This window comes from Condylostylus longicornis, unplaced genomic scaffold (genome assembly GCF_029603195.1).
Source record: "Condylostylus longicornis isolate FDR11 unplaced genomic scaffold, ASM2960319v2 ptg000031l, whole genome shotgun sequence".
Taxonomy (NCBI): Eukaryota; Metazoa; Arthropoda; class Insecta; order Diptera; family Dolichopodidae; genus Condylostylus; species Condylostylus longicornis.
In genome coordinates, this window is record NW_026578000.1 from 1,408,219 (window position 1) to 1,552,397 (window position 144,179).

At 24.6% G+C, this 144,179-nt stretch overlaps 2 protein-coding genes across 2 annotated transcripts in view; one reads left to right on the top strand and one right to left on the bottom strand.

Annotated features, from left to right (window-relative positions):
* The first annotated feature begins 4,972 nt into the window (after positions 1 to 4,972).
* LOC129608256 (E3 ubiquitin-protein ligase TRIM9-like) lies at positions 4,973 to 78,501 on the top strand. The gene is made up of 3 exons (XM_055519647.1): positions 4,973 to 6,471; positions 13,089 to 14,419; positions 78,275 to 78,501. Exons 2-3 carry the CDS (start codon positions 13,349 to 13,351, stop codon positions 78,350 to 78,352), a joined length of 1,149 nt encoding a protein of 382 aa, XP_055375622.1. The 5' UTR covers positions 4,973 to 6,471; positions 13,089 to 13,348; the 3' UTR covers positions 78,353 to 78,501.
* A 46,896-nt stretch (positions 78,502 to 125,397) lies between these two features.
* Positions 125,398 to 144,179, bottom strand: part of LOC129608374 (uncharacterized) — a gene marked incomplete at its 3' end in the record, with an annotated part of 19,849 nt that continues 1,067 nt past the window's right edge. The window contains exons 2-11 of the mRNA XM_055519857.1: positions 130,484 to 130,603; positions 130,125 to 130,390; positions 129,103 to 130,076; positions 128,384 to 129,048; positions 128,077 to 128,293; positions 127,517 to 127,878; positions 127,248 to 127,432; positions 126,979 to 127,193; positions 126,619 to 126,906; positions 125,398 to 126,123 (exon numbers count right to left, since the gene is read on the bottom strand). Of these exons, the coding sequence (XP_055375832.1) occupies positions 125,398 to 126,123; positions 126,619 to 126,906; positions 126,979 to 127,193; positions 127,248 to 127,432; positions 127,517 to 127,878; positions 128,077 to 128,293; positions 128,384 to 129,048; positions 129,103 to 130,076; positions 130,125 to 130,390; positions 130,484 to 130,603 (4,018 nt within the window). The remainder of the gene's footprint in view (positions 126,124 to 126,618; positions 126,907 to 126,978; positions 127,194 to 127,247; positions 127,433 to 127,516; positions 127,879 to 128,076; positions 128,294 to 128,383; positions 129,049 to 129,102; positions 130,077 to 130,124; positions 130,391 to 130,483; positions 130,604 to 144,179) is intronic.

The following is a 144,179-nucleotide window of genomic DNA, read 5'->3' on the forward strand; positions in this document are numbered from 1 at the left end:
ATGTTGTAATCTCTGTTTTTCTTGCACAGATGTAGTGGTAAAACAAAAGTAAATCAAAAAATAAAGTAAAATGAAAAGTTTAGTACTTTTGTTTGTTTGCATTATTTGCCTTTATTACGTATTTTTGATTATTATTTGTTTTTTTTTTTTTTGTAAAAATTCAAAGGGACACGTTAGGTGATTTTGTCCTTAAAAAAAAGAAAAATTTCTTTAAGATTCTCTCTAAAATTGTTTTAGTCACTTTAGACATTGAAATTTTACAAAGAATTTTTTTAACTTAATTTTTAACAGATTTTTCTTTTTATTAGCATCAGTGTAATGTGATTGTATAGTGAAGGCCAGGAAAATATAAACAATGTTGAAAATTTACAACACTAAATTAGTAAACTAAATCTAAGATTATTTTTTTTTTTACTTATAAGTTGTTTTTCCAATTGTGATTTTAAAAAATATGTAAAACTCGAAAGTGTACTAAAAATATTTGAATCCAAAATTAATTTGTGAAATTAAATTTTCCAAATTAATTAAGAGTAGGAAATCACCAAGAGAATATATTTTATTCCATGCATGAATGGAATTTTGTCTAACACATTCTAAAGCTTTAATCATAAGATATATGCGAATTCAATTTGCTCCTTTCTAAAGTGAATAAATAAGAAAAATCAGGAATTCATACTAATTATTTTAAATACAAAGTTTATAAAATTCTTTCAAGAATATTACAGGATCTTCTGTTCATAAATTATTTAACTGACCAATGTAATTTTCTTCTTACTTTTCATTAGAACTTAATTTTTCTTCCATATAATTCACATTTTTATTACATCAGTTACATCTTATTTGTCTACTAATATTTACTTAAAACAAATTTATTTATACAAATAAATAAAATGGACACATTTGAAAACAATCAACTCTTTCAAATTCCTTTATTAAATGTCCTTTTTTTGTGTTATTCATGTAAATATTGTAAAGGCAAACTATATTGTGATATTAGCCAAGGAAACTAAAACAAATACGCATATATATTTATATACATATTTATTGTATATGTAAATAATAATATGTAATATTGTATATGTAAATAGAGATAGAATTGAAAAAGGAAGAAAAGTTAAATACAAATATTTTATTATAGAAAGGCAAAAAATGAAAAGGATAAAGGCAAGTTTTTTTTTTTAAAAAAAAAATTTTCAACATTTTCTCATTTAGAACAAAAGAAGAGGCAAAACACTAATAAAACTAATTCCATGAACATATTTTGCAGTTTTGTTAAAATACTACTGAGACCATGAACCTATTTAAGTTAAGCTAAGCTACTGCTATCTAAAACGTTTCTCATGAAAAATATGAACAACTTGTTCAGAAGTTATCTTCAAATTTTAGATCAAATTTATAGTAGTATTTACCTATTTTAGTAACTATATTTTAAATTAAAGTTGAAATTTCTTGTATTTAACAAGAAATCTTTTACATTGTCTCATTTTATTCTCGGTAGTTTAAAGTTCGGTATCCAGCCTTTGTATATTTCTAGCAGTAGAACTAAAATTTGTTGAACTTAACATGAAATTTCTTACATTTTATCACTTTATTCTCGGTAGTATAGTCTTCGGCATCCTGCCTTTGTATATTTCTGGTGATAGAACTCAAATTTGTTGTTTTTAACCTGAAAGCTTTTACATTTTCTCACTTTATTCTCGGTAGTATAGTGTTCAGTATCCAGCCTTTGTACAGTTCTTGTGATAGAACTGAAATTTATTCTATTTAATATCAAAAATTTTACATGTTCTCACATTATTCTCGGTAGTATAGTGTTCAGTATCCAGCCTTTGTACAGTTCGTGAGGTAGAACTCAAATTAATTGTATTTCGCATGAAAACTTTTTCATGTTACAACTTTATTCTCGGTAGTATAGTGGTTAGCATCCACCTTTTGTACTTTTCGGAATAAGAGCTCCAATTTATTGCATTTAAAATGAACACTTTTACATTTTCTTACTTTATTCTCGGTAATATAGTGTTCAGTATCCAATCTTTGTCCACTTTTCTGGTGGGAGAACTTAAATTTATTGTATTTAACGTAAAAACTATAGTTTGTTCTCATTTTATTCTCGGTAGTATAATGTTCGGTATCCAGCCTTTGTACACTTCTAGAAGTAGAACTGAAATTATTGTTGAACTTAGCATGAAATTTCTTACATTTTCTCACTTTATTCTCGGTAGTATAGTGTTCAGTATCCAGCTTTTGTATATTTCTAGTGTTAAAACTCAAATTTGTTGTTTTTGACCTGAAAGCTTTTACATTTTCCCACTTTATTCTCGGTAGTATAGTGTTCAATATCCCTACTCTTATTTAATGACAAAAGTAATCTGGTAACCACATTTTAAATGAATATATTATAAAAAATCGTATGTGAATTCTACAAAATTAAATTTCATAATATAACAAAAAAAAAATATTAGAAATCCGATGTGAGGAAGATAGAAATAAACGAGTTAAAAGATATTTTTTCGAAAAACAAAAGAAGAAAAAAAAAAATTCTTTGTTAAGGACATAAAAATATTTTTTTTTTATTTTAGAAATCCTTTTGTTTTTTTATTTTTCAAATATTTTTATTTATTTATCTATTATATTTATTTATTTTCTAAATTGTTTTTTATTGTAATATTCAATTATTAAATTTAATTTTTTCTTTTTGTTTTCAAGAAATATGCGATTATTTTTATTCATTTCTGATCTATAAGAACTGATAAAAAACAATTTCTTTGAAAGTATGAGAAATACAATGACAATATTTGGTAGAAAATATTATAGTAGAAGAAGAAGAAGAAGATAGAACGGAAGAGATAATAGTCCTTTAGTCCTTTTTCATTAAACATTCTTTCGGTGTTTCTCTTCTTTTTGGTTTTTTTCTTTTCTTTTTTGTTATTTTTTTAGAAGTTATGAGTTCTCTCAGTGCTCTTTTGGCGATATTCATTTTGTTTTTTTCGTTTTTTGTTTTTGTTTTTTGGAATGATAAGGCTTTCAATAAGGATTCTTGTTTAAATTGTCAAAGTTTTTAATCTCAATGGAGTTTATTATTTTGTTTTCAGTTAAAAAAATATTTGTTTTTCTTTCTCAAGTTTTTATTTTTTTTCTCTGTTTTTTACTAGAGAAAATTGAGAAACCAATTAGAATATTTTTTGAAAAAATAATTCTTAAAAAAATAAACTAAATTATTTTAAATTGATTTTAGATATGAAAAATTTTTTTAACATGAATTCAATAAATTGAAAATATTTTAAATTAATTTTTAGAAAAAAGTAAAAAAAAAACTTAAAATATGACAGTGTAGTATAGATAAGGATTAATTATTCGTGAGAATAGGTGAGATCACGTTTTTCAAGATTTCATAAATTTAGAAATATTTTTTATGAATAATATCGAAGTTTTATACTTTAATACCAAATGTATTAAAAGATTTAAAAGTAATAAAATAATTAACAAAAATTTACTTCCCGGAGGATATGGAACTTGGACCCCGTCATTCGAACCACTCTGAATTCTAGGAAAAACCGTTATTACCCTTAATAAGTCCGGCGAACTGCCAGTGTCAGGTATTAGCATGAAATGTGAACCATCCTTACTTCCTAGTTACAAGAGCAGTCTCTGCAGAGATTGTCATTCCGATTAAACGGTTCAATTTTGGTAAAAGTGGTTCATTACTTGGCCGCAGCATTGATAATGTCTTCTAAAGTTTTTGTAGCAGTTTCAGAAAATATTCGAATTAATAGTGATGATGTAAGTTCGCTTTTCTAAAATAAAAGTAAACATTAAATTATATAATTTACCAAAATTTGAAATAAAATGAATTGTTACTATAGTTACGCCAATCGATTGCTACTTTATTGTAACAAAGCTGATGAAAATTTGACGAATAAATAAAAAAAAAAAAAGAAATTTTTGAAATTAAGATTAAAAAACTTTTATTACAACCACCTACTTATTACAGCCACCTTATTAATTTAAAATAATTCAATATTTTTGAGAACACTTGGCCAATAATTATAATATTGTGGTTTGGTCAACAATAAAATAAAACTTTTTCGATAAGCTCAATCAATTATTAGTAAATGCCTTTCTAATTAATTTATCTCTTTTCTAAAGATTTTAATGAATTCTTTGAAATTCTATAAATTGAATTTTTTGGTGTTCATAGTCGAATTAAAATGTATTACAAGTGTACATCTTAATATTTATTTAAAAATATAAACGAAGAAATTATTAAAATACATGCATACATTATTTACCTCAATAAATTCCAATATATTTTATTTTAGTTTATTCATTTGATACGCACTGTATAGCCGTATATACATATATATGACACTTTGCATACATAATTGTTTATATACGCACATATTCTAAATATTCAAATCGGATTGTAAAATATAATTTTTGTTTGTTTAAAAGTTCATTACCACAAAAATTCTGCAAAATGTTTTCATAAAATTGCATTTAAAAAAAAAAAAAACTATACAGAATTTCTGTAAATTGAGAATTTTTTTCGTTCTCTCATTCTCCATATCTTTAATTCTCTTCTTTGTATTTTTCACGGAATTTTCTAATCAAAATTTCAAAAATTTTAAATAAATTCTTATACTTACATTACATTATTGTTGTTTTTTTCTAATAAGAAAAGAAATAAACGGAACACTGATATGAACTGCAAAAAAATTATCTGTAAAACACGTGCTCAAAGTCTCCAAATCTGTATAAAAAGCATTTTTTTTTACATATGCGCAAATGCACTCTCTGTGGACTGCATAAAAAATTTTGTTTTTGTTTTTTATTTTTGGAGAAAACAGAAATGAAAGAAAAAACAAAATTTTGAAATATTTTCTTGCTTTACAGTTATTTTATTCTTTTTTCCGTTGTTTCTTTTTATAATTCCATTTTGAATAAGAATTTTTACTTTAGTTGGGAAATAAACGTCGTTCGGTGAACATTATTTTCGCTAATGTTCGGATATAACGGGAGTTTATAAAAATATTATCTTATCTTTGAGCATAAATAAAACAAAAAAGGAGAAGAAAAATTATTATTTTTTCTTTTGCTCGATTTTTTCTAAATGTGTTGGAAAAGTTTTTAATTCCATAAGTTTATGACAAAAGTTTAACAATTCATTTTGTAATTAGGACTGATTTTGTGGATAAATAAAAAAAAATAACGGTTATTAAAAATTGAATATTACAGTTATTGTTTTATTTTTTTTGTTTAAATAAACATAAAAGTTTATTGTACAAAATTGAAAAATAAGGAAATTTATGTATAAACTTGAAGTGTTTTGTAGTTTTTTGAAAACATAGGACTGAGTTTAAAAATTTTGTTCGGAAAATTTTAAACTTGGTTTGTTAATTTCTATTCAGAAAATTGTACTTTTCATATTAATTAATTAATGAAATTAAAACATCAATTATCTAAAAAAAAAAATCAAAATAATATTGTGGGAGCAAATTCATTAATGACTTACAAATTGATTGTTAAAATAATTTAAAAATAATTAATTAATATTTGATGAAAGAACGTTATCTAAAAAATTAAAAAAAGATAAATCAATTTCGCTCACAATCAAATCTCAATAAATTCTGACAAATTGTGAAAAAAACTCAAAATAAATAAAATTAAAATATAAGTAAAAATAAAGAAAACTTTAATATTCATAAATTAAAGATATAAGGACAAAAAAAAAATTAAAAACTGAAAATAAATAGCAAAAAAAAAACGAACACAGACGGGAAAGGATTTACATAATTTTATGAATTTTATGCAAGGATTTACATGATTTAAAATTGGTTTAACGTACCTATGTACCTACCTACCCACCTATCTACTCATACTTCTTTTGTTTTTTTTTATTGTTGTCAGAGTACCTCTTTTAATTTTTTTTTTATTATTAATACACCTGATGTGTTACAGAATAACTGAATGTAAATTGAATTGAAAAAAAAAATATAGAAAGAAAAGAAAATAAAATATTAACAAACAAAGCAAAAAATTATATTATCAGAAAAGGGTTAATAAATCCAAAGTTACATTACTTTGCATGACATTCTCACTCAAAAAAAAATTTATATATATACGTTTAAGTGTATGTAAAAAGCTTTATAATATAATAAAACAATAACAATAAACTGTATAATAAAAATAATAAAAAAATATAAGTATATATAAAAATCGAATAACGAAACTCGCAAAAGGAGTGAAATAACGGGATTTGAAAATTACAGGTTTACCATAATCGGATTTCGTGGGGATTTTATTTTATGATATTATAAGTAAAGTGCACATATTATATATAACATACATTTTATATTGTTATATTTAAGTGTATAACAATAATAAACTATATACATAATAGTAAAATCAAAATATATTATTTTTTCATATATAAGAAATAATTGAAAGATGCATGTTAATAATATTATAAAGGTATTAAAATAAAACACAACAAAAAAATACTTATAAAATATTATATTACTTATATAAATAAAGTTATATTATAAGAAAAGAATTGAAATATTTGTATAAGGAGTAAGAAAATAAAGGATAAAAGAATAAAATAAAATAAAATTGTATACTTAAAAATAAAGGATAAATTACATTGTGTCAAAATTCTCAACAATATATTATAAAAGTTATAAAGAAAACAACATATTATAAGTATATAACAAGTAATATAATAATAAATATTAATCAGTAAAAGCGAAACATGTTATAATAAACAAAAAAAATTAAATAAATAAATAAAATTAGTAAAGTGTAAGAGTTTTCATGTTAATTTGCAATGTAAAAAAAAAAATCTATACAAAAATTTATTATAAGTATAACAAAATAAAATAAAAATAATAAAAATCACAGAACTATAGATATATATTGTTATATATATATATACTTTACTGAAAATGTTATATACCTTTCTTAATGAAAAATACCAATAAAACGGTTTATAATACAGAGAAAATAATAACAATAATCATAAAAAAAATTATAAATAAGTATAATAGTTGAGTTGAATATTTAAGAAATACCGTTACTCATTTTTTAATACAGTCATTCCTATATTTTTATACCTACATATATACATATAAAATATTTTAAATAATTACAAAACTTCATTTAATATTCTAAAAGTGAAAAAGTAGTAAAAAAATTTTTTTTCTCTTAACAGTTACATTATAGTATAAAGTGTTATACTCTCATGCCAATTCGTATGTATAGTGTAATTAAATGAAATTGAAATGTGAATAATAATAAAGTAAGTAAGTAAAATGTAAATTTTGAAGAGCTTTAAAATAATATAAAAAAAAAAATAATAATAAAATAATTAAAAAATTTTCTTCTTAATTTTTCTTATTGCTTAATAATATTTTTTTTTTAATTTTGTATTTTATTACTATTTTTAATAACGATATTCAAAATGAAAAATTGGGTTTAAAAAAAAAAAATTTTTTTTTTCTTAAAAATATTTTTATTATATAAATATAATTTATATGTAAACACTCATTTATACTATGCATTTTTCATAAATTTTAATAAAATATAACAATTTTTTGAATAAAAGTTATACTTGAGTGAAAACAAAATCACATATTTCAAATCTATTATAATTTTATATTCAAATAAAATTCTTTTAGTGCGTTCTTGATTTTGTTCTTAATTAAGTTATATTGTAAATTTATTTACGGTAAACAACACACATTTGTAACGTTACATAAATATACATATTACGTATATATCAACTATAAATATAACATTTTAGTTTACTTTTATAATAGTAATTAAAATTATAAGTAAATTTATATAGGTAGAAAATTGTATATCATAAGATGGTATGTTGTGTTGTGTGTATGAATATTTAAAAATCTAAAAATAATATTAAATCCTCATACCATTTAACAAAATTATACTTACTAACATAAGTGTTATACAAAAGAGAAATAATATATGTACATAAGTATGTACATATGTATATATATTTAGAAAAAGAAGTGTAAACGTGATGATTTGATTTAATAAAATCTGATTAACTATAATAAAAATAATAAGAGAAAACAAAAAAAAACAAACCAAAAAAGTTATTTAATAATTAAAAATATAAAATGTATATAAAACTAGTTAAGTGATGTGTTGGTAAAATATTTTATATGTTATTTACAGCACAAGCAAAAGCAGAAACATTTAAGGATTTTATATTATTTGTAATTAATTTATGTGAATTTTATAAAAAAACTTTTCTATACATAATTAAATAATATAACATTAATATGTATAAAATAAAAAAAAGGGAAACCATTACCTTAATATATTATACACACAACCAAACATACTTTCGATTAAATAAATAACAAAATATAAAGTCATAAATAAAAGTCAAAAAATAAATTTATTTTAATTTGTATAAGTAATAGGATTATTTTGTTAATATGTTATAATGTGTGTAAAACATGAAAATTATTAAAACTAAAATAATAAACTTTTTATACTTATGTTATACTTATTTAATTTTTTTATGTTTTTACATGGTTATAATTTTAGCGTTTTTTATTATAGCAAAAAAAAAGAAAGTTTATATAATAATTATTATTAAAATTATTTTTGTTTTGTATGTGAGAAAATTAATAATAAAATATGGAAAATGAAATAATTTGCTCTTTTGTAACAAATAAAGCAATTTTTATTTTAATCCTTTTCATCATATTTTCTTTTTTTGAAGAACAATAGTTATTAAATTATGTTCATGAGCACAATAAGTGTTTATGATGATTATATAATTTCATATAAATTTATTATGAAATTAAAAATGAAATGTTATTAATTATTTTATTTGATTTTATATGACTACTTATTGTAAAGAAATTGTATAAAAATATTAAAGTTAAATTTCTAATTTCTCGATCGAAATTGTAGATTCGAATCGTCAAATTTTCTTTACTTATATTTCTAAAGCTGTCATTTACAAATATTTTTTTGGATCGTACAATGTATTTCATTTAATATTTTTTATGATATTAATTTTGCAAAATTCATAAGAAATCTCAATGGAAAAATCCGATTAAAATTGTTGGCTTTTATTGGTAACTGCTATAGATTGTAGCCAAAACGGGCAATAATATATTTTTCTTAAAATTTCCTTGAATAAACTGTTTATGTATGGATTTGATTTCGAACTATTATACGAGTAACTAAGTATTTAGAAAGATTTTATATTTTTTCGACTTCTTCATATTTTAATATCAAATTCTTAGAATGATTTATTCCGATTTTTCATACAGCTAATTAAAGATCAGATTTTTTAAATCAATGGTATTCAATCTTGAATAAATTTTTAAAAAACATATTTTGCTTAATTCCTTAATTTTTTCAATTTTTCTATTTAATATATAGAACTTTTTTTTTTTGTATTTTAAAATAAACAAATATTGTTAAATGATAAATACAGTATAAATATTGAATGAAAAAATTTCTGGAACTTCCTTAATATATTATGTAGTATTATAATTGTATAGTGACGAGAAAATTTTAAATATGAAATTAAATTATAAAGAAATTCTAATTATACAAATCTAAGAAATTTCAATTTAATACAAATGTAAATCACAAAATTAATTTACAGTTTCATTACATTTTCATTACATGTAAAAAATTTAGTAAGAGTTTGAGATTTAAAATAATATTTAATTATCATTCTAAGAAATTGATATATGACTACATACTACATATTAAATTTAAAATTTTTGGAAAAATTCTTGGTTCACAATAAGAATATAAATAATATTGAACTAAGTATATGAGATCTTATATTTCCGAATAAATCATTATACTTAGACTAGAAAATCTATGTATTTTGAGGAAAAGTAATAATATTCTTATAGTGTAGTTGACAGTTTATGCTAGTATTTATATAATTATTATCTAATTAAATAAGAAATCATATACATATATACTTATATGATATAAATTATAAATTGTACGATTAATATTGTAAATATTTTTATGTTCATTGATATTGTGGATAACGATAAGAATTTTAATGTGCCAAGAGCTACTCACAATTTTTACATAAATGCAATAAACAAAGTAATAGTAAAATTTTTCGTAATTATATAAAACTATTTTCTTACTGAAGAAAATCCATTAAAATATTAATAATTCAATTATTTTATTAAATAATTTTAAGTATTAGTTTTCCAAATTAAAATATTATAAAGTCAAGTACCAAATGTATAGTAAAATGCAATTTAATTCAAAATTCACCTGCTTGAAACTACATAGTCATAACTTAATTTTTTCAAAATTTACATACATATATAAATACATAATAAAGAATATTACATTTAAATTAGAATTGCCACACCTTGTATAGTTAATTTTTAAGTTAAATTGTTTTACATTTAATATCTCTTTATAAAAAACTTTTATTATAAATTCACAATAACATGTGTGTAACTTATTTCGAAAAATTCGATAACATTTCGAAATCTTATCATAATTGCTTATTTGTTTTTCTTATTGCAATTTCAGTACATATCTAAATAAAATATTTGATAACATATTATCAGATACCTTTATTCTTTGATTATGTCCGGTTGGATCAAGTCAAAGACCTTATATAAGTAAATTAATTATTTTGTAAATTTAAAAACTTAATAAATTTTTTTAAAACAATTTCGTAATATTTCATTTAAAACAGTATTACAGTAAGTATTGCAATGAAATCAATATTCCTTCGTCCGTGGCAATTATGAGAAATTTTACAATTGTTCATATTGGAAAATTTTTGGGTTTTTCTGAAAATGCAGCATACATATGGAAATTTTTCATTTTCCGGAGGCATAGGTGCCACAAACTCTACTTCTTTTCTTTTTTCACTGAAACTCATTTCATTTTCTAACCTTATTTGAATTAAGAGTTTCATTTTGGCGGAGTTCCAATATTTTTTGTTTTGTAAATTGCTAAAATTATAAATATTTATTAATTTTTACCAAAACTAAAAAAAAAGAGAAAAAACTTACGCTAGTAATTCTTCTATATAATCATTCTCCATCTTGTTTGAAATTGAATTAAGCTATTGAACTGGCGTTTTCAGAAGATCCATTTCATTTCAAGAAATTTTGTTAAAAAAAATATTCACGATAAATTAATATAAAAATGGTTCACAAAATTAAATAAAAATATATTATTAAACGAAATTTAAGTGACTTTATATATGGAATTTCCGAATTATTGATAAATGTAGCTATAAAACTTTAGGAGTCAAATTAAAGTGTCACAATATAAATTGAAATAAAATTATATGCTCAGCTTAAAACAAACGATGATTCATTTAAAAAAAAAACTTAAAATACTTACATACCTTGAATAAATTCCAATTGTTGACTATTTCGAATTTCTCTTCACAAATATTTTTCAGATTTTTAAGAGTTAGGCGGTTTTTCTAAAACTACAATTTGTTGCCAATATCGATAGGAAGATTTTCTCCTGCCAGCAATTGCTTCCTTTGCAAAAAAAAAAAATCTAGGTCTATTTTTCATACATAAATGAGTGAATACGCCTTGATAATTACCTATATTATCTATTAACTAAAGAACACAGAATTTTCTGCAATAACAGAGCAAGTTTCTAAAAAGAAACACCTTCTTTTTATAAAATAATTTCGATTGAATTAAATAATCTTTTAATCAACAAGTCCCGTATATATAATAATTTTTCTCATATATCAAGAAAATATTAAAAAAAAAAATCTCAATAAATTCAAAAGTAAAATTTTAAATTTTAATAAAATCGATTGATAAGCATTAAAGCTAGCGAGGTCTTACGTTTTTTTTTGTAAATACTTAAAAGGAGTTCATTGTATTTGCATATTCTATAAACATACTCACCCAATATTATGTAGATATCTTGTTACTTTTGAATTTATTTACATAAAATTGTGAATAGTTTAAACTTGTTAATTTGAAATTATTCACATTTAAAGATTTCTTAAGATTTTTTTTTTTAATTTAAATATTTAAATAACAAAAAAAATAACAAGCTGAATGCAAGCAAAAACTTGGAATTCTTTTCTTCAATGTCGACATTTCAATTTCATTATTACAAAAATTAAAGTTTATTATCTAGATCGACAATAAATAAACGCGATTAGATTAAAGATTTTGCAAAAAAAAAAAATATACTGTAAAGTAAATTAAAAATTTTTTTTCTGTTTATTCCACACCGTACAGGTGTGCATGTGATCTAGAAAACATAAAACTTGTTGTTTAACAAAAAACATAAGAAATTTTTTGTTTTTTTTTCTTGTGTCCAAGTCCATTATTAATTTGCAATTAACTCTTTATATACATAAGTAAGCATGATGATTACATAAAGATATTTTTATGAACAGATCTACTTAACTAAAAAATTCATTTCGATAGTAATCAAATTTGAATTTCGATGCTGGAGGTTAAGTAAATTTGTGATAATTCCTGTGTATTTTAATTTTTTTAAATCAATTTACTTTGTGAACGCAACAATGTTATTGTAAGAAATATTGTTAATCTTGTTGCCTTGTTATTTTTTAGACAAGATTATCTTGTTTTTTTTTGATATTTTAGAGTTTGTTCTTGGCTAGCCTGAAATTAGTTCGGTATTCATACTGATTGATTCGCAAAAATTGCAAAAATTCCAAGGTGAAATTTGTTAATAATTATTTGATGGAAGACAGACGACTTTTCTAAATCAATTGATGAACAGATCATCAAGAACGCAATTCCTCTTCATTTTAAGGTATGCACTGAATTTTTCATACTCTGAGTTTTGTTATTTATTAAGATTAAGGTAGTTCATAAATAAAAATCATTTAAATTTGAAGTAATACCCAAAGAAAATTATTTCATTTGTCAGATCCAAGATCTATAACAACCTGAGAATTAAGTGTAAAGTGTACAAAAATTTAAAAATATTTAAAAATATTTAAAAACGCTAAAATTATCTATGCAAAATTTACAAGTGCAATTTAAATGAAAAAAATAAATATTAAAATTAATTTTTGAAAATTTTCAATCTAGTTCTTCAAAATGTATGGAACAAACTAAACAACAAAAATGTTAAATTTTGAAGTTTTATAAAACCAAATAAGAAACAAATTAAAAAAAACTCAAAATTTATAAAAAAAAATTAACAAGAAAAAGTTCAAAAATTGCAATTAATGAAAGTTTTAAAAGGAGATTAAATTAAATTTCCTCCCTTTCTCCTCTATTTCTATCCCTTCATAATTTTGGTGTAAAACCAATCCCTTTTATAAATTACAAAAATTTAAACATTTAGTATGGAGGAAGAACTTCGATGTCCGAATTGTAAGCAGTTATATGCAAATCCAGTTCTTTTGCCCTGTTTTCATGCTCTTTGTTTATCGTGTGCATTAGAATTACAAATAGCAGCTGCATCAGCTGCCCAACAAGCAACAAATTTAGCACAACAACATCAGCAACAACAACAACAGCAACAACAACAAAATCTTTCATCTACACATCAACAACAAATAAATCAATTAACAACCGGTGTAGCTGGTTTAACAACAAACGGTTCAATACATTCACATTTAAGTAGTGTACATCATACAGGGCATCATAATCATTCACATCATTCAGTAACATTAAGTGGATCACATCATCCATCATCATCGGCTGCATCAACAGCTAGCTCATCAGCAAGTACAAGTGGTAACGAAAGTGTATCATCTGATCAGGATCAAGCCGATAAAGTTAGTATATTATCTGAAGCTGATTCTGGTGTTATTTGTTGTACATCAAGACCCGGTTCATACGCTGGTACACCAAATCTACAAGCATTATTATTTCCAGCATCATCTGGTATAACTGGTATTAGTACAGGTTTATTACCACCATCAACAACATCAAATACTGGTAATACAACTGTACCAATAATACCACCACCAGGAGCTGTATTAGCATTAATTTGTCCATTATCAATTTGTCGGAAAATTGTATTCTTTGACGAAGGTGGTGTACGTAATTTACCACCATATAGGGCAATGGAATCAATTGTTGATCGTTTTTGTGCTCGTGAAGCTCTTAAATGTCAAATGTGTGAAACAGAACCAAAAGTTGCATCATTAGTATGTGAACAATGTGAAATACGTTATTGTGATGGATGCCGTGAATTATGTCATCCACCAAGAGGTCCATTGGCAAAACATAATTTAGTTAAACCGAAAGGTAATGCCCAAATACGTGAATCCGTGTGTAATGATCATGGTGAAACATTAAATTTATTCTGTTTGGGATGTAAAATACCTGCATGCAGTCAATGTGTTAGTGACAATCGACATCAGTCTCATGATTTACAACCAATTCAACAGATGTGTAAAGCTCAAAAGGTAAGTGCGAATCAATTTTTTAATATTATTTGATCGTTATTCTCCTCTTTTTTTTTTTTTGTACATAAATGCCAAATGATAATACGCTAAAAAAATGTTCAAATGTTAAAAAAAATATTTTGTTTTTTTATTGTACCTGAAATTGCGATAAGATAAAAATTGAATCGCTTATTGATTGTCGTTTATATCCGCTCACAGAAAAAAAAATTAAATTTGTATATAATTGCTTTAATAACCAAATATGATGTGTTTCGTTTCCCCTAAAATATTCACAAGACCTTGAATTATTTTCAATTAAAGGCGGTGTTTTTCTTTTTGTAAAGTTATATTTTAAGTTTTAATTAGAAATCTGATCATTTTAGCTAATTAAATTTTTAATCACCCAAAAATAAAAGCAAAAAATGCCAACCTCTTTGTTTAATAAAATTAGTATTGCCTTATTAAGGAATTATTATATATTCCTAATTAAATTGGGAGGTAGATTTAAAAATTTGATTGATTTTACGGGATTGAGTCGAGTAGTTTAAAAATAAAGTGTGTTTTATTTTAATGAAGTTGTTTTAAAAAGCTTTGACATGAACTGCAGAAATTTGTTAATTAAAAGCTAGTCGAAGTATTTTAATATTAAAAACTGAAACTTAAATTTATTCGATTATCCGAAGGAGCAATTTAATAGACAAGAAATTTTCACAACTTTTGATTATTGCTAAGTGAATCACTTCATCCCTCGAATTCATTTTAATTAAGTATAATTGTATAAAATTGTTTTTTTCTTTTTATAGAAACTAAGTAGATATACTCGTATAATGGAAAAGAGAGGGTAATTTTTTTTAAAGACATAGAAAAAAGGTCTAAATTTATCCTTGAATGCTGCTTATAATCTAGTCTTTCTCAATGAAAAATCTCTATTAATTAAATTTTTGTCACCCTAATATTCATTTGAAGGTTTGTCGTTGTGGAAAAAACCTTGTTTTCAAGGTTCTCTAATAAAAATAATTATTTTAATAATATTTAATAATTTTTTTTTTTGCTATTTATGGTTTATTTTACCAAATGACAAATTTTTATTTTATTTTTATATAACCTAACTTTATTAAGAGTATGTATATAAAAATTATATAATTTATTTGAAAATACTCTTAACATATATTTACACGTTGACTGAGTATATATACTTGGATAATAAATTAGATCCGTGTATCTAAGTATTTTCACAATTTAATTATAATAGAAATGAAAAGAACATGTTAACTAAATTAAAGAAAACAGACATAAAAGACATATCTGTATGTATGTACAGGAGTAGGTGTTAATTAAGAGTTGAATTAAGTTAGTAAATAAAATTATAATGCGTCATTGCATGGTTAAAAGAATTAAAGAAATCCTTAAGATAAGGTGTCTGAAATTTATACTGACTGTACATTTCTTGTTAGTTTTTCTTCAGAGATTGAAGTAGTGGAAGAGGTTTTTGAAGAAAATTACAAAGCTAATGCAATGTGAGCCAAAGAGTTATAGGGTATATAGGACATATATATGGACCGATTTATAAACATATCAGAGGGGTTTTTTTAAGCCTTTACGGAACTTTTTCTGACATTGGTGGAAGCTTCAAGAATAAATTTTCAAAGAAATTCTTAAATAAAACTTGTGGAGTTTTCCATGTAGATTTTGAACGTATTTAAAAACTCTCTTATTCTTAGGCTTGGATCGTTTTTGAAAAGTGTCTCTGACCAAAATTTTGTAGAGAATTTAAAGGCAAAATTAACGACTTTCTGTGCAACAACACTTTGGAATATTCCTTTTTGATGAAAACCCGGTAAAGAGGTGCTTTTCTCAACCCGAAAAGAACAAGTTTCAGAATTATTGTTTGCTCTTCTTTTGGCGATGCAAGTTCGAAATCCCAAATTTCTTGCTCTATATCTATATCTTCTAGAATTATCATTACTTTTAAAATGAAATATTTATTATAAGTGGGGGAAAAAAGGAGAAAACAAAAGACAATAAACTCATGTTTCGGAAATATTTTCAAAAAGAAGTGGGCAAATCAGGCAAATTAAGAGATACAAAATAATTTTGAGATTTTTTGCTAATTTTCTTTCCTCCTTCTCGATGATTAGACATTTCTGTGGGCGCTTACATGTAAACTATTTTAATAGTGAAAGTATGGATAAAAAACATAATCTCAATCATTTATTTTATATTCCAATATTATATATTATATACACACGTCTACATATGTATGTATATGCATGGGTATTCTTCTGTATTGTATGCTTTTTTTCTACATAATTATGAAATAGTAAATTTTTTTTATTTTTATATTATATAATTTACGTATATTATTTATTATACAACACCAAAAATTACTTAATAAATCAAAAATCAATATTTCAATTTTGGCAAATTAATCAAACTACTTAATTTATGCTACTAAATATACATACATATACACATATGTATATATATATACGCATATATATATAGTTTCTGAGCATAAATAAATAAAATAGGAGGAAAAAGAAAAGTAGGTCACAAAATATGTCAAGAAATAAACCATATTATTTTAGATCCTTATAATTTGTTATCCTTTTTTAGAACAAAAAGAACAAAATATATATGTATATTTTTTATATAATATACAAAATTAAATAGATATATCTAATTTGGTTATACAATTATATAGTTACCATTATTTCCTGAACCCAATACTCAACTCACAATATTTTCTTTACTTATTTATTTTAATTTGACTAATTATTATACAATTATACATATACATATGTATATGTATTATATAATATATAATAATATATTTAATAATAATATTATTACAATATTGCAGTCCTTTTTAAAAACGAAAAAAAAAAAAATTGAGAGTAAGCAGGACACAACTTACTACAACTAATCACAAATTTTTTCCCTCAAAAAATTTGAATAAATTTTTATATTCCAGAAAGTAAATTGTTTCTAAATTTCCAATCATAATAAAAACCGTATCAATTAACTAAAATTCTTCTTGTATTAATTAAAAGTGTAATGAATCAAATTTGATTTCGAATCGTCTTATTCCCTGGGTTATGTGACTTTGTATTTCTTGTAACAATGGAGTTCTAATTCGGCATGTCGATATATACGATCCGACCACCAATCAACTATTAAAATTTGACAAATTTTTAAAAATTTCACAGTTTTTATAATGAAAACAAAAAGTACTTTTGTGTCAAAAAAAAAAATTCACCTTTATTTGAAAGAGATATTTATTAAGAATTTCAAAATTTATTGAGAATTTTACTCATGAAATCGGAAAATTTACCGTTAACATATTAATTCATAGTTTCTCTACAATTATCACAAAATTGGAAAATTTAAGTGTGTTAACATTCTTTCAACATTAACTGTAATTGAAAATTTTATATAATAATTAAGAATATTTTATTTAGGTGTATAGAACTTGAATGTTAACATGTATGTACATAGTATATAGAAGAATGTATTTTATTTAATTAGAGAATTTATGCAGGCGTAACTAATATCTGCAAAAGAAGAAAATTATTTAATTCCAATATATTTTTATACATATATATAAAAACATTATGTACGAGTATAAATGTACATGTATGTGTACTTAATTTAAAAACATTTGTTATGACAAATTTGAGAAGAATTCTAAGTGCATGTAAAACATTTTTTAATTCATTTATTCAAAGTTTTATAATACGTTTTAAGTATTTTAATAGAAAATAATTGAATTTTAAGAATTAGTAAATTAAAATTTGCTTTCATGTGAAATGACACCGTATTTTAACGTATCTTACGTCCCAATATTGTAATTTAGAGGTGAGCTATTAATCTGAAGGTATACATTATGATGAAATGATAATTATTATCTGCTCTAGGTGAAATAGTGAAATTCGTTATGAGAATTAATAAAATGTAATAAATTGTGCATTAAAGGCACACTATGAAATTAATAATATCGAGTGTGGAGAAATCCTGTTCTTAAAATTTACTTATGAAACTCTTTACAAAATAGGAAATAATTAAAAAATGTTGGGTTATTTCAATACTATTCTTTTCAAAAATTCTGAAATTTTAAAGAAGAAACATTTTACTTTAGCACATTTTATAACAGAATCAGAAAGAATATAAATTTCGAATTATTTCATATGTCGAATAAAACTAAAATTTTGTGAAGTAATCACTTCGAACAAAATTAATAAACTGAGAGAGAAAAATTAAATTTTTTTAAAGAATACTAAACATTGTAGACTTTATACTATTTGAAGCCTGAGCCTTCTTTTAGAAATCACAGAAAAAAACTTAAATTTGACACTCGTGCACAAAAAAAACCAACACATTTTTATTTTATACAAGAAAACTTTAACTAAAAACCTCCACATTTTTATATTAAAATTCTTGACTTTTTAACACATTTATGCATCATCGATATTGTTGTTCATTAAAAAATAATGTTCCCTCTTTTCTAAGGTTTCAATTTTTTTTTTCATTTTATAATATCACACCTGTTTGGTTTTGCAATTCTTTTTTTTTTCTTTTATCTTACCTTACATTATCCTTTCAATATATTAATAATAAAATAGCTCACATATCAGTAATAAATATTTTACGAGAAAAGATCTTGTAAAAAAAAAAAAATGAAAAATTACCAAAAAATGCGTAATTCCATTTGCATGAGCCCACTTACATGTGTATCCAAACGGTAAATTTCAATTTGAATGAAAAATGTTCAGGATATAAGCATTAGAAAATTCTTTTGTCATCATTTTTTTTTTTTTTGTTCTCTTCTTGTTTATATAATATACTTTTGGCTGCCGATGTGGGAACAGTAAAACTGGAAAGTAAAATTTATGGCTAACGTGTAGGGGGAGTTCTCCTAAAATGTAAGAAGAAGAAAACTCTAAGAAAAATCACCTGTAAAAATATAATGACAGGTTATATTCTTTGCATAATCTTAAGAAGAGGAGAGCAAAACAAAAAGAGAACAACGAGAACGATATAAAGAAGAGAAGACAGAATAAAATATCGGAGTAGAATTAATGTAATAAGACAGGGATGGGGAACCTTTTCTCTATATAAGGCCAAATTTTAGTCAATGCAAAGTCAATCAGGCCGCAAAGTTTAAAAAAGAGTCCAAAGGTTATAAATTTTTGCTTTGTGTAGGTTGATGAAAACAAAATTATGTCAGAATATAAAAAATAACATAAAACAGTTTATTTCATAAATAAAAATAGATAAGTAAGTATGTACATTATTAATAAAATAATATGGTTCATTATTTCAATGATTTTTCTGTGATTGTTTGTTGCTCGATAACAATTTTATATTTGGTTCCAGCCTCGTTGTCTTCAATCTTAGTTGGTCTTCCAAATGAGCGTTAGTTAATTGGGATCTCAAGCAGTATTTAATTTGCGTCATATGTGAAAATGTTGATTCACAGCAATAAGTTGTGCCGAAACAGGAGAGGATACGTTTTTTATAATAATTTTAAGTTTGAGCTTCTTTTAAATTTTTGATTTTGATAGGATTCAAATATCAATATGTGTTTGTTTTCAAACAATAAATAAATTTTGAACTCAAACAAATGTGTGAAAGCATTTTTTTTAAATTATTGAAAAAGTTTACTAGCGTGGCATACAATTATTCTGAAAGAAGCCCGGACATAGGATTCAAATATTAATATGGGTTTGTTTTCAAACAAATATGTATGTAAATTTTGAATTCAAACGTTGTTAGAAATTTCATGGCTTTGAATTTTCCAATTTTTAGTTTTCAAATTTGAAAGTTTATGTGCACGGTTTATTTTTCTAAATGTTTGATTTGTTTTCGAAAATTTGGCAGCAAAATTTTAATTTTTAAGAAATATAAGAAATAAATTTTTTTAAGGACAAAGGCCACTAAAAAACAGTTAAAAGGCCGCATGCGGCCTTAAGGCCGCAGGTTCCCCATGCCTGTAATAAGATTTAAATGGGAAGGGGAGAATTTTATAAATACAAAAGTAGTCAGTCATAAAGTAAATTTTAAGAGTTGATTAAAATTTTCAGCTTGGGTATAATAAAAACCAAAATTCAAAATTAATAAAAGAAAAGAAAAAAAGTTTTCTTTTAAGTTAAAAATGCAAGCAAATTAATAAAATTTTAATTTTATGAAAAATTTTTAATTCCCAAAGCGTTATACTTTTTTGTGGTTTACTTACTCTACCTCTGAATATTTTATATGCGTATATAATCAAAATTAGGCTGAACATAAAATATAAAGGACTATAATCTAAATTTGAATTTATTGAAATATTTAGAAAACACAAATAATTCGTGTTGTGTATTTCTAAAATCAAATATGTCTACTAGTCTATTAGACTGGAAATGTCAATTTAAAATGTTTGTACAGTAGAAATCTGCTCTAGTGAACGCCCGAATTTATGAACTTCCCAGTCGAGTGAACACAAAAATTTTAGCATTGACTGCCTTACACTGTGAACAAATATTTTTATAAGTGCCCAGTATAGTGAACAAATTTTACAAAACTGTTTTTTTTTTTTCATATTATTCTTTTTATTTTTCTCATTGTAACGGGATTTTTCAAGTTGAATTACAAAAGAGAGCATTATTTTGTTTATTTAACATATAAGTCATACATTGTGTTAGGTAATGGCATTCAATTAAAGTATAATTTCGATAAAATAAAAGTGTTCAAATTTTTTTTAAAATGCCGAAAACAAATATTAAAAGAAAACATTTGAATTTAAATGAAAATATTAAAATTATAAAATCTTTAGAATCAGGAGTAAGTGTTACAACATTATCTAAGAAATTTGGTATAGCTAAATCAACCGTGTACGCGATTAATAGCAGAAAAATGAAGTTAAAGAGCCAAATTCGGTTACTAATTTAACTGAAAATGTGATAGAAACAGTTGAAGCAAAAATTTCTGATTATGGAGCCCTTGAAGCGCTAAATAAGACTATACAATGGGCTGCAGACAACGATATCTTGTTAACCGACCAAGTCACACTTAGAAATATAAGAGAAAATATTGTTTTAAAAATTTCAAATAAAAAAAAAATTCAAAAAAAAGTAACTGAATACTTTTCGAAACAATAAAGCTTTAAAAACTACTTTTTAGTTTAATTTATTTGACATTTAATACAGTGAACAGGTTCAATAGAACGAACAGCCTGTGTTTTTATTATGTTCACTCGAGCAGATTTCTACTGTATTTTCGAAATTTAGTTTTATTACATTACAATTCTATATAAAAATGACTGCGTATTAAGAGCTTTTACGTTTGCATAATTTATTTGAAGTTCGAAATCAAAATTAGGCGCTGCATAAAACTGTTCTTTTCTGAATTTAATGCTGGAAATTAAACTTGCAAATTCGAAAATCCGTAAAATTGAGATTAAATTTAATGTGTCAATGTTGAAGCCGAAATTTATTTAAAACTTTTACATATACATTATTTGAATCTGTTATACACTAAAAAGTAAATTTTCCGTACGATATAAACAAATCAAAAAGTAAATTGAATTTTCGAAAAACTGAGCCATTTTCCATGTTATTATTATCCATTACTGAGCCATTAGCTGCGTAGCAAAATTTACTACAAAAAAGTGTTATATTCCAGCAAAATACACTCTAAATATTTGAATTTTAAAGTAAATAACGTAATACTTGTACAAGCGATCATGATTTTTATAACCTGATAAGATTGTTAGCCAAATAAATTATTGGTTTAAGAAATTCTTCCTCAAAATTGTATAACGACACCTTGAAATAATTTCCGCTCATGAATTTCTTTCGCAAAATATACATTATCTCTATTTAAATATATGTACAGTACATGTATATGATTTATATGTGTGTTTCTGAATAAGTGCCTAGCTATAAAATACCCATATTTCATGTCTTATTATTTTCCTTTCAGTAACTCAAATATTTTATTCTGTATTTTTCGTTCTTCTTGTTTTTACATTAACTTTGTTTTGCATTCACCAATTTTTTTTTTAGCTTGAATATGTAGTATACACTTACCGCATAATACAATCACTGATAATATGGTGTGAATATTTTTAACATAAATATTGGTTAAACTAAACCAATCCTTATATAATCCTCAATTTGCAAATTTCTCACTTATTAATATTATTATTATTTATCTTATATTTTCGTTTAAAATGTTATACATAGGCATAGAATTTATATAAACTTATATATATAGCTATTTTGTTATACTTTTTCATAAATAAAATTTTATATTGTTTAAATATTATATTTTTTCTAATATGTACATACATATATTATTTCCTATGTCAAATAAGTATATGTTTAATATTTGTACATATTTACAAATATGCTTTTATTCGGATCAATGAGTAATATTGTGATGTTATGGTGTATAGCTTTGTGTATATACAAAATTACTTGTATTCAGTCACGTTTATTTTGAAAAATTCCTAGCCAAATGTAAAGAAGGTACACTTTATATCGTAAAATGGTTTCTCCTTTCTTGTTTAAGAAATTTAGCAAATAAAATAATGGTATAGATTAGACAATATATAATTTATACATTTAGTTAAGTTTCTGTTTTACGCTTCCATAGAATTTGCTACTGTTACATAGCTTAAAAAGCAAAAGATTTGAATTAATCAAATTTTCGGCTTTATTAATAAAATATCGTAGATTAGCCACACGCTTCTATCAATTATATAAGATCCTCACGTAGTGTTTACATAAATGAATCGTTTGTTCATTTCACAATCTAAAAGCCATCACCGTTCGTAACGCTTTAAAAAAAAATAGTCTGATGATCGTGCTCAACATTTTCGTTTTCAGTAACCGCTCAAAAACAACTTAATTGTCCTCAGTTCATTGAATTCTGGCAAATAATTGTGTTAGAACTTACCACATTGCACGATTTTTGATGCGATCGAGAAAAGTGGTTCAACTATGTCTATCCTACATATCCAAAAGTATAATATTTTATAAGTAGCAAAGAGGGCCACTCTATAGTGTCACAGAAATTAATTAGTTGAGATTTTACGAATTCTCATTCCTAAAATTTGCAATCTATATATATGAATTTTTTTGGTAGCTCTCATGCGACACTTAAAATCATTCATTTGACGGCTTTCACAGAGTTGACGCGGTGAGTTCTTTTCGTTTTCAATTACTCCACAATATTGAATGATTGTTCTCTTACAATTTTTCGCCTCTCCTATGTTGATATGACAACCTGAAAAACATGAGAAATTTTTAATAAATAATAAAGAAATATGAAAATTTTAAAATTCGCATGTTTAGGCGCCACAATATAAAAAAAAACGAAAATATTGTTATTTACATAAAATTTTCTATTTCTATAAAATTTAAATTAATATTTAAAAAATATTCAGTGGAAAATTCACAACATCCTGTCAACAATATTAATAAAGGGAAAAAGTGTACACATGCAATGCAATTTTATCTACAAATTTGTTTATACGAGTATAATAAGTACATAAATAGTGTATACTTATACGTACGTACAAACATCTATATTTATATTCAAAGAACACATCATTTGTTTAGATATTAAGTTTGGCATCTTATTTAGAACTTCAACAAACGATTTTTCTTTTACACTATTATTCTTTTTTTTCCTACCTGTTTTTTATTTGATGATGAAATTTTTCTTGTGATACGTGTGCGTGCGTATAGGCACAAGTGTGTTTGCGTGTGTTTCTGCTCATATTATTTTTCTCTTTGCTATATCATAGAAATTCTTTTATAGTATTGCAAAACATTGTTTGTTGAACGTCTTAAAAAATTTATTGTGGAAATATTATATAAAATGTACGTTAATACATCATTTACTCCATTCTTTTCTATATAGGTACTCTTTATTCTTATTGTATAGTTAAAAAAGGACCGCATCGACATGATGTATTTTAAATTTATTGTATAGATCAGGCCTATCCAAGTCAAACTGAATAATGAGCAAAAAATAAAGAAATGAAATTTCATGAGCCTCAAAAAATTTTTGAAGCAAATTTTTCTATGTTCGAAATTCGATGGTATTTTCGAATTAGAGTGATAGAATGTGGCCAATCGTACAATTCATCTTCCCTCCTGTATTTTGAAGTTTCACAATTGATTATGAAAATTCTTATAGGATAGTATCTTTCAACACGACGTGTCGCAGCTGCCGGGAAATGAAAAAGAGGGCGATTATTTTTTAATATCTCTGCAAGTGTCCTGCTCTGAGAGTTGTCAGACTGGTTACGTGAGGCAGAACAAATGTGACATTGCTAGACAAAAAATATCGAAGATTAGCATTAGAAAACCGGTTTTGTTAGGCTACCTGTAATCATATGCTCAATGACGAGTGATCACGGGATAGTGGTAGTTAAACGAGACATTTGTGCTAATTAGAGTGCAGTGGACCTACTGTACCGGCCACGTAAACAAACCAACTAAACATAGTACTGTAAAAGCTACTTATAATTTTTGTAGTATTCCTTCTTAAGTTTGGATATTTGTAATTTTCAATAATATATTGCATAAAATGGTATTTTATTACGCAATCTAAAAAAAAGATGATTTCCAGTTTTGGAATTCCGATTTCGGAATGGCGATTGAAAATTAGATAATATAAAATTTTTGGTATTTTACAAATTTTTAAAAATTGTACAGGAGTCCGCCAGTGACCCTGCACAGCTATGAAGAAATGACGTATTTCATTATTGTATGAAAAGGTATGAAACAAAAGGCCCATGTAGGCATATAAAATATAGATATGGGGTTTACCTTTTGTAATAAAGCAGTAAAATTTTGAGAAAAAGAAAATTTTCGGCCCGATTCAAATAATAATAAATAAGAGAATTTTTTTTTTAAAGAGAAAGAAAAAAAATTATAAGAAAAGAGAAAAAATATATAAATTGCGTTTAAAGAAGATAAATATTTGCTCATAAATATAAAAACAAAAAAAAAACAAGGAAAATAAAGAGAAAAAGAAAAAAAAAACAAAAAAAACTATATGCGAACATAGAATGAGAAAATCATTTGTTGTCAACACATAAAATTTCTCATTTGACTCACACATGGAACATCATAAAAATTATCAATCAATGTTACATATATGATAATAATGATTATCACTTTCATCATTAATATTTAAAAGGCAATCCAGCATTTTCCCTTTTTTTTATTTGCTTCTTTTTTTTTTCTCTGTGTTTACAGGAAGGGTAATAAGAAAGTTTTGACTGACTGACTGATAGCTAGATATTTATTTTGTTTCCTTACATACAGTTTGTATTAAAAATTTGTATTCTTACTTACTTATTTGTATATATATATATGTATATATGTGTGTGTACATAAGTCAATATAAATAATATGTACAATTTTTTTTTATCAAGTATAAATAATAATATTTTATTCATTTTTTATGTATACAGAGGGGCAGTACAACCTTGATCTCTTTTTAGTATAGTCTTGAATTTTTATTAAGTAAATCTTAAAGTAGGAGAATGAAAAATGTTAGAAAACGAAGTTAGTTCAAAATTATGGTAATTTTTGTCTCATTTATTTAAATTTCAAATAAATAAGAGAAATATTTATTGGTTAAGTAGGATTTTTAGCATTTTTTGTTCAACACTATGGTCGGTTTAAAATGTTTTGTGCATTACCCTATGCAGTATGGCATTTTAATTGTCGAATTCAGGCTTCTACTTTGCTGGTTAAGGCGAATTAAATTTTTGTAAATTATTTTCGATGTTTTTCAGGTATAACAGGTTAGATTCAAGAACCCTACAACTTTTAAAATGTGGAAAAACTGCTGATCAACAGCTGATCATTTCATTATATTGCTACATGAGTATTGACCTCAGGTATTGAAAATGTTCGCGAATTATTCAAATTTACAACTATATTTTTTTTACTGTCTGTTTTGTTCAGTAATATGCAGTTAATCCTTTAAATTATTATTGTCTCACTGCATATCAACGCCAGTTCTATTCAATTTAAAATAAACTCGATATGTAACAAGTTGTTTTAAATTGAATTTCTTCACTTAAAAGTAATATATCGATTTTGTGCTGATAAGGCCGTTGAAATATTATTCGATATACTACTGTTATATGCTTTGTAAGAAAATGTTACATATAGCACAGTGCAAAGTATACGCATTATGATAATTTACTCCAAAAATCACTCATTTCCTTTTCGAATTTCTTCTTTTGCATACGCGCTTCCAGATTCTCTAAATGTTCCAAAAAAAATTGTATTCGTTGAATTCCAAAAAAAATTGTATTCGTAGAATTGATTGAAATTATTACATACATATAAATTTTTGTTTTGTTATATGAAAATTGTGAATTATGGGAGAAAATTATATATGAAAAATATTGGTAAATTCTTAAAAATAAGTAAAGTAAAATGATTATTTATGTACGTACATATTTTTATATACATATATTTTTATTATGATAAGATGACGTAGTTAGAAGTCATTCACTTTTCTTTTGGTATAATATTGAATTTTTGATAAATCATGAAGGTTTTTATGGTAGGGTAGGGTTCAATATTTCACTTACGCGTTTACTTTTGTACGTACAAATGCAATACGTTTTATTAAATACTAATAAGAAAAAAATAAAAAAAAAATATAAAAATTTGTTTTAATAACAAGAAAATATCATTTTTCGATTACATTAAAAAATAAATAAATATTTAAAAATTTTACAAAGAAAATGAGAAAATAATAAGAAACTGTGTACTCTTGTTCATTCTTACGTATAACAAGAAATTAATATTGTTGAAATATTATGAAAATTAGACTTGATTTATCAATATTCAAATAAGAATTAATGTTATACGGAATATACATGAAATATACAAGAATATGTAATTCATAGAAACACGTGTGTTTTGTCATTCAAATTCTCAGATCTCTGAGATATAATAAGCGTTTATATATTATATACATAAATAATATTAGGGAATTAATAAAAAAATATTGTCAAATTTTACGATTGATACGATTGAATTTTATTATACCGAACGTATATAAGTTATACCAAACAACTTAAGGGAAATTTTAAATAAGAAGAAATCATAATAATAATGACAATAATTTAAGGTAAATATTTGAAATAAGAAGTTAATCAGAAGTTATTGTGAATAAACAAAAATTTTTATTTACTGAAAGATTACACATTTTACTTATAATGTAAAATTTACTTTACATGTAATGTTATGATTAATATGTCTCAAATATCAAATAAAAAAAAATAAAGAGAGGCAAAATGTCAAGTAATTTTAAATTAGAAAAGTAAGAAAGCAGAAAAAACTCTACTTGTAGGTAATAAAAGAAAATTTTTTTTTCAATGATCATATGTATAAGTATTATACAAATTATATGTAAGTATTATACAAATATTCATATATCAAGTGACAATAAATATACGATTCAATTGAGATAATAATTATTTTTGATTGTAATCTAGAGAATCATTCATCTATATAATAAATGAAAGTAAATATTGATATGGTAATATTAATGTAAATAATATTATTATACGTATATATGCATATATAATTAACCGTATAATAATATACAGGGTATCAGAGACTTAAATGGTAGTCTTGAAGTAAGATTTTGTTTGGATTCCGGATAGATTCCGTTGAACAAATGGATAAAAGCAAATTCAGGTAGATTTAATTTAGTGCACTCATTCAAAGACTTATAAGGATAACAACAACAAAAAAAAATATTTCACATTATTTTTCGTAATATATGGACTTGTTCAATAATCCTGCTAAGGCCGTACAATGGAGACCTTGTAAATTTTGAAATGAATCATACTACAAAGTTCTAATATATAACATTAAACGAAAGAAACCTCATGGTTCTTCTTTGAAATAATACTTAAAGAAATTGCCTATATTTAGGCGTTCATTTATTAATTTATTTTTAAATTTAATTTAAAGTAATAAATTTATTTCTAAATTTATTACTTTAAATTTTTTATATAAACATAATATATTATTTAGTTTCTATCCACTGTTCATATACTTTGTATTCCAGACAAACCTTCTGAAATATTAAGCAGATAATATGTAACAAACCTTACGACATGAATTTAATTTGAGTGAATAATAGTTTTAACAGTACTAATTTGTGTTGTGTAGTTACTAATTTGTGTAATATAATTTTATGCTTTAACAGTGATAAATTTTTACGATCTAACAGTTTTCAATCATGATTTGTTCAATATAACAAATATAATAATACAATATTATATTTTAATATAATATTGTATACAGTATTATACTAATATAATATAACAGTATTATATAACTGTATATAATAGTACAAAATTATATATACAATTATATATAATACAATATCATTTATACTATCATAAACATATTTAAATATCTAAAATTCCTAAATATTATTATTTTTCGAATATCCTAAAGCACTCCGTTTAAAATTTTCATTTCTAAAATAGTCGTATAACTGATTGTATTTTAAAATTACATCATAAATAATGTTATTTAATAATTTTTAATCAATATACAAAAATTAAAATGTAGTATTTAACCGTTAGTATATACATATGTATAACTGTTATACATATATGAATATATATGTATAACTGTTATACATATATGAATAATCTATTTTTGTATAAATAAACCATAACCAATATTAATTATAATCATTATGTTGGTTATTATTCATTTCGTATACACAATACTTATAATCAATTTATTGCATTTTGTAATTAATTAAATAATAATATAAATAAAATGTTGGTAAGATTTTAAATACTTATAATATTCTCAATTAACCTGAATACCAAGAAATTACTTATTATACGTATATAATCATAAAAAAAAACATAAAGAGAATAAAAATAATAAAATAAATGTTATAAAAGAGACAAAATTCAATAATAACGCAATTAATCTTTTATTTTTATATGTTTATTGTACTCAATATCTGTAATCGTAAATAATCGTATTTTTTTCTGAGAGTATACGAGAACATTTTATACATGATTCTTTACATTTATTAGTAAATTGTATGTATATTATGTATGTATTTGTATATCAGATACCACAGAACAGAATTAAAATATAGGTATTATCGTGGTTTATGCGTTTGTACAGTAATAAGTATAGGTAATTAAAATTAATTCTCTATTATTTATTACTTATATGTATATACTACAGAGATTAAAATAGAGAAAATTAAATGGATTTGAAATTTTAAATAGAAAATAATTTTAAGAATTTTTGAAAATTATTAATTTATACTTAATTAAAATTTATGTAATTAAACAAGTATTCAAATACAATACTTATTTATTACTAGATAATACTAGAAAATATTTGATATAATTTCATATTTATTGGTGTTTATCTTAGGATTTCTGTTCCATTCTTAAAATTATTTCTTCTGAAATAAATATATTCCCAAATACTGTTGTGGGATATCCCCCCCCCCAGGCAGGATACTGGACGCTTGTGGTGTGGTACATTATAACTACAATCTACAATCTATTCCCATAAATTTTTCATTACATATTGTATGAATTGTTGTACATATTACAAGTATTTTGCAAACATAATTTTTTTTGCATTATTGATACACTTAACATGGTAACCCTAAAAAAAAGTATTGTTCAAATACAGTTAGTTTAAAATGTTATTTTACAAATTGAACTTTAAGTATATAATAGTGATGCATTAATATTAAAAGGAATCCTTTTAACATTTTATTCTTAAATCATTTAGGTACAGGTACTTTAAATTTCATATAACTGTATAAACTTAATATGAAAGCCATATTTTATGGTATAAATATGAGTATACAAAACAATTACTTACATACAATAATATAAGACAAAAATATATATATATGTAAATGTATGTGTGTTATTGATTCACCTAGTTTTTTCACATGATGTACATATGTATATACAAAATGAAATTACAAATTTGAAAAATAGAGAAGTAAAAATAAAATAAAGAAAAATTTTACAATTGGGTAGAATGAACTCCATAACAAATGCTTTTAAAAAAATCGAGTAAAAAAAAGAGTTAAAACACAAAACTCAATAACGTAAATTGAAATTAAACAAAAAAAGTATTGAAATTGAAAGCAAATAACTAAACTTTACTCGTATTCATGCTCTATATGCAAGTGTGTGCGCCTTGGTATATAAGAACATGTTATTGATTGATATTTCGAATAATGTACACAATAATTGAACATGCAAATGCAACTACAGGATTCAGTCACAAATCTCTATCCGTTTTTAAATATAAGATTAATATTTTCAAAAAAAAAAAATAGGTAGCCAGGTAATAAAGTTTATTTTACTTTCCAGAATAAAAGACAAAAAAAACAGCCAAACTAGTATAACAATACTGCAATTGTGGGTAAAGGAGGCAATATTCGCTTAAAAGTTCTTCAAAATGAAAAGCATTTTGATTTAATATTTTTTTTATTGTTTTTATGTTTTTTTTTTTTTTTGAATTCTTTTCATACAGGTATAAGCATTACATATATCGTAACCGCATATTATTTGTTTTCGGGAATTTTTCTCTTGTGTTTTTGTTTCCTTTGAAACGCATGAAAAATCAAATCACAATCGCGTACTAATCAAATGAAAATCAAATGTGAAAATCTTGGCATAAAACGCGAATTGATTTTATTTCAATATACAATATATATATTTCAATATACATATATATATATATATATATATATATATATGTATATTGTATATATATATATATGTGAATATTATGTATATATATATATATGTGAATAATTGATAGTAATCAATTATTCACATATATATATATACATAACCAGGAATGAAATATAGTGGTTTGTACATCAAGTATGTTATGCGGTCATCTATTTCAAAAATTTATTTGTATTTGATATATAATGTTCTATTGTGAATAATAAGCTTATAATTGAGAATATATATCTATGGCGCAAGGATTAGTGGGAAAATATTAAATTTTCATAATTTATAAAAAAAATGAAATTTTGTTTATTTTTAAATTAATAATTTGAATTTTTTTGATACCATAATTAATAAATTCCTTAAATCACTATATATACATTTAAATTCAATTAATTTGAATTTAATTTTTGTCTTTATAACAAATATTTGAGTACGTTCTTCAAAATATCCAAATTGATATACCGTACATATAAATATACCATATAGAGTTCATAAAATATTTTTGAAATTTTTAAAAACCATGAATATTTTGTGTTATGTAGTGCAATTAATTATGTATATGTATAAAATATGTAGACTTATGAACAAAAATTATATGAAAACTTTAGATATTAGATAAATGATAAGTTTAGTGAAATATTATAGGCAGATAATTAATTGCAAATTTATAATAATTATTATTTTCGTTTTAATCAGTTTTTGGAATATCTACATGTTTTATTTAGTTTAGAGATTAGATTTTATAAGATATATTTATATTAATGTATATAATATATTCAATTATAATAAAATTAAAATTAAAATTTAATAGGTTGTAGGTTTTATATCGCGTCCACTTATAAATGCGTTTTAATACATAATAGTAAAATTTTGACGCGGTTATATCGTCATAAATAAATTAATTTTCAAATTGGTTAGGACATTTAAGTAGAATTTATTCAATATTTAGGAATGATACAAAGCAAAAAAGCAAAAAACAATTTTATGATAAATAAAATTTTCGAATTTCTGCGTTTGGTCTGAACCAATAATTTTTATAGAGCAATATATTACCGTTTAATAAATTAAATCACTTGGTTTTAAAATCCTGTTTTATTTATAATATTGTATTTTGCATAATTTTAGGAGCAGGACAAAATAAAATTAGATTTTGAACAAAACTGATATAGGTTTAAAGAAAACAACCGCCTAAAAACGAAACTTGTACGCCTATTTTTTTAGGCTATTTACATGAAATTGGAGGATAGCTTCTCTTGAAGTTGATTCGGTTATAATTGAAGTTATTTAGCTTTAAAACATATATTGTGCGACTGCTTAAGGTAAATTGTAAAAAGTAATTAAATTTAGTCATAGTAAGTAGAATAGAAGCTATAGTCCAGTAACATCTTTTAAAAATTTTTAAACAAATAAGTTGAACAAAGAAATTGGTCTCTAATATACAACTTCTAAAATCAATTACTAGGATAGCTGCTCTACCATTATTTAAATACAAAAATATTTTGTACTCTTTCCACGCTCTCATATTTTATACATCCTTATATAAAAATATATTGTATAACAAAAATATTATTGGCAATATAAAAGATTTTCTATGGTACTCAGTCTATGTGCAATTTAATTCATCTTTTATATATGTATATACTTTTCATTTTAAATAATTGAACATTTATATAATATTATTATTATTAAAATTCATGATGATAATTTTATTAAAAAATTAACATTTATTAGACAAAGTTTTATAATAACAAAATAAAAAGAGAAAATTTTCAATTAAATACGCTCAAAAGTGCAGACAATTTTTAACTAAAAAAATCAATAAAAATAACAATTTTTTTTTTTTTGTTCTTTTTTTCCTATGAATTTCAAATTTCCTTCATTCACAGTCATTTTGTTATATTAAAAGTTATTAAAATACATAAAAGGAATAAAAAAATAGGAAATTCTAAACGATTCAAGTACATATATTGAAATTTGTACATACATACATACTGTTATACTAACATTCATATACTCGTTTATGAATTTATTCAGCCACTTATTTAATTGCAAAAGTTTTCGAGACTTTTTTTATGTTTTTTAATTAAAGCAAAAAAAAAAAAAATGTAGAACTTTTTTTTTCATTGCGAATTTTTTTTTTTCTTAATTTCAAATTGAATTATGTATTTGTAAAGAAAAAACCAAAAAAAAAAACTTGAAACTAACAAAATAAAAACTTTTTACTGTTATATTATTTTAAACGAAAAACCTAAATTGAAAAAAAAAAGATATGGGTGGGGAAATTGTGAATGGGGGGCAAGGGAAATTATATAGGAGAAATATGAATGAAACAATATTGATTCGGTCAATTTTCAAATATTTTTAATAAATATTTTTGAATTAGAACAGGATATTTTCCAGTCAAGTCAGAATTAGTCGAATTCAAATTAAATGGAATGGAAAAATAGAAAATATTGTGTTTACACTGGTCCTACATTAGGCCACTAATTCAAGTTTTTTTCATTCATTCTCTCTCCCTCTCTCAACTTTCCATAAAATAATATTTTCCCTTTAAGAAAACATTTTACCATTAAACTAATTTGTTGAAAAATAGACTTATTCTGAAATTGAATTATTTTTCATTCAGAGACAAAAAGTGGAGAGAATGTCGTAAAAAATAGAAATTTATTTGTCAAACAGGAAAAAAAGTGTAACAGATATGCCATTGAATTGAACCTGTTCACAAAGATTTTTTACAAAGTAAACAAATTTTTTCCTAGTAACAGACAGATTGATTTAACAAATAAAGAAAATATTTTTCTTTTATACCGGAATCTAAAAAGATCTTCGGGTTTGTAGTCGGCTCAGATTTTTTTCGGTACATAGAATCAATCATCATGTGTTTTTGTTATCTTATTTGTCAAAAAAATTCTTTAATCCTGTTTGTTTTTTGTTTTGTAATTTATGAGTGTTTAATTCAATTAATAAAAAATAAAGGCATTAAAAATTACACTTTTATACGTCACAAAGAGAATACATAATTCGACAGTTCATATATCACTGACATGGAAGTAATATTCTCCCGTGCGGCTACACTAAACTTTATATAGTTATTAGAAATTGAGCAGTGTCGGATTTATCATGTATGCAAAGTAAGCATATACAATGAGCACTGAAAATCGAGAGCGCAATATATAATGTTGAAAGGGCCTGAAACTGAATATTGCGGATTATGTTCAACTATTTTTGTTTTGAAGAAATTTTCATGTAACATTTAGGTTGATGTATTGTATAACACTTAATTCACAATAAAATTATAAATTTTTTAATAAACGAACTGACAGTTTTATATAACAGTTACAGAATATTTTTTTCTGAATTAAATTTGTTCAATTACAAAAACTAGCTATTACAAAATATTTTGTGTTTTATTAAATTTTTTTTTTCTTATATTTTTGTATAATAAATTGGAACGAAAAATTGGAGCCTCTTTTTTTGAACTTTGAGAGGTCGACCAAATATGTTTTGTAAAAGAGAGCAAAAAAAAAAATTGTATTGATTTGAATTGAAGTGTTAATAATTTTTGATTTAAAAATTTTTATTTATACTTATGAATTAAATGCTTGTTTTTGTGCTATGTGTATATACTCGTATATAGACATAGAATATAATACAAAATCTCAAAAATATCCTTGTTATAGAACAAATTAAATTAAATTTACTGAAAATAAAAGTACAAAATGCCTATGAGGCTTATACCATTTAAAAAGTTCAAAAATTTCCATTTGGTTTTGTATTTTTTAAAGACTTTTGATATTTTCAAAAAAAAAAAAATTTCAAACTTATAAAAGTTGAAATTCAAATGTTTTTCGGCCTTGTTTTGTTTTGTTTCTTCTACTCCATATATATACTAGAATAATAATAACTTTTATTAATATAACAGGACAGCTGTAAATGAAAGAAATGGCCTTATGGACTTTCATAAAGTATTGTTACAAATAGTATATTATGTTATATATATATAGTGTTATACACATTTATAACGATGTAGATTTAAGAAAAATAAACAGAAATTTATAAGAATTTAAGATTCTTACACATATACCCACTTAAATACTACATGACCTTTTCGAAAAAATAATTTAAAATATTAATGTATTTAAACTTACCTTGTATATTTTTGTATGTTTATATGCAGTTGTGCGTATATCCAAATATATAAGATATCAATCTATCTACTATAATATTTTTTCTAAATTTTGTAGTTTCAGGACGTCTTTAAAATTTTAAATTTACTAATAAGTAGAAATGCTTTGGAATACATAGCATGTTTTTTAACTTTCGTTTGTAGGCATAAAAATTTTTTAAATTAATTTTCAAATTCATAAAGTATTTTCAAAACATTTAGCCTTTAGAATGAATCTCAGCTTTAGTCGAAGTTACGTTAAGAAACTGGCGTCTCGCGTGATGAATCGAGTGAAAATACACTTTCGAATTAAAAATTAGCTAGCACAGGCAGTGCGCACTCCGTCCTTCACCAAGGCAATGTACTTCAACCACTGACTGATATCTTCACTCCCTTAGTCCTTTGCTCAACCGTAATGGAGATATAAATTAAAAATTACACTTAGCTCTGCCTTAATTTCAAAGAAATCAGATTTTGTTTTTTAATTCATTTGCGACTGCTGCTTTTCGGTACATTAGCTTGCCCTTTTCATTACACTAGGCAATCGGAATGAAGTCCACGTTATGGGTGCAATATACAATGTTTTTAGATAGAAAACCATATTGTTTGTATATTTTTTCTCGTTCCACAAAATTTCGTTTATTTTTTAAGATTTATTCTCGTATTTCATTTATTGAAATTTTTCATTGATTTCTTTTTCTTTATAATCTCTTATATTATGTTATCAATTAATTCTTTGCAATCGATTGCCATACCTAATTATGCTTGAATAATTCAAATTTAAACCGCTTATCAATTTGCTTACATTATTTAAGCAAAACCGCCACCATCTCCTCCACCACCTTCTCACTTCCAAATCCTCGACATCAAAAGACATCAAAATCCTCGCCAAACAATCAACGCAATGCGTCTCTATCCTATAGGGTAGACTAAATTAAAAACAAAAAAAAAATTTCCAGCTTAATCTTCTCAAATGGGGTCAACTTGAACATAAAATATTTCTCCATTATTTTTGTTGTTCTTTTAAAATTTCCAATTACAGTTTTTAAACATGGCATCAACTACAAAATCACAAAGAAAATGGTAGAAAAATTAGAAAATTTTCAGAGTTTTTCTTCATTTTTTCTCGGTAGAGAAAAAAAGTTTTTTTTTTGTAAAAATTTTCCAATTTTATTCTATTTTTTTCTTGTTTTTTTCTTTTTTTCAAAATTGTTTTACTCAAAAAGTAATTTATCTTGTTTTTTAGCAAGAAAAATGGAGATTTGAGATCAAATTTTTTGACATTGACATATGAATATATATGAAAGTGTTTGTGTATATTTTTGAAACATGACTCAATAGAGGTCAAAATATCATGTTGATAAATATTGTATATGTATGTATGTATATGCAAACAGTATAATTTATTTATTCTGTAAATAAAATGAACTGAGTCGAAAGATTTATAGAAGGTGTATGTATGTACCTATGTAGAGCAATCTTAATTTGTATGCTGTAAGGTGGTAGGGGTTGTGCATGCATGTACACCGTAAGTATATTAAAAATGAGTTAAAAATGGAAAAAAAAATTTAAAATTTAAAAATGAAATTATTAAAAATTAAAAATTTTTTTTCCTGGAGAAAATTTTGTTGTTTTTAAAGTTTATTTTTCAATAAATAAAAATGTTTAGTATGAAATAAAAAAGTGACTTAAAATTTAATTGAAATTCATAAAAAATATTTTTTTTCAATTAATTTTTTAAATTATGAATATGCACGTAGAATAAACTAAATTACAGAGTGCCCTAGTTTGCAGGCGCCCTATGCAAATTTACATTTTGTACGTATAATAGAACCGTCCCTGTTGATTTCATATATGCAATTCAGTAAAACATTCCCATAAATCAATATCATTGTGAAACAAATAAGGCAAATCTACTTAACTCAACTTACTACAAAATCAAGGTATCTCAATATTTTAATTTCCCGTATTATGTTATCTCTATAATCTATTATTACTCAAAGAATGTACCAAACAATGATCCATTAGTACCAATGAGAAAATTTTCATTACTTTTAATTTAAAATTTTTCATATATTTTTCGAAAATTGAGATCAAATTTACCTCTTCGTTCTTTTCATGAACTTAATTTCCAACATTTGTACTTTAACGAGTTGAATACCATAAATGTACCATGGTATGTACCATTGAAATTATTTGATATTTTACCAGTTAAATTGTGTGTATCCTATTAATAATATTATTAGTAATTTCTAATGAACAACTCAATCGTCATAATTCAAATGAACCAATGATTTCACATTTGAACCCATTTCTTAACTATATTCAATTAATTCATTTCTTTATTAATTTCTTTTTACCATTTTTAAATTTGAATTAAATTTTAAATTTAATGACCTTATAAGGATCCTTTCCTATTCTTTTGTAATGATGAGTATTGAATAATAAATATATATATGTATATGATATTTTTTGATATCCTTAAATTGCTTTATGGAATTTTAATGTCTTAAAATTTTCGAGGAAAATTAAAAGAAATTTCTTTTAAAAGCAAAATTTATGGTAAAAATTTTGATTTTAAATGCTTTAAAGAAGAAAAATAATGAAAAAAGAAAATAAAATTTTTAAGGATTCTACAATAATTTCCCATTGAATATCCTTAATTTTAAGAAGTGTAGGTAACAAATTTAAGAAAAAAAAATAAAAAATCAGGTATACTGAACTCATTTTCCTTTTATATTTTTTAATGTGCGTAATTCGTACGTATGTGTGGCACATTGCACACAAATGTGCGTTCTTCAATGATTACATAAATATCCTTATGATGTCAGAATTTTTTTCTAATTTTTTTTCTCATATCTATTCATTTTATTACGTTTTTTTTTTGGCAAAAATTGTTTGGTTTCCTTTGTTCAAGGATTTGTCGAATTTAAAGTAAAAATGAGGTATAAATAAAAATCACGGGTTTGTGATTTTAATAATAAAATAAAAATGAGAAAGAAATATGAATGAGAATAGAAATCCTTGAATTTTTTATTGTATAAAAAGTACTAAAACGAGCCTTTTTTTTTATTCTTTTTAGTTTATTTTTCAGTTTTGATGTTACAGGGTGTTTCGTTTTCGGAAGTTTGTATTACTCATAAAACGAAATATCATGGAAATTCAAACGAGAGTAAATTTTCATGTTAATATCTGTGTATAACACAATAGTATACTGTTCTATTAGATAAATTTTCAAATTATACTATTAATGAGTGAAATTAATGTAAAATCGGTGAAACATTTATAATTTATTTTCAGTTGAATTACTAAAATCGAGCATTAATGAATTGCGATTATTGTAAATATAACAGCTATTATATTACAATAATTATTATATTTACAATAACACTTAACCATGAGACTTATAACATTCTCCTTACCGTATTCAATGAATTGAACAAGTATGATTAAGGTAATAGAGCCTTAATGAACGGAATGTGATATACAAATTCTGTTATATAATTCAGGAAATTAATATTATACTAAGAAAATGTAATAGTTTAGAGTAGAGATAGTAATGATAGAATTCTGGAAAATGTTTAAAACAACCATATGAAGACATATTGAAAAAAAAACTATATTATAAGCTGAATATGAATATTTATGTAGAAAATAAAATAACTCAAAATTTACTGTTCTATACAAAATAAAACAAAATTTTTGTTTTTCAATTATAACACTTTAAAATAATTACAATTATTAAAATTATTTACGAGTAGTACGCAATTATTTTACGATTTCTAAATTTTGACAACATAATTTGTTGTCTAATTTCACTTTTAACTACTCGAATGTAGATGACATCACAAACTTGATAATTTGTCATTGATATTTGCATTAGAAAGAAGAACATCTTGTACACCTGCCTACTTAAGATGCAAATGACTAAAATATATAAGAGGCACAATAGAGAAGAAAAAAAAAAAACTGATGAAACCTAGATGATTTTGATATCATATAATTTTTTTACCACATTATTTCCTTTTAAAGGATATTCTAGATATATATACATATACTTCGTATATTTATATAATAATATTTATCTACTTATAAATAATTTTTTTAAGGATATTATATTATATACTTAATAAGAAAAAGAAAAAGGGAATTGTTGAAGTTTTGTCTGTTATTTTTTTGGCTTGTTTTTTTTAAGTCTTCATTATGTCTTCTGTTTTTTAAAGAGAAGAGAAAAAAAAACATATTTTTTTCATTCCAACATACAAATAAACTCACTCTATAGAGTCACTCCTCTCCTCTTCTTTTTGTTTTGTTTTTTCATTTAATTCAATTCTTATTATGCATATAGGAGAAACGCATTTGAAGATTTTCTCCGACAACGACGGTAGCACTTAGGCACATATTTAAATGCCAATGACATATGATTTTTCTTTTATTTTATTTTTTAATCTTTCTCTTTGTTGTTAATTATTATTCTGGTGTTTTATTTTTCTCATTTTCTCATATATTTCACTTTAATGGTTTTACAAAACAAACGTAACTTGTAATAACTGTGATATATACATATATACTTACACCTACATACATATACACAGAGAAAAATTCATTTATAAATTTTAATTCTTATACAATTATTATTAAAAATTAAAAACAACAAAGCGGCAGCACTGGGGGGACAAACGGTATATAGAAATTAGAAAGAACGTTGATGATGTAAAATGTTCTTATGAGTTTTTTTTTTATTTTAAATGTTAAGGATTTTAGAGATTTTATTAATTCTCACATATATATGTGCATATAGGAGGGAAAAAAGTAAAATAAAAAAAAAATGAATTTAATGTTATGAAATTTTTTTAGTACGAGTACATACCTAAACAAAATACCTGTAGTGGATGACATGTACATACTTACATGTACAAAAATTAAGGCAAAAGAAAAATAATAAATGAATAAAAAGTTAAAAAAAAAAAAAAGAAATCACAAAAATAAACGCCAAAGAATATGCTTTTCTAATGAGATTCGTAAAATTTTATTTATTTTTATAAAAAATAATGTTTATAAGCCGTTATATTTGAGAGAAATGTGCAAAATAAATAAACAGAAGAAAAAAAAAAATGGAGGAAAACAGTAAAATGTTATTTTACCGTTATATGTGAATTACCTTGATTTTTATTTTCATGCATTTTTTTTTCTTTTTTTTTTTTACTTTAAACTTTACTTCGGATTGCTTTACTTTGTAAATTGTATACGTTTTTGTTTTTTATACCTTGTTAGAACCCATCATCACAATTCAAAACAAAAGTAAAAAAAAAAAATAAAATGACAAAAAAAAAAATAGAAAATGTTCTGCTTAAGGGATGAGACTTCGTTATATTAAAAAACACGTACACACATTTACTAATATAATAACAGTAAAATGGAGCTGAGATATGAGAGTTGGTAAATATTTAAACCAGGGAACGGGATATGAAAAATCCCTGTTATTTTAGTATAATGATTTCTTGTTTTTCAATTGTATTAAAATATTTACATTATTACATATATACACACATGCATACATACAAAATTTCATAATATACTATTATATTATATTTTTACAACCGTTATACTGTTATATTTTATTATTATTATTTATATTTTCATATATGCTTTCGCGTATGAATATTCTTACATATTGTATATACCTACATGCATTTATGGGGCCGGAATACATGATACCGTTACCTGTAGGTAGATTTTCTTAAACGAGTATATATTATGTACGTATGTGTATATTTTATGCCCTTATGATTTACATATTTACCCCCTTGGGGTAATTTTGAAAATAATAATAATAAAAAAATAAAAATATAAAATAAAAATTTTTATTTTGTAAATTATACGAGCTGAGATTCGAGTTTTTGTTTTTTACCTTTTCCTCATATTTTGCTTCAAATATATTATTGTAGGTATGTACGTATATATAATATATAATTTTATTCTTTTCTTAAATATTTATAAGTACAAATAGATATGTATATTCTTATAAATAATGAATACAATACTTTCATATAAAATTTGTGATTATGAGAGAAAATACCAATGCAAAAACATGTGTAAATTTTTGTTAATTTATAAACATACCAATAGACATGGAATTAAAATTATGCTAGATATATTTACACCTATCTATATAATATATATAGGGTATGTAAGGTTTTGGATCTAAATATATTATTAAGTTAAATTTTTTACATGAAGTAAGTTATCTGGAGACGAAGTTTGAAAATGTGTAAATTTGTAGAACAGTGGTAATATTATATTAAAAATTTAATGACTTAAATTTAAAATATAAGATAAAATAGAAGACTTATAAGAAAGTTTGAATATTTAGATGAGAATTTTTTAAAATATGAAAATATTTTATATTTGGGGGAAGGTGTGATTAATGCACATAATTGTTGAATTTCATATATGGGCGCACATAATATTCATGTTAAAGTATATAACAGTTTCAAAGTTGTAATTTAAGAGAAATAGACACACTTATTCTGCTGAATAGTTTTGGAAAATAAAATTTAAACAGGATTTTCATAATAGCGTTCTCTCAACTCTCAAAAAACTCCGAAGTGTTTGTGTTTAATCGTTTCTTATACTCCTGTACAAATATATGTGTAACATTCCAACTTACTCTAATTTGTTTCTTCAATTGTCATATTGCGGCAACCGCATTTCCGTGTAGGGAGGCCATTATTTCTTTTTGCGCTCTTAGAAGTAGACTCGTCTTTTACTGCCTATTAAGGTATATTCACATAGTTTTATTTATATTCTTCTAGAAGCTCCAATAGGAATTGCATACACACTTCTGTATCTAATGAATGAGTACTAATGAAATATCCTATGGATGAGAACAAAATATGTAAATATATTGTTCATTACATTACATTTTAATGTAATGTATTCAATAAATACATTTTAATAAATTTACTTGCATTTTAAATTTTACAAAAGTAAAAAGAAAGGAAAAAATTCTTTTATAAAATTAATTAAAAAGTAATTGTATAATTTCTGAGCTTAAAATTAATTTTATATTTTAAATTTTTTTATAAAATAAGTAAATTAATAAGTATAGTTTAATAAAACATATGAGGGCTCAAATTTTGGGATAGTTTAAATGAAGGTATTGAAAATTTTAAAATTTTCATATAAAACGCAAGCAAGCCACTACTGTTTACGTAAAATTTAAAAAATTAACTATTTTTATATTAAATGTAAAAAACCCAATATTGTTTACGTAAAATGTAAATAACTCAATATTTTTTTATAAAACATAAATAACTCAGTGTTCTTTACATAAATTGTAAAAAATTTGATATTTTTATATAAAATGTAAAAAACCCATTATTGTTTACGTAAAATGTAAAAAATTCAATATATTGTATAAAACGTAAATAACTCGTATTGTTTACACAAAATGTAAGAAATTCGATATTTTTATATAAATTGTCTACGTAAAATGTAAAAAACTTACTATTTTTGCAGAAAATGTAAAAAAGCCATTACTGATCATGTAAAATGTAAAAAAATCAATATTGTTTACGTAAAATGACAAAACTTACTATTTTTATGTAAGATGTAAACAATTCAATGTTGTTTACATTAAATGTAAAAAAAAATCGATATTTTCGTAAAAAACGTAAAAAACTCTTCATTTTCTAACGAAACCGTAAAAAAGTTAATATTTTATATGAAACGTAAATAACCCAACTTTCTTTTCGCGAATTTCTTTATATATAACGTATAGGAAATTAAATTTTCGAAACAATAATTAATAGCCCAATTACAGAGTATATCGACAAATAATGAATAAAATTGCTTGAATACACAACCTTGGAAGACCGAGAATTATAATAAAATATTTTTTTTTATTCTCGAAAAGAAGTACTTGAGTACCTCCTCCGATTATACTTATCGTTGAATATCTTATCTATGTTTCAAAAGTATTTTTTCAATGTCAGCTCTTGCGCTAAGCATATTTGCTTAGAAAAAAAAAGAAATAAACAACTTTTTTTTTAAAAATTATTTAAAAATTTAATTTATTACTAATAAAGAAATTTTATTGACCTTCATATTTTTAAAAACAATTTTATCTATACACCTACATATAAACCCTGCCTTCTCTCCCTCCTCCTCCTCTCCCTCCTCCTCTCTCTCTCTATCTGATGTGAGTTTAACAAAGAAAATTATTTTTTTCTCTGAACTTTTTATTTTAAGTATACAACCGAAATGTCATAGTCTTAAATGTGCCTAATTTTTTGGAAAAAAAATTTTGCCCCACAAACTTTTTCCTAAAATATTTTCCTAAAATAAAAAAAAAATAAGAAAAAGAAATTACACACACGAGTAATTTAAATTAAAATTTTCGACTAAATAAAATGAAAATGAAATTTATTTATAGGCATAATGAAATGAGAAATGCAAATTAACAGCCTGTAAAATTTATTTTCCATTGAAAATTTAAAAAAAAAAATATAAAGGAATTAAAAAAGAAGGTCCTTTCCAAATATATTTTTTATGTTTGTATAATAATTTTGATTTTCTTTTAATACACCATTTTGCAAAAATTTCAATGTGAAAAAATTTTTATTTTATTTTTAATGCTTTTAAATTCTGTTTTTTATTATTTAAATAGCATAGAAAGTTTTACAGTAAAAATTAAGGTACGTCAAAAATTTCAAAAATATTTTTATTTATTTTTTAAATTCTAAAAAGAAAATTCTTCCTGTAAACTGAACAAAAAGATTACAAAATAATCGCAATGGACTTGATCTAGTTATTAAAATTTATTTTATGCCTATTTTTGAAATAAAATTTAAATCCCAATTGGAGCCCTTATATAAATTATCCTTATTTTTTTTTCATTTAGAAATGTGATTTTTGAAAAACTACGTGGACTGGTATGTCACAAGAAGTTTTCAATTAATAATAGAAATTAATGAATTTCAATTTAAAAGCAAATTGGCACAAAAAATTGAAATGAAAATTGTTTTTAACCTATTTTTGAGTTTTGAACTTGGATTAAATTTCCTGAAGATATTTTAAATACTCATTACAATTTATTTTCTATAAACTCATTATAGAATCCAAAACCGTAAGATGTACAGCGTTTTCAAAAAAAAAATGAGGGAATTCCATCTTTTAGGTTTGGTTCTATGCTCGTAGCTATAAGCTTAAGGTTATAGGTTATTAGGACTCTGAAATCCATAATCAAATGGTTGGACAAGTACATCAAGATACACAAAATCGCTCTAAGAATAAAATTAATATTATATAAAAAAAGTTTAACCCATTTTTTACCATAGTGAACGAATTTGGATTTACAAATCTACGGATGTGTGATTTTTTGAATCGTATAACTTCCACAAGGAAATACAAATTCATAATATAGTTTTCGTAATTTTAACACAATTCCAATGTGTCAGGATATTGTAATTATATGTATAAATTTATGAATGAATACGCACATACATACGTACATGTACAAATACATATGCTAATGTTTTAAAATGAATGTAACTTAATTGTACATATAACAAATATACTTGTACATATGTGCCTATACTTGTTATATTATATAATAATAAAATATTCTTGCAAACTCTTAATGCGCGATTTTATAGTGTAAATTGGTATATGTACACGCCTTAAGATTAAAAATGGATATACAGTCGAATCTCCAAAAACGAATTCTAAGACATATTTTACTTATAAAGTTTTAAATCAGAGTGTTGCTCACGAATTCTGCCAATTTAATTTTCTTTTTTTTTTCATTTTTACAATTTTACTGCCTAGCTATCATTCCTATTTAACCAATATATGTCCTATCTTATTATTTGACTTCCAAAAAAATATACAATATTTTCCAATCATTTTCAGATTTATCTTTCGTATAATTACGATTATGGGCTTCTGATCCGTATTCACCTATAGTACATTATTTGTGGTTGTTATAAGCCAGAATATTCAACCTATTAATTTTAAGCATCTGAACTGTGCTTCATTGTTATATTCTGTGTCTATCATTAATATCTCTCAGTCGCAAAGCAGAGCCGATTTTATTCAGGCATTAAATATATATAATGTATACATTGAATATTTAACGATATAACAATATAACAATATTAGAAATAGTAATAAAATACATTCTGCAAAATACTCATAGAAGTATTTAGCTTCTATTGCAGCGTTACCTTTTGCAGCATAATATACAAGAATTACGCTACAATTCACACGAACAAAAATTATGCTGCAATTCAGCTGTTCATAATATATAGCATTTACTGTATCCGTACCATAATAATATTTACTTATTACATACAAATATTATTTAAAAAGCAAAAGACTCTAAAATAGAGTACAAACGATTTCAAATGAGAAAATATTATGGTAAACATTTTAAATATTTTAATTATACAAACTTACATATTTCGTTTTGTTTTTGTATATAAAAAATATTGAAGGAGAAAATAATGTTTTTTTAACCCCTAAGGGTTTGAAATAAATAAAAAAATAACGAAAAATATAAACTAAGTATAATATGTACAAGGAATCAAAATACATTATCTGTTTGTATATATGTGTAAATGAGCGACTACGGTGTATTAAACATAAATAATTTAGAATATATAAGGACTGCAATGCAATTATAATGAGATTAGCTTGCCAAGTGTATAAAATATGTTCTGCATTTTGTATTATTTGCTTATAGTCATTTATAATAATAAAAACAAAGTATGTAAATATATGTGTATGTGTATGTTAAAGTTATATAAATAAGAAAAATAATATCGGGATTGAAATATTGTAATTGAAATTACATAAGAACACATTATAGGGATCTATCTATATAGTCTGGCTAGAACACTTTTTTTAATTAATTAATAGATGTTTATTATGTATATGTGTACATACATGCGTGTATACGATTTGGTGATTCAAATTCGTGGAATGATGTTTTATCAATTAAAACAACTATTAAGCTCTATCATTTTATTCAAGTTAGATTGATTATGATTTTGTGGGTATGATTCGCCATTGTTCTTATTGTTATTTATGAAAATATAGGTTCATGTAACAGTAAGTCAGTTAATTACATTATGTCGCGAATTTGATATTCTTTTTCTGACTTAATATAATAGCCTGACCCTGCTTCTCCCGAAATTAAGTAGATTTAGCCGCCAATTACTCTTATATGTTATGAAGTGTCATCCATTTCGTGTTTTTATGGTTAATCCTAAAGAATGAATGATGAGCTTATCTAATTTTTTATCGCAAGTCTATTCTTTAACCGATCATTTAAATAGTTTTAATGATTATAGTAAGAAAACCGGGGGGCGTGTTACGTATAAGCAAATTATCTTTAATATCTTTAATAAAACGTTTTTGAATGATTTTTTGCAAAAGGGTAAATTTATTCAATTTTTTAAAGTTAAATAAAATTCTCACAATTGAATTAAAAAATTATAGAAGCCGCGTTTATAATGAATGCTTTTGAATAACCATATATATATATATATATATATATTTAAATTTCATCTTTATTACAAAAAATTCCCACAATTATAAAAAAAAAATTCCTATGTTATAACTGTGCTCTTCTTTAACCATTCTATTAATAAATGTAGTCCACTCAATTCTCATTATTTGAGAATAAAGGAATGTGTGTGTAGGTAGAGAAGAATGAATCATATTCCCTCATCTTCTTCTTTTTGCTTTCTTTAATTTTAACTCTGATTAACACTATTTCATTTCTCTTTCAAAATTCTTCATGGTTCACTTAAAAGTAATTATAGTCTTCACATTTCATTCATAATTATAAAAACAAAAAAAACATTCATATCTCATTAACAATCATATAAAAAATTTCACTATCGGGATTTCAATAAAAACAAAAAAAAAGGAGAGGTCCTTTATTAACATCGTAATATTTTTATTATTATTATACTTTAATTTTAGTTCCTCTATTTTGTATAAAACAATTTTTTTTTAGAATATAAAGAAAATTTGTTTAAGAATTTTTTTATTTTAATTCAACATAATCACAATGGTAATTAGAACCCTACCAATTTTATTTCAGTTAATTGACCTGAATATTTTTTCGTATTTTGTGTATACATAGTTTAACTTATGTTACAAGTAATTGTGGGTATGATTACTGGAATTTTTCAGTTTTATTTATTTTTAGTTCAACTTGTTCCAATGATTGATTTTTCCTTAAATTTTAATTTACGTACTTTTTTTTTTTACTTAAAAAATTTCGTTGTCATTTCCTTGACCATTTCTTTTAATTCATTTTTTTTCCTTATTTTCTATACTTTATAAAAATATTTTTATTGTTGGTAATTCAGGTGTAACTCTTGGCCATTCATTATAATTGTTCGAGCATTTTTTTTATTTCCTTAATTTCTTTATTTATTCTATTTCTTTTTTTTTTTTATATCACGTTAACTATACGCTACGCGTCGTCTTCTTTCTATTATTAAATTCACATAAATTAATGGTAATAAAATTGAAATTTATGGAACAAGTGAAAGAAAGAGAGGGGGAGAGAGAATTAAATATTCACCATAGTATTCTCTTAACATTAAATTTTATTATACTTTGGTGGATAATATTTTACTGTTTTTCTGTTTTTTGTATAAATTTTAGTCTTGATAAGTATTAAGGTGATCGGGTCTCTCAGATTCTACCCAGTTAGATCAGATCTGAGTGCTGTGACCTTTTGAGAATGAATAGACGGCAGAGGCGTTATAGAGATACGGTATGATTAAATTCAACTTATTGGAGGGGGTATTGAAGTGACATTGCCTCTTGCTGAAAATAGTTTCCGAGGTCATTACAACGGATGTTTGTCAGCGATACTAGGATATTGCGGATGTTGATGATGTAGAATTAGTTCTTTGTGTCTGTCCATCTCTGATATGATAGAGAAAGCGCACTCTGGGTCCCTCTTTTAGGATACCAGAGTCTCTTAAAATTCTCCCGTCACAGGCCTCAGGGACTTGTCGGGGGTGAATTTTGAAAAGCTCTTAAGATTCACTAAGGAAGTTGATGGGTTTCGGTAGATGATTTTAAGGGTTTTTAATACATTGGGGGTTGTCAAAGGTTAATTTGAGTGGAGTGTCTTTTTACTACTACTACTACTAAAATTAATAATTCCAATAATATATCTTCAAGAATCTTTTTGTTGTATTTTCATTCTTAGGTGACGAAAAATTAGAAATTTGACCAATTCTAGCAAAAAATTGTACAATTTTTCCTCATATTCTACATATATATGAAAATATTTGCAACCTGATTAAAATGATTAAAAAATTAAATTTTAATTACAGTTTTAGTTCCACCTGCTTGGTATTCTTCCTACACAACAATTTTACGAGTTACTCTTGATATAATTATTTTTTTATATTACACATAAAAATAATTATTCTGTGATTTATTTATTATCTCAAAATAAAAAAAAAAATAAAAATTATAAGGATCTTGATTCAAAATTCCTTTAATCAAAAATTTTTACCTCCAATTCAATAATTATGATAATTTTTTTGCCATTAATATTTCATGAAAATTTACTTTTATATTTAGGTGTTTCCTTTTTCTTGAATGTCAAAAATTGTGTCAAGAAATTATTACTTATATAATGCAGGCATTGGTATATATTAATGACGTAAAGAACCGGGTGTGAAAAATATATAAAGTCAAAATATTTGGGTGGAGAAAAAAATGTGTGTGTGTGCGTATAATTAGAAAATCATTTATATTATGTCAAGGAAGTTTCACCTTTCAGGTGTATAAATATAATTTTATTTATTATGATTTTTAATACTGTAATATAAAAAATAATTTCTTCTTATAATAAAATATTTTATTATACTCATTCTATTGAATATACTTATACTTATGTACATAATAATTGAAGAAAAAGGAAGCACACTTTTAAAAGCCTTAAATATTTACTTTTGTAATTTTTTGTTGTAAATATAAGAAGATTTTCTTTTACTATAAAAATATGTGTATTCAAGTTTTGTATTTACAAAAATTCTTATACAAAATCTATCTTTATGTAATATAATATTATCATTAAATAAACGTGGGAAGCCTTCAATTACAAAAAAAAAATCTAAAAAAAATTAATTTAATAAAAAATAAATAAAATTTCTCTACATAAATTTTCTAAAAAAACATTAGGAATCAAATGGAATATTAATTTTTCATTCCAATGAAAATAAGAATAACATAAATTTTATGTTCATATACATTATATAGAGATGTAGTTACAATGGTAGTTTTTTAAATCCTAGAGTGGTACTATCGGAGATTGTTTTTTGCCATTCTCATTGTTGACAAATTTATTTTTCGTCTTAATATCAAAATAAAACACCGATTGGATGAAGATTTATTTACAAATTCTATTTAGAAATTAATTGGAAATCTGCTCTGTTCTACAAACGACACTCTTCGTATAGTGCTTTAAAATATGCACTGACTATTTTGATATTGTAAACTTAAGTATACTTATAGGCATAAAACTTTTGATACTCAAGATATAATCTCACAATCAATACTAGCCAAATTTTATGCGTATAATAAGAAATTTTATGTTGAGCTTACTTAGTCTGCATTAATTTTAACGCCACTTAACAGATGTCTTCAACAACGTTTGTTCATGTTCCAAAATCGTTTATTGGTAAAATTATTCTCTTTTATTACTCGTGGGAAATTTCCCATTTTGAGAACAAAATCGTGGGAAATTTCCCATTTTGAGGGAATATTGAAGCCTTGAAGGGAAAAAGGTCAAAAATCATGGGAAATCCCATTGAAAATTTTTCATTAACATATTATTTTTTTTTTATTTTAATTTTTTTTTATTATTTTTGACCCAATGCAAACACTTGACCGAAAATAAAAAGCGCTTTTATTTATTTTGGAGCTCTTAAACTGATATAGTATTACTCGTACTACAGTAATTTGAAAGTACCTGTTTTAGCAATTATTAAGTTATGCGACTGAAAAAATGATTTAGTACGTATTTTGCTTAAGTATAATGCTAGATGTATCGGTAAAAATAAAAAATTTCTTAAAGGGAAATTATATGGGAAAAAATAGGGTTTGAAAAGAGGAAAAATTGGAATGTCTGAAGTAAAAGTGATAAATTGAACAAGAAACGGTTAGAAACACTGATAGAAATCGCTATTTGATATAAAACTACTCTCTTATATTTTAAATTTTTTTTTCTTCTCTCTCTGTTGTTATGTTATTAATGCTCCCGAATACAAATATCGCTTCGTTATTAACAGTTACTCGAAATTCTCATATTTTAATTTTTTTTTATTAATAACTTTTTTCTCATTTCTATTATCCTACTGTTACCAATGTTATTGAATATATAATTTGATTATTTAATAATTTTTCAATAAGTAATGCGATTGTAAAGCATAATTCAGCACAGTTTTTTATAACACTTTTGCCCAATATGAAATATCAGACATGATTTTTAGTTTTTTCAATTAAATAATCAACAAAGTTTATGATAAAAAGGAAAAGTCATAAGAATTAATTGCCTGCTACAATGCATGTATATACGTACATACATATGTATATACTGACATACACACGTAAAATGTAAATTTTTCTTAATTGCAATTCACATTTTTTTTTGTACATTATTGTGGTAAATTTTACAATATAGAATTAATTGAAATTCGTCGAGTATAAATGCAGAAAATTTTTGTAGTCCTTGAATTTTACTTTTTAAAAATTTTTTGATTCGCGTTGCATGTAATTATTTTTTTCTTTTCTATTTTAAATTTTTATTTTCAGTTTCTCACAAATTAATAAATTAAAAAAAAAATTCATTTGCATTTTTTGAAAACTTTCTCATTCCATTTTCGCATACGGTTTTTTCTTTTGAGTGCAATTCCAAAAAAAATTAAAATTAACTTGAAAGTTTTCTCTTTATAAATTAAATTTTCTATTTTTTTTTTTTTTTATTTAATATTGATTTTTTGACCGTTGCCTAATTTCATTTCATTTTATATTTACAAAAACCCTGCTTCTCTCATTTTCTTTCATTCATTCAACCGCTAAAAAGGGAATAGCTAATTATTCTAGAACAAATTTAGAAAAAAAAAAAACAGAAAAAAAGAAGAATAAAATAAAAGAAGAGGAAAGAAAATAAAATTCTGAAAAGGAAAATATATTGGGAAAACAAAAATTAAAGTAAAGACAAGGATAGAAAATAACTTTGACAGAGTAAGGAATAAACACAAAATATAGGGGAAAAGAAAAGTCGGTAGAGTAAAGTAATAATTTTGATAACGAATATTAATGGAAAAGTTGTTTATACAACCAACTAATTACATTTCACCTCGCTAATATTCTTTTTTTTTTTGGAATTTTATGCTTTTATATTAATATACACACATATACATACATAAAATATATATTTAAGCTCATATGAACAAATAAATATGAACAAATATATGAAACAAAAAAAAAATTAAGAAAAAACAAGAGAAAATGTGAAAAGAAACACAAAATATCCAGATAGAATCTCTATTTAAAAAAAGGAAGAATGATTCTTAATTTAGTCTAAAAGAAATTCAGGAGAAAAAAATTAATAAATAAAAAGAAAAACTCTTCCTTTCAAATTGATTTATCTTCGCATATTAAAAGCAAACCTAAGAGGAACAAAAAAAAACAGGCAACTTAAACGTCGCCAGTATCACATTTCTCAGTTGTTACCTTCACCTTTCCTATACATAGGTATACATATATATATATATGTGTGTAATGAATATTTCTTTTGAAATCCTTGAGAATAAAATGTATGCATTAAAAAATAAAATAATGTTATTCCAATTTTCAATTCAGTATGAAGAGATTAGAAATGATTATTTAATACAGAGTGGTTGAAAAATATTAATCAAAATAACAAATAATTAAAATAATGTTTAATTGAATAATATAAGACTACGATTCGAAAGAATATAGATTTCAAAAGATTTTTACAGCAGCTTTTATTCAGCCTTATATGTGCTCTTTCTGTTAAGTTGTCTTACTAATATAACAGACATTATTACCGAGATATACTAGTATAACAGACATTATTACATTATAAAATGTCATGAAAGCTTTTTTGTTATACAAAAATTTTAAAATCAAAATTCCATTTGAAATATCGAATATTTTTTGATTCTTTTATAAATACTGTAAAAAATTCATTCGAATATTTGTGAAATAATTTTGTATTATTGATTCCTCTGTATTCAAGATAAATTCATGTTTTCTTCTTACTGATGAAAATTTCATTATTCTCTTCTATGACAACATCTTGTACGTACAATCTCATACACGATTTACGAATAAATATGTACATACATAGAGGAAAATTTAATTCTAAGTTAATTTTCTTATAATTTGTACCCATTATAATTTATACGTGCACACATATGTACCTCTACTCACCTATATCTCTTCATTACCAATAGATTTTATCTATTTTTACTTTTACGTATACTTTACATAACGCACTCACAAACACTACAGAATATCATTATTATATAGCACAATTATAGTGATACATATTTTCTTGACTGTAAAGGAATGTTTATTTTCAAAATTGGAAACTTCGGAATTAAAACAAAAACACAAAAATAACAAGAAAACAAAAAACAAAAAATAATTTCAGGATATAAGAAAAGAATACATTTTAATTCTTCTATTCATCTTAACAGGAAATGAGTGCGAATATAAAATGAGAAGAAAAAAAAAAGGAGAAAAAAAAATAAAAGCGCAGAAATACTCAATAAATTATGAGAAAAAAAAAACGAAACCAAAAAAAAAATAATAAGTAATAATAAACGAAGAGAAAGAGACAAAAGAAAAATAATTTTGGATTTTTTTTTTCAAGGATATAAAAACCTGTTCTATATTCAAAGATCTATAGTCCTTTTGGGGATTAAAACAACATTTAAACAAAAAAAAGAAAACCAAAAACAAAAATATAAAAACATGAAAAATTAAAAAAGATGAGAAAAAAAAAAATTGGTAATAACCAAGAAAAACAAACAAAATCGTGAATAACGGGAAAATGCTGCCAACACTACCGTTCTGTTCTCCCTTTATCTTCTTATTTATAATTCTTTTCTTTTCATGTATACATACCAGGTACTATATACTCATCTCTCTCTCTATTTGTTCTTAAAAACAAAAAAAAAAAGAGATAAAGTTATAAATTTTTTATATATTTGTTTTTGTTTTTCTGTTTTTTCTCTCCCTGCTTTTCTTTAATTTGATATCTAAAGTCATGGCACTTTTTCTAATTATTATGTATACCGACTAATAAATAGTAGTCGAATTTAAGAAATACGGGGGATACATAAGGGAGTCAATCTTTTATAAAATCTTCTATTGTTGTCTCTTAGATGGCAGCATTAAAAATGAGTAAAAGGGAGAGAAAAAAATATTATAACGGCACTTGATTTTTTTTGGGGGATAATAAAGGTTAAGGATTTTATATGTTTTTTTTTTCCAATAAACCTTTGTTATGTAAGTGTTATATGAAAATGGATTTTAAACAAAAAATTTATTTTTCTGCATTTCATGCAAAAAAAGAAAAACATTAGAAAAAAGTGAGGAAAATGAATTGGAAATTGGAGGGAAGAATTTAAAAAACGAGAAAAAAAGGTTAAAGTAGAGAGTGCGGAGGCGTGGAGAAGATGTTATGGCTTTGGATTAAAAAGAAAACTGTTATCTCTTCTCAAAGTAAAAACAAAATTTTTTTAAAATGTTAAAGAAAGCGGTGCTGGTGGAGGAGGAGAAGGAGGAGGAGGGGACAACAAAACAAAGGTAAGACAAAACTTTTTGAATTCTTTTTTTTTTCTATTTTTTCGTTCGTTGGTTTTTGTGTTTTGTGCTATTAAAGAAAAGACTTAAATTATTTTTGGATTTTGTTTTTGTTATTCTTTAAGGATTTTAATAATTATTCAAAAATTTTTAAAATATTATGTAGAGAAATGAAAAGAGCCGGTGAAAGTAATTACAAACACTTAACAATAATTAAATCTGGGTCAGAAACTTGGAAGATTGAATGTTTTTACCTTTTTACCTTAAGAAATAAAGTAATGGAAAAATTTATATCAGCCATTTTAATTTTTTCTTCTTATTTTATTGACTTTCTTAAGGAAAATTTTTGAAAAACAGAAGAAAAACTTTTGAAGAACTTTTATAAAACCTTCATTTCTTTTATTCTTATAGCAATTATTATTCTTTTTTTTAAGATAATGAAAAAGATAAGATGGGATTGAAGGTGATTTGGAAAAAAAGCACGTTGTTTTTTTTTTATTGTTCGTTTGTTTTGCTGTGGTTCCGGTTTTTTTTTTCATCTTCTGTAATAATTTGCACGTGGCATTAAATATTAAGAATAATGAAATTTTTTAGTTAGTCATTTACTTTAAAAAAAGGCAAAGAATTATAAATTTATAAACTTAAGAATGAGTTAATTTTTGGTCAAGTTACGGTTAAATCTTTGGTTTTCTTCCTTTTTTATGTTTTATGCCCTTTTCTTTAACTTTATTATTAAAATTAATTGGCATTTCCTAACGTAATATAAATAACTTTCTGGTTTATTGTTGTTTTTTATCATTATATCTTAATTTAGTTCCGAAATATTATCAACTGAATGTATAATTAATGTTGTCTGCATTATTTTAAGAGGGGATTCTAGTTATTTGAGACAATGAGGAAGTTTATGTAAACTTAATATGGGATAAGGAACTTGTTATTTTAGTAAAAGAGATTGGAGTGTAGCGAAGAGTTACATCAGAAACAAAAAAAAAAATCTTAAAAAAATTGCAGTAACTCGCATTCATCTGCATTACGGGTCATATCTTTGTTGAGGTGGTAGGCCAGCGAACTTTTGGGTTTGTAGATTGTAGATTCCAAGAGAACCGAGTGGGACAGAAGTAACCCCCCAAGCCACCGCAGCCATTTTTGACTTATTGTAGCCTCCCCAACGGAGATATCCCTAAGGGAGTTGGACAATAGTTCCCGAACACTTAGGGACCCATGTCCAAGACAATTGCGGCGCCGAACAGCCAGTGCCGGACAGTCGCAGAGAATGACAAAATCTGCACAGGGGAGAGCCCGACTTCCCCAGCCTATGCAGGTGGTACTTCACTGGGCAGTGCCCCGTGAAGAAATTCGCAATAGTGCGAGCCCGACTCCAGCTTATCCCCAGCAACTCTGCGGTGAATCCAGTGTCCCATCGCATAGGTGATGATGGGCCTAGCAAGGGCCGTATATAGCCACAGTGCTATTCTAGGACTAATTCCCCAGGTCCCGCCGATGAAGCTCCTACACGTCCGCAAGGCCGCCGAAGCCCTCTCGATAACTCTATCTATATGGGTATTCTAGGAGAGACGATCATCCAGGGTTACCCCCAAAGACTTCACCTTCCTTCCCCTCCACAACACGTAATTTTACTGTAGAAGATCAGATATAGTGCTCTCAAATTTTTCCCGTACGACGAAGGCCACATCGTCGGCGTATCCCCAGACACGTGCCCCGGAGCCCCTGAGAGCAACGATTAGATCATCCACTACAATTAACCACGGGAGGGGCGGAAGAACCCCGCCCTGCGGACACCCTTTTGCAGCGTAGATGAAGAGTATATCGTCAGCTATGGTGGACTTAATAATCCTATCCTGTAGCATCCGATTAACCCATCTGCTAGTCCTCGCATCAATCCCTCGTTTACACTACTCACAGATGACATGATATGGGGTGTTGTCAAAAGCTCCCTCTATATCAAGGGAGCAGCCAACTGCTACCTCCTGCACCTCCAGTGAGTTTTCAAGAACCCCCACCAGACCCTGCAGAGCAAGTACAGTAGACCTTCCTGACTGAAAGACGTACTGAGATTTATGCAAGGGATTGCTTTCCAGTGCATCGTCCCGAATAAATCTATCAATCAGCTTTTCCATTGCTGTCCATTGCTGTCCAAATCCATTGAAGGAGTAATAAAAATGGATAAAAATCAACAAGATCTACAAATATTCAAACTAGAGTGTTATTCCGTATAACGTTTAAATTTCAAATTTGGATAATAAATTTCGAAGAATACTTTAAAAATGCCTTAATAATCTTCAAGAGAAAGTTTTTCTATTTTTTCTTTGAATATTTTCGTTTTTCGTGTTAAATAACCACAACAACTTTATGCATATAAAATTTTGTTTTTGTAGCATTTTTCCACAAAAAATCCTATTAAATGTAGATAAAATTTTCTATCTTTTTATTTAATAGACATCAAAGGCAAAATTTTTAATCCATAAATACACCCTTTACTTTTTGAAAAAAAAAAGGGAAACAAATTGCTCAAATAAAACCATTAAAATAGAAAATCTAATTCTTATCTTTTTCTTATTCTATATAAGCATTAAAAGAAAAGTGAACTCCAAATATTCGGATTTTAAATTCCCCAACTCTCCAAAAAAAAATAAACAAGGAAATAGAAATAAAAAAAGTAAAAGTGGGGGGGGGGGGGGGAGGGAGGGGAAGGAGTGGAAAAGCATCGATTTTTCATATTTGCGGTCAATTAAATTCACCATTCTTTCAAAATACATTGTCAAAAGAAACAATTTAAAGATAGCATCGCATTAAAGAAAATATTTCGCATATCCTATAAAAAAAAATCTCTCTATTGCATCACATTATATTAAAATGTCTGACTGAAAGAATACATACAACAAAAGAAAAAGAGTTGGAGGAAAATAACCAATTTTATTTTTTGTTTCTTTCGCTTGCAATAAAAATATGTCATAATAAAAGTAAAAAGTAGATGGACAGGAACAAATGCGTGCATAGAACAATATTCCAACTTTAATATGAAATTATAATAAATGGGATGATGATTTCTGACAAAAATCTTTTTACCCTTATACTCTATTTTCTTATTCCTGTTGTCATCATATTCTTAGTACATAATGCACACCCAACCACAAAACAAAAAAAAAAAATAATATTTTTATAGCATTTAATAATATTTTAGTCTGGCTGCATATTTAAGAGTTTGGATAACATGAAAATAATGTTTTGGTCATTCGTGTAGATTCATTTTCCTTTATATGTATGTAATTTTCAACTATGCTAAAAGCTTTAAGCTATTAAATGTTATCAAAATCTAGCCAGAACACTTAACTTCAATAAAAACAAAAATTCAGAATAAAAAATAAAAAATAAAGCATAAAGTAAGAAAAATTGGTATTTTTCAGAATTCAAAATAAACCTCACCCTCTTACTCTACTCTATGATATGAAGAGGAAAAAGAGTACGGAACAAAACAAAAAATAAAAAATCCAAAATATTAAAAAACTTAAAGGGAATTTTATAACAGAAAATCATGTTTATAGGACAGAGAGAGAGAAAAGAGGGAACGAGAATGAAATGAAACTTTTTCTTTTATTTTTATTGTAGCTTTCCTACTATACTTTATTACCCTCTATTATCGTTCATCTTAGTTTATGAGTTACAAAAAGAGGCACCAAAAAGTTCAATTCACATACAACAGTTGTAAGTTATACGACAACATTGTTTATTTATATATTATATGTTAAAATTTACATTACGTACAGTAAAACTCTGGTTATATAAACTCTATTTTATCATGTATTTCGGTTCTCATATATGGAAGAAGATTTTCAATTTAAAAAATTATCTGTAATAAATAAAAACAAATGAAAAAAATTCTTAAATTTTCTAATGTTTTTCTAAAACGGTTTGTGTCTTGGGTTATATAAGAGCTAATTTAAATTTTATACAAAATTTCACCATTTCAAATTGCTTATTTTGAAATTTTACTCTTATAAGAGAGTTTCTCTTTCAAAAGAGTAAAAACTGGAATGAATTTTATGCAAAAGGCGGGAATTTCTTTGATCACAATTGCTTGTAAGCGGGTAGTAACTGTAAATTTATTTATTATCCTTAATATTATATGAAAAAAAAAAAAATCCTTTAAAAATTTATTTTTGTTTTTTTTTTCTATTGAGTATGTATTATGTTTGTATATTTAATATGTGTTTGTTTTTTATAATAATATATGTGTGTATAGAAGCCTAATTTAAGTGTAGTCAGACTTTTTCTATTATACAAAAAAAAAATCATTTGTTTTGTTCCTCTTTTTTGATCGTTATTTCAACATTTTCATTCCAAATACATAAATATATACTTGTATGCATGTAAGAGTGTGTATGAATGTATATTTAAAGCGATTTAGAAAATTTTAAAGCGAAACTTTTTTCATATAAATTATTAGATTCTAAAATATTTTGTAGTAGGCCTTTAAAAGAAAAAAAAAAAAGAATTTCCTAAATTATAAAATTTTTTTTATAGAAAAAATTTCTCTTTATATTCTTTTCTATTACAATGTTTTTGGAGCTGACATGCCAATATAAATATGTATATATATACAGAGATATGTGTAGTATGTACCGCTTGTTATGTATAAAATTTCTGAATAAAAATATGGGCGAATGTAATAAAAATTTATTCGAAATGCAAGCATACCAAAAAAACAAAAGAAAACGCTAATAAAGCGTTAGCTTAAATTGGTTTTTAGCAACTGCTACTGAAACCACAAATTTAATTTTAAAATGACATGACGATCTACAATATAAAATATGCATTTCGTCAAACTTAATTCTTAAATTTTAATTTTTTTTTTTAAATTATAGTACTTTAAAGTTGTTAACCATAAAGAAAAATTTAGGAAATTTTAACAATTTTGATTTGCAAAACTTTTATTAAATTTTATCTTTATCTAATATATTAAATATCAAGAGCTTGTTCCAATGATTTTTCCACTTAATAATCTTAATTAAGTTTAAATTTAAAATTTTCAATAAAGCAATGGATGTTGTTTATTAAAATTGTTGGTTTTTAAAGTTTAGGAAGACGAACTCAGTTTCAAATAAGCATTTTTAATAAAGAATTACACCAAAAATTTTTTTAATTGAAAATTTTAATAAATCAAAAAATTTAAATAATTAAAATAAAAGTTTTAAAGCACAAAACATTTGAGAGAGAAAACAAAAGAAGGTGCCTTTCAAGGTAATTGACACACCCTTCAGATCTTCTCAAAAGACAACAAAACAAAAAAAAAATTAAATGTGTTTTCCATTATACTTTTTGCATATTATAAAACTACAAAACATTCCATCAGAGCGTGTTCATTACGAAAAAAAAAAGCATTCCACTAGAAAAGTTTTCTATTTTGTACAGCAGTCCTGTTAAATGAGTTTAGGACATTAAATTTACACTATATACACAAGAAATCTTTCAACTTTAAAAGTTGAGTTGTGGTTTTAACGGTATTAAAATATTGGATTTTCTTAGTTATATTTTCTGTTTTTTTTTTTTTGGAGTTTGACCCTCTCCCCGCTCCCCCTACGTTGTGTTAAATCTTTGAAAGATTGTTATTTATTTGTTTGTCTGTTTGTTTGCTTGTTTGTCTGTTTGTTTGCTTGTTTGTCTATACTTGTTTATTTGTTTGTTGGTATTTTTTTTTCTATGAATGTCTAGATTCTTTTTATTTCTATAATTTTGTTACATGGATCGTTAAAGGAATGCTTAGAATGTTTCATACTTAATTCGAGTATCGATTTTTTTTTTCGTGTATTTTTGTTTTTGTTCGAATTTTTTATGTTTTTTTTTTTTTTGGTTTTTGTTTTTTTTTTTAATTTTATTGTTTGTGTTTGTTTAGAACTGAGAATTTTAGAAGAAAAGAAAAATATGTGAAAAGCAAAATGGCCATAAAATGTTTGCATTGAAATGGGTGCGTTTATGGAAGACGAGTGTGTGGAGGAAAGGAGGGTGATGAATTTTGCATGTCTACAACTCTTCATTTCTTTCTGTATTCTGTTTTATTTTATAGTAAATTTATATCTTCATTATATATTTCTTTTTTTTTTGTTTGTGAAATGTAAGTATAAAAGAAAAGCATTGCCATAAAAAGAATAAAAACCAAACTGTACACCAAAAGGATTTTAAACCACAAAAATTATATTTCATACCTTATTTTGTTGTATTTTTTTTTTTTTTGCTGTGTTTTCTTCTATTTCGTTCTTTCTACTATTTCTGTATTTTTTTTTAAATAGGCAGTTTTTTTTTGTGCCTATATTCATAGAATATGAAATGGTTTTTGAGTAGACAGAGAATAAATTCAAGTTGATACTAAAATCAAAGTGTTCTAGTAAGTTTATTTTTAAAATATGTAGAATGCTCAAGCCTATTTTAAAAATTTAAAATCAAAAACAAAATTGCATACTTGTAGGCGTCGCGAGTACTTATAACTATAGTTGGCGCTTTAAATTTTGTTTCATTCTACTGTCTTTAACACAAACTCTTAAATTTTTTCATATCAACCAAAAAATTTAAGAGTTTGTGTTCAAGTATCAAGTTTTAGTACACTCAACAGTTTTATCATATTTTTATCGGGCATTGCATACAATAAAGGAATTTATTTTTGAAGAAATTGGGCTTTCGAAATTTTCTTTTTCCTGCAAATCGAAAGCTCTTACAAGCAACTAAATGATTTCTTACGTAAATTAGGGATCTATATAACTTAAAATGTATAAAAATTTTAAAAAATGTTCTATTGAAAAATAAAAAATATACTTCAAAAATAAAAACGAGGGACTGCTATTTTTTTTTAATTTAAAAAAAAAAGAAAAAAACTTTTAAACAAAAGAATGGTTTTATTTTTTTTTTTTCTAAAAAACTTAAAATTTCCAGATGGGATTTTATATTTAACTGCCTTTTTCTACCATTTTTTTTGTTGGTTAGTTAAAAAAAAATTAAAATTTTACAAAAATAAGCGAGCAAAAGCGTTTGGCATTTTTCTTTCATAATTCTCTGATAAAAAAAAATAAGAATATTAGAGATGAAAAACAAATTGTAAATGATGAGATCTTCGACTTAAGGAATATTTGTGGTCTGATTTATATTTCATATGGAAGGGGGCGAGGAACCCTAGCCGAATAATGGTTAAAAAATATAAGAAAGAACTCTTTAAATTAATATGCTAATGGTATATAATAGGAAAAAAACTAAGAAAAAATGTTTTTAAAAGGTCAAAACGCCTTCAACAAAAAAAAAAACAAAAGTGCTTTACCTTTTGTGTTATAAGTGAAAGTTGAATTATTTGTAAATTAGAAAGAGAGAGAGAGAGAAAAATAGAGTGAAAAAAAAATTAAAGAAAAATTGAATTGCTGCGAATGTTGTTTTTTAAAGAAATCCTTAATATTAAGAGTATAAAAGAAAAATTTTCAGAGCATAAAAATGTTTTCAAAGGAGATTTGAAAGAAACGTCAAAGAGGTTCGAAAAAAATTTCTTAATTTTTAATTTTCTTCTTTTCCCGTCCTTCATTTTATTAAAATGTGGACAACGGAAATTTTGCTTGTTTTTTTGCTGCAGTATTTTTTGAAAAGAAAAAAATAAATAATTGCTTTAATCATTGCTTTAATGTAACACACAAAGACTTTATTTTTTATAAACAGAAAGGCCTTGAAAATTTGAAATTTATTATAATTAAATTATAAATATATTGTTAAATATTTAATTAATAAAGAATTATTTTTGAAGCTTTTTTTTATATAAAAATATCTTAAATAATGTTATGAATTTCATTAAAGATTTTCTGTTTTTTAAAAAAAAATTTTATGTAATTTTACCCTTGTAGATTTTAACATTGGCTAATTGCACGGCAAATCCAAGAACTGAAACTGAAGCGGAGCGTTTCACTTCCATTCTGCCGATAAATTCTTGTATCTTTTTAGTGTCGATTACTTATTTTTTATTGGAATTAGTCCCTCAAATACTTCCTCTTCCAATATGAATTATTGGAGGATTATTGGATTCCAATATGGATTATTGAATTACGCTACACAATTACCCGAGAAAGTGCTTTGAAGTCACTCCTGTTTCCTAACAGAACTTGAAAGTACCCTAACTCTAATAACTTCAGATGATTTCTACATATGTTAATAATGTCCCTTTTGGAAACACGTGAATATTCCCCCGTTAAAACCCTAAAGTGTGCGGCTCTCCGTAAAAACTTAAAAGCTCAATAATATTAATCATAACTCCAATTACTTAAATATTATTTCTCCAGTCAAAATAACTCCCTATATTAATGCAATATACATTTGTACTTATTACATATAACAGAGAACATTGGTTTGATGACGTTTCCACATAATTGTTGTAAAATTTAAAATTTATATATTTTTTATTCTCGGTAGTATAGTAGTTAGTATCCCCACCTTTTTCTTCTATATTTTTTACAAAATACTTTAACATTTAAAATAATGACTTTGAATAACATTTAAATTAGCATTATAGCTATGTGTGTACATAAAAATAAACAAACGTAAACAAATAAATTGTCTTCTTTAGGGAAAGCACAAAATTTTTATTTAGCAAATTTCACTTTCTTAAATTTATATAGAAATAACAATTTCAAAAACCTACTTTCGAATCTATTGCACACTAAAAACCTATTTTATAAAACCCATTCAACTTTGTAAATAAAATTTTTAACATTGAGAAAAAATCTTTTAGAGTCTTAAATGATGAATAATGATTCAATATTATTTTAAAAATGAGAAAAATTTCAAATAATTCTCAATATTTCTTAACCATTATATTGCCTTTCAAATACCTATAATATTATAGGGAGTAATATAAGTATATAAAGTAAATATTTAAGAAATTTTATTCTGAAAATATTTTATTATTATCCTTTTTGCAATTTATTTTACAATATTACAAAAAAAAAAGAGAAATTCTTAAAGGGTAAAAGTCTTATAAAATATAATAAGAAATGTTTGAAAAATCATTAATGATATACCGAATGATATATGAATACAAGCACCTACATATATATACACATATATATAAAATGTATTTAAGAATTAAAGTATTGTAGGTGTAATCCTTTTTCTCTTTGACAGCAATATAATTTTTCATTTTGTTGTTAACTAAAAATTATTTTTTCTCAATAAATTTTTTTTTGGGTTTTTTTTTCTCTCGACTCTTCAATTCCAAATAATATTTACACTACCATGTATATATGTAGGTATATACACTAGGGTATCGATTTAATGAGAAAATAAGAAAAAAAATGGGAATCATTCGAAAGGATGCCCTGCTACTACTCTGTTTTTACTTTTTGTTATACTTAATACTTATGTGTATGCTTTGTAACCAATATTATATTTGTTATGTGATCAGTTTTCACAATATTATTCCATTTCATTTTGTTATACGTATAAAAAAAAATATATAATGTATGTATATGTAGTTATACTTGCAATGTCAGTAAATGGATATTCATGTACAATGACCATTATATTACAATAAATGTGAAATACAAACATACATATTTTCAGTTAAATATTCTTAATTCACTGATAGCGATGTCAGAATAAAGAGTTGCAAATTGTGTATGTGAAAACTGAAAGAACTACGATCGTATTGTTATTTTTCTAATTTCATTTTAGTGAATATTTTTTTCATATTCTTATCCTTAAATTACCAAAATGTTTAACTTTAGAACAGTTAGTATATAAAACATTTTGGAATGTCCGGATGAATCGCGTATGGGTCTAACAATATATAATTTTATATTGCTTTTTTTTCTTTATACAAAGATGCTAAAAATATTATTATATAGTATTCTTTCTTCAAATGTACAGTGTAGGTGTATAGGTAGCCTTTTATAATGGGATTTTTTATTTTGTAGTTTTGTTTTCGTTATCTATGTACAGAAACGACGTGTGTAACTAAATGCTCGTGTGAATTCGAAACAAATTTTTTTTTTGTCTTTCTTTAATTTTATATTATTCATTTGAAATCAGTCAGTCGAAATTTTCTAGTGTAGAATAATATAAAAGTATTCGGGATAAAAGTATGAGCATCCATATATACACAGGTATTGTTCTAGAAAAAAATACGAGGAATGTACGTACTGAATAAGGTGAACATTGAATGAAAACAGGTAAAATAAGAATTTTCTTTTTGTTTTCTGTTGGTTTGGCTTGCTATTGCAAGCAATATCCTTATGTGGTTGGTATTTTATATGGCGCTGATGTGTGAACATTTTGTTTTTTAATTGGAGATGAAATTTAAATATTCTGAGGTAGATTTTCCATCTTCTTTTTTTTTCCTCTATTTTATATTTGAATATAGCCATTTTTAATTCTTATTCATTTAATTTAATGAAAATTTAACGTCAATATTAAAGGTATACATTGAATGACTATGATATATACACACAATCAAATAATATATTTGAATTTATTTAAACAATTTTGTTTAATTTTTAAATTAAAATGAAATTAAATTGCATATAATAATTTTGCACTCTTTTCGAATATTTGAAAATCCATGTATATATATATGATTTTCAGAAAATTAAAATTGAATACCATTATTTAAAAGGAGATGAAAAGAAAGAATATGTGTACATATAGTTTTATAATAAAAGAAATTTCAGAATTGCTACTAATCAAATATCATTAAAATAATTATACGATCTTCTTGTTTAAATTTGTTTTGAATTAAATATAAAATTTATATAAATGATAATTAGGCTTTAATTATTTAGTAAGTAAATATTAAAAATTTATATTAAATGTTCTTCGGGTATAAAGGCAACAATCTGCAAAATTATTATATTAGTCTTCTATATTAAAACGGTATAGTAATGTGATCGTTGTGAAAAATTTAGATCGTTTTTGGTTTATATAGTTTAGAAAAATAAGCGCGAAAGTGCCTGAAATAAAAAAAAAATAGCCCGAAATAGGCCGAAAATTAGCCCGAAATAGGCCGAAATAGGCCGAAAATTAGCCCGAAATAACCTACTTTCTATTCAAAAATTAATTATGTACATATATGTATGTATGTGGGTATATGTCTACGTTCAGAGCAAAATATATGAAATAATTGATTAAGCCAAAATTTCTAAATAATGTTAAGTCATACGCCAAATAATTTCCAAAAAAAAAAAATCCTAACAACCTATTAATAAAACTTGCATTCAAGTATTAAAATAAAGTTCCGGTAATATCTTCCATTTTCGAACTAATTTTAGGAAGCCAATCCAGTGAGGTAGCAGGATCCGTGCAAGAGTAATGAAGACTCAATCCGAATAAATGAACTGTTTCTTGTACACTGTAAAAATTTCGTGTAAAATAAAAGCTAAAGGCCAAGTTATGTTCCTTTATTGCAAAAACGCTTTATAATGTTATGAAATCTTAAAATTTAGTTTATTTCAACATTTAAATATTTTGGTCGACCATAGAAGTTCAAATCAAATTTGTGTACGCCTTCTATTGTAATTTATACATAGTAAGCCTTTTATGTCTCTATTAATTTATAATACTCGTAAAAGTTTATATTTTAATGAATAAATTATTAACAATATTCTAATAATGATGTTATAAAATGACCTTTGTCTTTTTATATTTTCTTTGATCTTGTTATATTTTTGTCTTGAAGCCATTGTTTTCCTCTATCATTTAAATTATACTGAATCCTTGAACTTCTACATACATATATTGAAATCCTTTAAGGATTTCATGTATCCTTGAAGGATATATTGAAATCCTTTAAGGATGTCAAGGTATATATAATACACCTAGGTATATAAAATTTTGTATTTTTATTATTATTCTTCTGTCTATGCATACAAACTATTTTCTATTAAAATGGAGTTCAGAGAGTATAAAGTGTAAAGAAAGTGTAAAATATGGTTTCTCTAATAAATAAAATAATTATTCTGGTTTATAATTATGAAAATATTTTTAGTATACTTGCACAATATGTAAAGAGTTAGATAGAAGTTTAAAGCAGTTATTTATAATAAATTTATATAAAATAATTCAGACTAAAGTTTTATTTAAAAAAAAAAAAGATTACACTTAGTTAATGTTGATTTCATATCAAAATTCCCGATATACTTCATCCTGTCTCTAAGAATTTCTTCTACTAATGCTATCCTACAACTAAATTTAAAATTTTAAGGTTAATGACTATATAAATTGATGAGAATTATTGGGCGTCTCTGCTGCCAAGTAAGTGTTCTAACCATTTTCTATTTAATTTTATTTTTGTGTACTATTGGAAAGGATCTTGACGAATAAAAAAAATTTAAATATTCCATTTCCTTTTTTAATTTCTTTAATAAGTAACTACTTAAGAAAGCGAATAACAAGAGATTTTCTAACAGTGTGCTCACATGACCTTTAATTTCTTACATTGCTTGATCCAAAATCCAAGTCAACTTTTGAGTCAATTGTTCTCCCAATATGCATAAATTAACAATAATAAACTATATGAATAAGTTAATAAAAATTAAAAATATTTTACTTCTCTCTTCCGCTCTAATAATTGGTTTGTGTATCAACTAAAATTTTCAAAATATTGGTAAAACAAAAGTCCCTACAAATCCCTACAAAAGAGTTTATTATTTTTGTTCTCTTTTATTTTTAGTTGTAATACATTCACTTTTATAATTTAATAGAAAATATTTTACATATTTATATTGTGTTCAGTTTGAAAAAAGGTAAAACTCTAAAATTTGAATAAAATAAATTTTTTCTCTTCTAAATTAAATTAAGAGAAAAAAAAATATTGTTACTATTATGCAATGTTTTATAAAATAAAAAAAAAAGACTAAAAACCAAAAAGGTAACAAAACAAAATTACTTAAAAGCAAAAATAACAAAAATTAAAGAGAAAACAATTTTATGCCCTAAGAACTTCACTACTAATACTAAAATAATAAACCTCATTTTTCGGTATGTTTTCTTGCAAGTTAAGTGTATTTTTTACATAACGGTACTACTCTTTTTTCAGTTCAGATTTACCAGTTTTTAATACTTTAACAATATTCTAAATATTTTGATGACTTTAATCCATAAAATTTAACTTTTTTTTTAAAAAACTAAAGTGTTTTTTTGTTTCATTTTAATTTCAGAAAAAAAAATAAAACAGGCTTTTAAATGACAGATTCAAAAACAATTCTCTCGTCTCTCCTATATTACATTAGTATACGAAAAGTGTTGAAATTTAAAATAGAAAAAAAAGTGAGAAAAAAGAGAATTCAAACAAGGACAAATGGTACTAAAATTTTTGCTCGTAGTTCCAACCACAACTAAACTGCATAATTTAGAAAAAAAAAGAATCCTAATATACATAGCCTTTTTTTTTTTTTTTTGCTTTCGCATAATAGTAGCACATTTGTAGTAGGACTTAAGGTAATAAGGCCTACGTAAAGAAGAACTTCCACAAAATTACTGCAAAGTACTGTAAAAACTCAATATTTTTACTTTTATTTTAAAAGTGTACACAATACTTAGAAACCTTGACAAATAACATGAAAAATCGTCCGAGAGAAATTATTACAAGAGAATAATGAGACAATTTTGTTACCGTAGAACCCAAATAATCAAATTGATAGGAATTTCAATGTCCGTGGAATATTTTTCATGTTCCAAGAAAGATGTTTATCAAATTTTCCAAAGGAAGATTGCTTTAAATTTTTTTTTTTTGGAGCATAGATTTCCAAACAAAATAGTTGTTTTTTAGATTATTAGAAAATTGTATACGTTTAATTGTTATACAATTTTTGGATTGGTTCAAATAGGAAACTCTGGAGATAATTTAGTATACAAATCTTAATCAGTTTGTAAAACTTTATTGCTTATCGATGAATTTTAAACTCTTGCATAGTCGTATTTATACTCCGATCATACCGGATTTCTTTCAGTGTCCGTAAATCTGAAGGTACATACTACTGCAGAAGAAAACTCAACTCTTTGTACAATGGGCCTTATTACTTAATAGGACCCATTTTCCAAAAGTTCAAACATAAGTGTTATACATATTTTTACATATATATACACAATATTGTATTCAAAATTTAAAACTATAAAATAAACTTAACTGTTTTGTCTGGAAATATTCAAAATAGTTTTCCGCTATATATTTTTATTTTTCTGCTTCTTTAATATACAAAAAAAAAAAAAACAAAAAAGCAAAAATGCAATTTTCATTTATGAAACAAAAAAAATTCAAGAAATGGTAAAAATACAAATTGTGGTAATAATAGTCTACCTATATACACATACATACATACCTACAAAAATAATATAAATTTCAAAAAAACAATAACAATAACAGCAACAGAAAACAATAATAATAAAAATTAAAAAAAAAACAATAACAGGATTAAAAACAGAATCATTTTTATAGCCAAATGGAAGGATAATAACTGTAACGTTTTTCCCTTTTTGTTTTTTTTTTTTTGTTTTAATTTTATTTTAATTTTGCATTGTGACTGACTATAACGTTCTCCCTTAATAAATTTTCATGCAACCAACAACCACATATATTAATATATACCAAGGTTTTATGTAAAAGATTTTCAAACCATAAATATATTTTTTTTACATGCAAAGTGAACGCATAACTTTATTTACATACTTACATGCATATATATATACATACAAAGTTCTAGATATTCAAATATTATTTCATTAAAAATAAAGAATTTCGGGGTCGTTGTTGTAAATTCAAAAAAAAAAATTTCATATAAGTAATAAAAACTTATATATACTCATATATACCAGAACAAACCTACTATATAACATTATATATATCCGACGAGTAGAGTAAGTAAAAAAAAAATTATTGTGCACTGTGCACAAATTCACAATATACTTTATTTATAATATGCGAAGGACCTGTGTGATGTATAAAATACCCTTAAGTAATTTGAAATGTGATTAAAAGGAAATTTAATTGAAAAATTTTAGTTAACTGCGTTTAATGACTTTGATATTGTTGTGCACAATATATATATGACATGTACATTATATATATGGGAATATAAACATGCATCTGTATATAATACTGAATTATACCGTTATAGAAGATATATATAACATAAATGTATAAATTAAAATAGGTAGAATTGTAAATATAACTTTGACAGTTTATATATCGTGTTTTTTTTTTTTTTTTAATTTGTCCCAAGACCAGACATTAATATTATATATATGTACATATACGAGTATATATATAATATTATAGTGTTTATAATATTTGTGCGTTCATATATGAATATATATACATGGATGACATGTGAATGTACTGAAATTTATAATATTTGAATTTGGAATTGAAAACGGGTATAAAAATTTTTTTATTTGTTATATATTTGTTATTGTTGTTATTTCATAATATTTATAGAGTTACCATCGTTGTTATATATCAATAAATATATTGAAGTTTTCCTATTTTTTTTTTGTGAGTAAAAGTTTATATTTAAAGGTGCATATTTCTTCATTGATATATATGTACATATGTACATACATATACGCGCTTATTAAATGTATAAAACTCATTTATCAATATTTAATTGTAATATCGGATATATACCTTTATATATACTATTAATATATATATATATATATATATATATATATATATATATACGTTTCTAGGTTTGATATCAAATATGTAATACGGGACTGTAAAGTGGTTGATGTGGTGATTGAACTTTATAATATATGTATGTTGCCCATTTTATGATGGGTGCATTTTGAATCTATATATACAAATTCTATACAGTATCTACTCTACTTATCAACCTACCTACAATTCCAACCTATTCTATACTATATTGTGAACATTTTTATAAGGTATTTAATGTAGGTATGTTACACATTTTTTTTTTTTTATTTTCTGGTTACCGCATATCACGGAATGTTATATACATGGAAAATGCATGCATACTTGCAATATTATGGAAAATTGTAACTGTATTAAAATTAAAAAGGAGAAAAAATTAAAATATATAAAAAAAAAAGTAGATTAAAAAACAAACAGCACTTCATCATTCAGACATTTTATATTTTATAATTTTTTTTTTGTTCTTTAATATTTACATTTTTCATATATATTTGTACATATTGCACACTCATATGTTTGTACGCACGTAATACTTTTACAAAATATTTATTTTATTTTCATTATTATGCAATGGCAATGACATTAAGATATTTGATTCAGGAATAGCAACAGTATATAATATTAAAAATATTATTCCCCCACATACACACACATATACGCGCACATAATATTTATTCGTTTATCATAGAATCACATTGTATTTCATATACATATGATATTCGAATTTGAGAGGTGTTGAAAATTAAAAGGATTCAAACTACAAATTGTAAGTTTCAGAATACATTGCATAAAATTTTTAAGAAAAATATTAATTAATAAAAAACGGTCTAACCCTACATTTCCATTAATAAAATATTGTTATGAATGAAATTTTCACTTTTTCTGGAAAATATTATGTCATTTCTTTCTTGCAAATAATGAAAAGAATATTTTGACAATATAGGTCTATTTAATATTCCCAGTGCAAAATTGTGTAAATGCATCCAATTCTGAAACTGGTCTAGGAGTTAATTCAAGCAAAAGTAATTTAAAGTTAATTTTTCTGAAAATTTGAAATGAGTTCATCTCAAAATGTAATTTGTGGGGTTAAGCTTCTTTCATATACCTTACCTAGTATTTTATATAAATATATATGCGTAGATATATGTATATATAAGTATAAGCTCGAGTGATGTGTAAATGTTAATATGCGTCAAAAATTTTCTCCTTATAACAGTAAATTATAAATGCAATAATAAAAAAAAGGATATAAATTATAATAAAAACATTGAATGTCAGGGTTTTCTTTTTTCTTTTATTGTTGTGTATTTGAAATTAAATAACTTACCAGTTTTGTTTTTATTTTCTCTGGTTTGTTTTCCCAAAAACCAAAAAGCAGGAAAAAAATCGAATAATAATAGAAATAAAAAAGTTCTTATTTATTGCGTGATAGTCAAACATTCCGGAAAAAATCATTCAGGGAAAATTTTCATGCCTTTAGTGGAACCAAATTGCAGTTAAAAATTTTCTAAAACCAAAAAAAACAAAATACATTAATGGTATTACATAATGTACGAAAGAGAAAGAAGAAAATGAGAAAGTGAAAAAATCAAAAAATCCATGTTTAGATTTTTAATTTTCCATTTTTTTTTTATTGTGTTTTCCGAACCCGTACAAAATATTTTTTTAGTAAATAATTTTTTTTTTTTTTGGCTAACTTTGAATTCATTAATTATGTATTTTTAATGTAGAATTTATTAATAATAATTTATTAGTGTTAGAACATAACAATGTAAACAGAACGTCAATGAAGTTAGAAAAAAAATTAAAATTTGACGGTAAACTTCGACATAATTTTGGGTCTTTGTATCCATAACAAGTGCACTGTAAATGGATCAGTAATTTTTTGTGAGATAATTAAACGAAGTTTTAATTTAGAACAAGTGAAAGAATGTTCAATTTTTGATCAACGTCAAATTCCGATCGTCAGCCATAATCATAATTCAAAAATTCATTGAACTTTACAAAATTTGGGTTATTTGAAGATAATTTACAATGTTATTTGAAGATCAAATTGGGTAGTAACTTTAATACATTAACGAAAAGCTTCTCCGATATTTCGTTAAGCCCTTCTGTGTCCTCATTTCGAAAAAATCTGTGTCCTCATTTCGAAAAATTCCAGTAATATAATTATAATTCGCAAATTTGTGTTTCGATTGGGCCAAAGATAAGACATCTTGGGTAGCCCGCCCGCCTTTCAAAATTGTTGTTTCAATTTAAATATTTAATATTTAGATATAAAAATTTGCTTAATCACAGCCTTTAATTGGAGTAAAATTTAAATTTTTTATGCTTGAATTAAAATTAGGGGTCTTTATTTTCCAAAATCAGAAAATTGTTATTTTACAACAAATATTTTGTAAGGGTGTATTACTCCGAGCCCCTTTAAACATCCTTTATTTAATTTTATGAAATAATATTTTGATTTAGGCTTATGTAAACATTACGTCAACACTCGTTGTAATTCTCAAATTTTAATAAGTATTTTGACAAACAAATTTTTTTTTTTCTATTTTATTGCTTTTTTTTGCGTTCTGAGGAAAAAGTTTATTGACTAATCGCGGTAATTATTATAAAATTACCATCTCTGTCCTAAAAACAAAATAAAGACAAAAAAATAAATCTTCTATAGCTACAAGTATGTAGAAATTTTATACAGTACGTTTTGGAGCCCTATACGGTATATTTGAGAAAGAAAATATTTAGATGTTTTTATGTAAATAAGTGTGTGTTTTTTCAAGAAAACTTGATGGTTTTGGCTGGCATTCAACTTTCCAAAAGTGATTGATGATGTTTTTTTTTGTTCTTTCTTCCTTCCTCATATCCTCCTTTTTTGTTATATATTTTAATATTTGTTTCGTCTTAAGCATAATATAATAATTTTTTTTATATATTTTCTTTTTTTTAGTATTATTTTTTTTTCTGTGTATAAAATGGAATTAGATCACGTATTTATGAGTTTTCTTGTACCTCATAATATACAAAGCATAAATTTATTTTTCTATATAAATTTTTTTTTTATTTGTTAGTGTTCTACTTTCTAATAAAAATTCATAATGCGAACTAGAGACTTAGCTATGGAGAGATGGAGAATAAGTAGATAGGTAGGTAAGTAGGTAGGTGCGGGAGAGTGTAAAGGTTGATAACATTCTTAAGATAATTTTATAATGTTGTAATAATTATATAATAATCCGATTTTATCCTATATAACTATATACTATATAATAAGCATATAATTGAGGACAAAAAGTTAAAAGTTAAGGAATTTCAGATCACCAAAAAAAAAAATGTAAATTATCTAGATTGAGAGGAAATATTTTTTTTACTAATTTTTTATTTATTTATTTTAAATTTTTTGGCTTTGGTTTAATTATATTTTCCATTTCAGTTATCGTGTTATATAACAGAAATAATCATAATTTAGTATATTTTTTTTTTTCTGACTTAAAAGTTCAATATTTTGAATCAATATGGCGATATTTTAAGGTTATGTAATCGTAATTGTTTCTCAATTAATTTGAGTAATTTGAGACATTATTTTTTTAGCAATTTGGGATTAGATTAGATTTGATATTCAGAATAGCAGGTTTGTCAACGTTGTGCTAAGTTACTGTAGGCAAATTGAATTATGGTGATATCCTACCGACTATAACTTTCAGGTAGACGATATAATCCAAAAACAAAAAAATGCTGATACACTTGAACATTAATTTTAAATTAGATGTGTAAATGGTTTACTGTTATTGTAAATAATAAAAGAACCTGTAGGAGTAGGTTAGGTTAGAGATAGAAGGAATGTGCACCTCTAATGCTGATCAATAAGGTATCCCTCTACGACATATCCTTCCTCGATGAATCTATTCAAGTTTCTTGAAGAAGTTTACCATATCCCTTATGGACGCCCCTAAAATCTCCTTCACACAACCGAGTCTCATAAAAAAAAATTCTCTGTATTAGAATAAGGTATACAATACATGCTTATGAGAAACCTCAACGTACTTACACCTAAGACAAACATCCGACCTTTTTGTCATTTTGTCCATTAAGTATTACCCTGTCAAAATAGGGGCAAATCGCCCGTGTTTATCTTCTTCAAAGCAAGTTCTTCCTTGTTTTTGCTTCCTTGTCCATAAAGTTTTCCAAGGCCCCCAATAGCAAAAACACCGAATAGCTCAGTATTGAAATATCTTCAGTTCACCAATCTTCTAACATTACTGGGCTCCGAAACCCTCGCATAACGTTATCAAAACTGCCCTTCATATATTACAAATTGCGTATTTAAAAGGTAATTTTTGAAATCTTAAAGACATTTTTCATTTCCTCATCTTGTTTCAAACGTGTTAAAAGAATCAGAATGGTTACATTAAAGAAAGTGGTATATAAACTTTAAACTGCACCCATTCAATTGAAAAATTCATTTGATTATTTTAATTTATAAATCGCAAATTAAAATTTTTTTTTATAATATTTCTCAAAATTCAAAATCATTCCTTATGTGTTCATTCTGACGAATTTTCAACTTTTACAACATTTTTAATATAAAATTTTGAACATAAGAAATGGGTAAACTGTTAACAATGAACGAGAAATAATGCCCATGCAATATTGTACTTTAAGCACAGTGTGTGGTAAACAATAGAAAAAAAAAAGGAAAAGGTCTAAAGAAAAATGTGAAAGGCTAACGCAATTTAGTGTTGTAACAGCAGAAAAAAATTTAAAAATAATAACTACACATTTTTTTGTTTTGTTGTTGGTTCTCTTCATTTTCTTGCTAAAGAAAGAGTATGCACGTGTTACTTATTAAAATTCGTTATTAAAAACGTTAGGATTATTGATTACCGTAGCACGTGTTTAACTGTGTATAGAATCTAAAGAACATTATAACGAATGAATCTTAAATGTGAAAAACAAAATTAAGAGAGAGAAAAAAGAAAAACACTTTGTAAAAAAAAAATCATTTAAATTTTTCATTTCTTAAATTCTATTCTACCATTCACAATTATATTAATGTATATATACATACACCAATACTAAAATGTAATACAATTTAATCCTGCGAAATGTTATAATACAAAAATGTTACGTTACGAATTACGGATGCGTTCCTTAACTAGCTAGGCTATTGCCTTTTTTTTTCCTTAAATGTTCAGGAAGATTTGTTTTTTCATTTTTTTTCTGTTCTTTTAACTAAATTCTCGCCTTTGATAAATTATTACTATGAATCCGATGTGTTTTGAATTTTTATTATCTATTAAGAGAAAAATGCCGATATAATAATAATATATTATTATTATTTTGGTGAAAGTGAGAGAGAACAGATTTAATATCAGCAAAATAGTATATACTAGTCGTATACAGAAGAGGTAGGTAAAGCAGATAAAAAACAATTCAATATGAACGAAAGAGAAGTTTATAAGAGATTTACAAAAAAAAATAAAGAATAATGATATCGGGATTCGGGATGCTGTGTTGTGTTATGATGACAGCCGCATTGTCACTTTGTTGTTATACAAGCAAATAAACGAGAAAACAAAAAAAAACAAAACAAAGATAAAAATATAAAATCGAAAAAAAAGTTATAAAGTTATATTAAAAATTGGAATTGGTTAAAAAGAGAAAGAAATGGGTAAACTGTAAAAAGAAAGATATAATAATGGAGAAATGAAGAAATGAAAGATAGGGAGCGAGAGGAAGAGAAAATCAATTCCGTAAATTGTGTTTATAAAAAATGTTTGTAAGTATGTATGTATGTAAAATTCTATCTATTGAAGCGATAAAGCCATAAAAGAAAAACTATAAAGCGAAAAAGAAGATTTTCTTTTGAAAATTACAAAAAATTCTTCTTTGATTTTCGTATTTTGAAACGAGTGTCGCATTTTTTATTTTTAGTGTTATTTTTTCGTTTTTTTTTTTTTTTTGTCGTTGTAATCTTGTGGCCTACGTGTCATAAATATGATGTTAAATTTATATTCAAGTGTATTAAGGTGTAAATTTTTTTTTAGTGTAAAATTATCATTCCTTATTTTTCACCTTATTAAAATTAAGGATATGTAAGAGTTTTTTTACTAAAATTTCTTTTGTGTAGAAATTCATAAAATGTTAAAAATGATAGTATTGACTAACTGTCGATTAAAAATGATATTTCGAAAATTTGTTATTCCTTTAATTTTTTTTATAAAACTTTCTGGGATTTATGAAGTCAGACAGCATGAATTTCGTATTTACATTACGTATATACCGTATTCAATTGAAAGTTCGAAAATTGATTTGCCTCTTTTCTTATTGATTTATAATAACGTGCATAATTTCAATATTTTTTGATAATTTCAATATTTTTCTGTTCAATAATAATAAATTAGTATGAAAACTGATAAATATATACACAAAATTCTGAAATATAATAATCAAAGCGAAAAATGAGAGCTTTAACTAAATTGCATAATTTTAGGGGTTTTTGAAAATAATTTTTCTATATTTGTTCTTTTTTCCACCTTTGTCACTGGATTATCAATTGTTTTCGAAATGATCTGTATTAAAAAAATTTTTAGTTTTGTCTCTCACCATATGTTTAGAATCTCTCCGCATATTCGAATAAATTTTCTCAATTTAAATATTCCATTTTCCAAAAAAAAAAAAACGATTGTAAAATCTAATTTTCGAATATGTTTCTGATTATATCGGCAAATGATTTGCAATCAACGGTGTAATCTTTATTGAGATTATAAAAAATTTTTAAATTTTTTCATTACAGCTATTTTTTTTTTTTTATAAATTTCGAAATTTAGTGGAAGATTCGAATTTTTTTTTTGGGTTTTTTCTCTTTATTTAAATGGATGTATTAAGTATAATTTGCTAGATATTTTCAATTTGGATTAAATTAAAAATTGAATTTTAAATTACAAAAAGAAAATAAGAAAAAAAATATTTGAAAAAAAACGTCTGTTTTAGATATTGTTTCAGATATGAGCAAATAAACGAGTATACTTTTTCTTTTATAGAAATTAAGATAAACGCTGACATTAAAAAAAAAAATTGTGAAAATTTAAAATTTTATCTAAAAAAATTGTAAAAATTTTTGTAGATTCCAAGTTATTTGTTTGCTATGCGAAATTGAGTTTTTTCTAAAAAAAAACAACTTGCGTGCCATAGAACTATAACATTCAATCCACTTGTATTTTAGAATCTGTCAAGTATATCACAATCACAGCAACATATTCCTGCAACTTAGATTCAAGATTATTCAAGTTAAAATTCTGTTGTCTGTAATGGAGTTTCTAATATGCTGCAACTGATTGGATTTATGTCTAAAGTTTTATTAAAAAAACAGAGTACCTACTGCTCTTACTGAAGTTGAGTAAGTTTTAATGAAATTTTCATTCTGTATTGTCAAAATTTTTGTCATATTTCATTCAATTCCAAATTTTCCAAATTTTAGTCGACTTCAAAATTAGGGCCCTTTCCCAGTATGTCAAAGATTTGACGATCATGTCAATCACCTGTAATTTGAGCAATTTTCAAACAAATCACTTATATGCATTAGCCTTTAAAAACATGCGAAAAAAAAACTAAAATGACAATCAATTGCGGTAGCAACATATGTTGGGATTTATGACGCTAGCGTCATGTTGCCTTGGGATTCATGACTAACGTCATTTGCATGCATTTGACGATACTGGGAAAGGCCCTATGTTGCCTCTATTAAATTAAAACGTTAGAATTAAAGCGTTAAATATCAGTTTGGCCGTGTTTTCTCTCATAAATTTTTATCAAATGACTAGCGAAGAATTAAAAATTTTTCACAAAAAAAATTATTTCTTCTTAAACGAATAATTTTCAAAAATTACCTAAAAAATATTAAATTCTGTAATTAAATTTAATGATTAAATAAATTTTTATTCTCCTACCTTAACCCTCTCTCTCGTCTCTCTACCTTCAAATGACTATTATAGTTAAACCATAATTTGTTCATAAAATTCAATTGAATGCTTTATTTTCGCATAGTGATCACATATCATAAAGCAAACGATGCTAACAATATGTAAATTTTTTTTGTATAACACATTCTCATTAAAAAAAGAAAAACACAAAAAAAAATTCTATTTTTCAATTTCATATTCTCATTGTTTTAATTAAACTGCGAATATTATTGTGTACTTCTCGTATATCTATTCAAAAACATCTCTTAAAATTTGAGTTCTCTTAAATGCAAATATTTAAATTAAAATAACATGAAATAAAAGAAAAAAACTATTTTAATATTTTTTGTACATTATAATAATTTTGTCTTTTTTTCTCTCTTTTTATTTACAGGTAAGAATAACAGAGAAAAATCATATGGATGAGAAGAGAATTGTCAAGTATAGAATTGTCAATATACACATAATATAGAATATGAACTTAAATAATATTTTTGCGAAGACCTATAATGCAATGCTGATGATATGGTATGTGTGTATAATTCATATAGCTATGCAACAAAATATATTTTGAATAACAGAAGTGGCATAAAAAGTACCTAGATGCCAAGTAATTTAATTTTATTCAAAATTAATTCTGAATATCGTGTTACGACAATGAAATGCATATGCAAATTTCTATATGAAATAACAATATTTTAGTTTTTATCTTATATTCTATTACTCTCTCATTCACACTTTCTATAATATATTTCTCTGTGTTTCTGGAAACCATTTAAAATGCAATTTGCACATTTAATTTTATTCACATATAAATGTATGTATGTGATTTTTATAATTTAACCTCATCATCAAACCATCACTAGAATCACTTTTTATATACGAGTAGTGTCATCTTGTCACCATTTTTCTGGTTTTACATAGAACTTGCTCTTCTTATCTTCTTTGGTTTTTTTGTTAATAGTGAGCTTTTAACTATAGTGAGTGTATGCACGTACTTTTTTTTTTAATATATTTTAATTGCTGTTTTTTTAATTTCTTTTACTCTGGCTTTGATTTATTCAACTTGTTAAAAAACTTAAAAGTAAAAAATAAGAATGAAAGAATAAAAAAAAAAACAACTTTGATGTAATTTTTTTTCCTTTTTGTAATTTTTGTCGACCGTATTGCATACAAAACGGGAGATTATTCGATAGCATCAAATTTTGGATGTCGAATTGAGTTTTGTATGAAACCATTTCTCTTTCTAGTACGAAAGCGTTAATATTTTTAGAGTAACTATTTCTAGAGATATGTCGGGTTGTGTGTGCGTTCGTGTATCACAAGTTCGGCTGAACCGATTTTAATAAAATTTTATATGTGAGTTCATTTCGGCTATGTCACGGATTAATCAACTTTTGTATTATGTCAGATCTATGGAACTAGACCTTTCTGTAGGCCAAATTTACATTTCTTATCATATCAACTAAATTGATTGCAAAAAATTTCTTGAAATTTAATATTTGAGTTCTAGGTTGTTACAGAAACTAACTGGTGAACTATTCAGAGAATTCGACACTAAAAGCCAAATTTATATTTTTTGAGAAGTGTTAACTAAAAGCTTACCGTCCTTCTGTAACACTTAGAGAATTTACTAAACTAAACAATATACATTGCATTCGGTTATACGGTGACCACATCAGTTTTTTTTTTATTGGTTGATCATTAGGAAAAGATTTAGTTTACAATATTAAAAAAAATGAAAATGGAAAAATTGTGGAAAAATTAAATTTAACTTAATTTATTCAAAAAATGGATGATTAATTGTTGACTGATACTTTTCGATATACATTTAAAGTTGGTTTTGAAATATATTTAGAATTAAAATTAAGATTTGAAGTGGTCATAAGCCATCATTAAAAATAAAAATTTCTAATTAAATTAATGAAATTTTCTGCACTATATAACACTATAAATACGTATAACATTTCAATTGTATAACACTTTTAATTAAAACAAAGTATACACGTAGCATTCTACATAGATAAGATTTTAAATAAGATTATAAAGAGAGCAGTTGATAGCTCCATTTGTTTCAGTTGATAGCTCCATATTTTTATCTGCAAAAATTAATGTGAAATTTTCAATATGCTAAAATGTAATTTCAATATGTAAAAGTGCAAAATTTCATAAAAAATAGCGGTTTACTTACAATGTACTCTTAAATACTTCTAAAATTTGAGAGAGGTGAGTAGACATGAGAAGCATGTATGTCAAGAAATTCAAATATTTTTAAAGAAATTGATCTTTTGGTATATTTTAGCTTTCAAAGAGAAAACTCTTAAACTTTAAATAAAAAGGACATTAGAACAAGAAACTTTTTTATGAATCTTCGATTTCTAAAGATTTTGTATATGAAGATGAAAAGTTACTGAAGCAGCAACTACTTGTATATACGAAAACAAAAAATATTGTAATCCAAACACAATTTTAAACAAAGCAAGCAAAATCTTCTTTAACATTCATAAGAATTTCTAGTTCCGTGTCTTCTCTCTAACTTCACTCAACCACATATAAAATTTTTATTTTCTTATTCTACAATAATTTTGTATATCAGAAACCGCATAAAAATATAAAAATAACACAATCAATGAATATTTTTTTTTAACTTAATAAAATAAGGTTTTCACTATATTACACAAGAGTTTCTACTAAATTAGATTTTATTTTTTCAAAGTAAGTTTTTTTTCCTTGTTTCATCTCCCTTTTGTATTTACAAAAAAAAAAAATGTGGTCAGCACATAACCGGCCGCATTGTGTATTGTCTAGTTAAGTGAAAGTGTTACAGAATATTATAAAAATGTCTGTTAAATACTTCTTTCCAATTTTTAGGACATTAGTAAGCTTATAGTTAACATACCTTGAAAAATGTAAATTTGGCTCTTAGTACAGTTTCGTTTTGTGCTACCCGAATTTTCTGAAATGCCCACCAGTTAGTTTTGGTAATAACCAGAACTCAAATATCAAATTTCAAGAAATTCCATCAATTCGTTCCGTAGATATGGTGAAAAATGTAAAAGCGGCCCGCAGATCAGTTTTCGAGCCCTGATCTTTCCAAAAAATTTACATGTTCATTGTTTTTATACAGGGAATTCAAATATTAAATTTCAATGAAATCGGTTGATTATTTCTCTTTATATACACAAAAATGTATATTTGGCCCGTAGTAAACGTCCAGTTGCTGATGCCTGATTTCTTCCAAAAGTTAGGAGGTTTCATCGCCGATAGAGCAAAACTTATATATGAAATTTCAAGTAAATCGGTTGAATATGTTCTTCAATATGCTCAAAAATGTAAAACAGGCCCGCTAAAAAGTGCAGTTCCCGAGGCCTGATATATACCAAAAGTTGATCGATCCGTGCCATGGTAGAAACAAACTTACATATAAAATTTCATCAAAATCGGTTCAGCCGAACTTGAGATACACGCGACTTTTGTATTTACGTAACCGAATTTATATAAAAAAAAAATATATAAAATATATTTTTTTTATTCTTTTTATTTTTATTTTACCAAAACCTTATAATACAATATTTTATTAATAATTTATTAGAACACAATTTATTTTATATTTAATTTTTATTTATTATTATTATTTTCTTTATTAACAATATTATAGTATTCTTTTATACAAGAACTGAATTTGAGAAATTACACGTTATGTTTATAACTAGGAATTAAAGACTATTACTCTATTGAATTGAAGACTATTACTCTATTGAATTGAAGACTATTACTCTATTGAATTGAAGACTATTACTGTATTGAATTGAAGACTATTACTGTATTAAAAACTATTTTTCTTCTCTATTTATACTATTTTAATTTGATGATCTTGTTTATTATTATTAATAGACAATCCTTTGTTTTCAAGATCATTTACAAAATTGTTATTTTATCTATCAGGAATAACATGGAATATTTTTATATTGTCATATTTATTTAAGTATATTTTATTCTTTATCATTTTCTTAAATTTAATATTTTTCAATATCAAGAATAAACATGTCTTTATTACTTTGTTTATTTACTTTTTCTAATACTTTATCATATTTGTTTTGACAACATGTTGATTCTTGATTTTGTTTATTAACATTGTTTTCAGTAGGTTATCCTTATCTTTATTCTTAACTTCTTTACATTTTAAAATACTAATATTATTGTCAATCTTTATTATGATGGTCTTTTTATTATTCTTTGTTTCAATCATCAATAACGGTCTACCTAGATAATGTTATTATCTTTCTTTGTTCTTTTGTCAAGACATGTTCCGTTTTGTTTACTTAAAATATCTGTTACTTTATTATAAGTAGGTACAATACTATTTAATGTGTTAGTGTTAGGTAAGGATGTAACTTCTCCCCCCCTTAGTCTGGAATTCTCCTGAATTCCACCTTTAGAACAGAAAAATTTCTTTGTACAGTACATGATAAGAATTGTTAATGGGACTGACATTATTTTCAAAATTGTTAACATTATTATATTTTGCCCTATTGACATAGTTTTAGAATTATTTGTTGATTCCTTTATTTCTTTAATATTATTTTCAAATTTTAAAATTATATCTTGAAATGTAATTTTGTCTGTAAAATTTATATTATTAATCGTGTTTGGGTAATAAAACCTTTCTTTTACAATATCTCTGGTATTAGAAAATTCGTTATCTAATATTTTTAAAGTACAGTTGTTGTAATGAATTAATACATTACCATTAAGAATTATTTTTCTACCATCACAATTTTGTTGAATTGGTAAATCATGTGCATTCTTTACAATTATTGTTTCCTCGTCAATTTCTATTGTTTCTAATAATACGTTTTTTACTAATTTGCAATTATTTTGAAAAATACAATGTTTAGATTGACTTAATTCATTTAATGTTTTTAATGGTTCATATTTGTAAGTTTTATTATAAAATTCTATAATTTTCTCTGATACATAATCAATTTCCTTATTTATTTTATTCGGAACAGGTATTATTATTTTTGCCTGGACCTCCGTAAAAGTTTTAGGTATTTTAATTGCAAAAATTATATAATTGTTTTTAAATTTAGTGACTCCTAATTTAATATATTGCATTTTCTCAAAATCTATTTTGTATTCTTCTATTTCCGAATTAGTCAGTATGCTGGGATGTAAAATTCCATGCCTAGCAGACGCTAAATTCTCTTGTATAATTTCTACTTTATTTTTTAAAACTTGAATCTTTAAAAGTTGGTCATTAAATAAACTGTCTTTAATATTTATATTAATTTTATCAAGTTCTCCTAGTATTAATTTCCTGTCATCTAATATAACTTTTCCTAATTGTTTCAAAGTTTCGTTAAATTGACTATTTATTTTTATTTGGCTATTTATATTGTTTATTAAATTATGGTTATTAATATCTATATTATTTAAGTGTCGTTCAATATTACATCTGTCTTCTTCGTCCATAGTACCAAACAACCATTTTGATGTACTGCCAATAACGTTCAAAAGTCCTCGTCTTCTTCTATTATGTCTGGGTATTAGTGTGTGTATTCTGTGTGTCAAGTCTTTAAGTTCTGTTAGTAATAGGTCTTTGTTTCTTATGTCTCTATTTTCTATATTTATTTTCATGTTATTTATTATTTTTAAAATTTCTGTTGGATTTATTAAGTGTAAAATAATATTTGTCTTTGTTACTAGTTTTACCGTATCAACTCTTATAGTCGTAAATCCTACTTCGTTATTTATTTCTTGTACTAGTAGTCGTCCGTTGATTGGTATTATTGTCAGAAAGCATATCAATATCCCCATCAGTATCTGCGAATTTAAGTGGTCTCCTAATGTTACATTCATGAATATTTTTTTAATTTAAATTTTCGAAATTTTGGTAAGTGTTTGTGTCGAAGAGCTTTGTAATTTTTAATGAAACCTTCAAGTCGTTTTTCTTTATATATTTCCCTACCTTTATTTATTTTTTTTATTCTTCCTGTTTTTATTTTAAGCATTCTATTAAAAATCTTTGTTTTGTCTACCCTACCTTCCTGTATTTCTAAAGGTGAAGTTCCAATCGTAGAATGGTAGTTTCTATTATAATATTCTACTGCTTTAACCATTTGTTCTCTTATAGGCAACTTGTTATCAATATTTAAAATCCTTATTTTCTCCGTAATGGTGTTATTTATGCGTTCTACATCTGAATTCCCTGTGTGGCTATTGGGTTTAACATAATGAATTTCTATACCCTCATTTTTGCAAAAATCTTGAATATTAATACTCTTAAATTCGTTGTCGCATATTATTTTTTTCATTTTCCCTTTTATTGATATGAAAAGTCTAATTTTTTCTATCATTGTTTGGTAATTCCTATCTTCTAAATATAAACTTACAACATGTTTTGAGAATTTATCGATGAAATTTAAAAATGAATTCTTTTGATTTACATATACATCCATGTGAATTATTTGATTTATATCATTTGGGGTTTCTGTTAATTCGAATTTCTTTTTAATGGGTTTTCTATCGTATTTACCTGCTGTACAAGTATCACAATTATTTATAACTTTATTAATTAGTACCTTTAAATTTGGCCTATATATTTTAGATTTCAAACTTTCATAATTTTCTATTATACCTGAATGTCCTGATTCTTTGGTGTGATATAATGAGACCTGTTTAAGACAGTCTTCTTCATTTTCAATATCTTTTGCATAAAAACTACATTTGACAAATTTTAAAGTTGTGTCGTTTGAATATAATTCCCTAATTTTTTGTTGTAATATATTGTATTCGTGATCAGAAAGTTCAGAATAAATTGCTATTCTACCCTTTGAAATATACTTTCTTAATAAATCAGGTAAGTTGTTAGTTAAATCATTTCTATCAATAAAAATTCTCCTGTTACCAAAAATTTTCCTAAATTCTATTTCTTTTGTTTCTAATAGTATTATTTGAGTTTTAAATCTATTAACAGTTGTTTCCAATATAGGAATGTGGTCATTTAACTCTTCTTCAGCGGAATGTATTGTTTGCATATCGACAGAACCATTTTCTTCCCTTTCTAAATTTAATTGTTCGTCTATTTCCATATTTTCGAATGTTATTGATTCTCTTGGTGTAGATGTTAGTTCTTTTAACGATTCAGAAATTGTTTTATTATTACCTTCTATCATATTTATTTCATTTGTATCTGTATTGATTCTACTAAGAAAATCCGCGGCAACATTTTCTTTCCCTTTTATATATTCCATCCTAATCTTATACTCTCCTAATTTTAACAACCACCTTTGGTGCCTAGAGCTGAAATCCTGTCCTCTATATTTAACGTACATATACTTTAATGGTTGATGATCAGTAAAAACATCAAATTCTTTTCCATACAAATAAGGCCTGAAATAATTTGTTGCCCAAACTATTGCCAATAACTCCTTATCTGTAGCAGAGTAGTTCCTTTCATGGTCATTTAATGTCCTGGATGCGTAGCATATAGGATGTCCCTCCTGAGAGAGAACAGCCCCGACAGCAAAATTGCTGGCGTCAGTTGTTAGAGTAAAATTTCTTTCAAAATTTGGATATTTAAGAACGGGGTGATTGGTTATTAAATTCTTAAGTTTTTCAAATGCATTTATGTAGTTTGGATCGTTTATATTTACTTTACAATTTTTTTTCAAATATTTTGTTATCGGATGTGCTACTTTCGCGTAGTCCCTTATAAATTTCCTATAATATCCTGTAATGCCTAAGAATGATTTGATCTGTTTTTGTGTAGTTGGTAATTTGAGCTGTTCTATTACTTTAATTTTATTTGGATTTGGTTTTATTCCTTCTGCTGTTAAAATGTGTCCTAAAAATTCCGTTTCCTTTCGCATAAAATTGCATTTATCTATTTGTACTTTAAGCCCTTTCTGTCTAAGTCTATTAAATATTTTCCTAATGTTTTCTATGTGTTCCTTTAATGTGGTACTAAAAATTAAAATATCATCTAAATACACAACACATATTTTGTTTATGTACTCCCTAAGGACCGAATTCATAAGTCTCTGAAAGGTAGCCGGTGCGTTCTTTAGACCGAACGGCATTCTTACGAATTCATAAAACCCTAATGGTGTTTGAAAAGCTGTCTTTTTTCTATCCTCGGGACTAATTAAAATTTGATGGAACCCTTTCGCAAGGTCCAGAGTGGTAAAATATTGTGACCTACCTAGTTTGTCTAAAATTCCATCAATATTAGGTATCGGAAATTTATCGTCTATTGTTATTTCATTTAATTTCCTATAATCTATTACTATTCTCCATTTCTTTTCACCTGAATTGTCTAATTTTTTTGGAACTATCCATAAAGGACTATTATATTTTGAATTACTTTTCACTATTATATTCTGATCTTCCATTTCTAATAATTGTTTATTTATCTCCTCCTCATGAATTTTAGGGAACCTATAAGATTTAGTATTGACTTGTTGATTTGTCGTGGTTATTATTTCATGTACTACCTCGCTAGTGGCAGTCAATCTGTCTCCCTCTTTAAAAAATACATCCGAATATGTTTTTACAATATTTTTTATTTCTAACTTCTCTTCGTCGTTTAAATGATCTAAACTAATTTTTTCGAGTATGGGTTGACAAGGTCTATTAATTTCTATATTGAATATTTCTTCTATCTCGTGTGGATAGCCGCTATCTATAAACCGAATTTTATTTTCATTTATCTCAACAAATTTTTTTTCTAAATTTATCTTTGCTCTTAATTTATTAAGGACGTTTTGTCCGATTATTCCATCATATGACCTACTAGATAAATCCACTACTTTCCAATGAATATTACCGACTTGTTTCATTTCTTTAGGAATAGGAGTAATTATTTTATGAGAAATTGTATTTGTTCCGCTAATTGTTGAATATACTAGAGGGTTTTCGAGTTTTATTTTTGGGTATTTTAAAATATCATGACGTATTATACTAGTTGTTGATCCCGTATCAACCAAACACTTAATTTCCTTATTTTCTATGTTTAATTTTATTATGGGTAATCTATTGTCTGAGGCTTCACCCGAAAATTTTGTGAACTACCTTCAATATTTTCTATTTCCATGGGTTCGACACCTTCATGGTTCCGACTGGTGGGATTATTTCTAAATTGACCCGAATTCGTTCTTTGTCTATACTGACCTGAATTGTCTTTGAACTGTCCAAACCTATTATTATCTTGTTGTCTAAACTGTCCAGAGTAATGTCCAGTTTGATAGTTATTATTTCTGTTAAAATTTTTATTTTGAAAATGGTTGTTTTGTCGGTTTGTATAGTCTAAGTTTCGTCCTTGGTAGTTATTTGTATGATATCTATTTACGTTATTATAGCCATTGTTTTGTGGGGAATTAAATTGATTATTGGAACTATTATTTCCGTGATTTATTCCCACACTTTTATTATTGTATCTACTATTAAAATTATTGCTTTGTTGATTATTATAATTTCTAAAGTTTTTATTTTGTTTATTAAAAGTTTTTCTAAACTCCCCCTTAATTATTTCATTACAGTCTGACATTTTTAAAAGTTCGTCTTTTAAGTCTTGATAATTATTTATTTCGCTAATGAATCTTTGACCTAACCCGCCTATCATTCTTTTTATAGCTAAAATTAACATGTGGTCTATAACTTGTGGACTTGCTTCCACATTTGATTTTTCGGAGAAATGATATAACTCATGTGCTTGACTTCTTAAACTATCGAAATTATAAATTAAATCTTCAATATCACATACCTTCATATTAAAAGCTTTTGCTGATATCTCTGTAAGTTGAGTTGTGGGTTTAAACTCCTTTTTGAGTCGATCTTTGATTTGTTTCCAATCGCACCTATCTTCGATGTCAAGAATTCTCCGTTTTGCTATCCCTGTTATTTTCTCGTTGTAAATGGTTTTTATAAATTGCCTGTAAGTTGCTGAGTCTGAGCTGATGTTGATAGTATCTTCGATGGAGTTGATAAAAGATGTAATTGAGTAATTGTCCTCACCACTGAATGGTCTCAAGTATTGTATTTCCTTTCTGGTATGGTCTGTTGAAGTTGTATATCTTAATATTGTGAGTTCTCGTTCTTGTTGTTCTAGTCGAATAGCCATTTGTTGATATTGTTGCATAAATTGTTGTTCACTTATATGTTGTTGTTGTTGTTGTGCAGAACCTTGTTCTTCTTGTTGAAGATCAATTTGTTGCCCTTCTTTTTGGGTCAACTTTGGTTTTGTATCACTGTTTTGCGAAAACATATTTAGAATATTGTCACTTAAGTGTTTTATGTAAGGTTGGTTATTTTTATTGTTTTTCTTATTTTTTGGCATAAAATAATTAATTTCACTACTTCGTTTCTGCGTAAAAAAAAATTTTAATGATTTTACTTTGTGTCCGTAAATGTTTTTATTTTAATTAAATATGCAAATCGGTTCGATCACTAGATCCTTTTACTTCGGTAGAGGATCCTACCGACTGCGCCACTTTTGTATTTACGTAACCGAATTTATATAAAAAAAAAATATATAAAATATATTTTTTTTATTCTTTTTATTTTTATTTTACCAAAACCTTATAATACAATATTTTATTAATAATTTATTAGAACACAATTTATTTTATATTTAATTTTTATTTATTATTATTATTTTCTTTATTAACAATATTATAGTATTCTTTTATACAAGAACTGAATTTGAGAAATTACACGTTATGTTTATAACTAGGAATTAAAGACTATTACTCTATTGAATTGAAGACTATTACTCTATTGAATTGAAGACTATTACTCTATTGAATTGAAGACTATTACTGTATTGAATTGAAGACTATTACTGTATTAAAAACTATTTTTCTTCTCTATTTATACTATTTTAATTTGATGATCTTGTTTATTATTATTAATAGACAATCCTTTGTTTTCAAGATCATTTACAAAATTGTTATTTTATCTATCAGGAATAACATGGAATATTTTTATATTGTCATATTTATTTAAGTATATTTTATTCTTTATCATTTTCTTAAATTTAATATTTTTCAATATCAAGAATAAACATGTCTTTATTACTTTGTTTATTTACTTTTTCTAATACTTTATCATATTTGTTTTGACAACATGTTGATTCTTGATTTTGTTTATTAACATTGTTTTCAGTAGGTTATCCTTATCTTTATTCTTAACTTCTTTACATTTTAAAATACTAATATTATTGTCAATCTTTATTATGATGGTCTTTTTATTATTCTTTGTTTCAATCATCAATAACGGTCTACCTAGATAATGTTATTATCTTTCTTTGTTCTTTTGTCAAGACATGTTCCGTTTTGTTTACTTAAAATATCTGTTACTTTATTATAAGTAGGTACAATACTATTTAATGTGTTAGTGTTAGGTAAGGATGTAACTCGCGTGCACACACAGACCGACAGACCGACAGACCGACAGGTTGCTAAAAATAGTTTATTTACACTTCCCTACTATGGAGAAGTACGTTCCCACCGAAAACTCGATATGCAAAATTTGTTGCCATCACATAACCTACCTATTGTTTACACAATACGGTCGGTAAAAAGGAAATATTGTAACGTATACAGTTTGTAAATTACAAAAAACCAGATGCAAATTTGCATATCGCATATTGTATGAGATACAAAATAAAATTGTAAATATAATTTTAAATTTAGATCAACTTTATATTTGCATTATTACATGACGACTAGAATAAATGTTGCAGCAAACTTGAACGTATACATATATGAAATAACTAGGATATAAAGTAATTGAGTTGAAAAAGACAATTTTGTAAATCAACTGCATTAAAATTCGATTTTCAGAATATTCATATATTTTTATTATCCTTATATATATGCGTCCTGATGAAAAAATATTCAAATATTAAAATTCACAAAGAATTTCATTTAAATATTTATTTCATATAGAAGATTGCATATAGGAAATTGAATTTATAAAATTCTTAGAAGAAGTAATCAATGAGCTTTGGGAAAAAGGCGTCGATTTGCTTGAAAAGTTTTGGTTATTCTATATGATAATTAAGTGATTTGCGAATACGGTATGCAGTATTCAAGTGAAGTTTTTATTTAATTAGGTTTTATTAGGTTAGAATACTTTACGAGAACAACGAAAGTTTCTTTAAACGTCATTAAATATGGTTGGTCTAATGCTGAAACACCAACTTGCGCTATCTATCGGAAAACAGAAATATTATAATCGTGCAAACTTTCGGCTTCTTCCAAAGGCTCATAATATTATAAACGTTGCACGTTCCTGATATACATGACATTATCGGAAGAAATTAAAAGATAAACTTTAATTTATTTGATTAAATATTGCTTATTAATAATCTTCCACTTAAGTGTTGATAGGTTTGATTATACCAAAATTTAAATATTTAAAATAAAGTTTATATTGAAGAGCAGCCGTGATGCTCTTGTGAATGTCGGACTTATTTTAAAACTCTACGTGTTTCATGCAAATAATTCACTTAGTGGATCATTAAAAATTTCGATTCTTCAACAATTTAAATTTATACGAAATTAGTATTTGAAACTGATCCGCTCATGATTTAGTTATAGAATACCTGTACTGAAGATTTCAATCAAAAACTATACTATTAAGAAAAGAGTACATAGTCTGATTCTTTAAAAAAATTTAATTTTCTTGGATGTATAATGCATATTGAACATCCTTATATATGATATTAAAAATCTTGTTCAATTCATTGCGGATGTTTGAATTTTTAAAATCAATAAGAATAATGTGCTTTGTTTATTAAACAGTTTGGATATATAGCCGAAAATAGCAGAAATTTTAAACATAAGATGCATGTGGATTAGAATGTAGCATATTAGAATTGCTGTTTTATTTCGTTATATTTTTGTTATTTGCATAACTTGTTTGACAAAGAATGAACTTATAAAATATTATTACTCGTTATGTCATCAGAGACCTAGCATGGAATACAAATCTGCTAGTGTGAATTTTAAAATACTGCAAAATGCTTTTATAATTGCTTCAACTTTTTATTTTAGCTATGGAAATTGATCTTACATTCAAACCGTTAATCGATTTTTCCGGCTAATCAGAAGAGATGCAACCTTCTTGAGTTCTATTGTCCAAATCTTCTTTTCTTAAAGAACAAATGAAGTTCTTAATATTTAATTTTTATGAAGCCGTTTTAATCTGAAAAAATTACATATCTAGAAACGGAATGAAATGGTAAAAATTTTTTAAGTTTTAATGCGACAAATTTTTTCTAAACAGAAGCAGTTTGTTTTTTAGAATAACCCCCAAAATTCTACATATATTAGAATACGTCATATAACAACTTCGATGACAATAATAAATGAATAAAAAGTAAATAAAAATGTGACAAATCTGTTACTTTTATTAATGTCTAAAACACTGGGGTCAGATAAACTATGAATAATATGCAAATTTACATTGGAAAGATTTAAAAAAATCTACACTGTACAGAGAAGCCATAGCATTGTTAGATTAACTGTACAAACAATCATTGGCGGAAACATTTGCTTATGACAAGGGAATATTATTGTGTCATAAAATATAGCAAACTTCAATACAAGAAGGAAAAGTAACAAAATAGAATTTGAAACAGAAAATAATGTGAAAGGGAGAAATTACAAAAAAAAACAATTACCGACATCTGTTGGTTAAAATTCAGCGAAAAGAATTTATAATTCTTTTAATACGTACGCGTTACCCATGTGTATATTAAAAAATTGAAAAAACGAAAAAATCGAATCAAAACAATTGATTACTTTTATAACTTTTTGTCGACTATTGCATATAGTAAAGAGAAGGTATTGTTTTCACATTGAACTTCACCATTCAGTTCGGCCATAAAAAAGTTAATTGACACCGATTTTACATCTTTAATTAGATTTAAGAAATTAACTAGCAAAGAGTCTTAGAAATTTTATAAACTAATACGGAAGGCCCTAGAAATTGATCCAAAATGAAGAAAACTTGTTATAATCAGCGAATCATTACAGGTTATTGCTCAATATTTGAAGGATTGTCTCATTCCCCGCTCACAGTATCTACAAAAAGTTATTTGTGATTTTGATATAATATAAAGAAGCTCGTCCATCGAATCATGTTATGTTAAAAAGTTTGTTATTACACTAACTCTTCTCTTATACATAGTATAGTGCTTGTGAAGAAAATTTCTTTAAAAGGGAAAGAAAAACTTGATCTTTCAATATAATGTGGCCATCAAATGCTTGTTGGATCCCGAGTACTGCTAATCCTTAGTCGCATCTTGATGATGACCACAGACATTTCATGAAATTATGAGAACCCTATTAATTTGGCATCAGAAACTCGCCTTTCTAGACCGGCAGCCGCTTTGTATCTCCTGATTCCTGACACCCAAATTAGTACAGTTCTGTTTCAGAAATTACGAACTCATTCAGGGACGCACGAATTTGGGATCCAATTAATTGGAAAATTACTAAGAAAATGGCCGATAAATTCTTATGTATTTTTTTTTGTGCACTTCTGAAAACCAATGAAATTTGGTTTGACTAATACCGTCGAGCATATGTTGACCAACCACATCAACATTTTTTTTTATGAATCGGATTTTAACACCAAATTTTTCCCCTTTATACTTTTCTTTTGTTATTGTTTTTTGAATTAAATTGATTTTTATATTGGTTGTGTCAAAAAATTAATTAAATAATTTTATAATGCACTTGACGTGAATAAAAAAAATCGAAAAATGCCTCACGTTTATGTAGAAGAATTATAAAAAAAAATTCAAAAATTGGTAAATTGTTTAGAATAGAAACTAAATGCCACTGCCAATTTCGTTGGTATATTCGGCAAAAAATAATTTTTAATTTTTTATTTCTTAAACATTCGAGAGCGGCGAAAATAAATAAAGTATGTAATGTGCTCTACACATTTGTCCCCGAATTCTCCTTCAGAATTCTGTTCTGAAACATGTTGGTGGAAAATTATAGCACGTAAATTTAATGGTACACAAAATTTATGAAAATAATTTTTATTCAATAAATTTTTGGAAATTTTGTATAGAATTTTAATATTGACCTCATTTCATTTATTGATTTAATTTGTTTAAAGCAATTAAAATATAAAATCTACATACACATAAATTGTATTTCGACATTTATTTGATTTTTTATAAAAATTATGACATTGTGAACCTGCACGTAAATTTTATTTTAAAATATGAATGCAATTATCAAAATCGAAATTAAAAAATATGATTTTTAAATAAAGTGCATTCATATTACATATGTTCATGTAGGCAGCATTGAATATATCACATATGCAAAGTAAGCATCGGAAAACAGGGACGCAATTATGCGCATTGAGCCATGTGCAATGTATATTGAGCGCACTTTTTAGAGACCGCGTAGAGGGACGATCATATCAGAATCGGGCCTGCATATAGGTACAGTTTGTTCAAAAAGTCTTAGCTCATAGTTTGTATTTATTTATTTCAACACATTCATATCGCATTTTATAATTTCCAAAAGAGTAATATTCATGACATTCATAGGTTGAGAGCTCTTGGACAGTTCATTTAAAAGTTATTTTTAAAATTATATTAAAATTATTAAAATTTTATTGAGTGCAAAAATTTTATATTTCTAGTAAAATTGTAATATTATACTTTTACTTTGGTTTTTATATTTTTAAAGTCAACAGAGTGAAAATATTTCGATATTCGAGACAAAATATTTATTCAAAAATGTTATTGACCACAGATATGTATGTTAAATGTTTTATGAAATAATTATTTATAAAAGTACAATTTGGTTTTCAAATGGGGAATTAATAGTAGTCTGGATATTTTAAAAAATTTTTGAACCAAATAAGGGTTACACATAATTTGAAATTATATACAATTTTTCTTGTTGTTTTTTATACTTGTTTTTTGATGTGTCGTATTGTCAAATTTCCACAAAATAAAAAAATGTTAATTTGATAAATTACGTCTATATAATAAATTGTTAATGTGCCCTCAATGACCATGATTTACAATAGAGAATAACTTTTTTATTTTATTATCGAATATTGCAAAAATATATAAGAGTTAAAATTCTATTGTAGTTATTTTTCTATTTTATATAAAATATTTTTAGAAATATTATAGTTTTAAATAAGTGCTTATGTTCAATATGAAATATTCAAGTGCGGGTTAAAAATATGTTGTTTTTTTAGGAAAGAATAAACAAGAACAGAAACGAAAATAATGGAAATTTCATAGACCATTACGATTGGTCTCAAATAGAACAATATGTTGCAAATTTCATGTTCAATAACAAATAATATTTTTCGAATATTATTTAAATTTACTATTGAACCTGGCACATGTTGTTTTACTAATTTTTATAAATATATAAATATATATATATATCAAGAAGACTCCTATTCCTACATGTATTAAATGAAAAATTTTAGGGATTTTTACATTTTATATGAAAATATTGAGTTTTTTACATTTTATCTAAACAATACTGAGTATTTTACGTTTTATATGAAAATATTGACTTATCTTCTTATTTTAAATGAAACTGTTGAGTTTTTTTACGTTTTGCATAAAAAATTTTGATGTTTTTTACATTTTACGTAAACAAAATTGAGCTATTTACGTTTTCTACAAAATTCTTGAAATTTTAATGTTTTGAACGAAAATATTATATTTTTTACATTTTTCGTAAACAATTTTGACTTATTTAGGTTTTACATGAAAATTTTAATTTTTTCCACATTTTACACAAAAAATATTTAGTTTTTTACATTTTATTTAAACAATATTAAGTTATTTACGTTTTACATCAAAATTTTGATTTTTTACATCCTACGTAAACAATATTGACTTATTTAGGTTTTACATGAAAATTTTAATTTTTTTCACATTTTACATAAAAAATATTTAGTTTTTTACATTTTCTGTAAACAATATTGAGTTTTTTACGCTTTGCACTAAAATTTAGGTTTTACATGAAAATTTTGATTTTTTTCACATTTTACATAAAAAATATTTTCTTTTTTACATTTTATGTAAACAATATTAAGTTATTTACGTTTTGCATCAAAATTTTGATTTTTTTACATCCCAAGTAAACAATATTGAGTTATTTACCTTTAATGTTAAATTCTTCAATTTTTCATGCTATAAACGAAAATATTAAATTTTATTTTCCGTAATTTTATTTTATGTAAAAAATATTGTGTTATTTACAGTTTTTGTAAAAACATTCAGACCTCTAAATTTAAGTTATTAATAAATTTTTAAAATGTAAAATATAAACTTAATCAATTTCGAATTAAAATTCTTTTATACATACATACATATATATATATTTAGTAAACTTTTTCTGTCAACGGTGTCATATTTATTTAATAAAACAAAAAATAATTTTAATAAATATTTTAATTGAACTATAAAGCCTATATGTAGATACAAATAAATTTTATTTCATAATAAAGATGATTACAATCAATAGTTTATTCCCCAGTATACAAAAGCACTCATAATATAGTTTAGTAAATCCTTTTACAAAAAAAAATACTTAACTTTAATATTTCTACACAAATATTTCAATTAAATTACAAGAGTAACAAAAAACCATAAATATTTAATGGCACATGTAATAATAATAAAAGTTTTAATCTCTTGACGCAAATCATATAATTAAAAGAAACAAAATGTTCGTTTTGTTTTTTAAATTTAATAAAAAATTGAAACCGAAGTAGACCTGTATACAAATCCTATTAAATTTTTATAATTATTTCGATTAGTTTGAACAATTGATAAGTTTTATACAATATTTTAAAATGTCCTTTTTGAGCATAAAAATTATTATGAAAAAATTTTCATTCTCAAAATTTTCAAAAATATTATCACTTACCCCAACTGAGTTCATTAAATTTTAATTGTAAAAATTTCAAGTTTGTGGGGTTTTTGATCAAAGAATAGTTTTTCTAATTTTTTTTTTATTATTATTTTCACAAGAATTCGTAAAATATTTTTTGAAAGTAAAATGCAATTTATTCAAAATTCATTATGAAAATTTCAATTATAAAAGTGATAGAAGTCAATATGATCGTATAAGAATTTTTTATGCCTCTTTTCTATATTTTACTTAAACAACCACCTTGCTGGTACTTCTCTGTAAAGAATATATAATAAAATGTGCTACAAACGTCACGCTTGTTTAAAGCCTGGGTGAAGCGTGAAAGCGAATCAGAAACGATAGTTGCTTAATGAAAATAAACATAAAAATTATAATTTTATCATAGACACAAATCATTTTTATAAAATGGTTTGTGTTTATGATAAAAAAATTGAATATATTTGGACAAATCACTTAACTATGTACTCACTTCTGTAAGAATAAGCTTAACTTCCTTATAGTGTCTTTGATAATCGCTCAAACCAAAATCTTTGATCCGACCCTATTGTTGTTGTTTTAAAAATTTGACATAAGTGCGCCCATTGATGACAAGAATTGATTGGAATTATACTTATTTAATTACATTTTCATCTTGAAAATTCATTTATTACAGGATTATATAAAAATAAAATATGAAGATATCAAAACGTGTATCTAATGGACAGACAAGGTAATGATCATCTTCCATTTCAAAAAATTTAAAAAATTCATAGGTTTAATTTCTAAATTTTATAACCAGGATATTAAATCTACGTATATCATTACAATGTATATAAATGTTTATGATTAAAATATTTTGATAGACTTGAAAACATAGAAAAGAATAAAAATCAAAAGGGTCATAATATACAAAAAAGGATAATCAAAACCAACTAAAATGATAACATTGAATGTGCTTGCTCTGCCAGAGATAGTTTCTGACTAGAAAAGCAAAAAAAAAAAAAAATTTTTTTTACGAAAACTTCTTCCTAGTTTTTTTTTAAATCTCTGACTTTATACTCATATGTGTATATTTGCTTGCGGTTTTACAATTCGGTCAAAATTTCTAAATAACATTTTATATTTTCGAAAAATCACATTATATGGTTGAACATTTTATAATAATATTAAAAAAAAATATATACGTACATTATTATATAAAGGATATAATTTGGTTGGCACCATTTGGTTGCAACATTTAAAATAGTAGTGGTTATTTTATATTTTTCCATGTATGTATTTGGGTATATCAATAAAAGTATGTAAAGTGTATGTGCATATAGATTTTCTTTTAAATTCAACTTTTAGAAATGTTTTTTCATTGAAACTACTCGTATTATCCGAAATATGAGCTATAAATGAATATTGTAGATCTTTGTGTTTTACTTTTAATCTTTTTGGTTTCATATAAAAAAAAAATCTTGATTTCTTTCACTTTTTTTCTTATCTTTTTTTTATTTCGATCTGAAAGATATGTTATCCATATTGAATATCTTTTCAAGTTATTCGTTATGCGTAATAAAATCTGTAATAACAAAATAGAGAATAGGAACCCCCAAAACGGAAGTTATACGTATTGTACGAAAGTTTTTCTAAAATAGTTTTCCTTTTGATTCTTTACTCATTTTATTTCTTATATACATATATATTTTTTGAAATCAGATGAGAATTAAAATGAAAAGAGTAAAAAGAGAAAAAAAAATGATTTGCGAACAGTGTTGAGAATGTAAACTCTAATATTAAAGAGAGCAAAATTATTTGTCAAAAGAGCATGAGATTAAAACATACCTCAACGCCGAATTATTATTATTTTTATCAATATTCTTTATCAAACCTGAACGAGATTCATTGTCATTTCAATTATTATTTTTTAATTTTCATGAAACTAGAAATAAAGCAACCATTAATTTACATTCTCATTTCTTACTGAGCTTAAGAAAATTCTTTTCGAAAAAGCGAAACATGTCATGTATTTATAGACATAGCAAAAATGTAGCAAAAACTTCTTCTTCTTGAAATTCTTTTCAGCTTTGAAAAGCAAAAGTCATAATATTGTTGTCAAATTGACGTACGAATAAACATGAAAAACACATAAGGGAAAAAACAAAAAACAAAGAGTAGGTGAACGGAACGGGAAGAGAGAAAAAAAAATATGTGTAGGATGGAGAAGAAGACGAAATACTTGAAATTCTAAAAATGAATTTCTTTTTTAGTTTCATTTCTACAAAATTTTCTTCTTTTCTAATTTTTGCTTTCTTTTTTTTTGGTTTTATGGAGAAAGCATTCATGTAAGTATACATCAAATGGTCACGTCTTTAATTCAACAACTATAATGTTATATAGCTCTAGCATATAAAAAAACAGAATAACCACTACAATACATATACGATTTCTATAATCATAATAATTCTTTTATGATATGATGATGGTCAAAGAGGGAACATTATTATGTAGAACAAATAAAATAAAAATGGAAAGAAAGGAAAATTCCGATATAACATAACCCATCAAAAACAGGACACAAGAGACTTCTCTACACACGTATGTGTGTATGTATAAACATATACGTTATACAAAGTTGCCTTTTTCTCAGTCTTTTTACAATATTCTTGCGTATATATACAAAATTAAGATAGAGAGAGGAAACACACTTTTTTACTAAGTTAAGGAAATTATTTTAGAAAATGCCTACTACATATACCATATTCTCTTCCTTTATATTTACTATAACGTTAAAAATTTACAGTAAATTTGTGCACATATGTACATACATACAAATCTTATATGCATCATAATAATATTATGTACTCAATGTTATTTAACTAGCTTTTATATAGGAAAAAGAATTCGAAAAGATCCTTTGAATCAAAATCAAATTGGTTTTATATTGTGGTTGCATAAAATTTGTAATATATTTAAATATACAGGAGTATATTTTTGTAAATAATATTGTGTACAACTTTTTTGTTTTTTTTGTAGGTATATAAAATTTCAAAATACTTAGTGCGTGTATGTCATATTGTAAGGGAAACAATCAGTTGATTTTGACTTTTTTTTTGAGATAAAATATCTGAGAACTTTAAATTTTTATTGACTATATGGAAGAAATAAAAGAGTGGGAATTACATATATGTAATATATATAGAATGCATACACACATGCTTATATATATACCAGAATTAAATGAAAGGACATAAAAGGATATAGAGAAAAACTTTATGAAATTAAAGTTGAAATATAAATAAAAGGAGAACTATAAAACGGAGAAGAGAGAAGAAGAAAAAAGGGCGCAAACAAGGATTTGTATTAAAAAAATTTATTTTAGTTTTTGTTGTTTTTAAAACGTACATTCGGGCGCCTTTTTTTTTTTGAGATTTCTTTAACATTTTCTTCCCGTTTCATATGTCACTGACTGTCTTAATATTTTTTTTTCTATACTTTTACTATTTTTAACGACATTTTTGTGCTTTTTTTATTACTCTTTCCTATATTTTCAGTTGAAATATATAAAACTTTAAATTTTGTATAAGGAACACGAAAAAAAATAATTTACATTACTATACACACATACTTGTTTTTTTTTTTTCTTGGGTCTTGAAACTCATTATAATTAATGTTTTGGAACGTTGTCCATTTTTATTTCTTTTTGATTCTTTATATATATATACATATATTTGATGTATAAATTTCTATTATAAATACACATTATTTCGAGGTCTATATAGTACGGGCATACACACATTTAAAATATAAAAAGAATATTGAAACGTAACAGCTATTAAAGATGATTTGGATAGAGTTTTATGAACCTTTGACTTATAAAATGTGTTATATATTATATAGATATTAATAAAAATGACACATGAAATAAATAATTGAGAGAGAAATAGGAGAAGAGTATATATATATATATATATATATATATATATATATATATATATATATATATATATACTCTATATATATATATATATATATATATATATATATATATACTCTTGTTCCTCTTTCCTATATATATATATATATATAGGAAAGAGGAACAAGAGAATTATATATAACAGAATAAAATTTGGTAGTTATAATGGGGCAAAATTGAGGACTCGTTTCATCTCTATCTATAATGAAAAGTGAAATAAAAATAAACATTACTACCCAGAAAAAATTTCTTTATTAAAATATGATTAAAGGAAATCATTTTACAAAATATGTTCCTTTATTTGGGTTTGCTCTTATAATTATGATCAACTACAATTATATTATTTTTAAATGACGACTTTATGTATATATTGGTATGAGTATTGTGTACATATTTTAATAATTAAATAAGTAGTTGAGCTACGTAGTAGAGTAAAAGAAAATAATTATTGTTGATCTAAAATGTTTCGAGTTTGTCTAGAATGAGACACTAAATAAGACTCTAATCTATAATAGATTTAAATTTTTTCAAAAAACAGGAACGCGTTTCTTAGGTTGAATTCGTGTTGGCAGTTCTATATGAAAGTTCCGGCAGAATTTGCAATTCTGACAGAGATTTTATGAATTAAAAGTGAGTTCCAATAGAGCTGCTAAAGCAGCGCTGTGAATAAAAAATCTAATGTCAAAAAGTTTGACCTTATATTATGATTATATAATGAGTTCTCTAATAATTGAAGTTTTGAATATAAAAGCAGAAAAAAATTTTATGCTGTCAATTTGACTGAAGACCTTTTGCAGCAAACTACAAAAACGTGCTGCCATTGTAGATATGTATTTGTTAGAAATGCAAACGAAAATTCAACCATAGACTGTCACCACATTATAATGAATTCTTTTTTGTTTAAAAATGTGTGTATGAAATGTTGATCAGACCAGTACTCGAATACTCGTGAATTAATAACGATACAAGTAAATGCGAAGTGCACGCCAAAAACTGCCCCAAAATTTAACTTTCAAAATGTACTTTTTCAGAGACATTCATTGTAAAATTAAGTGGATCAAACATAATTTGTACAATATAATTTATTTGTTGCGACATTTAAAGTACTAGTTTGAAATACTGAAAAAGTATCTATACAAACTGACGCCACTATATTATTAAAAACGACAAAACTTTAAGCAAACGAGATAGTTTTCTCTCAATTTCTGTTATATACGGTATGTATACAATGTTTTTATATAATGTAAAATTTAAACTGCAATATATTTTAAATTTATTATCCTTAATTGTAAAAATGAAAATCCCTTTTTCTGACACATTATTGGTGTTAATAAGAAAATAAATTATTTTTATTCTGTTTTTTTACTTTTTCTTTTCCTTGGGATGCTGATCAAAATTTTTAATGCTCATGCTGTGATAATTTTTATTATGAAAAATTGCAATCACAAGACTCTCTGTGTGCGAAAATTCTCATAATCTCATATTTTATTTTAAAGCCATCTCTCTTTCGTCTTACCACCATGAATTTAATTTAAAATTTATTATCTAATATGAGTAAAAAATTCAAATGTTGGGAGAGTAGGGTTAAAAGAGGGTTATGATTAAATTTAAGAGAGGGAAATGAATAAAATTTACTCAGTGTTTTTTGTATATTATATAAGAGCAAAAGTTCATATTTCAAAGATTAAAATTCATATTCGCACTTCATTCATAATGTATGATGATGATAAAAACAAAGAAAAGAGAAAAATTTGAATGTAAGGGATTGAAAATTTTGCAAATATTTATGATTACGTATTGCGATTTTATCGGCAATGTCATGTTTTTGTATAGACAATACCGGAATAGAGTTCTGTTTTTTGTCTATTAATGTAAGGATAATTATAGTATTTTTTATTATATATAAAAAGTTTGCTAAGGCGATTTAAAAAAAAAAATTGTGTTAAAACTGTGGGATCAAAATAAACTGTAATTATATCAGTTGACTTTTCTTTTTCAATTTAATTAAATTTATATTATAAAAAAAGGTTTATAGTCTGATTTAAACATGCTGAAATAATATACGATACTTGCGTCAAATCAAGTGAGTTTGTGCGGGAAAATATAATTTAATTAATAAGAAGGAGAGCCGAATTTTTAAGATATTTAAAATATATCTTGTCGAGAAAAGAACTTATAAATTGTTCATAAGAGATGAGGATATTCAGCATCATTTAAGGTTCTATAGTTACTCCCTTCCTCAAACGAATGGTATTCTCTCTCAGTCAAAAAACTTCTCGAGTTCAGAAGAAAATACTTAACGTTACCGTGAATGATTTATTTTTTAACTGATTGAGAGAGAAAAAAACAGCTCTCTTACCGCTTTAACGCATATCGAACTTAACTGAAATTTTTTGATAGCAGCCTCAATGCCCTGTAAACTTAATATCTATCACCTCCAGTGTTATTTACTGTACACAAATATGTATATCATAATGTGTATGTTCCCATAGATTCGAAATATGCTCTTGTGAAAACATGATCAGAAGCACATAAGCAAACCTCTTAAAATAAATATGAAAGCATTAAGAATCTTTAAAAAAAAACATTGTGTCAACGAATAGTATAACAAAAAATGCCTTTAAAATCGTATTATATAATAAAAATTTATTATACTGGTAGAGTAAATGCTACCTGAAAAATCTTTTTCAAAGATTCACTTTTGTATAACTATAAAAATAAAAATATAAGTAACAAAATCTAAAAGAAAATATTTTTTATCCTTTTGTGTATAAAATGTAAATTCCTGAATTGAAATTATAACAGTTATATAACAAGAGATTACAATACAGTCAAGATCAATGTAACTAAGGAACTTTGTAAGATATTTTAAGGAAAATCGTAAAAATCAACGCAACTCGTCTCAGTAATTTTTTCTTGTTTGCAAAAGAAAAAAATTCCTTTTATAAAGAAAAATTTCCGCTCCTTTTCTATTTGCAAATGTAATAAAATTAAATGAAAGCGCATTAAAAAAAAATTGAAGAAAATAAGACGCAAATTTTTCCATCAAACTCCAAAAAAAAAAAAAATTTTAAACATTTTACACCTTTTTAAATTTTTTTTTTTTCATTTTTCTTTCTTCTGTACAAATAGTGAAAATAAACAAGAGAAAAAATAATTAAATTAAATTTTGTTTTTAAAATTCATTTTTGTTTTTTTTCTTTTTTCGATTTCAGATTTTCAGGATTTTTTTCTATTTGTTTTTCTTTATTTTTCGCTATTTTTAAAAATTTTAAACTAACATTTTTGTTTATTTAGGTTTTTTGTGTGTTTATTTTGACGATTCCGTCAAACAAGTAAAAGGTTCTTTGAATAACAGAATTTTTATTAATTAAAATTATAAAGGGTTCAAAACGGAGGGGTTTGTTATTTAACAAATTTAAAATCCGTGGAGTAGACTCATGTTGATTTTGAAATATTCTCAAGTCCTTCCAATATTTTGACAATTAATGCATAATACAATATTGAATATTTTGAGTATTTCAATTAATATTGAGTAGTGAGTATCGATATTCAGTTTTAGGGTCGCTCTCATGCATTTCGTACTAATTTAAGTTAAATTAACCACCTTGGTTATGTTTTTACAATTAATTGTGAGTGGCAACAGCGGACGATTTTTGTTATTCACCAATAAAAAGAGTGGAACAGCCAAATCAACTGGAAACAGGAAATTTCAAAAAAAAAAAACTTGGAATTTAGGTTATTTCAACGACGTCGGGGAATTTCGCGGCGATAGTTTCGTTTGATTCTGCAGCACAGTCCAATTTAAATATATGTATTTTATATGAATTCTGACAATTCACCGCGTAAAATCACTCTTGTTCTGTTTTCAATTCAGTTTTAAAATTGAATACATAAACATAGGAAAAATTATTCCGTTATTCCGTTTACATGTATATTTTTGAAAAAAGTGAGAATACAAACCTCACTCATTTTCTCCTCACTAAAGCTTACTCACCTTCTGCTCACTCCGTGAACAATAAAAAATAACATTCAGATTTGGAATGAGGCCTAATTATTTTAGTGCCACTCTTTTGTCATTATATAAATTCCGAAAAATGACAAATCAAGGATTTTTTCATATTCCTATTTATTTTTGTTTTAAAATTAATTCCCATTTTTCCGTTTCCTGTATTTTAATTGAAAATTGTAAATATTTGATTTAAAAGAATTTAAAACTAGCATAATGAAAAAAAAAACAAAATAAGACAAAAAATGGATTTACCTATCTTGTAAAGCGAAATAACTTAATTACTAAAGGATTACCAGCATCTTAGTACTATAATTCTTTGATGCCATGACACAATAATGGTTTAAATAAAGAAAAAGATTATAAAAAATTATTCTTTTAACTTTTTTTTTGCCCTTTTTCGGGATGATAACGTTAAAGGAATGGGGGAAACAAAGAGATCTAAAAAAATTTTCCGTCTTCATTTATGAGAATTTTATGTAAAAAATTTAAATTTATAATTTTTAAGAATAAATTTAGAATATTTGATTTTTAAAATGAATAAAAATAAAAATTTATTTTTTCGTCGAAATAGTGGAAAAAGAAATTTGGCGCTTGTTTCGTTCATTTTGAATTTTAGTTTTTTTTTTTTTTTTGGAAATATAGAAAATTTAACACAATTAAATTTAAATAATTTTGTAATCTTGAATTTTTGTTTTGTAAAAGACCTAATTGTTTAACTAAATACTAATTTTTGGGAAAACTTTGAATTTTTTCCGAAACTTTATATAAAATCTAAATATGAGAATAAAGAGAGTTGGTGATGTCAGTATTATTGTTACCGCATGTATTCATATCATGCCACCTATTGTTTCTTTACATAGATAACACATATCAAGCCCGAATACTATTCTTGCTTATATGGCAGCTATTTTTTTCGCATTTATCGAGAAAACTCAATTGATTTAAATATTATTTTACAATTTTTGAGATGAAATGATAATGTAATACATTAAGGACCTATATTAACGATGACACGAGAACATATTCATCTTGTATTATTATACAAAGTTGGATATTATTTAATTTAAAAATATTTTGAGGATAAAATATACATTTTTAATATTTATTTACTCATATTCATTTTCCATATTTTTTTATATAAATAATTTAAGATTTTTCACTTAAAGAAAATTGAAAGGAGAAAAAAGAAAATTGATATCCCATAAAAAATTCAAATTATCCTTGTAATATGTCACTCTTAAACTTTTAAATTATATCACTGGTATCACCTTTTTTTAATCCAATATTTAGTTGATTTAATCGATAAAATTTTGTTTACTATTATTTTAACCTTTACATTTTATTTTAAAATTGGTCCCTTTTTTAAACCAGTGTTGTTGTATATCTATAAACATATAAAAAAAAAAAACCCTTTTGATATGAATTGCTCAATTTAACAAGGTATGTACAATATTTTAACTAAAAAAGAGTAAAAGTAAATGAATAATAAAATGTGAAACAAATTAGAAGCAAAAGAAATAGAACATGAAAACTATAGGATATGTAATGATCTGTAAGTGTTGCCGTGTAATGCAAAAATTCAGGAAAAAATCTCATCAACTGTTAAATAAGCATATTCTACCAAAAAACCATATGCTGTCTGACTCACAATTTATTTAATGCAAAAAAACTTACAATATTTTCTTGAGTTTTCGAAAAACTTTATCTCTGTATGCGGCAAATAAATTAAAATACATTGCCTTCAATATTCCTTCATTTTAGCCGCTTAATTACCAAATTTGATCTAAAACACAAGCGAAAAACAAATAAAATTTAAAAACGTTTTTCAGCAAAACCGTTTTAATTCGATCTCGAATATATCTCTGAAATCTTCTAAATATAGAACTTAATCATGATTTCGATCAAGTTATTTTATTCAGAATAAAAGTCCATAAATAACAGCATTCCTATATATATTATAAAAGCTATTACAAACCAAAATGAACTGCTCTTTTACACCCTTAAACATTAATTTGTTTATAAGAATTTCAAATTTATTTGAAATTTTTTAAAACGTAATAAAAAGGGATCTCCGAAAAAAAAACCAAATAGAAAACTGTAAAAAGCAAAAGTAAAGAAACATAAAATAAACCTTGGAGCAAATATTATCCTTTCTATATGTAGCAAAAAAAAAATATAAAAGTGACATTGCAAAGTGAATTTATTTGAAGCAATCAAGAAAAAAAAATATATGTACATACAAAAATTTCATTAGATTTAATCAAGATTCGGTAAAGATGCAGGGGAACGGAATGGGACGGGGCGAAACGGGACAGAACGAGAATATTAAAAAGGATAACTTGAATAAAATACCAAAAAGAAGAAAATTTAAATCTAAATCGAGTTTTAATCTGATTAAGAAATTGGAAAAATCGCCTTAAGGCAATGAATTTAATGTATTTTTTTTTTGTAAAATGATTTCTTGTTTTGATCTTTGCACCCCCTTAACTACTATTAAAGTAATTTTTCTGTGTATGATTTTTTACTTGAAAAAAAAAAAGTTTTTTTTTTTCTTCAATGTTTTCTTATAAAAATTTTCAATAATTCTTTTCAATTGAAGGCAAAGATTTTGGAATATTAAAATTAAATTTACACAAAAACGAATGAATAAAGAACTGAAAAGGACTAAAAAAGGACTGAGTAAATTTGCACAAGCAATGGAAAATGAAACAAAAAAAAATAAAATTAAAGGAGTTATTTTCAAGAATTTTTTTTTTGTCATTGTTTCTCTTAAATCAATATAACGATGTATTCGTAAAGGATAATAAAGGATAACGTAGTTGAAGTTTATTAGAAATGAGAAGAAAATATAGAAAAATGAATAAGAAGAAATAAATATTTTTCTCTTTTACATTTTTGTACTTGTTGGAAATGTTTTTTTTTTTATGAATTTTCATTAATGTTTTTTGTGCACTGAATTATTTGAATCTGAAAAGACTGGGACTGATAAGCTGATGGATCAACATAAATGATAATTAGATTTTATTTTTTCTATTTTCACTCCCCCCCCCCCCCCCCATTCCGTTTTAATAAACGAACGAATAACGAATGTGGTATAAATAGAAAATAAATTTATTTTTCTTTCAAATTTTTATTTCTTGTGACTTTCTTGTGATTTTTCAATCCGTACGGAATGATTAAATTATTTTTGGTCAATAGAAAGTGAACATTTTACTTTTGACAATTTTTTTTTTTGCAAAATTTTTTATTGTAATGCAAAAACCAAATTTTATTTAAACTAATTTTGCTTGTTTTAAAATGAAAGAAAATTAAATTTATTTAAAGTTTTCTTTTGTTTTTTTTTTTTTGAATTTTGACATTAACAAGATCCAAATGTAGAAAAATATGATTAATATGCGAGTTTAGATAAGATTTAGAGGCTTACAATTGCGTATTTTAAAAAGAAAAAATTAATGTTAATTGAAATTGGATGATTCTTTGCAGAATTTTGCCATATTAATGAGTAAAACACATGCAGTTAAAAATAATTGCGATTAAATGGCATTTTCTTTTAGGGGGGCTAATCTAAGTTGTATGTATATATAAGCCTTATATTCTGTATATTAAATTCTCATATTCTCATAAAAACTTCTAAAATCATTAAATATTGGACTATAGTCATAAAAGTATAATGAGACATCCTTGAGCTATGCGATTTTCAGAGAAACTTTTCCTTATCTCATGATTGGCTCATACTAATTGGCTACTGTAAAAGTTCTGCCACACGATAAATTGCTATGTGAGGATAATTAGAATTTATAAATTTTATTTTATTATTTGTATTATTTGAGGGCAAACTAATTTTGAAATTTTTATACAAAAACAAAATTAAAATACAATATTTTTCTTTCATAATAAAATAGAAAATTTTGGCTTACCCCTTTTTTTTTGTTGTCAATATTTTTTAAGTACTCCGGTATGAAATCCACATTTAAATCAGCCACAATAACCTGATAAAATAGAATTTTAAATTTAATTTTTTTTTTATGATAAATTTGATTATTTTAAAAGAATATTTATAATTTTATAGTAACAGTAAACATACAATGGTCACGTGTAGTAATCAATTTTCATTATGAAATTTTTTTAATTTAAAAATTTATTTAATTCGATTTGAATTAAAAAAAAACGTAAAGACTCTACCATTATTTAGTAACAAAATCAAATTCTTTAAAAAATTAGGGAAATCATCCATCCAAAGGTTAAATTTTACCTACATCTAATTCAAATAAGCTGACGATGAATAAAGCTTACGTTCACATACACAATCGATTTAGAATAATTTCAAATATCAATTTTCGAAATACGTAGATTATTAAATTAAATTTCAATATAATTTAAATAATATTACAAATTAGAAAATTAATATTAACCCCATACATACTATTTACTATAAAATAGAGTAAAATTCACCATACGCTTTACCTATTTCAGTTAAGAAGTGAGATTAAGCATTATTAAACTATCTTTTGTTCCATCCGAAGAGGGGTGCTGATTTCATACAACTCTTTACATATCGACTCCACGAATCTTTTTTGTCCGGATCTTAATATACATATACATAAAACGAGCGCAACTATTGCTAACATGTGGAGTTGGAAAACGACAGAGGATACACCTAAACTTTGTTCCGTCGTTTCGTTCTCTTTCGATTCAAGAGGCAGCCGACGTTATCGAACTCTGATTCCACGGTCCATTTCACGCTAATCATGGAAAATGTCCAATGAATACACTGAACAATAATTGCCAATGCGAAACGTATAACACATCTCTTCCACGTTCCATGTTAATTTACATTTTTTTAACTTTTCAAACAAATTAGGCCATTCCTTTCTTACTTAAGTGTTAATTTTTTTTTTCCTTTTTTCATGTTCCAACTTTAAACAAATCCAATTAAAATAAAATGAATTAAATTTTTTCAACTTTTTTAATTAACTGTTTTTGACATTTAATTTATTAACAAAACAAAAAAAAAAAAAACAAAATGTCAAAATATTTTTAAATTCTCTTCTAATTTCCCAAAAAAACAAAAAATTATCATCCCCATTGTTACAATTTAACACATCATAAACACCATTTTACTTAAGTCATCGCAATATGTTTTCCAATCAGGTGAAATTTACCTTTTTTATGTTTGAGAGAAGAAAAAAAAAGACTGAAATTAATTACAAACAATATCAAAAAATTTAAATTACAATATCCACCAGAAAGTGTAAAGTAAAGAATAAAAAATAAGACAAAAAGATGAAAACGTTTCTCATCCTACAATAGCAGAATTTCATTTAATCAACAAGCTGATCAGATTCTATTCATCTTTCATTAACAAAAAAAAAAAAAATTGATGATAGAAATTCATCATAAAACATTTAATTGGAATAAATTATATAAGAAAAATTGTAGTGTCAGTTACCTACTGTGTTCAATATTCTGTGCCTTTAACCAAAGTCGATAATGCTTTTATAAGATTTAAAATAATTAGACAAGCAAATTTTAGTTTGGTTTCAGATTTTCTCAAAAATTCTATTTAATTTTGACTTAATCTTATATATTAGTTCTTAGGAATATTTAAAAAAATCTGAAATTCATCAAAAGGAATTTAGTATACCCATTTAATTTTCTTAGACAAGTTTTGTTAATTCCTCTCAATTTATGTATTTGGTATGTAAAAAGTTTTAAAATCGATTTTCATAAAAGGTTGAATTTCACCTATAAAACTACACAAATTAAAAAATTTTACAATAGAATCCTGCTACTTTTCACGGAATTTATTCCACTACGGAAATGAATATGGCCTGAGAACTGCAGACTTAATTACGGAAACCGCTGTCTTAATTACGGTACCGTTTCATATTTGGCATCAGTGAGATGCCAAATATGAAACCATCAATAGATGGTGTATACCTTAATAGTTATAAAACACTTGCCTTAAATTTAAAATGAATTTCGAAAAAAAAGTATTCTTTTATAATTTCAATTTTAATTTAAAAATTTTCATTGAATCATACAATTAATTTTCAAAGCAAATTAGTTTAAATAAATGTTGTTGTTTCTTAAAATTCACTTCACCTCATTTTCTTCTATAGTTTCATATATACATTCAGGCGAAACTAGACTTTGTAAACTCTTATAACAAAAAATTTGCATATAAATCATAATTCAATATAAACTTTAAGAATAAATGGAACTTTAATGTTTCATCATTCATATTGGAATATTTTAGTTACCGTGGAGTAAATAAATTGTTTTTTTTTATATCTCTATCTCACCTATATTATACAATACAATATATGTGCCACAAGAAGTACAGAATTTGTGGTAATAAATTTTAATTTAAAAAAAAATATAAAAGTATTTGTAATGTTCTACAAGATGAAGAAGACTAAAATGTTTAAATAAACAAATTTAAACTGTTTTTTTTTTATTTTTTTTTCTATTTAATGGTATTGTAGTTTTCATGAAATAATAAAAAAAGATGAAAAGAAAAACAATTTGAGTTCGTAAATGAAAAGAAAATGCAAGTTCTGATTTCATTCTTGTCTTTTTCCGCAAGAGAGTCAATTTTTCTTTAAAATTATATTTGAACAACAAAAGGGAGTTAGCATAGGAAAAAAAATAGGTTTATTAAATATTTTGAGAATTCTTCATCTACATAAAATATCAATTATGTTGATTTTCATTGAATTTATTACTTGAAAATTATGGAAGAGAAAAATATTAAAATGAATTGTGAACTGTGATGTTTTATAATACTTTGATTTCTGATATAACTGGTTTGAAAATTTCATAAGTTTCCCCTTGAATATTCGAATAAATTAAGAAAATTTTAAGTTAAGGTTTTCGTTTTATGAAAACATAGACATTTTGATTTCAAATCACAACTTTTACAGAAAAAGGGAAGTTGTTTGCACAAAAATTCTTAATATCAAATGTCTTATAAAATTATACCTACGAAAAGAATTTTCAATATTGTCCCGTATTTTGCTTTTCTGACAGATATTTTCCAATTTTTCAAATACTTCCCATTCTCGACAGTTATTTTTCCAAATTTTTTCATTCTTGACAAACATTTTTAAAATATTTCGTGTTGCATGCACACCTTTTCTCATTTTTCAAATATTTTTCCGAAATTTTTAGAAATATATTCATGCGTATATTTTTATTTTAGTTGTATTTTAGCCATTCAATTGAGGCAACTTCTTAAAATTTTCCTTTTGCAATTTGAAAAGTACTTAAAAAATCATAAACTTCCCAACTGATTCCATTAGACCTAAAATATAAAAAAAAAAACTTATGTAATATAAAACAATAAAACAATCAACATTTTAGTATTATATCTGCATAATATAACAAATTTACTGTTATACCTACATACATTTATATTTATTTTTGAATAATTAGAATAATAGTTAATTATCTTTTATATTAATTTAGACAGTTTAACAAAATTAACATCATCAATCGAGAATAAAATCATCATATTTTATACATGTTATTTCTTATATACATTATTATTGTTATATTCATATTGTGTTTAAGCCTATAAATGTATTCCTGATATTCAATATAACAATTTATTATTATTTTTTTTTTTACAATTTTTCATAAAATATTCTTATAAAATAACAAACCCCCAGAAAACAATAAGCGCCAACAATATGCTGAGTAAAATACTTATATACCATATTGTATCCTTTCAAAAAGAAAAAAAAAATAAAATAAAATAACATGGGATGCCATCATTTAATTTGAAAAGAATAATTTTTCATTTTGAATTTAGCAATCCATTATTTTATTTGGCTCAGCTTCTCGTGTACATTCCACACCGCATACTTGCTTACTAACATAAATTTCTTATAATATCATAAAATAGATAGTATGTAGGTACTTTGAGTATAAAATTATTTGATAGAAAATAGAAATATGCACACTTTTGTATTTTAAATTGTTTGATACATAATTTTTTTTTTTGGCACAGCAAGAAAGCGATATTCAATTATGATGGTGTTACTCTATTGTCATTCTATTTTATAATAAATGGGTTCTTAACTATACATATATACTTGCATAATATGGTAGTTAGAATATTCTATGAGTATATAAATATGTGAAATCAGTATGAAACTACATATATTTTCTTTTCAATAGATAAAATCGAGATAATAATGATGATACTTCATATGGGGTATATGACAACAATGATACAAACAATTTTATTATTATAGAACAAAACGGAAGAATCGATCGTTTATAACGTTAATAAAAATATTCTATGATAACTGTGTAGTTTTACATATATTTATGTACATATATACCCTTATTACCTATATTGAAGAATTTTGAAGCAATTTACATATAAACGTGTTCGTTTCATTTTGTTGCGAATAAATTTGTTATCAATAATATAATTTATATATTGGACAGATATATGATACACGTAATATATATGGATACAGATATATACAATGTATATTGTACATGATATTGTGAATATGTGAATTGAATAGTTAAAAATCTCTATTTTCTTTTAATATTTACACCATATGTTTACACAAGGTGTTTAAATGATCATATTTTAGATTTCCTTCTTATACAATTACGAATAAGCAACTAGAACATTCAATTATGTACATGTTATTTATAAAAACTGAAGTGCTAAATATTGAGTTTTACTATTAATCGATTCGCAATAATAATTTTATATGCAATTTGTTCGAGTCACAATAGTGCAAGTCATCTAACACATGCGTAACTATTTTTGCTATAGGACCATTCGTAGTTGTTTGAGTTTGAATGAAGCATAATTACCTGGGCGCATTACCAAACAGCAACCAAATACTTCCAGAAATCCTTAAGTTCAATAAACCTTTGCAGTTTTTCGAAAAAATTATATTTTGACCATCTGGTCTGATTATTTTATGCGATGTTTTCTTCATTGTATTAGACACCTACCACATAATATGATGCTATTCGTATACCTGTACATAAAATACAAATTGGATGAATTTATTAAATATTATATACCTTTATAATATAAATCTGTGTGTATATAAAATATTAAAATATGAATTAAGAAAGATTTACTTATGTTATACATTCACATACATACATATGCAAGAACATGATCTATCTTCATATAATTTGAATATAAAACAGAATTCCTATAGAGAGTAAAGAAGAATATTTTTTGAACATGAGGGTGCAATGATTGGCAATGGAATTTATGTATTATCCGGGAAAAGAAAAATATTTTATAGGTATATATAAAGGCACGTACATATAATCATGAAATATCAAGTTTAAAAGTAAAATAAAAATTAATCGCTTTCGGTAGTTATGAAAATCCAAGTTTATATCGACAACGGATACACTAAATTGTTTTTTAAATAGTTATATCAATTGGTTTCACCTTTACACAAAAATCATCTTTTTAAATATATATGATAAATGTTATGCTATAACATGCTATGAATTGCTACTGAATATTATAATGCATCTTTTAAATGATACTCGTATGCGCTTAAATTATATACACTTTATAAAAATAATAGATATGAAATTAGCATAAAGAAATTTGATCAGATCTATGGATTGTATAGTAGCACATTTACGTTTAAAAATTTAAATATTAAAACTTGGATTTAGATCTAATTAATGAAAACGATTTTATTATAATTCATTCATTTTCTCCATGGAAGAAATCTTTCAAAATAATTTTTATTAGCACAAATATTGAATTTAAATCCTTAATTATTAAACAATAATTACTGTTGCATTATTCCTTTTAATGAAGTTCAATGGAACTTATATTGTTGAAGAAGTTAAGTGGTGCAAATTGACATTTTCTGAGGTAAAAAAATAAAATTTAGGGGAGGCTCCACTCAAACAAAAGAGCTCATTTTTAATATTTGAGGATCATCTATATATAAATTGCTGTGTACGAGAAAATTAACTCTAAAAATTAGCTAAAAACCAGTTCGATCGCTTAATTTAAAGATTTTGGTTTTAATAAATAGTATTTTCACTATGATGCATCTAAAAAAGCGTATAAGTTTTTTGAATAGACAGGATGACGGACATTTAATCAAAAATTTCTTGTAAATGAGCTACAAAAACAAAAAGTACTAGGAAAATAACATGAACCAAAAGCGCATATTTTCCATTTTACAACAAAATTTTTTTATCATTTTGAACTTTTATGTTGTCTAGTGCTTATACAGTGTTGCATCTTAAATCTTTATTACTACAAATATTTTTCGTCTCCTTTCGATGTTGCTATTTTACTAAGTACATTTTAGTGTTTTTCATAATATGAAAACAAAGATTGTTGCAAAAGTTTTTATAATAGTGCACTTACGTTTAGGAAATTAAATTTAAGGAAAGGAAAACGTGAGAATAAGCTTTTAACAATTTTTTTTTTTCTTTGATAAATGAATATCAAATTCAAAAAGAGCTCTATTTAGTGAAAGAAGTACGTACCTACATATCTACCTATAATAATATAAATGAAACTAGCTGATGAAAATATATTATTTAAATAAAAAATGATAATAAAATGATTGTAAGAAAACAAAATTTATTAATGTGTTCAAGGTAGAACAATATGAAAAATTTTTCATGAAAATTAAAGTGCTGAATAGTGTTATATGGTAATTATTATTTCCTTATTTGTAAAAGATTATATTTTATCAGTTTTGAAAATTATTCTTGTTCGTCTGATCATAATTTTAACCATGGGAGAAGACAGAAAAAAAATAAAAAACTAATAAAAAGGTTGAATTCCAAGAAGTTTAAAGATTTAAAAATATAATTTTGTTGTTCAGATTTAAGTGCTGAAAATCAGATAAGCCTAATTGTGATGAGTTTTGAAATAATCAATTTAAAACTTGTGATAAATATAAAAAAATCAAATTATAAAGAGATACGATTTGAAAATAAGTATAAAAAATTTTTTTTGTATAATTTGTTGGAATTATTCCTAATATGGCACAATAGCAGCTTAAAAATTTAGGTTATGAGCTCAATATATGTACATACATATTTAATTCAATTCATCTCTTAAATATTATCAAAAATAGATGATATTAAATTAATTTCATGAAATTAACATTAAATTAAGATTGAAATCAAAATAAGTTACTTAAAGAAATATTTCAAAATTTTTTGAGTAATAGATATTTACACACACACGCAGGAATATTACGCACATATTGATGCTTGGACAAAAATTTCTTTTTGAAAAAGTTCCAAATAAGCTTCGAAAAAGTGCTTTCAAAATAAAATAAGAACTGAAATAGAAACACGAAAGCAAAATATAGTTAATTATCTAGTATTATAAGAATTACTTACTTCAATCAAAAATGCACACATGTACATACATACGTCGTTCTTCATAATTTTAAAGCATCCTCTATGCATATCCGATGTGCGCTTTTTTGGCTAGAAAATATTTCTTTCTAATAAATACTAATATTATATATTTAATGATCAAAATATCACAAAATTTGTTGTTTATATGCAATTATAATTGAGATTAAAACGTTCTTCATGTTTTAAAAAATGTTACGTTAAATAAAATTGCAATTAAGTATGTATATAAAACACATTACACATTTCAATACTCTCATTTTGCCAGCCGACGGCTACTGTTGTATGATTTTTGTAGCCACCTAAAGTTTAATTTAAGAAACTATAATTCACAAATGCGTAAAATTGCTTTTTTCTCTCAATCTACTTTCTCCTCCTGAAAATTATTATTTTCATTAATAAAAATACCTTATGTTTCCTATCGCACATAATTCTATCAAATCTCGTGTCGTACAAATGTAAGTTTATAAAAAAATTTTAAAAGAATAAAATTTTAAGATACAATTTTCAAAAATATTATACAAACAAATCATTTTTCATTAAAATTAAATCAATTTTTTACGACTTCCTCATTTAAAAAATTTTCAACTATTTTATATTTGTATTTAACTGCATTCAATCAACAAACAAAAAAAAACCACACATAGAAAATAACTTTTCTTTTCAAATTAAATTTGTATATTTCACATAAAATAAATTTTTCAGGCACATACTTAGATCACAAATAATTTTTAAGTAAAAAAAGGAAAAATAAAATCAAACAAAATGATTCAATATCAAAAATGCCAGCTAATATTATCAATTAGTTCGTATCAATTTCATTTTAAAGGGAAGCAGGCCTTTAATCTTTTCAATAGTACTTCTTCAACTTTGTGCAGTAAATCTTTTTTAACACTTAAATGATTTTGATTTGTAACAGTGGTGCAGATTCAAAAAAACTAATCTTTTGACAACTATGATTCATAAAATCTGTCGACTTGAATGACATATAATTAAAAGAAATGCAGCGTATTGAAATTTTCAAATTTTTAAATGTTCAAATGAAATTTATGAATTATTGTTATTGTTTGTGCTTATATAAGAATATATAAAACACAAAACGCAGAACACAAGCAATGAACAACCTTTCTATCTTCCCTTGCTTGTGCTTTTATTTGTCATTTAAGGTGACATTTACGCATAAACACTCTTACGCGTAAACACTCATATAAAACACTCTTTACGCATAAACAATTCAGATGTACAGCACTCTCAATTACACTACCAACACAAAAGAGTAATTACTCTCATTTAACCCGGTAGATGGTTTCATTTTTCTACATGCAACATATTATGTCAGCCTTTCAAGGTTACTTTAAGCTCCTGTGTAACAGAATTTTCATAACATCGTTCATTTCATAATTTGCTTGCCACTGCTTCATAATAGTTTGGAAGTATTTATACATGCCTTTAAAAGGAACCCAACAAAAAACAAAAAGGAATAGTTACGCACTACATTTTTTTCCGACAGATGACTTTATGATTTTAAATGTAAAATATATATCCATTTAATACTTGATATAAAGGCTAGGTTAACACCACTGAGTTTGAAAAAAATCAAATCTAAATTTGAGCGTAAATGAGCGCAGTAGGTTTTTATTTCTTTTTTTCTATAGCTATAAGTCAACTAAACACAATTATGCGGTCACACTAAATTCCCCTTATATAATAAATAATTTTTTCTCATATCTTTTAAAATGGAGATTTAATTTTTGCTATTGATCTTGCTGCGTTGTCTAAAATTATCAAAAACTATTAAAATTACTTATTATAAAATTTTCATCAAAGAGATTATTGTAGACATTATGACTTTTAATAATAGATGACACTTTATTTAAAATTAAAATGATTTTGATTTTTGTGTGATTTTTGGTTCTTTTGTTTTGAAAAATAAAAATGTTTGGATCTTTTTGTTTGCCTATTATTTCTTTATTAATGGAAATTGATTTATTGGCTTAATGTCAAACTTTATTTATTTTCTATTTAACCATAAGTTTATTATACTAACATGCATTTAGGTATACATATGGGTTATATAAATACGTACATTTCGATCTACTTTGACATATTGCGCTAGGAAGAGAAATTGAAAGTTTTTAAATATAATTTTTATTTTATTTCATCGTCATTTAAAAGGACAGTGAAATACTAGCAACTTGACGCTATTTAGCAGCGTCCAATCTGGTGATTTTTGACCGGTTTTACATTTTTATATTCATACTCACACATAGATACTTACAATTATTGATGTTCATTTTAGTGCGGAGCTCTTCAATTCAGATTCATTACATTTTCAGCCACTTAAAGTGTGTCAATTGGTTATTTAAAAATAATTAAAATCAATTAAAAATGAAAAGTTTGTGATTTATTTTTTCGTTTTTAATTTGGTTTTTCCTATTTGAAGTTGAAATTGAAACCAATGTTTTCAAATGGAAAAATATAAAAATTTTAAATTGAATTAAAAAAAAATGAGTAAAGAGCCACCACAATTTTAATTTATTTATAACACCATCATACATTATAGTACTCAATATAAGTATATGTGTTTATTTTTTGGAATTTGAAGAGATTGTTGTGGACTTTAAATGAATTTTCTATTTAAATATTGTATACGTGTATATACAAACCAAAATCATGCTATAGTTGAGCAGCACTTATGTATTTACAGTGTGTACAAAGAATATACACAAGTACGTTTACATAAGGGGTGATTTTTTAAACGTTAAATATTAAAAAATTGGAATATAAATATTTGTCGAATTGATAAATGAATTATTGTCATTTGAATTTAGAATATAATTTCAAGAAAATGATATTTGCCACACTTACGTTTTTGCTGGCCGATTCGAAGAGCTCAATTTTGAAAAACTTAGCATATTTCGCTACTTTTTCATACAATAACATACAGCTATATTAATTACGTATTAAGACACTTAAAAATAATTAAGAAACTTCACATATACCAAAAACGAATGATGTAGGGAAGTGAACTCTGTGACTCATCGAAAGCACCCTTCATTATTATTTTTTCATAGTTAATAATTATGAACTCTTTTTCGGGCATCGGATTTATTATGCTAAATTGGCAAACTATAATTCAAGTCCATTTCTCGTTGACAAACTGTAATGTAAAGAATGTCAAACATAAAAAGCAAAATTACCCTCTACGTTGTGTACTTATATAACATGTATATATTTTGTACAATATAACAAAACATATTTGTTATATTTTGTTTCTTATATTAAACTCTCAAATTTTATGATGATGACGCTGGCGAAGTATAAAAAATTTTTTTGATTTATTTGAAGTGCCTATATTTATACCGTAGACTAAATTATGAAGATTCATAATTAAGTCTATGGCATAAATATGTATATGTGTATAAATGTGCTTTCAATATACATTATACAATATTGCTTTCATTTATCCACATACATTCAAACGAATCAACCTTATTTACACGGAAATAAAAATCATGTTACATACACATATATATATATATATATAAATATTGTATACATTTTACTGTTCCATTAATATTTTATTATTCTTGACTAAGCTTTTGACTTTTGTAAACACAATATTACGATGCGACTCTTGCTCTACCTAGAGAATTTCTAGAAAAACATTATACAATCTGTCTAACCCAAAAAAAAAATTTAAAATCAAAAACAAGAACAAATTTATTTTCCTGAAAATAAAAACAAGAAAAAATTTTGAAATATTTTCTTATTTTTTATTGGCAATAAAATTCATTTATTTCCTAATTTTGGACAAGTTATAAACACACTTAATGATTAAAATAAAAATGAAATATTTGAAATTTATTTGAAAAATTATTAATAATTTTTGTGGAATAGTTTATTGCTTTTTTTTTAAAATTTACATTTCAATAATTTTTATTTCAATTTTTTGATATATTTTTTTATATAAATATTAGTGAAAGTACCATGAGTACTTATTATTTACTTGAAAGTATAACTCTGAATTTGAGTAAAGATTAATTAAAAACATTTAAATTGGAATTTGTAAACATTCCGAACAAAAATTTTTAATGACGCTTTTTTAATAACGTAACAGCAATTTTATTATTTAAGGAAAATTTTAAAATATTTTGAAAAATAATGTCAATAAAACTTCAACTTATTCATGTCAAACGATAAGTAATTAAAATGACAATCTATGACCTAATAAGTATAATCTTAATATGTATTTCGTATTCCTGTTTTTTAAAAGTTATGGAACAGATTTATCGGGAATTGATTTTAATCGAAATCTTAATTTGAAAAGAGAGTTGAAGCGATTTTCGCACCGAAATGACAAAATTACTTTCGAATACACATATTTAAATTGATGTGTCCAGATTTAAGCGATATTACCAACGCGAATTTTGTCGCCGGCGATGAGAAAGTTTAAATTTTTATTTTACTGCTGACGGTTTTTTTTTTGACATTATTTTTTTTCATGTGTGTATGACATTTTATATGCAAAATACTATACAATTGATTTCACTGTTGTTCCCTGTGTTAACAACGGAAATCGTCCGCCGTTGCCGTCCACCGCTTTGATTGTGTTTTTATAATTAATATTACGCATAATATGTAATCGGAAAATGTAACGATTACAATTTAAAGTAAATATTTAGAATGAAGGTTTTTATTTTAAAAAAATAAAATTTTTCTTTAAAATTCTAAAAACATTCGCATCAAAGAATATTAATTTTTCTACAAAATTTCCAACCATAATTTTGATAAGCCACATGCCAAAAAAAAATTCAAGATTTTAGAAGAAGTAAAATTTTTCTTAAATTTTTTCTTTATTATTATTATAAATGTAACTTTTAAAATATCAAAATGGCGATAACAATATTATGACACGATAAACCCAAACTTTATTAAAATTTACTTAGAAATACCAAGAGGCACACCGATTTTTTAATTTTTGCTTATTTTTTGAAATTCATTAAAGTATCGAATATTCTTTCTAGTCGTTGTAATTTCTCATCTTTGGTTTTTATTTATAATTTTTATAGGCATAAAATTTTATGTATGTATGTACTTACAAATTTCTTATTTTAAAAAATTTTAGGCTTAACTCTGAAATTGAGGTTAAACAAAAAAAAAAAATATTAAAATATTGAATGAAAATTTCTTACGAAAAGAAAATGTATAAGTTACTTTTATTTTAAATACGTAAGAACATACGTGTGTATGTATGAATATTGCAAGACACAACGACGAATCGTGTTGTGTAAACTTAAAAGGTATCACAAAAATTCAATGACGTTTTTCGTTATCACTTAAAAGAAACTGGAATTAATTTCAAAATTTTTAACATTGATTTTTAGAAAAAGCTTTATAATATTAATTTTTAGGTTTATAACATTAAAAAAAATTAAGCTCGCAGCCAGAGATCTACCATAATAATAGTACTAAGAGTTTCATGAGAGTAACTACTTTTGTCGGATATGTTCTGAATTTTATTTACAAAACGTTGTGGCGCTGTCGTTAAACACTGTACGCCATTTATATTATGTTAATTGCTTTCATGAAGTTTTAAAACTTTGTACGGCAAAGGTACATATATACCTGTAAACACTTTCATATAATATATATATTCATACATACAATACAAACATTCAATTTCAATATACAGAGCTCGAGTTAGAAGATGATCGCAACAGTACTTATAAGCTGAAGCTAGAATTACCAGAAATAGATAAAAATCTCGCACTTCTTGTATTTTCAAAAAAATTTCTTTGAGGTCGACAGTCTATTATACAAATTACAGCTATAGTTGTATGTTTGTTTTGCAAAATGGTGTTGTAAAACGAAAACAGTAATATAAAAATAAAATTAAAAAATCAATTCTTCGCATTTTACTTTTTCTTCCAAGATATCCCAAAGGCCTATTTTAAATAAAAGAAATAACTTGTAATAAATTTTATTTTATTTTTATGTTTTAAATTACAGAATAAAAGATTCACTTTCAAATTCTTCCATTAAAAAAACGAAAAAGAAAAAAAAAAATTAAAATTCTTTACTAAAATGAAAAGTACACAAGGATGCAACAAAATTAAAATTGAGAAAAATTTTATTCTCGCCTCAAGTAAAAACGGTTTCTTTTTTTTTTGTTAAAATGAAAGTAAATACTTGGAAAGCTTCGTTTTGTAAGATAAAACAAACATAAAAGCAAAAAACAAAAAAAAATTAAATAAAATCGGAGATTTTTTTATTTTTGTAATAGCTACAAAAGCATTTTCCTGTTTTGAATCCTGGTATCAAAAATAATTCAAAAAAAATAATGTCCTTTTTTTTTACTGATTATTTTTGTTGCTTCTTACATATGCTCGACTACTGTTACTATATTTACTTCAATAAAGTGAAAGTTATACTCACAATACCATGAATTCCGTGCTGGTGCGTTTCAATTGTAATTTCTTGTTTTTATTCCAGAAGTACTTTTGCACATTTTAGTTCTTTACTTAAAATTGTTACGTTTGGAAATTTTGAATATAACAATTTCTTACACTCCCATTTTAATTTTGTTTTTTTTTTGTGTATTTATTTTGTTGTTATAGCAAGTGAATTCAAAAATTTTTTGTTTTTAGTCGGAATTATATTTATAGAGGAAGAAGAGAAAATAAAAATTTGAAATGTTAAAAAAAAAAATATTTCCATGAAATTTCAAGATCATATTTTTATAATAGAAATTTTTTGTAATAAAATCCTTGTAATATGCCTTTTAGCAAAAATTTGTGAATACATATATCGTTTTCAAATTCTTACGATATCAAAAATTTTCCAAAAAAAATTAAATCGTGAACGAAAAATGAAGTGCGCATATTTTTAATAGGCGTTAAAAAAAATTGTTAGTAGAACTGCAAAAGATTTACTGTCAAATCGAGTAAGAAAGCACGGAGATTATTATTAAGATTACACTAGAGCTTTTCCTAGTAGCACTGAACTAAACTGTTTGAACTTTAATAAGATCTCTCACAGTCAGAATTGCAAACGCGAATTCAATCGTCATTTAAATAATATAAAAATATATTTCTTGGTAAGTACATAATTTAACTGTTATACTAATATAATTTTCTAATATTTTCCTATATAAATGGAGAAAAATTTCATTTTTTCATTAATACTCGTATGTACTACATACCTATATTTTGGCTCTTTAACAGTCTTAAATTTTTTTTATCTTAAATCTTCATATTTCTTCAAAATAATTAATAATTCTTTAAAAATTCATTCGAAATTTCTTTAAGAATTTCGTTCTTATTTTCATAAAAGTAAAATAAACATTATGGTTCACACCTATACAACTTTAGTACTTTAGATTAATTTCCATTGTTGGGTTATGTACATACATATAATATGTATATTATGTTATTAAATGTTAAGGCAACTAACGTGTGAAATTGAAAAAAATCACTTAAGAAACTAAATTTATGAATAGTAAAAATAGAAAAGAATAAAAAATATTTAGAAAAAAATTTTAGAAGCATAGAACTTTTCATCTTCCATTTTATTTATATGAATTAACATTTATATAATAAAATAGTATAAATAGGATACTTATATCCTTATGTATTAAGGTATATAAGTATGTATTATAAGTATGTATTAACATTATATTATATAAAATGAAATTTGTATTATTGTTATTCTTTTTTTTTCACATATTATAATTATATGAAAAGGAGCTTTTTTTTTTTTGTATATACAAAGTACGTAATGATTATGAGGATTTATTTTTCTTTTTATACTTGAATAGAATTAAATCGCCCATTGATAATGAATTAGAAAAAATATAAAAATAGAATAAAGATCTATTCATTTAAATGCATTATGTTGAATATCCTCTCTCTGTGTAAATATATACGGTATACTGTGACGATCAATTATTATATTAATCTGAAGGACATTAATACTTATATTAAATTGAAATTGTGACCACAAAAAATTTGTGTATCCTAAATGTAAATATAATAAGTTTTTATGTTAAACAATTAGAAAATGATGATGGGAAGATTCTCATTACATTTCATAGAATTACCTTCAGAATTTTACGATATTAAAAGAGGATTTATATAATACACAAAAAAAAAATGGGATTAAAAAAAACATTATGGAAATAATAACGGATTATATAATATTACTAAACAAAATTATGTTAAATTATTTTGGCAATATGCGCAAGTATTTAAGTTTTTCAGTGGAAATTATTAATTCTTTTAGATCGTTAATTTCTGGAAATTCAACTGGAAAAGTGTTGATTCATTTTAACTATCATTTTTGTATTAACAACACCTAAAAATGAATTTAATATTAATAGTACAGGCAAAACTTAACTATTTACTTAACCACATAGTAGTTTCTCTTTTATATTTCGAAAATATTTTAGCTATAAAAAACATCACCTGTCTTTATTCGCCTATACAATTCCAATTATTACTGTTTCCTGCATAAGAATATGTTGTTAATGATTTTCTTTGTATATCCCTTACGATATTCACCTATACGCATGCTAATATAGCCTGAAACGAAATTAAAGGATGACTTAGTTAATGAAAAAACAAATTGATATTTAGCCTGATTTTTCTTATTTCTGGAATTGTAATATATACATATGAAAATATGTATCTACATAATATTGTTAAATATTAAAGATAATATAAAGAATTTTAAGATACACCTACTGAAGATCAGGATGCATGAATATTTACAAACGTCGTCCTACACATATTGTTTGGTTTACTCTTTTTAAGAACATATTTGATAACTTTCTTTTTATTTTTATATTTTTTTTGAAATTTGCCTACAAATTTGCAAATTATTATTAATACATACTTATTATATTAAAATAAGAAATGCTTCTAAGAAATTATCACCTATAAAATCTTTTGAAAAGAATTCTACTTACCAGTGAACGTATTTTGTGATGGTATTTTTGCTTGATTATAAAATTAATGTAAATACCCTTAAGGAACAGAATTTCTTCTTCTATATTTTTTTTCTGCCAAAATTGTAAAAGAAATATGTATTTACGACCTTCTGCATTTGTTATTCTTTGAAAAAAATGTTAAAAATTTTGTTAAAAAAAATTGAAACATTTTTATTTTTACTTTTGGATTATATTTCAAGTAAAATTTTTTGAGGAAAACAATATTAGAAGACATTGCAAATGGAATAGGAAAACCGAGGTGCTGAAAAATTTTAAAAGACTTTTAAAAATGTCAGAATGCAAAATAAAACGCAAAATATACTAAAAAAACAAGTGAAATTACGCTTGCTGCCATGATAAAACAATTTTTTTTTTGGTTCCTGACAATATGAAAAAGAAATCATACAGGAGTTATAAAATTTTTTGCTAGAATTCGATAAGAGCGACAATAAAGTAAAAGTGAAAACATTTTTTTTAATATTGTTGCAATAATAGTTTTAACTATCCCTAGACTCGGCAAAGTTTATACCCCAAATTGACCAAATGAAGATCATTTACTTAAGAAATGCACTGTAAATTATAATACTTAAAAACTTACATGAGTATATCGAGAAAATAGTTACTTAAAAACTTAAAATTACGAAGTAACTCTTATTGCAACTTTAGAACAACTTTTATAATTTATATACATACATATACATATGTATATGCTACTGTTTTGTTTTTTTGTAATTTATAAGTTAAATTAAATAAAACTATGAATTTACAAATAAGGGCTAGTATATTTATCCGAATAAATCATTTTTAAAAATTTTAATCAAAAGAGTCATTGGAAGTTCGATTCATCAAATAATTTATGACAGTATATTTACTGATACATCATTAGCTAAAACACTGCATGTGATTATGTTTACAAGTGAAATGTATGTTTTTTTTATTAAAACTATAAATTGAACAAATTTTTTAACCAAAGAGTATTCAAATTAAAGAAACAAAAAAAAAAAATAAGCTTAAAATAATGCAATTAGTCGAAGTTTTAAATATTCCCTTATGTATTACTCTCTTTCTCTCCATTTTCATTCAATTCTTCAAGTGTAACTAATTTCATATCTTGCAATTTCCTTTTATCATTTCTCTCTCTTAATCGATTTTCAGCTTCAATTTTACTAGCCTCGCAATCGACTTTATTTTTTTCAATTATTTCATTATCTCTCTCAATATTAATTTGTATAGCATATATAAGAAATTCAATATTTTTTCGAATATTTAATGTTACAATAATACAATAAATTAATCGTTGCAATGAATTACACAATAAACAATAACTTGCACCTTGATCCATATCGAATAATGGTGGACCATCATATTGACAATCATACATAAAATAACCTTTATCAGCTAAACCAAATGCAAGACATCTTTTATCTATTTGTATTATACCATAACGATAATTTTGTTTAAAAAAATACAATATAGATTTACTTAAATTAAAATTATATGAAGTTGAACAGAATAAAATCCCATAAGTGCAACGTTTTATTCCAATATCAAAATTATATTCATTCATTTTAAAATTTTTATTTAAATATTCAATTTCGATTTCAAAATCAGATTCTTTAATATCTTTAAAACTTTCATTATGATAACGATTACCATGAATAACAATTGAATCTAATAAATGGGGATTCCATTCGGTAACACGAAATAAATGTGCAATACAACATGCTATAACATTTATAGCTAAATATTGTTTTCCATGTGATTCTTTGAAAATTATTGATTTTGGATGAATTGTTCCGAAGAGTGAATATAAATCATTTAGAATTTCAATTTCATATTCTTTCATCATATTACCTCTTTCAAATTTTGTAGGATCAAGGCATTTATTTTTACGACTCCATATTGGTATACCTGATGTTATCCATGATAATTTTTCATCTTTGAGACTCGTTAGCTCATTCATATTTTGTGATTTTGTGTTAAACGGAACGATGGGATCATTTAAGAAATTTTTATATTTTGAATTTGATTTAATTTCCCTAAATGAAATTATATCGATATAATATAAATTATAATGAGTTTCCCCAGAGTTGTCACCGTTAACTTTATTAATATGATTTTGGAAATCCTCAAAATTTGGGAATATGAACCAACTTGCTCCATTTAAATTACCATTATTTGTATGAGAATCAATTTTTTTTGTAGAATAAGGATCAAAGAAATAGAAAAATTTGTCGTAATGTAGAGCAAAAGATTTTTGATTAAATTGAAAAATTAAATATTTTCGATTGTTTAAGATATTGCAGAGTATTTTTTTGATATTTGATGTATTTTCGGATTTCTGATGAAGTAGAACAATACAAATATTAAAAATAAAGTTATCAATTTCTAAATTTTTAATAAATCGTTGTTTTTCAATATTCATTATTTTGATTTTGGATGAAAGTACTTTCGATTTATCAATAATTGTATCAATTAATTGAGGGTTCCATTCTTGTATTGGTGTAATAATTGCTTGCAGTATAGCACACACAGATGCAAAGTGACAAACGTTAACCAAATCAAGGCTATCGTCATTATCATTTTCCATTAAGGAATAATTTCCACATATTCTAAATAAATTATCAACAGATTGATGCAACTCTTTGTTGGATGCATTAAAAACTTGTTGTACATACATTGGTGGTGTTTCTTTGATATCTTCACCGGCGTGTTTCTTTAGTGGTCTTTCTTGATACTGAAAAATTTCGAAATTTTTAAAATTCAAATAAAAAAATTTTGAAAAAATAGCAAAAAGTATTAAACTTACTGAGTTGGTATCGGTCTCATTTGGAAATGAAACATGTTTGGGATTTTTTAATTTTTTGAAGGTATTTATTCTTTTTATTTCTAAGTCTTTTAGCTCTTCGACATTTTCTAACTGTTTTTGAATATAGTTCTCTTTGCAGGTTTTTCTAGCACTTTCATCTTTTATTATCATTTGCTCTTTTAATATATTAATTTGATGTGGCGGAATATTGACGTCTGGTGCAAATTTTTGATGTGGTTTAACATTTAAAAGTAAAAATTTCTCTAAACCTTTATCACATGAACCAAACGAAATTCGGTCAACGCATGATTTTAATGTATTAAATCTTAAAATACATGCTTTATTTGTTGTTCCTAATTCACAATCTTTTGGAAATGTAGTTCTAAATCCGAATTCATCGCAAGGTATACCAAAAAATAAATAATATTTATTGCGTCGTCGTATAACTGCACAGCTAAATGAATTTAATAGCAAAATGAATTTGTTGTACACAGAGAGATATTTTTCCAAAATTGTACACAAGTCCTTAATGTAAAACCATCCCAATACTTTTACTGTAGAATTGTACATGTGACACCCTATTTGAATTTCCGGAAAGTTATTGTTTATTAGGGTTGGTAATATTTCGGATTCGTAAAGAAAACTTGATTGTATTTTATCACCAATTTCCATTGCACAATTAACTGTATCTGAATTCCATGTTGAAATTTTATATTTACGCGAACAAATTATTGCACCATATGCACTCGTCAATCCACGTAATAGCATTGAATGTATTTCTTCTGAATTCTCATTACATACTGTAATTTGTTGACCACATATAATAGTAGTTCCATTTAGTAAAGGCATGAAATTTGTTGATAAATTTTCTTCATCAGAATCATATTCTTTACATAGTCTCTCACTTAGTTTAATATTATTTAAATTATTTATAACTTCGCCACGTTTAATTTTAATTTTTAAATCATTTAAAACTGATAAATCAGTAGAAAGTAATACTGCTTTAGCTTTTAGCCCGTTATCATTTAATTTTATTTCATTTTGTATTATAAAAGTATCAACAACAAATAAAATATCGGAGAGAATCGTTTCAGTTACAAATTCTGAATCAGGGGTAGCAACTCGTTCACTTTTATCTATTGATTTTATACTAAAAGATCTTTCTAAAGCTTTATCAAATTCTCTTTGCTGTAATATCATATTTTGTTTTTGTAAAAACTCAAACTCGGAACAGGCACGTCCACATGGATTAATGCTCAGATTTGATAAACATTCCAATGGTACATTAGTTCCTACATCGCCACCAGCCTTTTTTCTACTCAAATCGATCGAATGTTTTAGATTTTTTTTATTTGGGTAGAATATATTTAAATTTTCATAAAAATTACTAGCATTTCCTGATGACTTCAAATATTTATTCATTGTAAGAATATTTACTTTTTGAATAGTGCATCCATGTAAGTGAAAATAACCTTTGGTGATGATTTTCAGGGCATTCATATAAATGATTTTACACATGGATTCAAAATTAATATGAATTTGCAGAATGGCTCCACCTCTTCTGTTTTTTCCTTCAAAAGGTAGACCATTCTTATTTCGTTCCATAGGATCGAAAACATAAAAAAAGTGCTCGTTTTTGAAAATAGCCAAATATGTATTGTCAATTTGTAATATTGCTTCATTGTAATTCTGAAAATATTCAATTAGAGCTCTTCTTAAAGGATTTCGACGATATGACGAAGTATTTTCAATAAAGCCTGATTCAAGATATGGTATTAAAGTGAAATGACCACTATATGCACCAAGAACTAAATTTGATGGTAAGTCTTTGATTTGCACATTTTTTAAATTTCTTGATTTCCGTAAAGTTGAATAATATTGCTGGCCATATTGAATTAAAGCATTTATAGTTCTTGGTTGCCAATGTTGTGCTGGATCAACATAAGAGTAAAGTAAAACTATAGATGCAATTATTATTGATGCATTTTCATCATCGTAATATTTTGGTCTCTTTATACCAATCGTTCCAGTTATAACAGCATAATAACGATTTATTACACAAAATCTCTTCTTAACGTGAAATTTATTATGATCTATATGTTCTTTATTTAAAATTTCATTTACCAATCCTATTCGATATATACGGTATATAAAATTTAAATATTTGGCTGGATATTGTTTCCAACTGTGATAATATATAAGATATATTAAGCCTTCAATTGATTCAACTGTAATTAATGAGGCTTTACCTTTATCCACTTCACGGTTACATTTAAATGAACGACCATTTGGATCAAATATATAAAAAGTTTTTTCAGTTTTCTTAGCAATTAAAATGCATATATCTTTGTGCTGGAAAATAATGTTGGAATAATTTTGAAAAACTAATGTAAAAATTTTGAACAAATTTGTTGATTTATCAAACTTTCCTTCTTTCAATTTTTCAATACTAATTCCTACGTCTTTATCTTCAAAATATTCTAAAATATCAAAATCTCCTTTTGAATTCCGAAATCGTTTTAAGCAACTTCGTTTCCAATGATTTTCACCTTCACTAATGATTTTATTCATGATTTTTGTATCCCAAGTTTTTGGATGATTAGTGAATAAAGTTGCATAAGCAACATAAATTGTTGCTATTGATTTTAATCTACGATTATTTTGAGGGCAATAAATTTCACTTGAAATTACTTTATTAGCAAAAATTGATTTAATTTGTGTACCTTTTTCTAAATAATCTTTACAAGGAATGGAATAAGTTTTAGTCGGACATATATAGGGAATACTTGGTATAAAATCAAGTTCTGAATTAACAGGGATGTACTCATAATCAGGTACTTTAACAAACAAACCATTGTGAACTTGCTTTATATCATACGGCGGACCTGAATCTAAATATTTTTCTAATACCCTAGGATCATAATTATGAAACGGTAATTCTGAAGCTGTTAGAGTTTCATTTAAAAATATACCAGTTCTTGCGTTACGTAAAGCTAAAACACCTTCAATTTGATGTAATTCAGAATGATCACTTGATGTTGGACTAGCCCATAATAACTGTTGCCCATCCTGTTCAAATTTATCTTGTTCAATATCTTCTATGGTAACATTTTTATATTTTTCTAAATCTTCCAAATTAATTAAACTTTGAATTTGTATTTTAGACAACATTGCCGCGGGATTGTTTTTGGCATCATGCTTTAAATTCACTTTTCTAGTCAAATAAAAATAATCAAAAGCTTGTCGATTGTTTTTAATGTAAGACGGCGTTTTTTTAAATCTTCCATAATTCTCAAGTTCTTTCAATTCATCTGTTTTACAATTTTTATTAAAACTCACTTTTGATTGGAAAACTGGCTTGGATTTTGGTTCCGATCCACTAATTTTTGAATATTTTATTGATGGTTGAAGTCTGTTTTTAATGGAAAAATCATTTAATTCGAATTTATTTAAAAAATGTCTGTTAACAAAACATTTGTTTGAATTTTGAAATTGTTTTCCGGACTCTTCATCGAAGGTAGTACTGAAATCATCTTCGTTATCAGCAATGTATGTTGCATATTGGTGCAGGTTTTCATTATCTTCAATGTGTTGTTCCTTTTCAGAAATGGGAATAAATTTTTTACTAAAATTTTTCATTTTCAAAAATTTTGAATAATATTAATTTTTTTTTTATTAATTTTTAAAAATTTTAAATTTTTTTTTATATCTTCAATTAAATTTTGAACATTGACTAATTGAAAAGTTTTAAAATGACTAATATATAATCAAAATATTTTTGTTTTTAGTTTAATAGGAGTATATTGTGCTTTAGAAGAAACTTTCTTATTAAAAAAATGCTGGTGTTATTAACCAACGTAGATTTATTAAATTCCTTAGAGTATCTAATCTTAGGTCGGCATTATAAATAAAAAAAAATTCGTGTCAAGGCCTAATGAATTTTTTGCCGTTAGTTAGCTCATATAAAAGTAATTCATTATAATTTTTGTCTTACATAATTTGTGCCTGAATGGCCTGATTTATTTACCTTTCCATTAAAAAAGTTCGAATTATTTGAAAAACTTATTGAAATTCTATGCGTTCATAATCGTTACGAAGAGTTTACCAAATTTCTAATCAATTCCTTTCACTTCTAAAATTCTAAATTTTATTAATTTGAACATTTATTTAAATTAATCTTAATTTTTCTAATACAAAATTATCATATGTTGGATCTTCATCAATTCTGAAAGTGTTTTAGACATTGACAATTACTATTAGGGAGGTGCCATAGCATTTCGAAAATATTAAAAGGTCAACAAGAAATTTCTTGCAACATAATCCTGTTGAAAAAATTACAAAATTTCGTAAACGATTTTATACATACGGATGTAGTTTTTTTTTTGTATATCCGTAAAACGTATTATTTTTTATTGGGAATATGGTATTGCATCCATATGTTAATAATTATGCAAGTACATAAGAAGCAACTTATAAAATTTCACAATAAAATAAAAAAACAGGAAAAGTGTCAGTTGATAAATATTAAGTTATATAAGTACAATCAGTTATTTTTGTTTACTTATTTTAATATTATAATTATTATTATGAAAATAATCAGTGAATTTCAATTAAAATTAAGAAAAAAAGCCAACATACCATTCATATTAAATATTTTTATATGTACATATATCATGGTAATTATTATAAATTTTAAAAAATATAGCTACAGTTAATATTTTAATTATGTTGATTTTATCAAACGCGGTAATGTCATATTGTCAAATTAATTATAATATGGTGTGTCATAAATTAAACTTATCGCCTTATGTTATATACTATGTACATATGTATTTAAAATTTCTGACATGCTGTATGTCAGTGTCAAAAATGTTCGTTGATAACGTTTATTTATTCATACATATTTTATGTACTTTATATTTACATTTTGGATAAATATTGTTAATTTTGTTTTTATTTTGCATACACAAATTTTATAATTGATTTGCAATTTAAAATAGACAGCAAATATTTCTCACTTAAGGCAAATTGAATTTGGTAATTACCAGAAATATAGCATTATAATATAGAATATAGGCAAATATTTTGTCAGATTCTTTTGACAGGATCAAATGCAATTATGTACCAAATTAGAATTAAAATAATTAAATATTATTTAATGATTTCGTATGATTTGATTAAAATTAATGGAAGTTTGACGCGTGTAAATGTTCATTATTTTTTATTTGATTTTTGCAAATTTTGTTTAAACCATAATCTTTCTGTAGTTTCTTAGTTTCGAAACTCTAAATTAAATTACAAGTGAATTCGATATTAATTGGTAATATGAAATTAAGTTCTGTGACCACTGCATGTACCAATATGACCTTAAATGCTTATACAAATACGATTGTCTTGTAGAGTAAATTTGACAGTTTGGTATTATGTATGGCGGTTTCATTTATTTTTTTTTTTTTGTAAATTCAATTAAAACTTGATGAAAAAAATATATACATATATATGATAAATACGCTATGTTATTAAATGTACAAAAAAAAATTTTTTTTAACAGTTTGACACTTTAAAAAGTGAAAACACAGCGTAAAAAAGAATTAGCGAATTAGCAAAAATTTCACATACACACTAGTTGAGATTCAACTAATTGACAAATTGACGGATTCAACACACATAACTAGTGTATAGACTTTAATAAATATTTTATGAATGAATCAAACATTTAAATTTTACTAAAATAAAGGTTTTCCAAAGAGTTTTGTTCAAATTTTATTGTAGCATTCATTTTACAAAATATTATTTACCGACTTACTTCCAAATGTAGAATTCATGATGACTGCATTTAATTCAATAACACGGGTACAATCATTATTTTTTTTTTCTCTTTCATTTGCAAAAGTTCTCCCTAAATTTTTTTTTTTTAAATTCCAAAAAATCTTAAAAAAATAACCATATAAATTGCAAATAAAAACGCCACACTCACAAGCACCCTAGATTAATATTTACATGTAAATTATTATTGTATATTTTATGCGGCAGACCGATGTTTTAACAAATGAAATAATATGAAATTAAAACCAGTTGATGTGGAAAATATGAACACAAAAATATTTTCCGAAAAAAAACATTAAAAAAAAAAATAGCAAAATTCAAAACAACAAAAAAATGAAGAGAAAAATTTAAATTTATTTTTAGTACGTATCCTTTAAAGGACTTTAAGGTTTTTTTGTCAAAATGTTGCTATCATACAATAACTTTTCCTCTAGTATAAATTTAAAAATAATTACATAACAGTTTATCCTTTTGTTCTTTGTTTTATGTTTTTATCTGTCATCAGATAGGACAGCACACGCATTATAAAATAGAGTGTCAACATATTGTTTTTATATTGTATGTTAGTTTATAATTATGCTCATACATACTTATACATATTATGCAAGTACACTTGTTTTCTTAATATTTGTAAATACAATAACAGTAAATGAAATTATTCGGTCCTAACATACTTTTTGTAATTTCGCTATATTTACGGTATTGTTTTTATTTATAAAAGCTGAGAAAACATACGTTTAGTTAAGATAAACATATGTACATACTCGTACAATGTGTTATAAAATAAATTTTCAGTTACAAATAAAAAAATCAAGTTGTTCTATATTGTTAGATATATGTATACAGGGTGTTTCACATAAGGTGGCAAATAATTTCAAGAATAATTCTTGGATCAATTTTCAGCAAAAAATTGTATGGATGAGATGCAGATATATCCGTTTTCGAGTTACAACCTGTTGAAAAAGTAGCAGATTTTTTCCGCATATAAAAAAAAAATGGTTATAACTTCGGAACAATGTAAAGTAAAGTAACAATCGGGGCCTTGTTTTACAGATAATTTATTGTTCTTTATTTTCCATCTTTTAATCAATTTGATTTGAGAATTTTTATTTTTTTTTTTTCGGCATTTTTAAAAAGCACGAAACTTCTCGAAAATTTGTTAATCCATATACGATTTCCCTCTCTCTCATAGTTTTGCCTGTAAAACATGCGAAAAATGCATAGTTCAAACATTTCATACAAATTCCTTATTAAACAACTTAACTACAAATATTTAGTGTACGTTATGTTTGTATGAAATATAAAGCATCCTGTATAAACTTCTATGTATTAACTGAAAATGTTATACAGAAGAAAATATTCTATGATTTACGTAGACGGTATGAAAATAAACCCAGAAAAAATGAAATTAAATAAAAAATTTTAAAATGAAAAATTCTTTGAAAAAAAAAAAAAAAATCTACTAAAATTTACGTTTAATGAAAAAGCTTTGAAAATTTACGCTAAATAAAACAATATTTAAAAGACTTCGTATAGTTCATACTTACATTCATACAGAAGTCAGGAGAGTAAAGAACAAGAATAAGAATATTGTGAATTTTATTTTTTCACAATTTTCATATTTAACTTATGATGATATATAATGCGATGTTTTATAGGACTACTATGAAAATGTCGCAAAAGTACCGCCACAATGTCGGCAGACAACACTATAACGTGTAATATGTGCTTTGAATATTGATGATTTTTTCTTTTCATATTGAATAACCAAAAGAAAAATATATGTTTGAAGTTCTCATTCATAGTAATCGAGTAGAATTGTAAAAAAAATTAAATTTAGTTTTTATAGAAATTTTTAATATTTATAACATAACTATAGGCGGAACACATATTTTTTGTTCAAAATCTAAATTAATAAGGTACTCTTTCTAAGATGCTAGATTCATTGAATAGCCGATAAAATATTACCTGTGTGTCATTACAACATGTTCATCAATTTATTTTCAAATTAATAATACCATACTGTGTTTGGAAGTTAAGAATACTAATGGCAACGTACCGTTTATATAAATGACAAAATCTAATATTAAATATTTGTTGACTGTTTACTTATCAGAGTGAAATAATCAGAAATAGAGCTCAGATTTTTTTTGCTTTTAGAGAGAGATGAGACTAAATTTCTATTATTTTCTTTGAGGCAAAGTCTGATATCAAACAGTTCGACTCAGAATGAAAGTCGTATTTGTAAACATTTCATTCTAATATACAAAGTTAGATTCGTCTTTAAACTGTTGTTTAGGCGATAAATTTGCAAATATTTTTAATATGAAAAATCTTCGTTTTTACTCATTGTGCAACAATTTAATACTTATTCAGACTGATTTAATTTGTTTTACTCCTTTTCTATTACAAAAATATTTTATACAAAATTGCGTAAGTAAAAAGTATATTATGGTAAATTGACAATTTCATAAAAGTAAATCTGTTAAATAATAATGATTATACGTTTTTATGTTTTACGCCCAAATATAAAAAAAAGAAAATTGGTAATGGCGGAAAATGAATTTGCGAAAATAATGTTTTGCTATACTTAAATTCTTTTCTTCTTTAATAAATAAACGCCTGGTTATAAATGGTTAATAGAAAAGGTATTATAGTAATTTTAGAATGTTTATAATATAAAATTTTTAATATGAATTAAGATTATTACAGGACGAGAAGGATTTCATTAAGTCGGTACTCTTAGTTCCCTTTATTTGGTAAAAAAAATAATAAATAATAAAATATTTTTCTCCGGATTATTGCTTTGTCATAATAAAGCTTAAAAATTGAAAAGTTTGAAGAATTATGCAGTTTAAGTCATCATGAAATCATAACAATTTTTATTAAAATTTTACTAAAATTTTAATTTTCGTAAAATACTGTGAATAAGTATTATAAAATAATGAGTATTGCAATTTATTGTTAGTTCTAACTCAAAATACCATAAGAATAAAAAAAAAATATTAATTTTCAAGAACAACTCTTAAATGTCCGAAACAAATCGATCACAATTTACAAGATAAGTCGACAAGTAAAGTTCAATATTATTCTTAGCTTTCCCGAAAAACTTTACCCTTCAATATATTTGTAACTTATTGAGCGTAGAGTAAATTATTTTCTAATATCTCATAATTCATCTCATACAAAGATTATTTTTTAAAACATACATACATACAAATATATAAAAGGATATTGTTTTTGTGGAAGGATATTAAATGTATCAAATTCTACTTATGTATGCATTTATATATACATACATACGTACATAATATATGGAAGTGTAAAGCTGTGTACGTTAGTATCTCATCTTCTACTCTTTTTTTTTTTTTGTTGATTTCCTCTCATAATAAACTTTTTAATAAAAGAATTTCCTCATTTTATTTTAGAAAATATAAAAAAGAAAAGTTACAACGTCATAGTATTTGATGACATTTTTAAAATTTATATATGGAAAAATTCTTCAAATTCCTTTTATATTTCATAGCACAATTTTTCTTTTGTTTCATTATTTATATACTATATGGAATTCTTTTAAAAAAAAATATTTTTTATATTAAATTAAGGTGGATAAATTTATGTTCTTTCTTCCCTCTAAAAATTCCATTGCTTCTCATGTTATAATAATTAAAGACAAAGAGATTATAAAAAAAAAAAATTTAAAAAATCACAAAAATTTATGAACATGAGATGGAAACATTAATTCTATGTAAATTATTTCAAAAGGGGTTTACCATTTTGTAATTGCCAGAGAATTTTGTAGAAGAATTTATTGGCAAAAGTTTTATATAAGAAATGCAACAATTTACAAAATAAATTTGTTTTTCTCTTCATTATAGTGAATATCTCAATTTCATATTAAAATCAATACGATTTGACATAAAAGTTGGACATAAATAGCAAATAACAGCTTTGACAACATAAAACATGTTAAAATCAAAAACTTTCAAAAATTAATTTAAGTAACATATTAATTATGTATTATACTGTCATTTCAAAGTTCAACTTGTTCCTTTAACACCTTGTGTTGTTAGTAAACTAGTTGAGCAACAATTTACCCATAAATTTTGTTAAAGAAAATATTAAAAAAATTTAATTTTTGTGAATACTCGTATAGCTTTAAATGTTGTATAGAACTGAAAAAAAAAACATTTTAAAATAATGTTGAAGTATGTGAATGGTTATGTTGATCAATGTGTTTTTCAATGTGTTGAAGCACCAATTTGAATTTGTTGATTGTTGATCGACACCATCAAATTTTAAATTATGTCAAAGTTGTTTGTTTTAAAAAATCTAGCAAAATTGCCATAAAAAAAAATGAAATATTAAATGAAAATATCAGCAAAATTTTCATAATTAAAAATGCGCCTATTTTTTTCAAATTTTAAAATTTTTCTAAATTCGATAAACAAATAATTTTTAATGAAATTTTATTTTAAAATCAATAATGTGGTGCTCTTTAACTAAATCATGTTTACTTAAAAAAATATATGTGGAAACCAATTTTCTTTTATTATCCATTAGGTCATAAATTTTACAATCACTTATTATTCTTAAAATAAGCTTGTTAATACTACATAAATGCATGTTTGTACATGTGACTGACATGTTTATATTAAATTTTTGTTGATATTTTTTATTAAAATCTCTTAAATATAGAACACAAAGGAAATCAAGTTTGAAAGGATTTTTTTTTTTAAAGATTTGCCATAAAAATTTGGGGAAAAAAAAAATCATACACATATAGCGTTAAATGGTTTTTTAATAGTTTTAAAATTGAAGCAATAAAAGAATAAAATCATAAATTTTGATTTTTTTTTGGAACTCTTACATACATGCATACTTATCTTGCCTGTTAAAATGAAGTTTAGCTCAAATTTTTTGTTTCAAAAATAAAAATTTTGTTTACGCGTTTGTAATGCTGATATAATTACAGAGAGGGTTTCAGTGATCGAAGCCACAGTCGGACATAATTACACAATTACATAATAATTTAAGAGCTAATTCAATATTTTTTTAATTTTAGTCCCTTTTCACTTTTCGTGGGAGAATAAGGGTTTCAAGTAGTTTCATAAAAATACCAAATGAATGAACATTTTTATTACGAAAGTTCTAAGCTTGCCATATATTTTTTAAAGTTTCCTAAAGTGACACCGCAAAATTAAATATTTTATTATTTTCAGTTCAAAGAAAAATAAATTTAAATTTTTTAATCGTAATAACAAAATTTAAAAGAAACTTATTTTAATAGATTATGTAAATCCGACATATTTTTTTTTAAGTACAAAATAGTTTCCGCAGTAGTAAAATATGAACTGAATTGTTGCTCGCACATCTTAAAAATTTTAACATGCAGTTGTAGTTATAGAATAAACTGCAAGAATAGTATTGCATTATCAAACACATTTTTTGACAGCACATGCAGTACTTTATTGTCAAACATTGAACACATTTAGTATTTAATAAGAACCGAATTATCAAAAACGCAGTCAGTCAGCAGAAGGTTTAATTCTACATTTTGTATAACAAATATTTTTTCTATGCTTAATATTAAAGAAGGTACTTAAGATAGTTGATCAACTATCTTAAGATTTCTTCGAATTTTCATTTTTTCCAAATAAATTATACATAATATATCAAAACGTTTTATGACCTTTTAAAGAATTTATAAAAAAAAAAATTTACGAAAAGGGAAAAAATAAAAGCTACAAACAAAATATTTATAAAAATGTTCTAAAAATTTATAAAAATGGAACAAAGTGAAAGAAATCCGTGAATTGATTGATTTATGAAGTAATTTGAACCAATTTTACATTGGTGTGTAATACGCTTAACCATGCCATAAATTTTAAGTTTTTTTTTTATTTTAATGTTGTTTCCCTTGGTTTTCCGTTTCTTTTTTTTTTTTAAAGTTTATTAATAAAAATGTTATATGATGAAAGTTTTGGGGAAAAATATTTATTATATATGAATATATATATGTATGTATATTTTTAGAATTTGTCACCTACATATTATATTTATAAATGTTTAAACTGATTTTTTTTTAAAATACAATTTATCATGACTATTCTGGCTTATATATTAATATTGCAATAGTTTTGTTGGCTGTCATGCTTAATTGTGTTATTCATTTAAATTCGCGATTATTATAAAAAATACAAAAATAACCTAAAACTTTTATTAAACATAAATTTTGATTATATACACATATATATATATGTATATGAAACTAGGTATCTTTCTCTTTATAAAAATGCTGGTTCAATAGTAAGATGTTTTCATAAACGCAATACTGCAAAACAATAACTATAAAACACACAATAATGCAAAAATATAACAATAACGGTGAATGTTGCATATTTTTGACTAAATTTTATGTAAAAAAAAAAAAAAAAATTGAATAATTTTTATGTTCTACTAATGAGAAATGAGCTACGTTTTACGTACCCTGACATAGAACTCTTCTTCCAACGAACTCACTATCTAAATTTAAATTAATAAATTAAGTACCTACTTACCACTTTTCGCGTGTTCCACTTGTTCTCGAATCTTGAATTCTTCATCATTCACATAATATGCAGATTAATTTTTATGTTCATATAAAATACGTATTACTTTTGTATATGTTAGTTGCAATTTTATTAAAAATTTTAAGTAGATTTTAACCTTTCCTACAACCAAAGGTTTTCTTGGGCTTCCTTATATGCATCTAGTAATCTGGCTGCCTTTCAGTTCCACAACTTTTTCATACTTATACTTGTTAATTTTTTTCATCAATTTTTTTTTTAAAAACATCTTATTAATTGATTTTTTCTTTTTCTTTTTTACAGGTAAGTCTCAACTTGTTATTTCTGGCTTGATTCATCATGACTATTAATTAAAAAAAAGTATATTTTGTATCAACGCTTGCTTATTGCTCACTTCATAGCATATGGGAGTTAATTAATTTGTATGATGGCATGTTGGTAAATTGATATTTAAAGAAAATTGTATTTAAAAAAATTCATATTATGGTGTTCGTTGTATTCTTTTAATTCATTTGACCTTATTTAATTAAACTTTTAATAATTTTTATAAAGAGTTTAAGGTTTACTAAATAAATATATATGTATAATAAAAAATTTTTAAATTTTAACCAATAATCATTTCTGTGGATACTTTTTTACCCTGAAAATTATTATTAAATTACAATACACATATTAATGACATAAATTATAAAGTAATTTTTACAGTCTTATTCATTTTTTTATTAATTATTTTATAAAACAAAAAAAAAAAGTGCAATATAATCCTGGTATGAAATTTAATTCTTAACAAAATTCAGTTAACAAGTAAAAAATTTAAATGAGAATAAGTACACGATATTTTCATTAACATCAAAGTTCATTCTTTCTTTTTGTTGTAGCGGTAATGATGATGACAACAAAAAATGATGATCCTCTTCACTCCCATATCATATTCGGAATTTCATTATAATTTTAATAAAGTTTAGAATATGTATTTTAATAACTACATGATATATTTTTATATACCCTTAGTATATCAGCTAAGTTACTTGGATTTTAACACATTCATTGTTCGTATATCTTATATGCCTATGTTTATGTGAATGTAGAAATATAGTACAAGCATTCAGAAAAAACCGATATGTATGTTCAAAACAACCAAACTTTTTGAATTTTTTTTTTCTTTGTTCTTTTTGTCATTCCTAAAATTGAATAAAATTAGCGGACCGTGATACCTTCATTATAATGCCATAACATGTTGTGAATTGAATTGATATAGGATTAGGTTGCTCAAAAATATTTTGTACCATAATATTTAAATATATATGTATGGTGTTATATAACATAAGTTTCTGTATTGTATGTATATTGTAAATATGGGATATAGATGTGAAAAAGTAGACATTTCATTCAAGTTTTTTTATTTTACTCCTTTTAGTTTATGACTTTTATACAAAGACTTCAATTTCGTTTCAATTATAGTGAGTCCCAAGCTATTATAAAATATTGTTAAACAATATTCTTCTCTATATCAACGCGGAAATTTGACTATGCTCTTTAATTATAGTTTTTAAAGTTTATAATGTTGAACTGTTCAATGCTGTTTATTATGAAAAACTTCGAATATTAAGTGATGTTTGGTCGATTGATATTAAGCCTATTTTAGGTTACTTTTAATAATATGTCCGCTAAATCTTTGAAATCAAACCTAAAACGATAATAAGCATTTTACAATTGCAAAACATATCAAAATATCAATTTAAACAGCTAGGTTACCACATTTGATTTTTATATTTGTATGATATTGTAAATTTCTCTACCATACCTTCCTTTTACATCTTTTATTAAATCCAATCCTATCTAATGTTGTTGTAAGATCCGCTTAATATAAATTGTTCGCAGTCATGTACTCAAAACTTTTAATTTTTCTTCGTTCTTTTCACCCATTTTACTTCTTATAATCGCTCCATCAGTTTAGTTTTTGTTGATTTTTTTATTTAGACAAAATTTGTTTCAATCAATGTTTTTAATTTGTATATACATATTTCGGCATCTCTGTTTCAAAAATGCTTTGTATATCAAGCGTGGTGCTGTTTTGACACTGCTACAACTTTTGTTTCGTCTTATTGATGCGATTGATAATACGTTCATTCCATTCTTAATTATGGTGTCCTTTTTTTTCCATCGATGTGTACAGACTTCTGTGAATCACCATTCTGCTTCCCTTTTAATATCAAACCAAATTATCATTATTATACTTACATTAAAAATTTTTATAATATTTATGTATTCTCTTCCGAATTTTTACAAAAAACAAAATAATTTCATTATTTATCTTATGCTTGTTGGGATTAACTATAAACATTTCCTGGTTACTTTATTTTATTCTAAAACATATCATGTGTCATTCTAAATATAACGCGTTATACACTCGAAGTTCTTTATCAAAATGTAGGAGCATATACGGTGTTGACATTCAATTAGTTGAACTAAAAATTGAATTAGTATAGGAAAAAAATGTTGATGCTGTTGTTCTACAACTTGATATAGGTTTTTTTTTTGTTATGTAAAATAGTTTTAAATTCTCCTTTTTCTTCTGATTTTGTTGTTGTTGTTCTTCTACTTGCTTCTATTTAAAAAAGAATGTTGTTAAGAATGTTGTAGGCTGCATAAACTGTTAACAATATCATAAATTTTTTGTTCAACATGTTTTTCATTCTTAACATTTTTAGCAAAGTTCTTGTTACTTCTTTAACTACTTACTTGAATGGAAGTTATTTTTAAAAACATAATGTTTTTCTTTAATGGACTTTTATTTTTTTTTCTGATATGCTGAAAATAAAGTAACAAAATTTAAATATGCTGGTAAAATGATATTTTTAATGTTGTAATTTATAAAAAAAAAATTTTTCTTTCAAAATATTTACAAACAACCGGGATTTTTTTTGTGCTATCTACTGCTCTTAGGTAGGTTTTGCTGAAATTGAAACCTTGTTATATCGTAATTTGTTTTTGTTATCATTAGTTAGGTTATGTATAATGATACGTATTTGAATTTTGAAGGACTTTGAAGAGAATTTTCAGGAAAGTTTCCAGTTTCTTTAATTTTTTTTTGAATGATATAGAAAAATGTTGATAATTCTTTTGTGCTACGTGTTTTTTGTACTTCCTTTTTGAAGATCATGGTTATTTTCATATTCAATTTCAAGGTTATATTGAGTTATTAAATTTTTTTTAATGCTCAATTAAAAATGGAATAGAAAATTTTTAGAGAAGAAATTTGTAATTTAAAATATTTTTGTAAGCATGAAATTTTTTTATAATTTTTTAAAGATATCGAGAAATAAATAAGAGTAGTGAATTAAAATTTTGTTGAGATGGATTAGAGCATTAAATTTGATGTTTATTCCGCATTTTAAATTGTAGATTTATGGTAGTAATTTAAATAAATCGTTAATATTTATTATTGAAAGGTTATAAAGTTTAATGACTTAAGTGCAATGTAAGTAAGCATTTACATATGTAAGAAGGTTAAAGATTTCTGGAAAAATATTGAAGCATTAAATCTAAAGACGCATATAAGAGCATGCTTCATGCCTTAAAATACGCACGAATAAAAAAATATTGTTTTAGTTCGGAAACAAAGTATTGCCAAATACAAAAGTTTTGACAAATTCAATTCAACTCTCTTAAAATTTAAAGTTTTTTTTTTTTGCTAATAAGGAAATTACGGCTCGGAATATCGATATGAACTTAATGAATCGACGTAAGTACATACATTGCTGACTAAGTACAGTTTTGTAAAGTAGCCGTAAATTACGTTTTAAAATATTTTATAAAAATAGCCTAGTTTTTCACTACAACAAAAACATATTCGTAAGTCATAATTATTGCTTATAATTTTTAAATTTTGCTTATGTCTACGACTTATGATTATGATCATGAATCTAAGTATGTCAACATGTTAATCTTTATTTGAATATTTTGAATATTTTATTATTAAACCATTTTACCGCCCAATTAAAACTCATATTGACGTACCATTTTCAATAATTCTAAGAAAAATCAAAAAATATTTGATTTTTGTCTTCCCTTTGTTTTTAATTTTTTCCATAGTTTCTGTTTCTTTTCTTATTTTCCTGCTGAATATTTTATTGAATGATGCTAAAAATTCCCGTTACATAACATTTTTATTATTTTCATGTTTTTCTATTTTAGCTTAATTTTTCTCTTATTTTTTATCATAAATACAAGATCTGAAAAAAAAAAATAATAATAATAATAAAAAGAAAAGAAAATACATGTAGATGAAAAAGTTCTTGTAACGTCAAAATCAAAACAAGCCAAATACAGCATTTATATGTAGTAATTTATGTTGGGTATGTAGGTATGATGTGTTTAAATATGTACCTTCATACTCAACAGAAAATTAGCTGTATGTACATATCATTATCATGTCAGTAAAATTATTAAAAACTTATTTACATATTATGTACTTACATTGTGTAAGTACATTTAAATTTTATTTCAAAAATATCTAGGTATCTAGTTTAATTACTAATTACAAAAGTCTAATTATGCATAAATACTTCTTTACACAAATCGTTAGTTTTATATACATACATATAATTGCATTGTGTAGTTTAAGATCTGTATTATATATACTATAAGTACTATAGAAATTTTCTACATAACATTCACAATTATTGTGATTATTGTGAATATTGTATAATATTAAATATGAATACATGAGTATACATAGTACCTAAACTATAAATGAGCACATTATCAATTTTTCTCTTGTGTTTTATTATTTAAACACATCAT

Coding starts and splice junctions, on each gene's coding strand:
- LOC129608256 (XM_055519647.1), top strand. CDS start 13,349: ATGGAGGAAGAACTTCGATGTCCGAATTGTAAGCAGTTATATGCAAAT. Junction 14,420..78,274: donor AGATGTGTAAAGCTCAAAAG/GTAAGTGCGAAT, acceptor TTTTATTTACAG/GTAAGAATAACAGAGAAAAA.